The 144179-nt window shown below is 43.6% G+C and overlaps 6 protein-coding genes across 8 annotated transcripts in view; 1 reads left to right on the top strand and 5 right to left on the bottom strand.

Moving 5' to 3' along the window:
- Positions 1–7613, bottom strand: part of LOC135516191 (leukotriene B4 receptor 1-like) — a 13965-nt gene extending 6352 nt beyond the window's left edge. Inside the window, exons 1-2 of one of the 2 annotated variants that reach the window (XM_064940295.1) lie at positions 7405–7613; positions 3542–4104 (exon numbers count right to left, since the gene is read on the bottom strand). In XM_064940295.1, coding sequence (XP_064796367.1) covers positions 3542–4047 — 506 coding nt within the window. In that variant the 5' untranslated portion in view covers positions 4048–4104; positions 7405–7613. Of the gene's footprint in view, positions 1–3541; positions 4108–7404 lie in introns of both variants that reach the window. The other variant, XM_064940294.1, reaches the window with a different exon arrangement.
- A 10062-nt stretch (positions 7614–17675) lies between these two features.
- On the top strand, positions 17676–21702 carry LOC135516183 (leukotriene B4 receptor 1-like). Its single transcript, XM_064940282.1, has 4 exons — positions 17676–17735; positions 18660–19211; positions 19543–19752; positions 21036–21702. Exons 2-4 carry the CDS (start codon positions 18669–18671, stop codon positions 21447–21449), a joined length of 1167 nt encoding a protein of 388 aa, XP_064796354.1. The 5' UTR covers positions 17676–17735; positions 18660–18668; the 3' UTR covers positions 21450–21702.
- Positions 21600–39622, bottom strand: LOC135516184 (leukotriene B4 receptor 1-like). Its single transcript, XM_064940283.1, has 7 exons — positions 39368–39622; positions 32395–32841; positions 31747–32016; positions 30672–30775; positions 30383–30479; positions 30203–30246; positions 21600–24664 (listed from the first exon to the last, which is right to left on the bottom strand). Exons 2-7 carry the CDS (start codon positions 32830–32832, stop codon positions 24325–24327), a joined length of 1293 nt encoding a protein of 430 aa, XP_064796355.1. The 5' UTR covers positions 32833–32841; positions 39368–39622; the 3' UTR covers positions 21600–24324.
- A 16729-nt stretch (positions 39623–56351) lies between these two features.
- Positions 56352–71762, bottom strand: LOC135516181 (serine/threonine-protein kinase D3-like). Of its 2 annotated transcripts, none has more exons than XM_064940278.1 (19): positions 70263–71762; positions 69771–69973; positions 68427–68565; positions 67637–67768; positions 67267–67445; positions 66117–66321; positions 65780–65869; positions 65198–65351; positions 64870–64993; positions 64656–64733; positions 64207–64420; positions 63841–63869; positions 63621–63693; positions 63374–63480; positions 63092–63253; positions 62805–62903; positions 62427–62694; positions 59667–59752; positions 56352–56772 (listed from the first exon to the last, which is right to left on the bottom strand). In XM_064940278.1, exons 1-19 carry the CDS (start codon positions 70318–70320, stop codon positions 56608–56610), a joined length of 2565 nt encoding a protein of 854 aa, XP_064796350.1. In that variant the 5' UTR covers positions 70321–71762; the 3' UTR covers positions 56352–56607. The 2 variants fall into 2 exon arrangements, with proteins under 2 accessions (XP_064796350.1, XP_064796351.1); XM_064940279.1 differs by having other exon boundaries at positions 67288–67445.
- A 1846-nt stretch (positions 71763–73608) lies between these two features.
- On the bottom strand, positions 73609–88392 carry LOC135516182 (kinesin light chain 2-like). Its single transcript, XM_064940281.1, is given in 16 exon segments — positions 73609–74369; positions 74568–74625; positions 74810–74934; positions 75288–75378; positions 75380–75432; positions 75669–75777; positions 77133–77200; positions 79364–79413; positions 80094–80193; positions 80455–80628; positions 80761–80950; positions 81188–81404; positions 81783–81966; positions 82271–82393; positions 83168–83416; positions 87929–88392. Coding segments are annotated over 15 exon segments (1848 nt in total). The 5' UTR covers positions 83390–83416; positions 87929–88392; the 3' UTR covers positions 73609–74285.
- Positions 88393–88704: 312 nt separating this feature from the next.
- On the bottom strand, positions 88705–142965 carry LOC135516180 (phosphofurin acidic cluster sorting protein 1-like). Its single transcript, XM_064940277.1, has 24 exons — positions 142517–142965; positions 113053–113140; positions 112605–112694; positions 111472–111597; positions 110535–110679; positions 110245–110336; positions 109779–109856; positions 108999–109058; positions 104703–104863; positions 103405–103504; positions 102885–102968; positions 102675–102796; positions 102217–102364; positions 100928–101032; positions 97829–97935; positions 97191–97345; positions 96916–97026; positions 96699–96801; positions 96527–96569; positions 95949–95991; positions 95672–95813; positions 94723–94961; positions 94361–94480; positions 88705–93435 (listed from the first exon to the last, which is right to left on the bottom strand). Exons 1-24 carry the CDS (start codon positions 142669–142671, stop codon positions 93317–93319), a joined length of 2736 nt encoding a protein of 911 aa, XP_064796349.1. The 5' UTR covers positions 142672–142965; the 3' UTR covers positions 88705–93316.
- Between the last annotated feature and the right edge of the window lie 1214 nt (positions 142966–144179).

The raw sequence follows: 144179 nt of genomic DNA, 5'->3' as shown, positions 1-144179 counted from the left end.
TATAATGGAGTTTTAGTTTGGGGTTAGAATTATTGTTTGAATCACTGATGAGAAAATGTTTCAGGATTCTGTTTTACAATATTAGTTGTGAAGTTTTTTGAATTGGCTATTATTGATTTGGTATTACAACAGAAAAGAATCCTATTTATCATTGAGAATAAATAGGGGAAGATAAAATACATTGAGGTTTGGATAGGAGATATATTAAGCCAAATTACATAGAAAAATAAGTTTCAGTTCTTAGGGGTGATAAATTACTGTAGATAAGGTATTCCACACTATGCAACATATATTAAATTATTGATGAAACTGATTTTAAGTTTAATTCATGTTATTGTCAGATAGAATACTGAGGATCCCTGAAGGAAATAGCTTGTATGTGTAGGAAGGATTTTGATATGGTTAGCATTTGTTTAGGCTTTCTTTGACTATTAGGAGGTTTTTTAAATAGTATTAAATTTAACAGGAATATAGGACATCTGTGATGATTTAGGATTATTGTTAGGATCAAGATAGATTGATAAAGGAAATGTAAGGACTTTAGAGATTGCCACTCATAGATACATTTTTTTTTAAATTAATGATTTTAGTTAAAGTCAAACAGTGAGACGCTTGAATCGCTACCCGCTACCCGGATTCATATCTCACTGCGGGAGGGTAAGACACCTCGACACAGTCAAACAATAACAGTGTTCGAGAGGAGAACTGGAATTAACAGAATTCTGGGGGCCATCTCTCGAATGAAGATTACCTTACCTGTCATTCCATCACTGTTCTTGTTCATAGAAGTGAAAGTGTGTCTGGCTCTTGCTAATGATGTGTTATCTGGAAGAGGGTGGGGCTTTATGGGTCACTGGTCGATCCTTTGCTTTCTGGTTGTGGGACCTTATTCTTGATACACCATGAACCCCCCGAGAAGGCCAGATGGTAATATTGATATAGTTAAACAAGGAGGAATTAGTATTAACCAAGCATAAGAGATCACTTGATCTGGATAAACAGGAAGTGAGAGTAGGATAGGGAAGGATGTCTCAGTGGAGTTCTATGTAGACCAAATGGGGCCTCTGACTCCTTGGCAGTGCAGGATTAAGAGCAGCTATTATGGAAGACATCTATGCAAGTCTCTGTGGAGTTCATGGAAACAAGTTATAGCTCACATCATGTGAGAGGCTACATAAATCTACATACCTAGCATGGAAGGAGATGGAGTGTAGTGAAAGTAAGGGTTTCAGTTGATAAACTAGTGCATTCCAGGTAGAAAAAGTTAGACAGCTAATTGCTCTATAGTCAGCCGAATACAAGCAGAGTCCCTCTGACAAAGCAGATACTGACTGTGGAGTTGTCCAGAGCCAAGAGCCGGTGTGGATAATTCAGATGAAAGATCTTAAGGAAAGGGAAACTGGTTATGAGGATTCTAACCTCTGGTTAGAGTGGATTCAATATACGGCCAGATCAATAGCTAAAGAAGAATGCTATGTTTGTGCCACAGCAAACCTCAGTTGACAACCATCCCTTTTCCATTGAATGGAATTATTCACCTCAGGGAACGGCCTGTATGGTAAAGCTATTCGTGGAAGCAGGAAAGCCAGATAATAAGTTGTATGGATTTGCACTATTTATATCCACATGTTCCTCTGAAATCTAAGCTTCCTCTTTTCACAGAGGCAAGGGGAGACTGTTTACTGTTTGATTCAGTATAGTACTTCTGGGAAATATGTGGGGGAAATCAGTACCTGCGATAGGACAGATAATGTTACTTCTGATGCGACCAATGGGTGATTTGACAGGCTGGTTGAGATCTGGGCATTTCAGTAAGATAAGGAGGCCCAGGGCTCACATCTGGTGGTTGTGTGGGGGAATGACGTGATGGCTGAGTATTACCGGCTAATTGGACAGGGGTATGTGCACTGGTACATTTGAGAATGCCTTTCACACTCATTAAACACCATGACATGATGTTGACTAAACGGGAGAAAAGAGGTACTCCGTCTGGGTCTTTTGATGATAGGGTTTGTATTAATAACATCGTGGTTCCAAGGGTGGCAGATGAGATCAAAGCTATAAATTAGATCCTGGCAGGATTAGAGTCAAGTCTTTTTTGGTGGTCCACTCTCAATGAGAATGTGGATTAGATCAATTATATCTAGTAAAAATCCACAGTGCTTCACCAATTATATCAGAGATGTTATGAAGGACTTGGCAGAATAGAATAGTCTTGGATGTTTGCTGGCTGAAAAGGGTGGGAGTGTATGGAGGTGATTTGGAACCGATGACAAGGCTTCGGATGGATCAGTGACCAAGGCCTTGTTTGGTTTACACACCCTAGTTCACGAGTTGGCAGTAAACTCAGGGATGGATATTTCTCTGACTAACTGGGTTGACAGTGTGTTTGGAAGATGGAAAAATGTTATGATTACTGTGTTATGGGCTACCTTCACCTGTGTGACTGTGTTAGTTTTGTGCGGATGTGTTTGATTGCGTGTATGAAAGTTATCATTTCCAGGACTCTGGAGAAATCAATGACACTTCAGATGGTGATATATGGACCAATCCTGACCAGTGGAATACAAAATACATGGCTTGGGCGTAATAGAAGAATCCGGATCCTTTCACTCGCGAGAAGACCATATTTGATGTTTAGGAAATTTAGATGTTTTCTTGTTTTCATGAAGATTAACAGAAAATCCTGATAAGTAGAATTAAGATCCTGATGTAGGTTAGAACAGTCATTGAAGTTGATTGTGTACATACATGTATTGGGTTGTCTTCTTCTAGTATATCATTGATATTTCCATGTAGTGTTTAATGATGGTATGAATTGTTTAGTCATTTTTAGGGTGGGTTGTTAGAATTATTATGAGTAAATGAATAAACAATATCCCCATTTCGAATAGAACTGTAACTAAGTACACTTATACTCTGTTTTATTTTATCTGATTGACAATATGAGTCCATAAGATGGGATTGTGTGACACAGACAAGGAGTAATTAAAGTTAATAAACACCATTCCAACTAGGAAGAAAGAAGTGGACTGTGTAAAAAGATAAGGTTGTTAACCTATGGTTGAACCGACGAAACTGAGCTCTGGGGTTTTTAGATAAGACAGTGAGTGCATTCCTAGGTTTTCTGTTAATTAGAACTGTCAGCTAAGTGGTGATCGATAATGTTGAGGGGTCAGAAGTTACCTGGGAGTGTGTTAGTAAGTTAGAATTAACTTTTCACCTCACTTTGTCCCTGTCGAGAGGAGGGGTTTCTGTTAAGCAATGAAATGACGTCATGTTTTGTATATAAACTGTTGCTCGTGGTGAAGTGGCAGCGCACTCCGAGAATAAATTCTGTTACCTATTATTGAAAAGACTGGTCTCCGTCTATTTTATGCAAGCAAGAATCTTACAAATTCTCATGAAATAGATTAAGGGTTTTCAATTAATGAAAACACATTGGCATAATTAAATTACAGTAACATTAGTGTGTGTAATTTAATATTTCCTCTCTCTCATGCCTCTCTCACACACACACAACCCATACAAACAGCCTTACCTGCGATAGAAGGCCATGGGCAGTGCCAAGACAAAAGCCAGCACCCAGATCCCCAGTAGAACAGCCATCAGGGTTTTCTTGGTCCTCATCCTCTGGGCCAGGAATGGCCTTGCGACGGCCAGCCAGCGATCCAAGCTCATCAGGCTGATCAGGTAGATGGACACGTTCATGTTGACACAGCACAGGTAGTGTACCATTTTACAGGCCACCGCCCCGAACTCCCAGCCTCGCCCGCCTGCCAGAAAGCGCAGGAAAAGCGGGGAGCTTAGCAACACCAACGCGTCGGCCACAGCGAGGTTTAAGACGAGCAGGCAGGTAACTGACCGATGCCTCACACGGCACAGCACAGACCACACAACAAATAGGTTACCGGGGAAACCGAAGACGAATGCTAGGACCAGGATGGAGATGCCAATCTGGTTTGACTGGTGAGAAAGGAGAGGAGGCGAGAGGAGAGCTGGAGAGGAGCTGGGGGGGGCAGCGGAGATGGAGAGGTCTGACGCCATTTAGGGAGGGAATTGAAGAATGTTTGGTTTGTAGAACTTTGGGATTCGCAGTCCTCACTACTGTTGAATAGAATGACCAGAGAAATAAGAATTAAATGACATGGTATAAAATATAGCCATATGAATAGAAGAGAGAGACACAGAATGAGAGGACAACAATGGATATTACACAATTCCTGAAGAGAGAATCGAATCAAATATATCCATAAAGCACTTTTTCATCAACATACAGTTGTCACAAAGTACTTTTTGGTTACCGAGCCTAGACCACAAAGAGCAAACTGAAGCTCTGCTTTTGTGTACTGGCATAGTTCAGTAGAGGCGCTTGCAGAAGTTGTACACATGGGGAAAACATTTTGTAGCCTAGGGTTTGTGGAATAGGTAGCCTTTATAAACGCAATTCATGCAATTCTACATAATTGTAATCAAAATGACAGGCTACTTTGACACTAACAAAGTAAGAATCTTTTAATTGAACCTTTATTTATTTAATCTGAGCTCAATAAAAACTACCTGGTCTTCAATACATCAATAGCCTAGATCTAGGTGTGTGGAGACACATATTGTACAATACCAGGAGGAAATTATAGTCCTAAAAAAGCTTTCCAGTTTCAATCACTGGCGTTGTGCTCGTGGTAAAACGTCTCTCTTGTTTTACTTGGTAAACAATGCTATTTGCTCAATAGGCCTATTTAGAAGTTGAAAACTTGGTAGCCTACAGACAGAATAGTCTTCTCTTTTCAACAGAATCCATTTGCTTTCCAACCTGTATTATTGACGCGATTGTATCTGAAATATCGGTAAAGGCCTGCATGACTGACAGATTTTCCTTGCGTTCCCGACTGTAAACTGTTTTGCCTGCATGACTGACAGATTTGCTGCAGGTTCCCGACTGTAGGGCATGCCTGGTGATTGCCCAGCTAGCAATGAGGAATTGGCCCAGAAGCAGCTGGCACGATTCTCGACCCAGCATCTGTAATGCTTATCAATTGCCCTGCACAAAGTATCAAACTACTACACAGGACTTTTAAAGAATTTTATTTAAATGTTAATTGTATTTTTTTTATCACAGAAACAAGGACAAAAAAATATGGAAAAATAAATTAAATGTTAGTTATATAAAGCAGCCCGTGTAATCATCTGCCAGGGAGTAGCCCAAATCAGCCCGAGCCCCAAGTAATACATTTGGGCCAGAAAACTACTGTATCACCGGAATCGGCCTGATCCCCAGGTAATACATTTGGGCCAGATAACTCACACCGGAATCGGCCCGAGCTCAATCCCCAAATCCTAGGCATAAGTAATACTGCCGAAGATGGCCCAGACTCGGACATAGGCCGAGTCTGACTCTCAGCGGAGTGCCCCTGCTCCCAGCCGGAATCGGCCCAGATCCACTGTGCTAGCTGGGTGGGCTACACACAAGCCACAGCTAGGCAATTTTGTTAAATAAACCATTAATCATCTGTGGCCAATTTATAGGCCTACTCCTGGTGTAGTTTTCGGAATTATTTCTGAACTGATAGCAGTAATTCTTTAATTTTGACAAATGTATTTCAATTGATCAGGGGTGCAGTGACACCTCCAGAAGCCTTCGCGTGCTTATGATTCTATAAGGAAATAAATGACAAAAGTGCAAGGCTGGAGAGATGAGTTGCAGGCTCATGTTTATCAGAGTAGGGAGAGAGAGAGATCATAGAAAGTGAATCTCATTGTAGTTTTGTTAAATAAAGGTCATATAAAAGAAAGAAAAACTGTGCGAGATACAGGCGAGCTAATCTCTCTCCCGACAGCAATGGTTACACGTTATTCTGTATAGGCTACAATATTGAGCATATGAAAAAACCCGGTCCAGCCCAACAAGAATCAATTATCAGGCACGTTTTCATGTTACATTTTTTAGGGGGCAGCCAGGAAACTGCCATAGGAGTCAATTTGAATAAGCCACATTTTTGCATTGCAAACAGTGGAAATCAGGGCTGCACCTTTGGTTTTATGTGGTGTGGACATAATAATGCAAGATCAGGGGAAGATCAGCTTTAATATTACAGATAGATTGTGGCTTCCATCAATGTGATTGTCCGCATCATTTTCAATCCCCCATATATTTTGGGGGGTAAATATATACAGTTCCAGTAACCGTCGAAACCTTTATATATTTTCCTTTATTATTTTTTTCTAACCCTACCATCCCTCCCCTACCTGGAGTAAACTAATGGACAACAACACTTAGGCTTATACTTCCAGCCTATACATACTATATACATTTTACGGACACAGTATATTTTACAATAATTATCTTTTGTTTGTTTTTAGTCCCATCCTTCAGCTCCACTCAACCCCTCCCATCTATCTCTGAACACCATCCACTTTTTCAATTTCTATTTGCCATATATTTTTCAACTGTGCTGTGATGTTTTACAAAAGTTCTGAACCTTTCTATTCTCATAGATTCGACATATTGTAAATAAAATAAAAAACGTTTTTTGCTCAGAGAATTATTATACTATTGATCAATTGACTATGACTTTTAAATCGCCCAGCAGTGCTATTTTCAGCAGGGGACATAACTTGGCAGCGGTCTGGGGGCCCTCCCATTTTTGGGAGGCATCTAAAGCACATTTCCTGCATTTCTACATAATCTAATATGACCCATGGCCCTTCTAGCCATCTCTATGTAGAACAACAAAATGTAAGCAAAAATTCCCACAGTCATCAAGCTAGGTAAGTGATTGACTGAACTAGATCCATGATAATTCAATAATCAGTATTGTGTTGCACCTATAACAAATAGCCTAACAAATGAACAACTCTTACAAACAAAGTACAAAGACAACTTTTGATTGTCTTTAAGACATCCTCTATAACAAATTTCAGCCAGACCGCCCAGCCAACCTGAGCCGCCTACACTCACGACACCACCAGTCTAGTCAATAACTCAGTTCTCTCCCCAACACAACTTCCTTCACATATATGTTTTATGTCTCACGGGAAAGGTTTGGAAAACAAAAGCTGAATGAAAACACACATAAACCTACATATTAAGACACAGAAACAGTGTACCCTCCATATAATTCATAACATAGGCCTAATAGTACTGTAGAGCTCTTTTCACTTGTACAGCTAGGTCCCTGTGGCTGTATTCCCAATAAGCACTGAAAGGTTCAGGATCTTTGCATGCCTATCTTCAACACATCATCCCATACAGTCATACTCACACATGGACATCACATTGTCACAAACAAGGGAAAATAAAACACACCTCCCCTCCAAAAACATTTCATTCTGGACACTATACACAATGTTTGTATCAACAAATATAAAAAAATGTATATTAGCTTTACACTTCACAACGCTGACCTTTATGAGCTGGTTCACTTGTGGAGTTATCTTCTCAGAGCAAATCCACAGGAAGTGCTTTTGTTGGCTATTTTGTAAATGTTTGATCTGTCCGCCGATCTGACTGCCCGTCCGTCCACTTGCCTCCACATCTCAGTCTTCCTTCTCTCCTCTCTTTACTCACTCTTGTACTCCTTCTGCCATTATTGCGTCATGTTCTTGAACGCAAGCGGGGGGAAGCACTGGGGATATGATATCACAACAAATAAGGAAGGAAGTCTGTGCTCATCCCATTTGACCATGTTCAAATGCGATGAAAGCCTTCTGTTCCAACCTGGTCATTTATGTTGACCAATCCTATTGCATTAAGAATATGCAATAACGTAACGTGTCATATACACGTCATACTGTCAAATATCCATCCGTCATTTCCCTGTCACCATCCCACCGGGCACACAGTGGGTGAATCAACATTTGTTCCCATGTCATTTCAATTCAATTACATTGAAACATGAAATAGACGTTGAACTGATGTCTGTGCACAGTGGGATATTTACAAGTTGGTGGGTATTTAGAAGAATGTGGGGTTCCCTGTGTGGTGGGAGAGAGGGGGGCCTGCTTTGATACTGCTATGCAATGAGGTGTTTTACTTTGTTGGCATTTGAAATTTTGCTACAGTTGGAGTCTTTAAAAAAAAACAAAAAAAAACTTGTTTTTCAACCACTCCACAAATTTCTTGTTAACAAACTATAGTTTTGGCAAGTCGGTTAGGACATCTACTTTGTGCATGACAAGTAATTTTTCCAACAATTGTTTACAGATTATTTCACTGTATCACAATTCCAGACGGCCAGAGGTTTACATACACTAAGTTGACTGTGCCTTTATACAGCTTTGAAAATTCCAGAAAATGATGTCATGGCTTTGGAAGCTTCTGATAGGCTAATTGACATCTTTTGAGTCAATTGGAGGTGTACCTGTGGATGTATTTCAAGGCCTACCTTCAAACTCAGTGCCTCTTTGCTTGACATCATGGGAAAATCAGAAGAAATCACACAAGACCTCGTAAAAAAATGTAGAGTCTGGTTCATCCTTGGGAGCAATTCCCAAACGCCTGAATGTGCCACGTTCATCTGTACAAACAATAGTACCACGTATAAACACCATGGGACCACACAGCCGTCATACCACTCAGGAAGGAGACGCGTTCTGTCTCCTAGATATGAACATACCTTTGTGCGAAAAGTGCAAATCAATCCCAGAACAACAGCAAAGGACCTTGTGAAGATGATGGAGGAAACAGGTACAAAATTATCTATATCCACAGTAAAACAAGTCCTATATCGACACAAGCTGAAAGGCCGCTCAGCAACGAAGAAGCCACTGCTCCAAAACCGCCATAAAAAAAGCCAGACTACGGTTTGCAACTGCACATGGGGACAAAGATTGTACTTTTTGGTGAAATGTCCTCTGGTCTGATGAAACAAAAATAGAACTGTTTGGCCATAATGACCATCTTTATGAGGAGGAAAAAGGGGGAGGCTTGCAAGCCAAAGAACCCTATCCCAACCGTGAAGCACGGGGGTGGCAGCATCATGTTGTGGGGGTGCTTTGCTGCAGGAGGGACTGGCGCACTTCTCAAAATAGATGGCATCATGTGGATGGAAAATTATGTGGATATATTGACGCAACATCTCAAGACATCAGTTAAAGCTTGGTCGCAAAACAGGTGTTCCAACTGGACAATGACCCCAAGCACACTTCCAAAGTTGTGGCAAAATGTCTTAAGGACAACAATGTCAAGGTATTGGAGTGGCCATCACAAAGCCCTGACCTCAATCCTATAGAAAATGTGTGGTCAGAACTGAAAAAGCGTGTGCGAGCAAGGGGACCTACAAACCTGACTCAGTTCCACCTGCTCTGTCAGGACGAATGGGCCAAAATTCACCCAACTCATTGTGGGAAGCTTGTGGAAGGCTACCCTAAACGTTTGACCCAAGTTACACAATTTAAAGGCAATGCTACCAAATACTGATTGAGTGTATGTAAACTTCTGACCCACTGGGAATGTGATGAAAGAAATAAAAGCTGAAATAAATAATTCTCTACTATTAGTCTGACATTTCACATTCTTAAAATAAAGTTGTGATCGTAACTGACCTAAGACAGGACATTTTTACTAGGATTGAACGTCAGGATTTGGGAAAAACTGAGTTTAAATGTATTTGGCTAAGGTGTATGTAAACTTCCGACTTCAACTATATGTATGACAAATAGCTAAATGGTGCCAAAAAAGGTTTTTAAAAATCATTTCTCTCCATCATCATGTATTATTTCTGACATTCCTCTCCTTTTTCCCTATGAGCTCATTCATGATGCATCACACACACATTCAAGTTTTAAGGAGGAAATAGCATGTTGGGTTGTGATCCAGCAACAGATTATATACAAACAGTTGATGATTGAAGTCTATGTGCTGTCTATTTGGTTGAACTACAACTGAAGCAGAGTTAAATATTGACAGGATGTTGATGCTGTGTGAATTTGTTAAATGTAGCCAATATATGAGAACTCTATTTCTCAAAATGACGTCATATCCTCCATAGCACACCACTTTTGAGGCAGCTGATCATTTAAGATCAAGACACTGTTTTTCCCAACGTCTTCCCCTTTTTCTCTGACCACCATGTATCTGTGACAGCATGCGAGAGAGAGAGAGAGAGAGCGAGAGAGAGCAAAGAGGCACAAGAGAGAGTCAGAGCGAGAAGGAGAGAGAGAGACTGCAAGACAGAGTATTGTGTGTATTTATGTTGTGTATATATATATATATATATATATTATCTGGTTGCTGTTTGACTCATCAGATACTTCCATGCATGCAGTGGCCTGTTAGCTGTTAGTGTGTGATACTGTGGAACTGTGAGAACAGGTTTCAATATGAGGCCAAATGTGACCAATAAATATAACACACGAATAAGACGCTGTAGAGATAAGAGGCATTTCATTATTTGCAGCATTTTTATGAATTATATGTAGTATTTTTAGAATCCTTAAAATGGACTTTTAAGTTTTAAGGTATTGAACAGCATGGATTGTGTTTCTTTATGCATGTTGATTAATTTTGATGTTATTTTGCATGAAGTGTATGTAAACACACTATCACAGCTTATTCTGAATTAGACACAAATTACTTATTCGAAATTCATGACAGGTACATGAAAAAAATGCACTTTTTCATGTGTGTTACATGATTTTCATCACAACACATTTCATGTGTATTACACTATTTTCATTTTTCACAACGCATGAGTACATTACATAAATTCCAATTTGTTATCTAGGCTAGCTAGGTGACTAACATTAGCTAGGCTAGGGGTTAAGGTTAGGGTTAGGGGTTAAGGTTAGTGTTCGTGTGCTGCCATCCTGTTAGAAGGTAACAGATTATTTTATTACAATGGTTCAAATGTATTTTCATTGTGTTCCATGGTGTTATTTGCCCCCTAGTGGAGCTTTCTGGTACTTAGAAAGACTACGCAAACAAGAAGTAGAGAATTTGTTCTGCACGCATAGAAGCAGCTACAAACAACGCTACGGTGCAGGTCTTTCAGTGTAGTTATTTCTTGTCACGCTTCAGCCTTGGAAAATATTTGTTTGTAAATTTGATTCAAGCATTTAGCTAATGATGATAATCTTTGTTATTGATAGAGTTGCTTACATATTAATGTTGGTTGGTTGAATTTACTCAGACAAATTGCAATGCCTTTCATGTATGTCGTTAGCTGTATTACTTTGCTCGTGCGTCATGCAAACGAATTGTAAAATATACAATACTGTAGTTTTGTTACTGTTTCTAGTGTAATATGCTTTGTTATTCTACATAGATGGTTGTACATTATTAGAGTAATGAAAGGAGTTAGCCAATTACCATATGAGTAACAATTAGCTATATGGTTTGGCATCATGCCAGATGCATGGTACCTTAGCACGTGCTTTGTATTTATGCAACTTCAAATGTATAATGTACAGCTACAGTATGTCGGTGTGAATTGAATACTAAAGTATATTCTTTTCTGTATTTTGCAGTTTCACAACATAAACGTTTTCAATATATTCATTCAAGAAAAGTCACGCCTTGGGAGTTTTATTGAAGACTTAGTTGTTAGCTATCTGTCTAGTTTTGCTTGGGAACGCAACTCAAGGGCAGAATAGTGAAAAAACATCACTGCAGGCTCAAGCTCAAGAATAACCACACACGGTTGTTTTGTTTCTATGTTCATCAGCCAACAAAGCCTCTGTTCCTAGGGAAGACCAGCAGTCTACTGTACAACAAGCAGAGCCAAGAGTCCGACAGCGAGAGATGGAGGAGCCTCTTCAGCACATTGGGAAGAAATGAACAGCAGCATGGTGGAAATGGAAAACAAGCCCACTTCTAGTCACACACACAAAGCTTCCCTGAGTCACAGGTGTCACCAGACCTCATCAAGTACCTCCTACACCATGAGATGTTGAGTTCAGGAGTCCTGAAGTTTGATGATCGCCCTGAAAATGATTGGGCATGGAAAGCATCCTTTCTCAATGCAACCAGAGACTTGAATTTATCCGCCAGGGAAGAGTTAGATCTAATTACCAAGTGCCTAGGGGGTCAGAGTCATCTGAGCAAACAAACAGAATTAGATCTATCCATATTTTCAACGTAACAGCAGGGCTTAACATGGTCTGGCAACGACTAGAAGAGTGCTATGGTACACCCGAAGTGATCGAGAACGCACTGTTGAAGAAAATGTATGATTTTCCAAAACTGGCTAACGAAGACAATCACAAACTAAGAGAACTAAGTGACATTCTTCTCGAACTGGAGTGTGCTAAAGTAGAAGGGTACCTTCCAGGCCTCGCTTATCTGGACACATCTCGGGGGGTAAACCCTATTGTAGAGAAACTTCCATTCAGTTTACAAGACAAATGGATTGCACAGGGATCCAAATACAAGGAGGACTATCGGGTAGCATTCCCACCATTCTTGTTCTTCTCGAGATTCATCAGGAACCAGGTTGAAAACTAGAAATGACCCCAGTTTCACCCTCAACTAACCAGGTGTCTATGACAGGTGAGAAACCTGCCAGGTACAGCAGCAAGACACCTGGGACGGTATACAAAACAGATGCATCATCTGAGGCCTCAGACCACCAAACCAAACCCAGTAAGACAAAGGTTGAAAACCCTGACCATCACTGCCCAAAACATAACAAGCCTCATCCTCTTAAAAAGTGTTGTGGGTTTAGATACAAAACTCTAGATGAGCGCAAATCATATCTCAAAAGACAATGGCATTTGTTTCCGATGTTGTGGGTCAACTCAGCACAGAGCTAAAGACTCTAAGGTGTCAATCAAGTGCTCTGAGTGCGACAGTGACAGACATCTTTCTGCTCTGCATCCAGGCCCAGCCCCTTCAAATACAGCCACCGCTACAGCAGAGACAGAGCATGGCGGGGAGCAAGGTGACGATGCTCTTCTATCTGTCACCTCAAAGTGTACGGAGATCTGTGGTGAGCCAGTCAATCCAAGATCATGTTCAAAAATATGCCTAGTCAAAGCTTATCCCGGCTGGGAAAAGAGAGAAAGCTGTCAAAATGTATGTGGTGCTTGATGAACAGAGTAACAAATCTCTGGCCAAGACAGAGTTTTTCAATCTCTTCAACATCAATGACAACTCTGCTCCATACACCATGAAGACGTGTTCTGGGGTAACAGAGACTTCAGGCAGGAAAGCCGTCAACTTCATGGTGGAGTCTATAGATGGACACATGCAGCTCACTCTCCCTACTCTGATAGAGTGTGATATGACGCCAGACGATAGGATGGAGATTCCCTCGCCCGACATTGCGTATCATCATCCCCATCTGCAACCAGTTATGGACAAAATTCCAGCTGCGGACCCAGACGCTCCCATCCTCCTGCTCTTAGGATGAGACATCTTAAGGGTACACAAGGTACAAGAGCAAATCAATGGGCCCCACGACACTCCTTATGCACAGCGACTCGACCTCAGGTGGGTCATCGTGGGTGAGGTCTGTCTGGGAACGGCTCACCATCCAGCCAATGTTGACATGTTCAGGACAAACATATTTCAAAATGGTCGCACATCCTATCTGAGCCCTTGCCCTGACATCATCCAGGTAAAAGAGAACGACAACAGCGTAGCTCAGAAACACATCTCTCCCTCTACAGTGCACTCCACAGATCCAAGCACAACTGTGAACACAGACAGCCTGGGATGTTCCGTGTTCGACAAAACACAAGACGATGATAAACCAGCACCATCAGTGGAGGAGAAAGCCTTCCTGGACATTATGGACAAACAGGTTTTCCAGGATGATGGAAACAACTGGGTGGCTCCACTACCCTTTCGCCCCACTAGACGTCGCCTTCCTAATAACAGGGAGCAGGCCATGAACCATCTCACATCACTTCGCAGGACTTTAGACAAAAAGCCTGACATGAAGCGTAATTTTATTGACTTCGTGCAAAAGATGCTGGATAAGGACCGAGCCGAACCTTCACCGCCACTAGAGGGAGACAAAGAACGTTGATATCTGTCCATATTTGGTGTTTACCATCCACAAAAGCCTGAACAAATAAGAGTAGTATTTGACTCCAGTGCTAAGTGTCAAGGCGTGTCACTTAACGATGTTCTGCTCAGTTGTCCAGACTTAAACAACACACTCTTGGGTGTCCAAATGCATTTCCGCAAGGATTGCATTGCACTAACGGCAGATGTGCAACAAATGTTTTACTGTTTTTGAAGACAACAACCCAGATAGAAACATAACTGAGTACAGGATGAAAGTCCATGTCTTTGGGAACAGCCCTTCACCAGCCGTAGCCATCTACTGCAGGAGACGAGCAGCGCTACAGGGTGAGAAGGAACATGGGTCAGAACCCAAGCAATATGGAGTGAGGAACTTCTACATCGATGATGGGCTGACATCAGTAGCTACTACAGAAGAAGCTATCAACATTCTAAGAAAAACACAAGCAATGTTGGCGGAGTCCGACATGAAACTACACAAGATTGCATCCAATAGCAAAACAGTTATGGAAGCCTTCCCTATGGAGGACCGTGCAAAAGACTTAAAAGATCTGGACCTAGGAGTGGATCCTCTCCCCTTTCAAATGAGTCTGGGACTTTCCTGGAACCTGGTAACAGACAGCTTCTCATTCCAGGTGTCCCTGGAAAAGAAAGCCCTGTAAAAGAAGCCTTTTACGCGGAGAGGCATCCTGTCCACAGTGAATAGTAACCCCTTGGGTTCGTGGCTCCAATAACAATGCAAGGTAAAGCCTTAATCAGAGAACTCTTCTTTTTTTCTTTAAAAAAAATACTTTTACCCCTTTTTGTCCCCAATTTCGTGGTATCCTATTGTTTTTAGTAGCTACTATCTTGTCATCGCTACAACTCCCGTACGGGCTCAGGAGAGACGAAGGTTGAAAGGCATGCGTCCTCCGATACACAACCCAACCAAGCCGCACTGCTTCTTAACACAGCCCGCATCCAACCCGGAAGCCAGCCGCACCAATGTGTCTTGGAGGAAACACCGTGCACCTGGCGACCTTGGTTAGTGCGCGATGACTCCACAGGAGTTGCTGGTGCGCGATGCGACAAGGATATCCCTACCGGGCAAGCCCTCCCTAACCTGGATGATGCTAGGCCAATTGTGCGTCACCCCACGGACCACCCGGTCGCGGCCGGTTACGACAGAGCCTGGGCGCGAACCCAGGGTCTCTGGTAGTACAGCGCCCTTAACCACTGTGCCACCCAGGAGGCCCAGAGAACTCTCTTCTGATCAGAGTGAGTGGGATGCCCCTCTTCCCACAGAAAAAGAAGAGAAATGGAAAATGTGGAAGGAATCTTTGATGGAGATGGAACATATGTTTATTCAGCGGACCTACATCCCAGTCTCCTTGTCTACCACTCAAAGAGAGCTACACATCTTCTCGGATGCCTCTACGGTAGCCATAGGAGTGGTAGCCTACCTGAGAGTTATTGACTTGGAAGGTCAATGCCATGTTGGATTTGTCATGGGGAAATCAAAATTGGCCCCTCGTCCGGCCCACACTATCCCACGCCTAGAACTGTGTGCGGCTTTGCTAGCTGTTGAGATGTATGAACTGATCAGAGACTGAATTGACATTGATGTAAATGCGGCCAAGTTCTACACAGACAGTAAGATAGTTCTCGGTTACATCCACAATGTCACCAAAAGATTATATGTGTACGTTGCCAATAGGGTAACTCACATCAGAAAGTCTACCCATCCAGACCAGTGGTGTTATGTAAACACTGACAGCAATCCAGCAGACCATTCAACCAGGCCTATACTTACTGCGCTCTTGAAGTACACCAGTTGGTTCTCAGGTCCACCTTTCCGGACCCAAACAAACTCAATTGAACCAGAGAACATACATTTTGACATTATAGAGCCTCACGCGAAACGCAGAGATTCAAACAGACGTCACTGTCTTCGCCTCGAAGGTTTCTGGAGTTCAACTCAGCTCTCATCGCTTTGAGAGGTTCTCAAGCTGGAAAGCTCTCAATCGAGCCACAGCACGACTCATTCATGTTCCCAGATCCTTCCATGAAGGTGCGGACAACACCAGCTGCAGAGGCTGGCATGACTGTAATAAACCATGCGGTACAAGTGAGTTGTCACAAGCCAAAACAGCAATCATTCACTGTGTGCAACATGAAGCCTTCAGAGAGGAATTCAAATGCATTGAAAAAGGAAAAGAGTTCCCAAAGCAAAGTACACTGAAAAAGCTGAACCCAGTGATTGATGAGGAAGGGTTGCTGAGGGTGGGAGGCCGCTTATCCTCCGCAGACATGTTACAAGACGAAAAACATCCTCTCATCCTCCCACGGACACATCATGTCACCACTCTGCTGGTAAGACATTATCACGAGCAAGTGGCTCACCAGGGCCGTCATTTTTCAGATGGAGCTATTCGAGCAGCAGGCTTCTGGATTATGGGGAGCAAACGTCTGGTCTCTGGTATCATTCACAAGTGTGTTACTTGCCGCAAGGTTAGAGGGAGGTTTGTTGACCAAAAGATAGCTGACTTGCCTGCAGACAGACTCACATCTGAACCACCATTCACCAGCGTTGGACTTGATGTGTTCGGACCATGGAATGTCATAACTTGTCGCACTAGAGGTGGTAGTGCAGACTCCAAGCGATGGGCGGTGCTCTTTTACATGTATGTCGACTAGAGCAGTCCATATCGAGCTCATCGAATCCATGTCTACATCCAGCTTCATCAACGCGCTGAGGCGTTTTTTTCTCTATCCGTGGTCCAGCAAAAGTGCTACGCTCTGATCGAGGTACAAACTTTATAGGTGCCTGACACAAATGACTCAGAGAACTGACTAAATACCTCTCAGATAAGGGATGTACTTGGATATTTAATCCTCCACACTCGTCTCATATGGGTGGTTCTTGGGAGAGACTCATTGGAGTTGCCAGACGTATCCTTGATGCTATTCTGTTTCAGACGGGCTCCACTCGTCTCACACATGAGGTCTTGAGCACTCTTATGTCTGAAGTTATGGCAATAATCAATGCAAGACCCCTAGTGTCGGTGTCAACCGACCTTGACATGCCTGCCATTCTCACACCCTCAATGTTACTGACACAAAAGACCAGCACTTCCTCAGCCCCTTCTGGATACTTCAGCATGAACGGCCTTCATGGAAAACAGTGGAAGCAAGTCCAGTGTCTCGCTGACAGCTTTTGGAAAAGGTGGAGACAGGAGTACCTGACAACGCTGCAGAGACGCAGAAAATGGACACCAGAAAAGCCAAATGTAAAAGTGGGAGACAGTCAGGCACACAGAAATGACTGGCCGGTCGGGCTTGTGGTCAAAACCTTTCCCAGTTTTGACAAAAAGGTTAGGAAAGTAGAACTAAAAATTGTCAAGCAAGGAGCTGCTAAGGTGTTTCTGAGACCAATCTCAGAGATTTTTGTTGTTCATTCTGAAGCATCCTAGAGACAAAAGATAATAATAGAAAGGACATAATTTGTTTCTTGATATGTTTTATTTCATAGTGGCACAATTTCATTATACCAGGCGGGGAGTGTGCTGCTATCCTGTTAGAAGGTAACAGATTATTTTATTACAATGGTTCAAATGTATTTTCATTGTGTTCCATGGTGTTATTCGCTCCCCAGTGGAGCTTTCTGGTACTTAGAAAGACTACGCAAACAGGAAGTAGAGAATTTGTTCTGCACGCATCTGCTACGGTGCCGGTCTTTCGGTGTAGTTATTTCTTGTCACGCTTCAGCCTCGTAAAATATTTGTTTGTAAGTTTGATTCAAGCATTTAGCTAATGATGATAATCTTATTATTGATAGAGTTGCTTACATATCAATGTTAGTTGGTTAAATTTACTCACACATATTGCAATGCCTTTCATGTATGTCATTAGCTGTATTACTTTGCTCGTGGGTCATGCAAACGAATTGTAAAATATACTTAACTGTTTCTAGTGTAATATGCTTTGTTATTCTACATAGATGGTTGTACATTATTAGAGTAATGAAAGGAGTTAGCCAATTACCATATGAGGAACTATTAGCTATATGGTGCTTTGTATTTATGCAACTTCAAATGTACAGCTACAGTATGTCGGTGTGAATTGAATACTAAAGTATATTATTTTCTGTGTTTTGCAGTTTCACAACAAACGTTTTTAATATATTCATTCAAGAAAAGTCACGCCTTGGGAGTTTTATTGAAGACTTGTTGTTAGCCATTTGTCTAGTTTTGCATGAGAACGCAACTCAAAGGCAGAATAGTTAGGTTTGGGGGTTAAGGTTAGCATCAGGTAACATGATAGCTAAGTAGTTAAATGGTTAAGGTTAGGTTAAAGGGTTAGGGGAAGGGTTTGCAAAGTAGTTGCTAATTAGCTCAAATGTAATAGTTGTCTATGTTGAGATTCAATCGCGTAACCTTCTGGTTGCTGGACTTTCATGTTATATGCCCACCCATCCCCCTTTCCTGTCGGTCTTAAGTAACCTACTGTCTTTATCTGTGATTGAAATTCACTACAAAATGTACTGCACACAAATACATTTCACAATAATCTGTGTCACAGGGTTGCTAAACAACGAATCAAGCAACTTCCTCTTTCTCAATGATAAAATCAACTATTTCCTCCCCCACTTGTTTTACGTCTCTCTCGGTCTGTCTCGCTCTCCCTCTCTGTCTCTCTTCCTCGATTCCAGACTCTCAGGATGGAATCCACAGCATGGAATACCACTACCTACTTCTCTACCGACTCATCCGCTCTCGACCCCTCCATCCCTTATTCTGTTGGAATCTCCTTTCTCCTGGTTGCTATGGCCTTGGGTCTCCCCGGAAACCTCCTAGTGGTTTGGACCATACTCTTCCGCCTGAGTCGCCGTTCCATCACGTCCCTCTTCATCCTCCAGCTAGCGGCCGCTGACGCACTCGTGCTGCTCTCCGCACCCTTCTTTATTCACCAGCTCTTCAAGGCCAGAGTCTGGGAGTTTGGAGAGATAATGTGTAAGCTCCTGCATTATGTCTGTGGCATCAACATGTACCTCAGCATCCTATTGATTACCTTGATGGGGGTCGACCGACTCCACGGCGTGCTACGCCCTTTCTGGTCCCAGCGTGTCCGGACGAAGTCGAGGCTCTTTCCTATCATGGGTGTGGTGTGGGCGCTGGCTATGGTGCTGCCCACTCCTCAGCTTGTGTACCGCCAGGTCCGAAAGGGGGAGTGTACCACGCATCACCCCGGGCCCGCCCACCAGGTAACTTTACTGACAGAATATTCCTTCATACATCTTGTTAATTTAGTATTGTACACCACATTATTTCATCTGTTTTCCATAAAACATATCGTAGTTTTTTTAGATTCTATATACATATTTATTCTAAATAGATGTGGATCTAGCTAAAACAATTGATCAATCTGTCAACATAGTTTTTGATGCATTTATTTGTAACAGACAAGAACTGCAATTTAAGTAGATAAAATATGTAATTAAACTCGTACTAAAATGTAACCCCATGTGGGCTTGGCATCCTGAAGACACTTTAATAATGAAATCAAATCGTTTCTCGTCCTATCCTCTCCACCAGGTGTTCCACTATTCCCTAGAAACAGTTACTGCGTTCCTGGTCCCCTTCAGCATCATGACGTTCTGCTACGTACGCATCGCTCATGCCTTAGCATCCAGCCGTGCCCACTGGCACCACCACTCCTACAGGAAGACCAACCGCCTCATCACACTGATAGTCGTGACTTTCGCCCTCTTGTGGGCTCCGTACCACCTGGTCAACATCCTGCAAGTGGGCATATATATTAAAGGGTCTGAATACTTATGTAAATAAAGTATGTTTAAAAAAAAAAACTTGTAATAAATTAGCAAAATATTTTTTTAAAATCGGTTTTCGCTTTGTCATTATGGGGTATTGTGTGTAGATTGACGAGGAACATTTTTTATTTAACACATTTTGAATTCAGGCTGTAAAACTAAATGTGGAATAAGTCAAGGGGTATGGATACCTTTTGAATGCACTGTATATACAGTACGTACATACAGTGCCTTCAAAAAATATCTATACCCCTTGACTTATTCCACTTTTAGTTGTTTTACAGCCTGAATACAAAATGGATTTAAAAAAACTATAATAATAACCCATCGACGCACAATAAACCATTATGACAAAGTGAAAAAATGCTTTCAGAAAATTAATTGAAAATGAAACACAGAAATATCTGCATAAGTATTCACACCGGAGTCAATACTTTGCACAAGCACCTTTGGCAGCAATTCTTTTTTTATGCTGAAAACTCCCCTGTCCTTAACGATTACAAGCACATCCATAACATGATGCAAAGAATGGTACTCAGTAATGTGTCGTATTGGATTTGTCCCAAATAGGACACTTTTTTTTATTCAGGACAAAAAGCTAATTGCTTTGCCACGTTCTTCACTGTATTACTTTAGTGCCTTGTTGCAAACAGGATGCATGTTTTGGAATGTTTTTTACAGGCTCCTTTTCATTTTGTCAATCAGGTTAGAATTGTTGAGTAACTACAATGTTGTTGATCCATCCTCAGTTTTATCGTATCATAGTCATTAAACTCTGTAACTGTTTTAAAGTCACCATTGGAGGCCTCCCGAGTGGCACAGCAGTCTAAGGCGTCACTACAGACCCGGGTTCGATCTCAGGCTGTATCACAACCTGTTGTGATCGGGAGTCCCATAGGGCGGCGCACAATTGGCCCAGTGTCGTCAGGGTTAGGGGAGGGTTTGGCTGGCGGGGGCTTTAGTTAGCACATCGCGCTCTAGCAACTCCTTGTGGTGGGGCTGGCACATGCAGGCCGACCTCAGTCGTCAGGTGAACAGTGTTTTCTCTGACACATTGGTGCGGGTATTAAGAAACACGGTTTGGCGGGTCATGTTTCGGAGGAATCATGACTCGACCTTTGCCTCCTGAGCCCGTTGGGGAGTTGCAGAGATGAGACAAGATCGAAATTGGGGTTAAAAAAATAGCATTAAAACACAAATCTACTGTCTGCATACATAGTTCAAGTTCATAATGAAGCTTATGATTCCTTGTTTCAGGTGGGGGCTGTTCTCTCCGGGTCTTCCACGGATTTGCTGGGGTTCTGTCTGAGAGCTAGGACTGTGGTCATAGCTGTAGCTTACCTCAGCAGTGCTGTCAACCCTCTGCTCTATGCCATGGCTGGCTCCTCCCTCACAATCTATGGCTCCTCCTCCAGGTGTTTGGGGGGCGTGGCACAGCTGCTTGAGGGGACAGCCACCAACATGGTCATGCCCAGCGTGAGAGCAAAGCATGATGGTAGCGGTAGAGAGAAAGAGAAGGAGGACTGGGGAGGTGGGAAACCAGAGGGAGAGGTTGAAGAGATGACAATGGTTCCAGGGAAAAGAGAGGTGGAGAAGGAGGTCGAGGAGGCAGAACAAGATAAAGAGATGACAATAGTTCCAGGAAAAAAGGAGGAAGAGGAGAGAAACTAATTCCCTGAAGGCAAAGAAATGACTGGACTGATTGTGAAAGTCTTGCATGCTATTGCTTGCCAGTCGGTCATGACTCTTCTGATAGCTGTCTTGTTGTGAATGTCGATCTCACCTCTAAGAGTTTCCTAATCAATCAACGGCAGCCATATCTTCTCTGAGAAAAGTGTTTTTAATTTTCTTGCACTGGCACAAACACATGTCTTAATGCTTTTGATCAAATAAATGTGGTAAACGATTATACAAATATTGGTAACACTTTACATTATACAGTGCTCTTTTTACTCTATCAATTTGGTATTGTAGTGTACTTACAGCAGTAAATCACATGCGCGTGCACACACACAAATGGAGAGAAGGAGAGAGAGTCAGACAAAGCATACTGTAAAGACAATTGACTAAATTCACTCCACCACCCACTGAGCTTGAATCACCACCTCTAAAAACAGAGATATGGTTCAGTCAGTCGGTAAGTCAGTCATGAACCATTAGGAAACATGACTTGCACATCTAGTGGCCAACCATGCGAACTACAGGAAACTACATTCCCTCCAAAACAGCTTCTGAAATAGCATCCAACTCATTCATCTTCCAGTCACTATGGCCCAGTTTCCGACCAGAGTTAAGCGTGTGTAAATTGAACTTTATTCCTTTTTTTAAATGCGTTTTCCTCTCTATGCGTATTCTAACCTTGAACTTAAGCATGGGAATAGTATGCTATTCTTCCGCTATTCGTTCGAGGTGGAGACCGAATAAATTAAGGTGAGGCGGAGGTGTCTACGGATACGTCATATTCTGACCTTGACTTAATTCCCTAATAATTCCACCACCTTTACGTGAGGAAACCATGAATAAGGTCAAGCAAACCTCCCGGTTCAAAGTAGAAAAAGCATCTACTTAATTTGTTCCAATAGAAATAACACAATTTCTCCATGCACTGTAATAACAACTTGATCATATCTATTTATAAGAGCTAGGTAAATGAGTAATCCGTTTTGAGAAGGGGATTGTAAATACACATAGTAATTGTTTTAAATAACTTTTCCTTATGTGAAACCAACCATATGGAAGCAAACTGAAAGTATTTTCAACATGACCGTTACTGTATTGCACAGTGAAATAGGATATAAATAGCCATGCAGTTATTCAGAATTCTAATTGTGTGCTCTCATAATTTGCAAAGATGAAAATTGGAGACCAGAGCTATAGGAAAACCCCATTGAATGAAAACTCCCCCCAAAAATCTGTTGCCCAGCATATGGGAGGGTTTTCAGCAGCTGAAATCAATTTATTCAAAGTGCGCAAGGTAGCCACTCCTGCAGAGCGCTTTACACGACTAAATAAGTCTGAATGCCAAATACTGAAAAGTGCATAGGAAAGACATGCATAGGAAAAGCATGCATACGAAAGGCATAAATTCCTAAGTCGGAATCGGGTCAATAGTTAAGCATGTGTAAATGGAGTGTAATTGCTTTTTTATGCATTTTTCTCTCTATGCGTATTCAGACCTTGAATTTAAGCATGAGAATAGCGTGCTATTCACCTGCTATTAATTTGGGGTGGAGACCGAATAAATGAAGGTAATAATTCCAACACCTTTAGCATGAGGAAACCATGAATAAGGAAAAAAGTGGAAAAATTATCTACTTAATTTTTGTCTAATTTATAACTTGATAAGAGCTATTGGGAAGAGCTAGGTAAATGAGTAATCCCTTTGGATAAGGGAATTTTACATTTAAATGACACCTGTTTTAGATATATTTTATCTTATAATTGCTGGAGGCATATGTGAAACCAGTCAAATGGTAGAAAACTGAAGCATTTCAACTTTCCCACAGCGACGTTTATGAAATGCTGTGCCATTAGGCAGAATTTAAATTGTACGGCCTTACCTTGCTGGGATGGGCACTCTCGAATGTCTTGATTATAGGATACCCCGACCTTCTCTGTTTCCCATTTCTTTCATGTTAAATATTAGTCACTATCAGCATCAATCGTCAGTAGGCCTAATAACAACACATATTCAACTGCCAATTTACTGTTAGTTCCCCTTCAGTTGGTGTAGTCTACATTATCGTTCCATTTAATTACATGATTTTGTTAACCTTCATTTGCTTCCTCTGTAAACGCCATCACGGGCATGGTTGTTGGTGAAGATCATTAGTAACAGTTTATATATATATATATTTTTTAAGACATAGCTAATTCAATTGTTATGGAGAGGAGCACAGACCAAACGTAACAGTATGAACACAACGTGTGGTGCAATACTTGGATGTGTCATCACACAGTTCCATGGTTAGTGCAGGAAATAGATGAGGGTATAGCCTACTATTTCACACTATTCTTCCTATTATAATTATTTGTTCACTAATCATCCAAAATGACCATGAGTTAAAGATCTGAACGTGGCAATTTTCTGAATGAATCAAACCCATTTTCTTCCTCCAAACCTTTTTTTAGGATTCACAAATAATTTCCTAAACCTAAATAATCTAAAAGATCAGAGTATTTTAAAATCTACCACTTGGTGCTGAAACTGAGATGAGTATGCACATATATACTAAGATGGCTTTCTTTAATTGATCCCTAATATTCTGAACCGATTCTCTCGATATATTGTATCGAGTCTGTAAACAAAACTAAAAGGTACGCCATATTTAAAGGGATGGCTAAATAAATGTACTGAAAACTCTATTGAATGAAAACTCCACGAGAAAATCTGTTGGCCAGTAAGTAAGAGGGTTTTCAGCAGGTGAATGACATTTCTTCAGTGCGCGCGTAAGGGAACCACTCCTGCGACGCCCATTACTCACCTTCATAAGGTAAACTACTGAGAAATGTGTAGGAAAGATGTGCAAAAGAAAGGCATCATTTCCTAAGTCGGAATCGGGCCCTGCTTGCCATTCTTAACAGGTTTCACACAGACGGGACTCATGACATTGGAGCTGGTTGTCGACTCCAGGTCTCCCTCCTTTTCCTTCAGTCCGACCTCCTTTGCATCCCTGTCTTTCTCGCGGCTATTCTGGCTGTTCTGTCGGCTCTTCCTTGTCCCAGAGTCCTGCGCCGTGCCCTCGAACAAGCGGGCCATGAAGGCAAAGCCGTCCCGCCTGATGTAGGACTTGCCAACAAAAGTGTAGAGGACAGGGTTGGCACAGCTGCTGATGAAGGCCAGGGCTGAGGTGACCGCACGGCTGGTCTGCCAAATAGGGTCAAGCCTTGGGGGGGGGGGGGAATGGAGGGAGGGAGATACAGGGGGGGGGGGGGGGGGATACAGAGGACTGTAAACGGGGTTGCCATGAATTTGACAGTAACTTACAGCCAAGCAAAATTATGTTAAAAAAAATAAAAAATAAAATTTGATTAGTCACATGCTTCCTAAACAACAGGAGTAGACTAACAGTGAAATGATTGCTTACGGGCACTTTCCAACAATGCAGAGAGAATGAAAACGGAGAAATAGATACTAACGATAACTTGGCTATATGGGGTGCCAATACCGAGTCAATCTGAAAAGGTACATGGTAATTGAGGTCAATACTGTATGTACATATAACTAGGATTAAAGGGACAGATAATCAACAGTAGCAGCAGTGTACGTGATGAGTCAAAGGTTAGTGCAAAAAGGGTAAATGCAGATAGTTAATTAGTTAACCAAATAGCTACATAAAATAACTATTTAGCAGTCTTATGGCTTGGGAGAGGAAGCTGCTAAGGGTCCTGCTGGTGCATCGGTACCGTTAGCCTTGCATTAGCAGAGAGAAGAGTATGTTAGTATTTGGTAGCATTGCCTTTAAATTGTTTAACTTGGGTCAAACGTTTCGGGTAGCCTTCCACAAGCTTCCCACAATAACTTGGGTGAATTTTGGCCCATTCCTCCTGACAGAGCTGGTGTAACTGAATCAGGTTTGTAGGCCTCCTTGCTCGCACACGCCTTTTCAGTTCTGCCCACGAACGTTCTATGGGATTGAGGTCAGGGCTTTGTGATGGCCACTCCAATACATTGACATTGCCATTTTGCCACAACTTTGGAAGTATGCTTGGGGTCATTGTCCATTTGGAAGACTCATTTGCGACCAAGCTTCAACTTCCTGACTGATGTTTTGAGATGTTGCTTCAATATATCCACATAATTTTCTTTCCTCATGATGCTATCTATTTTGTGAAGTGCACCAGTCCCACCTGCAGCAAAGCACCCCCACAACATGATGCTGCCACCCCTGTGCATCACGGTTGGGATGGTGTTCTTCAGCTGTCAGGCCTCCCCCTTTTTCCTCCAAACATAATGATGGTCATTATTGCCAAACAGTTCTACTTTTGTTTCATCAGACCAGAGGACATTTCTCCAAAAAGTACGATCTTTGTCCCCATGTGCAGTTGCAAACTGTAGTCTGGCTTTTTTATAGCGGTTTTGGAGCAGTGGCTTCTACCTTGCTGAGTGGCCTTTCAGGTTATGTAGGAATCGTTTTACTGTGGATATAGATACTTTTGTACCTGTTTCCTTCAGCATCTTCACAGGGTCCTTTGCTGTTGTTCTGGGCTTGATTTACACTTTTCGCACCAAAGTATGTTCATCTCTAGGAGACAGAACACGTCTCCTTCCTGAGCGGTATGACGGCTGCGTGGTCCCATGGTGTTTATACTTGGTACTATTGTTTGTGCAGATGAACGTGGTACCTTCAGGCATTTGGAAATTGCTCCCAAGGATGAGCCAGACTTGTGGAGGTCTACAATTTTTTTATGAGGTCTCGGATTTCTTCTGATTTTCCCATGATATCAAGCAAAGAGGAACTGAGTTTGAAGGTAGGCCATGAAATACATTCACAAGTACGCCTCCAATTGAGACAAATGATGTCAATTAGCCAATCAGAAGCTTCTAAAGCCATGATATAATTTTCTGGAATTTTCAAAGCTGTTTAAAGGCAGCCAACTTACTGTATGTAAACTGCTGTGAAATAATTAGTCTGTAAACAATTGTTGGAAAAATGACTTGTGTCATGCACAAAGTAGATGTCCTAATCGATTTGCCAAAACTATAGTTTGTTAACAAGAAATTTGTGGAGTGGTTGAAAAATGAGTTTTAATGACTCCAACCTAAGTGTATATAAACTTCCGACTTCAACTGTATGTATTTCACAGTATTTTACTGTAAATACAAGGGATTGGTGCAAGCAGGTTGGCTACTAGGTAAAGTGTTTACACATTACAGCATATTAATGAATATATGGTGTTTTATATATCACTTGCACTTCTAGAGGCCTTAACAAAGGCTTCCAAACTGGCAGTGACTACAGGGTTAAACAGACCAAAAGGACATGGCAAAATGCTCAACCATTTAAGGCACATGTGTCAAACTCATTCCACAGAGGGCCAAGTGTCTGTAGGTTGTCACTCCTCCCTGCTACTTGATTGATGAATTAAGGTCACTAATTAGTAAAGAACTCCACTCACCTGGTTGTCTTAATTGAAAGGAAAAACCTGCAGACTCTAGACCCGACATGGAATGAGTTTTACACCCCCAATTTAATGTTTAAGACTTTCTGCCACTCCAATCTGTCCGCTATACATTTTAAAATGATGGGGAACTATAACAACATAAGAGTTCAACCTTTTAGGGATAGGGGGCAGCATTTTCACTTTGGATGAATTGCGTGCCCATAGTGAACTGCCTCCTACTCTGTCCCAGATGCTAATATATGCATATTATTATTACTATTGGATATAAAACTCTCTGAAATTTCTAAAACTGTTTGAATTATTTCTGTGAGAATAACAGAACTCATAGGGCAGGCAAACTTATAAACAGAAAGTGGAAATTCTGGGGCTGGTTGATTTTCAACTTATCGCCTATTCACATCCAAATAAGATATGGATCTGTTCACACTTCCTACGCCTTCCACTAGATGTCAACAGTCAGTAGAACGTGGAATGAAGCCTCTAGTGTGATGTGGGACCGGATGGCAGCTATTTGAGTCACTGGTCTGGCAGAATGCCAGTTCCTGGTTATGCACAGTAGTCATTATATCGCCTTGCGTTCCATTACTCTGTAGACAAAAACGAATGCTCCGGTTGGAACGTTATTAGATATATATGATATTAATATCCTGAAGATTGATTCTCTACTTAGTTTGACCAGTTTATTCGACCTGGAATATAACTTTTTGAAGTTTTCGTTCGAGTTCGCCTGGACCAGTGCCAGCTTTTGGACATGTGAACTAAACGTGCTAGCAAAAGTAGCTAATTGGACTCTAGTAATGGACATTATGGAACAAAACAACGATTTATTGCGGAATTATTTTTAAAATCTGACACAGCGGTTGCATTAATTACCAGTGTATCCTTAATTATCTGTAAAACATGTATCTTTCGTCAAAGTTTATGATGAGTATTTTTCTTATCAGATGTAGCTCTCTGTAATTACTCTGGATATTTTGGAAGCATTTCTTAACATGGCGGAAATGTAAACCGAGATTTGTGGATATAAATATGCATATTATATAACAAAACATAAATGTATTGTGTAACATGTCATATAAGTGTCATCTGATGAAGATTATCAAAGGTTTGTGATTCATTTTATCTCTAATTCTGGGATACGTTCCGGGTAGCCGCTGAGAATAACATTGACGTTTACACAGACAATGTGATTGAGTTCATCAGGAAGTGTATAGGAGATGTTGTTCCCATGGTGACTATTAAGACCTACCCAAACCAGAAACCGTGGATAGATGGCAGGATTCACGTAAAACTGAAAACATGAACCACCGCATTTATCCATGGCCAGGTAACTGGGAATATGGTCGAATACAAACAGTGTAGTTATTCCCTCCATAAGGCAATCAAACAGGCAAAACATCCGTACAGAGACAATGTGGAGTCGCAAAGTGGAGTCGCAATTCAACGGCTCAGACATGAGACGTATGTGGCTGGGTCTACAGCAGGGCTCTCTAACCCGGTTCCTGGAGAGCTACCCTCCTGTAGGTTTTCAGCCCTACCCCAGTTGTAACTAACCTAATTCAGTGCATCAACCAGCTAATTATGAGAATCAGGTGCAATAGATTAGGGTGAAAACTCAGACAAGCTAAACAACTTCGCTCCCTTTGAGGATAACACAGTGCCACCGACGCAGCCCACTCCCAAGGACTGTGCTCTCTCATTCTCCGTGGCCAACGTGAGTAAGACATTTAAAGCGTGTTAACCCTCTCAAGGCTGCCAGCCAAGACGGCGTCTCTAGCCACGTCCTCAGAGCATGCGCAGACCAGCTGCCTGGATTTTTTACGGACATATTCAATCTCTCCTTATCCCAGGCTTCAAGATGTCCACCATTGTTCCTGTACCCAAGAAAGCAAAGGTAACTGAACTAAATGACTATAGCTCCGTAGAACTCCTGTTGTCATGAAGTGTTTTGAGAGACTAGTTAAGGATCATATCACCTCTACCTTACCTGACACCCTAGACCCACTTCAATTTGCTCACCGCCCCAATAGAACCACAGACAATGCAATCACCATCACACTGCACACTACCCGATCCCTTCTGGACAAGAGGAATACCTTCATCCGAATGCTGTTCATTGACTAAAGCTCAGCCTTCAACATCATAGTACCTGCCAAGCTCATCATTAAAATCGGGGCCCTGGGTCTGAACCCCACCCTGTGCAACTGGGTCCTGGACTTCCTGACAGGCCGCCCCCAAGTGATGAAGGTAGGAAACAACACCTCCACTTCGCTGACCCTCGACACAGGGGCCCCACAATGGTGCATGCTCAGCCCCCTCCAGTACTCCCTTGTTCATCCATGACTGCGTGGCCAAGTAAGCCTCCAACTTAATCATCAAAAGGAAACAGGGAGCACGACCCAATCCACATCGACGGGACCACAGTGGAGAAGGTGGAAGGTTTCAGTTCCTCAGTGTACACATCACTGACAATCTGAAATGGTCCACCCACACAGATATTGTGGTGAAGAAGGTGCAACAAGCACCTCCTCAACCTCAGGAGGCTGAATAAATGTGTCTTGGCCCCTAAGACCCTCAGACACTTTTACAGATGCACAATTGAGAGAATCCTGTCTGGCTGTTTCACTGCCTGGTACACAACTGCACCTCCCGCAACCACAGGGCTCTCCAGAGGCTCTCCAGAGGGTGTTGTCTGTCCAAAGCATCACCAGGGGCACACTGCCTGCCCTCCAGGACACCTACAACGCCCGGTGTCACAGGAAGGCAAAAATGATCATCAAAGACATCAACCACCAGAGCCACGGCCTGTTCACCCCGCTATCATCCAGAAGGTGAGGTCAGTACAGGTGCATCAAAGCTGGGACCGAGAGACTGAAACACAGCTTCTAACTGAAGGTCACCACCTGGCTACTCAACCTTGCACCTTAGATGCTGCTGCCGTAAATACATAGACCTGGAATCACTGGCCACTTTAATAATGGAACACTAGTCACTTTAATAATGTTTACATACTGCTTTACTCATCTCATATGTATTAACTGTATTCTATACAGGTTTTTAGTCAATGCCATTGCTCGTCCTAATATTTATATATTTCTTCATTCCATTATTTTACTTTTAGATTGGTGTATTGTTGTGAATTGTTAGATAGAAACAGGGCTGTTCTTTCTTTACATGAAAATTGAGTTTGGGATTTGATGATAATAAAATGAATGAAAGGTTATTATGACACTACAAACACAAAAGGGAATGAGGATGTTATGACACAGTCATTTAGAAAGCCCTTTTAGTGAGCCTACCTTGCTTTTAGAGTTGAATCCTTTGGAGAAAGTGCTGCAGCAACCTGTAAGGACATATTTAATCTATGAGAACATATTTCATCATAACAGACAGTCATGTTACAGCAGCACCCATTATTTTAGCCCCAATAGGGAGTGTGAGGCCCTGGCTATAAAACTCACACACAAAACACGCAATACCTGCACAATGTTGATGACATGGTAGGGCAACCAGAAGACACCGAAGGTTACCACGATGGCCAGGATGAGATTCTCACTGCGAATCCTCCTCCTGAACCTGGTCAAATCAAATGTTATTTATACGGCACAGTCTTACAAAAAAATGCATTTCAAACAAACATAAAATGAAGTGAGAAAGATGAGGAAAAACAATACATTCTAGCCAAATATGAAATGAAGATCGAGAAAATGGTAATTAAGATCAAGATCAATAAATTAAAGACAGTAAAACAGTAGTAAAACAGTGAACCTTGTCTGCCTGATCCTCCGCAGGATGCAGATGTAGCTGCCTATAATCACCCCGTAAGGAACTACAAATCCCAGCACTGTTTCCAACGTGTACTGGAGCACCACCTGTATCAGCATAGAGATCACCTTCATCGACAGCTTGATTGTTTCGTGTCAGTGACGCTATATACACAAAAGCAATGTTTATACTCCATACCTAACAATGTTTTTATGGATGATCTGACTACAGATGCTACGGTGATAGAAAGCCATCATGAAAAGTAAGTGCTTTCTTCTTCTCTCAACTGACATACAAGTCTTTAATTGTTGATGAAATACATACATACATACATACATACATACATACATACATACATACATACATACATACATTACATACATTACATACATTACATACATACATACATACACATATATATATATATATATACATATATATATACATATACACACACCGAATGGTGACATTTGTGCAATTGGTTTTCTATCTCTCATTTGCACGTCAGGTCAATGATGTGGGACACCCTGTGGGCGCCCCAATTCTAGTTTGTGAGCTAGGCAGGCTAATACCTGGGAAGGTCTCCCACTCAGAAGTACGAGATGGGGAGGGGGCGGGGTAGGTTGACCTCAGGTCTCCCCACTGGAAGCCCGAGGTAGGGGGAGCGGGGGAATGTATCAAATAGCGCAACTCTTACTTTGTACGGTATTAATGTAATTCAATTAGTCATTTCAATTAGTTGTGCAATTTAGTTTGTGTGTTTTTTGTTTGAAGTGCAAAGGTGTAATAATCAGGTTCTCTTCTTTATAAGTGTGTTATTCTATTTGTGTATTTAGAGATATAGGATTTGTGCAATTTAGTTTTTTTTTTTTTTTTTTTAGCTATAGGGTAATAGTGTAATAATTTGATTCTCTTTTCTATTTGTATTGATATACTACAATTTGTTTCTATTTGTCTTTGTTATTTCTTTCCGATCGTTACGAGTGTTCTTTTTGTATATATATTTATAGGGCGCCATACAAGTTAGAACCACCAGGAATGAAAAGGATTAAGCCAGTCAGTAAATAGTGTCACTCACATGACTCTGCTGCTTGTGCAACGACTCACACACTACCCGGCTCTTCCCGTTGGGGTGCACGGTCTTCCGCTCGTCCCTGAACAGCAACGCAGGGATGGACGCGACCAGCACCATGGTCCACAGCACCAGCACCCCGCGCAGTACCGCCTTCCGTCCAGCAAGTGCAGCGACGCGCTTAGGCCACACCACGGCCACCAGCCTGTGCAGGCTCATCAGCATGATCAGTTGGATGGAGGCGTACATGTTGGCTAGGCACAAGTAAAAGAGTATCTGATGGAGACGAAAAGAGAGACATATTCTTAGCATTTCAAAAGGATAAGGATTCAATTAAAAAGTAAAGTACTCACTGCATGTTAAGTATCAAATGTGTTTTGAAATATGTCTTTTGGCATAAAATGATGTCACTGGTCTATTGACATTGGTCACGTTCCAGGCCGACTACATTGCAGTCATTGCATTGCATCAAGCAATGGTTGCTTGCCACGCCATCGACTGCACAGTCGGGCATCAGATTGGTATATCATATGATGAGGTTAGCGAATATGCTTAATACCTATGCAGGCTTTGTAATATCTAGCACTGACTGCAATGTAGTCAGCCTGGAATGGAGCCATTATATCAACAATCAACAAGAAAAAGAGCCCCCACTTTGCACATGATGTTGCCAAAAACCCAGGTCTTCTTGACCAGGTAGATCACGAAGAAGGGCGTGAGCGCCATGAGTGAGCCGTCGGCCACCGCTAGATTGAGGATGAGGAGGGTGGTGACGGAGCGGCGGCGGGCACGCGCCAGGATACTCCAGATGATGAAGAGGTTGCCAGGGAGGCCCAGCAGCAAGACCAGACACAGGATGAGAGCCCCTACTGTCGTGGAGGTGGTATTACCCACAATGCTTTGGTTTCCCCCCAAAACAGACGTGTTGGTGGTGTTCAGGATGTGCATGGAGGTGGACAGGAACAGGGAGGGGGATGTCGAGGAGGAGAACGGATAGAGGGATGAGGAGGGGTTTGTGAGGGATGGAGGGATGATTTGGGGGAGGGAGAAGTTGGACAGGAGGCGAAAGGGAATGCTTTGGTTGTGGGCCATTGTGATGACCTGCAAGGGACAAGGTTATTGATTTCAAAACAGTGGCATGTTTAATGAACTTGTATAAGAAGCATTGCTGAATAGCTGAGCCGACTAGGTGAAAAATCTGTCAATGTGCCCTTCATTAACAAAGGCACTGAACCCTAATTGCTCTGAAGAGTGTCTGCTAAATGACTAAAATGTGATGATAGGTTCAACTACGATTTCAAATACTTTATCTGTGCTTGATTGAGCTTGCCTGGTTTAGTAATTCAATAGAATAGTCAAATCCCACGCACCTGTCACTCCAGGCAGGCTAGAACAAACACTCAAAGTACTTGAAAGACTTCAAATAGCATTTCAACCCAGGTCTGATACGATTTGAAACAAGCTCACATGCTGACCAAACCAGACGCACACTTGCACACTTTATTTTACCTGAAAATGCACAAAGTCCTCTACTCATTAATCCACAGATAAAACGGTAAACTGAATTCCTTTCTCGTAATTTCTCCTCATTCCTCAGGCTTATTCTTCTTATTTTGGACTTAATATTCACGGTTGGCAACCAACATTACAGCATTACTACAACCTACTGGAATGTGGACCTAAGTTGATCTTTCAATCACCCAAGTGGGTATATGCACCTAAAAACCAATGAGGAGATGGCATGGGTATATGTTTCTAAAAACCAGTGAGGTGATGGGAGAGGCCGGACTTGCAGTGCGTTGAGCGTCACAAATAGAACCGATTTCTATTTTAGCACCTGGCTACATAGACCGCTCGCTGACGCCCGCGAATAGTGTGGGTGCAATGATTGAATAACATGTATGTGTACTGTACATTTATTTTGCCGCGCTCGCACACGCTTATTCGCATTGGACAGTGTCCAGTGCTATAATCCATACGAACACTGTGGCAGTTCTAATTGCAAGACAAACGTGTAGTTTAGGCCAGTGGTTCCCAAAGTTTTTCAGTTACTGTACCACCAAATGAATTTTGCTCTGCCTAGAGTACCACTGAAGTACCCCCTGTGGATAGGCCAAGCAACCCCATGGGTCCGAATACCCCTGGTTGGAAACCACTGGCTTAGGTCAATGGATTGCAGCCAGCAATTGACATGTTTTTTTTCTCACTCACTATTAAACATAGCCAACACACCCAATGGACAGCGAGGCTGTTGTGTGTCTACAAAACGAGTTCCCCACACAACGATTGTATAAATATTTGTATGCAGTCAAATGTATTTGTATCACAACTATCAGTCTCTGGCACGGAACAATGGTGGAGCAATGATCTTTGTATCGCAACTCATATGTTGAATGCACTGCACATCAGTTGTACAACACCAGGGTTGAACAAAGCCAGGCAGAGTGTAAACAGAGCAGCCAATGAGAAATCAGTGAAACACATGACCTGACAAAGAGAAGAAATAAAGAAGATCAAACATCATGGGAATGATGTGGAATTGATTTAGAATTAACAGACAGCTTTGAGTGATTCACTTATGGCGAATATATTCCCTTGTTGGGGAGCAACTGGCTGGTGTGAACTGTTAAAGGGTTACTGTGAATTTGACAGTAGTTTACAGACAGCTCGGAGGCAAGTGAAATCCAGTATTTTATATTACAGTACAGTGCATTCGGAAAGTATTCAAACCCATTGACTTTTTCCACATTTTATTACCCAACAGCCTTTTTTGAATGTATTAAATTCATGTTTTTCCTCATCAAATTGACAAACAATACCCCATAATGACAAAGCAAAAACAGGTTTTTATATATTTTTTTGCAAATGTATACAAATTGAAAACTTGAAATACCTTAAGAGTGTGCAAAGCTGTCATCAAGGCAAAGAGTTGCTATTTGAAGAATCTCAAATACAAAATATATTTTGATTCGTTAAACACTTTTTTGGTTACTACATGAGTCCATGTGTGTTATTTCATAGTTTTGATGTCTTCACTATTATTCTAAACGTGGAAAAAAGTAAAAATAAAGAAAAACCCTTGCATGAGTAGGTGTTCTAAAACTTTTGACTGGTAGTGTATATATACAGTACCAGTCAAAAGTTTGGACACAACTGCTCATTCAAGGGTTTTTCTTAATTTTACATTGTAGAATAATATTGAAGACATCACAACTATGAAGTATCACACATGGAATCATGTAGTAACCAAAAAAAGTGCTAAACATCAAAATATATTTTATATTTGAAATTAGCCACCCTTTGCCTTGACAGCTTTGCACACTCTTGGCTTTCTCTCAACCAGCCTCACCTGGAATGCTTTTCCAACAATCTTGGTGTTCCCACATACACTTGTTGGCTGATTTTCCTTCACTCTGTGGTGCAACTCATACCAAACCATCTCAATAGGAATGGATGTATGCATGAAATTCATGGGAGGGGGTTGTATTTCACAGTAATTACAAGGGATTGGTTCAAGCATGTTGGCTGTTAGGTAAAGTGTTTACACATTAGAGTGTGTACATATATATTCTGTGTTTTATATCACTTGCACTTCAAGAGGGCTTAACAAAGGCTTCCAGACTGGCAGCGACTACATGGCAAAACAGACCAAAAAGGACATGACAAACTTTTTTTTTAAAAATGTTTACCCCTTTTTCATGGTGTCCAATTGGTAGTTACAGTCTTGTCTCATCGCTGCAACTCCCGTACGGACTCGGGAGAGGCAAAGGTCAAGAGCCGTGCGTCCTCCCAAACACAACACAACCCACCCAAGCTGCACTGCTTCTTAACACAATGCCCACTTAACCGGGAAGCCAGCCGCACCAATGTGTCGGAGGAAACACTGGCGACTCTGTCAGCTTGCACTGCAAGCAGCCCGCCACAGGAGTCACTAGTGCGCGATGGGACTAGGATATTTCTGCCGGTCAAACCTTCCCCAAACCCGGACGATGCTGGGCCAATTGTACGCCGCCCCATGGGTTTCCCAGTCGTGACTGGGACAGTGCCTGGACTCGAACCCATAATCTTTTGAGGCACAGCGATGCCGTATTTTAGACCACAGCGATGCAGTGCCTTAGACCACTGAGCCACTCGAGAGGGCAATGCTCAACCATTTAAGGTTTAAAGCCCTATTCGGATGGGATTAGTTTTACCAAAGCACCACTTCTGTAATTTTAGTCCCATGGCAGTCATTTTTACATGGGAGGGGACAGCCGTAGGAAGTAGGGGTTCTGAGGGTGCTGCAGCACCCCCTGAAAAACCTGAATCAAAAATATATATATATTTTTTAAATATTGTAAAAAAATAAATGTCTCACAAAAGTAGTGCACTGGGCCTTTAATAGTCCTGTGCTAGTGGTAATATCCATCTGCAGTGCCAGTGCTGGCATAACGGACATTCTGGGGTATTAATTAAATAACTAACATTCCCTAGTAATACTAGTCCTGTGTGAATAGGGCTTAAGTCTTGCTGCCACTGAAATCTGTCCCCTATACAAAGTCATGGGGAACTGTAACCACATCGGCGTGGTACAGCATTCTCACTTGTGGGTGCAACAAATATAGCCTCTTACAAGGCATGCCTCGAAATATATTCATGCACCAGAAACAATAATACTATGCACCCACTAGTGGTCAAAAGGTATTTGGTGCTCCAAAGATACGGTACAATACCTTATTCTGTGGGGTGTATTATAGTACCATTCAACATACAGCAATTGTTTGTCAAAACCCACAACATTTTCCCACAATGCATCATTATTGATAGTATGCTGCAGTAAAACGTTTGAGTATTTTACGGTTGATAATACCCTAAATGACCATAAAATGTACAGTTCTCCATTACAGTGTGTGTGTGTGTACGTGTGTAATGTGTGTGAGCCTGTGTGTGTCCATGCGTGCGTACACATGCTTACTACTCTACATTACCTTCAAATTGTTGAAGTAATAACTTTTATTTTGATGCCTACGTCTTTTATGCACCTTATTGCATTTCAAAGCATCAGACAAAAATCCCCCGAAAGGTATGCAATTCTTACTTCCAAAAGTATGTGTCCTTATTTGTCAGAGGCTTTTGCTGAAACAATGGGAGGAGTTTCTACATGTGTAGGAATGTTGAGGAACTGTGACAGGCTTCTCCACTACACTGATTCCTAACCAGCTAGACCAGACTTGAGTGGTGACGCAAACAATATATTGTAGCTACAGTGTTTGTTTGAGAAATCATTCTACCTCCCTCCGAGGCCTGTTTCAAATCAGTATGCCTGCTTTCGAAATGGCACCCTATTCCCTATGTAGTGCACAACTTTGGGTAAGGTGCTATGGGAATAAGGTGCCATGTTGGATGAATCTTATATCTTAGTGTTTGGTCCAGAGAAGACTATAGTCTGAGAATGTAGTTCTAATATAAGACCAGTGTCGTGTTAAAAGAACAATATTTTTTTCTTTCCTATCAGCCTCAGGTTTATAAGCTACAACTCTAACATCCTCAAGTTCTTGAGCTAGCATAAAAACACTGTTTATCCCAGGTACGGTGGCTCCCGTAGGACATCTAAAATGAGTCGAAACGAACACAACAATAACTCCAAGGGGTTGCATAGAAAACATAACAAATCACAATCTAATATATCATGTGTTTTCCTTGCAACTGTCTAGATTAGAACCGTGGTAACACTTTAATTTAAGATACACACATTAACCACTCATTTGAAGTGTATAAATAGGTAGATAAGTAGTTTATAAGGCCTTTATAATGTTTTATTAGCCATATATTAGGCCTTAACTATTGTAAAGTGGCTGTTCCACTGGATGTCAGAAGGTGAATTCAACAATTTGTAAGTCGCTCTGGATAAGAGCGTCTGCTAAATGACTTAAATGTAAATGTAAATGTTAATTAAGTGTTTTCTAATTCAAACATAAGTCATGGAATACTGGCCAATCCTTAACCAAATGATTAACTATAATAACGCTGTATTAATAGTTGATAAAAAGCAAGTTAGACAAGAAAGACTCTTAGTAAGCGTTCTCAATGTGGGACTAATAAGGGCATACTACGTCAATATGTGTTCCCTATTCTAAAGTGTGACCATAATTTTACTTGCAGAAGAATTGCAGATTTTCTTTCTTCAGAAATGACCTAATTGGATAGAAAGAGGCACACCCCCAACCATATGCCATACAGCATTCAAGTCCAAATTTGACCAAAACAATTAGCAACAAAGACTTGATTTATACTTCTATATATGAATGTCGGCTGTATGGCATATGACGGTATAATGCAAATTGAGCAAATCCATGTAATGTTTGCCCGAAACTAATTGTTTACATGAATAGTTTACATCAGACTTGAATGGTGACTATATGACAGATATTAATCCACTTATGTCGTCAAACTACACAAATCAGGCAGACATTTTATGCTTTCGCTCAAGAGTGTGGGGAGGATTGCCCTCCTGCGATTCATAATCTCATCTTTTACAGTCAACATTCATATATGTGTAATTATAAAAGGAAGTTTAGTTGTTTACATCGTGGCTGAATGGCATTTATGAGGAGAGGTGTGCCCCTTCCTGTCCAACGAGGTCATTTCTGGAAAAATGTTCTAAAAGTAACAATATGGTGTTACTTTAGAATAGGGAACACAGAGGTAGTATGCCCATAGACGCATATTGAGAACTCTTACTAAATTTGTCCAACTTTCTTTTTTATCAACTATTAATTTGCTTTTATTGTAGCAAACAATTAGGTAATGAAGCAGAATTACAAGAAAAAGTACTGTGAAAGTTCAAGAAAGTTTGCTTGGTGTGTGTGTGTGTGTGTGTGTATGTGTGTGTGTATCTGTGTGTGTATGTGTGTGTGTTAGATTATAAGGTGTGTTCTTTTACTGGGTAATAGTGTAAATATGTTCAACATGTATTGACTTGCTGTGTGCAGCTTATTAATTAAATTATTACTTTGATCGGACAAGAACATTTGAACTAAGACTTACTTACACTGAGTGGACAAAACATTAGGAATACCTTCCTAATATTAAGTTGCACCCCCTTTTGCCCTCAGAACAACCTCAATTCATCGGGGCATGGACTCGTTCCACAGGGATGCTGGCCCATGTTGTAAGTATTTCGTCTTGCCTATTCACCCTCAATGGCAAACATACACAATTCATGTCTCAATTGCCTCAAGGCTTAAAAATTATCCTCTAAGCGATTTCCTCCCCTTCATCTACAATGATTGAAGTGGAATTAATAAGTGACATCAATAAGGTGTCATAGCTTTCACCTGGATTCACCTGGTCAGTCTGTCATGCAAAGAGCAGGTTTTCTTACTGTTTTGTACACTCAGTGTAAAAGGTCAAACCTATCCTAAATGTCAACTCCTATTCTGAACTGCTTGATAGGACATATAAGGCCCCGGGACTACCAATGTATTTTGCATTCCTATTTCTGATGTGCAAATCTATCTCTTTTGTTGTCCGAGGCTACGGTAATAGCTAGTTAGTGTTAACTTTACTTTACAGACTATTCCCATTGACTGACAGGACCAGAGTCAGGAGTGTGGAGGGGGAAGAAAGACAGGGAAAACATACTCACCAAATAGTCCTAATTCTGGGGAAGACAAAGAGATGGACTAGAGGCATGGATGGACGAGACTTCCTTTATTTCATTTCTTACAGTCTTGACGTTTATCTCCCCCCTACTTTTCTCGATACTCCTCTTTCTCTCCACGTGTTCTCACCTCCTTATCTCTTACTTTCTCTCTCTCTCTCTCGCTCTCAAACTATGTGTTTTCCCTGAGCTGTCATGCTTGGCTGTAGCATGCTATAGCAGAGTTAAAGGAAGGGGGTGTATCTTTGTATAACGTAGTGACACCTCCTCGCCGTGTAAAGAGTGAGACACACACATGCACACACACATGCACACACACATGCACACACACACGCACACACACACAGTAAAAACAGGTGAATTAGTCACATGGCATGCCCACGTTTCACAATCTATCATCAAATCGAGAGCGAGCGAGAGAGAGTGAGAGCGCGAGAGAGCGAGCGAGAGAGAGAGAAAATGAGTGACAAACATTCTAGAAGTAAATAATGTTGAGTTGTACATATAATCAATAACAATTGATAAAAATCAATTGAGAGAGTAATTAAGGCACAGCAAGAGATTTAAACTATTTTAAAACACCTTATCTAATTCTCCAAAGATTGAATCATAGGGCAGAATTTAGAATTAGAGTTTCACAGACACAGGGAATCGCTTGTTTGTCTGGATAGGCCAGAAAATGTGACACGTCACTCCCTATGCAAATCTAGGGTCCAAAACCTGACACTTCAAGTGAGCCCCGCTGAGAGGTTAGCTACTTAATTGAACTGAAAAGATTGAGTCTGGTGTGGGGCAAAGAAGCCATTTTGACATCTTTCTCTTTATACACCATATTTTCGTATCTAAAGTACTACAATAAGCTTATTTGACAGCAACAGTCAAATTTAGTAACAAGGCGTTAGGTCGAGTTATGGCAAGGAGGAGGAAAAAACACAAAACACAAACATGCGACTCTTGAAAATAGGCCAACATCTCCTGATTGACCAGGGTACAGAACTGAGGACCTTTTTTCTCTCCTGTTAATAGTGACATGGAGGGAGTGAGGAAGAGGCAGTGTCTGAAGAATGGAAAAGGAGTCGGGAAATGGAAATCCACAACGTGCCCACGAGGATTCTTTGCTGATTGGAGTGCAAATCAATGAAAAAGTCAAATCATGGAGTTTTGTCTGATTGGTTTGAGGAATCAGGGTGGGTGTAAAGTAATCTAGGAGAGGTGCAGCCAGTGAAGGTTGCGAGAAGTGGATTTATTAGGATAGAGTGTACATCTGTCTCCTAGAGGAATTGAGCTTTGTGCTTGGTTTCTAATTTTCAGAGTAAATAACTCACGGACACTAGAGAAGCTTTAACCAAGTTTAATTCTTCCCAAAGGGTTGATACAGCTGGATTCAGACAAAAACATGTTTCCACCACCAGAAGTATATATACTCCAATTTAGGCACTTCTCCTTCTCTCCAATCCTTACATCTTATGGTTCGACATGGAAGGTGTAATAAACCATAATTTCTCCCTTTCTCCCTCCACCTAATTCACAGATGTCCATCCGCTTCCCCAATAGCAATCCTGTGACTTCCTCCCGCGCACTCAACACGGGGCGGCAGGTAGCCTAGTGGTTAGAGCATTGGAAAAATCAAGGTAAAAATCTGTTGTTCTGCCCTTGAACAAGGCAGTTAACCCACTGTTCCTAGGCCGTCATTGAAAATAAAAATGTGTTCTTAACTGAATTGCCTAGTTGAATAAAGAAAAAAATAAACATTCCAAAGCCACCTGTCTCCTACAATTTACTTCTGTTGTAAACACTAGTCTCTTTCACTCCTTTATGCTTCTGTGTATAACAATGTTCCAAGCTTCACCCAGAATCTAACAGTTTGAATGGGGGAACGGGAAGTAAGGTGTTTTAGTCAAAGCTCCTCTCAAGGGGGTGATAAGCCTATGGGTGTAGTGGTTGTGCAACCTAAAGAGTGACTGCCCCTAAAAAACAACTAATCCCTTTGTAAACGGCATCGATATGAGTCAGAAACATTTATTCTAGTGTCAAAACTGTAAATAGGATCATTTTGTTCATAAAGTCAGTCTCATCTAAAAACAGAGTGACTGAAGGTTTGGATTACAATGTCAACAATTCATGCCCCCTTTTGCCAAGCTCAAAGTGCAAATCGCCCAGCACTTCCCTTCATTGAATCAAGCTAAGTTGTTTTATCGCACCCAACACGTTCAAAGGATAACGTCCGTTTGAGACTGAAAAGCCCTATACGGATTGACCATGCCTCCGGCTCCGGCTCGACAATGCATGCTTCCAGCAGGATGCACAGCTTACTATGCTTTGCATGTTCTGCCGAAGTATCCTACCATGTGGAATAGGTGGTTCAAGTTAGTTGGTTGCCCAATGGTGGTGAGTATACCGGTAGCTAGACGATATGGATATGTATCTGGTTATCTATATTTTGATCATCATTATCATCGCTAGCATAGCTGATGTTAGCTACCTTACTAGATAGCTAGCTGACTAATGTTAGCCTCCATCAACAAGACTCCGATTCGGCTTGGAAACATAACATTTAAAAAGAAGGTAGATAAGTAGAAGGAAAACATTTGGTCATGATTGTGATGTCACCAGATTGACTTTAGATGCAGTATACATTTAGCCAGCTAAGTAAGATTGAGGGGACAGTATTTTAGCTAATTAACGTTGGCATTGCTAGCTATTTTGGAGAACTTTTGCTAGTAACAGTAATGGAAACATTGCCATCTTTCTAAAGTAAATTAGAAAGATTAATTTTCCTACTTTAGCAATGTCATCATATTTCCATTCCACGATACATTGGAGTAATTTAGACGAAAGCCACAGTAGCCTCCGCGAGGTGGAAACCATGTCTAGGGCACAAAAAAATATTGTACGCAGCTATGGCGGTACTACCTCAAATCAAATCTTATTTGTCACATACACATGGTTAGCAGATGTTAATGCGAGTGTAGCGAAATGCTTGTGCTTCTAGTTCCGACAATGCAGTAATAACCAACGAGTAATCTAACCGAACAATTTCACAACAACTACCTAAAACACACAAGTGTAAAGGGATGAAGAATATCAAATCAAATCAAATTTTATTTGTCACATACACATGGTTAGCAGATGTTAATGCGAGTGTAGCGAAATGCTTGTGCTTCTAGTTCCGACAATGCAGTAATAACCAACAAGTAATCTAACTAACAATTCCAAAACTACTGTCTTATACACACAAGTGTAAGGGGATAAAGAATATGTACATAAATATATATGAATGAGTGATGGTACAGAGCAGCATAGGCAAGATACAGTAGATGGTATCGAGTACAGTATATACATATGAGATGAGTATGTAAACAAAGTGGCATAGTTAAAGTGGCTAGTGATACATGTATAACATAAAGATGCAGTAGATGATATAGAGTACAGTATATACGTATATATAAGAGATGAATAATGTAGGGTATGTAAACAATATATTAGGTAGCATTGTTTAAAGTTGCTAGTGATATATTTTACATAGTTTCCCATCAATTCCCATTATTAAAGTGGCTGGAGTTGAGTCAGTGTGTTGGCAGCAGCCACTCAATGTTAGTGGTTGCTGTTTAACAGTCTGATGGCCTTGAGATAGAAGCTGTTTTTCAGTCTCTCGGTCCCAGCTTTGATGCACCTGTACTGACGTTGCCTTCTGGATGGTAGCGGGGTGAACAGGCAGTGGCTCGGGTGGTTGTTGTCCTTGATGATCTTTATGGCCTTTCTGTAACATCGGGTGGTGTAGGTGTCCTGGAGGGCAGGTAGTTTGCCCCCGGTGATGTGTTGTGCAGACCTCACTACCCTCTGGAGAGCCTTACGGTTGTGGGCGAGGCAGTTGCCGTACCAGGCGGTGATACAGCCCGCCAGGATGCCCTCGATTGTGCATCTGTAGAAGTTTGTGAGTGCTTTTGGTGACAAGCCGAATTTCTTCAGCCTCCTGAGGTTGAAGAGGCGCTGCTGCGCCTTCTTCACAATGCTGTCTGTGTGGGTGGACCAATTCAGTTTGTCTGTGATGTGTATGCCGAGGAACTTAAAACTCACTACCCTCTCCACTACTGTTCCATCGATGTGGATAGGGGGGTGTTCCCTCTGCTGTTTCCTGAAGTCCACAATCATCTCCTTAGTTTTGTTGACGTTGAGTGTGAGGTTATTTTCCTGACACCACACTCCGAGGGCCCTCACCTCCTCCCTGTAGGCCGTCTCGTCGTTGTTGGTAATCAAGCCTACCACTGTTGTGTCGTCCGCAAACTTGATGATTGAGTTGGAGGCGTGCGTGGCCACGCAGTCGTGGGTGAACAGGGAGTACAGGAGAGGGCTCAGAACGCACCCTTGTGGGGCCCCAGTGTTGAGGATCAGCGGGGTGGAGATGTTGTTGCCTACCCTCAATATGTACATAAATGTATATGAATGAGTGATGGTACAGAACGGCATAGGCAAGATGCAGTAGATGGTATCGAGTACAGTATATACATATGAGATGAGCAATATAGGGTGTGTAAACGTGGATGTCTGACTACAACAGTGTACAACAAACCCAAACCAACTCAGGGCCATAGCAAAACATGTCACACAGTTGCTTGCATAGTGTAAAGGCGTAACTGGTCTGAATCCAATCTGGAGCCGGTCAATCTGTAAAGCATAGAATTAGCTTCCAAACGAGATGACGTTATTTCTCGAGCTAGGTTTATAATTGAGGCCTACAGAGGGTTATGACAAGAGTGCCATCCTCCTGCATCTCACACATGCACTCCACCCTTCTGCCACAGGACTGTACCTGTTCATAACCTGCAACACATTACATAGATGGTACTTCATCACCCAATGGACACTTGAAGACAGAACCTCACCCAGAGAGCTGTGCATGTCAGTGTGTGATTAGCCAAATCCTTAGATTTGGGCAAATAGACAAATATACAGTTGAAGTCGGAAGTTTACATACACTTAGGTTGGAGTCATTAAAACTAGTTTTTCAACCACTCCACAAATTTCTTGTTAACAAACTATAGTTTTGGCAACTCGGTTAGGACATCTACTTTGTGCATAAAACAAGCAATTTTTCCAAAAATTTCTTACACACAGATTATTTCACTTAAAATTCACTGTATCACAATTCCTGCGGGTCAGAAGTTAACATACACTAAGTTGACTGTGCCTTTAAACAGCTTGGAAAATTCCAGAAAATTATGTCATGGCTTTAGAAGCTTCTGATAGGCTAATTGACATCAGTTGAGTCAATTGGAGGTGTACCTGTGGATGTATTTTAAGGCCTACCTTCAAACTCGGCACCTCTTTGCTTGACATGATGGGAAAATCAAAGGAAATCAGCCAAGACCTCAGAATTATTTTTGTAGACCTCCACAAATCTGGTTCATCCTTGGGAGCAATTTCCAAATGCCTGAACGTACCACGTTCATCTGTACAATCAATAGTTTGCAAGTATAAAACACCATGGGACCACACAGCCGTCATGCCGGTCAGGTAGGAGAGGCGTTCCGTCTCCTAGAGATGAACATACCTTGTTGCGAAAAGTGCAAATCAATCCCAGAACAACAGCAAAGGACCTTGTGAAGATGCTGGAGGAAACAGGTACAAAAGTATCTATATCCACAGTAAAAGGAGTCCTATATCGACATAACCTGAAAGGCCACTCAGCAAGGAAGCTCCAAAACTGCCATAAAAAAAGCCAGACTACAGTTTGCAACTGCACATGGAGACAATGATTGTACTTTTTGGAGAAATGTCCTCAGGTCTAATGAAACAAAAACAGAACTGTTTGGCCATAATAACCATCATTATGTTTGGAGGAAAAAGTGGGAGGACAAGCCGAAGAACACCATCCCAACCGTGAAGCATGGGGGTGGCAGCATCATGTTGTGGGGGTGCTTTACTGCAGGATGGATTAGTGCACTTCACAAAATAGATGGCCTCATGAGGAAGGAGAGGCGTTCCTAGACATTAACATACTTTGGTGCGAAAAGTGCAAATCAATCCCAGAACAGCAGCAAAGGACATTGCGAAGATGCTGGAGGAAACAGGCACAAAAGTAACTATATCCACAGTAAAACGAGTCCTATATCGACATAAGCTGAAAGGCCGCTCAGCAAGGAAGAAGCCACTGCTCCAAAACCGCCATAAAAAAGCCAGAGTACAGTTTGCCACTGCACATGGGGACAAAGATTGTACTTTTGGAGAAATGTTCTCTGGTCTGATGAAACAAAAATAGAATTGTTTGGCCATAATGACCATCTTTATGTTTGGAGGAAAAAGGGGGAGGCTTGTAAGCCGAAGAACATCAACCCAACCGGGAAGCATGGGGGTGGCAGCATCATGTTGTGGGGGTGCTTTGCTGCAGGAGGAACTGGTTAAATTCACAAAATAGATGGCATCATGAGGGGGAAAATTACATGGGTATATTGAAGCAACATCAAGACATCAGTCAGGAACTTAAAGCTTGGTTGCTTTCAAAATGGACAATGACCCCAAGCATACTTCCATAGTTGTGGCAAAATGACTTAAGGACAACAAAGTCAAGGTATTGGAGTGGCCATCACAAAGCATTGACCTCAATCCTATATAAAGTTTGTGGGCAGAACTGAAAAAGCGGTGTGCGAGCAAGGAGGCCTACAAACCTGACTCAGTTATACCAGCTCTGTCAGGAGGAATAGGCTAAAATTCACCAAATCTATTGTGGGAAGCTTGTGGAAGGCTACCTGAAACATTTGACCCAAGTTAACCTCTTACACTTATGGTGGCGCTATTTCATTTTTGGAAGAAAAACGTTCCCGTTTTAAACAAGATATTTTGTCACAAAAAGATGCTCGACTATGCATATAATTGCTACTGTTCGAAAGAAAACACTCTGACGTGTCCAGAAATACAAATATCTTCTCTGTGCGTGCCCTTTGGCATCCAGGAAATGACAAGGATTTTTGAGGCTCTGTCTTTCATGATCTCCTTATATGGCTGTGAACGCAAGAGGAATGAGTCTGCCCTTTCTGTCGTTTCCCCAAGGTGTCTGCAGCATTGTGACGTATTTGTAGGCAGATCGTTGGAAGATTGACCATAAGAGACCACATTTACCACGTGTCCGCCCGGTGTCCTGCCCCGAAATTGGTGCGCAAAAGTCACCTGCCAGTATTTTTCCATGGGGCACAGAGAGAGAAGCAAGCTTCCACGAACTGCATGTCAATGAAGAGATATGTGAAAAAACACCTTGAGGATTGATTCCAAACAACGTTTGCCATGTTTCGGTCGATATTATGTAGTTAAATCCGGAAAAATTTTCACGTTGTAGGTGACTGCATTTTCGGTTCGTTTCGGTAGCCAGGCGCAATGTAGAAAACGGAACGATTTCTCCTACACACAGACGCTTTCAGGAAACACTGCGCATTTGGTATGTGGCTGGGAGTCTCCTCATTGAAAACATCAGAAGCTCTTCAAAGGTAAATGAATTTATTTATTTGGTTATCTGGCTTTTGTGAAAATGTTGCGTGCTACATGCTACACAAAATGCTATGCTAGCTTTGCATACTCTTACACAAATTAGTCAATTTCTATGGTTCAAAAGCATATTTTGAAAATCTGAGATGACAGTGTTGTTAAGAAAAGGCTAAGCTTGAGAGCAAACGCATTATTTTAATTTTATTTGCGATTTTCAGAAATCGTTAACGTTGCGTTATGCTAATGAGGCTTAGTCACAATCCCGGATCCGGGATGGGGAGTTTCAAGAGGTTAAAAAATGTAAAGGCAATGATACCAAATACTAATTGAGTATATGTATACTTCTGACCCACTGGGAATGTGATGAAAGAAATAAAAGCTGAACGACATCAATCTCTCCACTATTATTCTGATATTTCACAATCTTAAAATAAGGTTGTGAACCTAACTGACATAAGCCAGGGAATTTTTACTAGGATTAAACGTCAAGAATTGTGAAAAACTGAGTTTAAATGCATTTGGCTAAGGTGGATGTAAACTTCTCACTTCAACTGAAAATAAATGCCATTCTAGTTTTGGTTAGATAGCTGAAGTTGTACTCTCCACACAACCTGTTTCATTTGTTAGGTAAAGTGTAGGCACACTGTCCTTATAAGCATATCAATATATTATTTACAGCAGAACATGTTTTGTCTTTGTAACAAACAAATGCATGCATTGTTGTTGATGTACAGTGCATTGGGAAATTCAGACCCCTTGACTTTTTCCACATTTTGTTACGTTACAGCCTCATTCTAAAATGTACTGTAAAGTTTTTTTTGCCCCTCATCAATACACACACAATAACCCATAATGACAGAGCAAAAACAGGTTTTTAGAAATGTATTATAAAACAAACTGAAACATCACATTTACATAAGTATTCAGACCTTTTACTCTGCACTTTGTTGAAGCACCTTCGTCAGCGAGTCTTCTTGGGTATGATGCTATAAGCTTAGCCTGTATTTGGTGAGTTTCTCCCATTCTTCTCAGAAGATCCTTTCAAGCTCTGTCAGTTTGGATGGGGAGCGTTGCGGCACAGCTCCTATCAGCTATCTCCAGAGATGTTTGACTGGGTTCAAGTCCGGGCTCTGGCTGGGCCACACCTTCCCGAAGCCACTCCTGCGTTGTATTGGCTGATGGTTTGGGTCGTTGTCCTGTTGGAAGGTGAACCTTCGCCACAGTCTGAGGTCCTGAGTGCTCTGGAGAAGGTGTTTTAAATCAAGGATCTCTGTACTTTACTCCGTTAATCTTTCCCTCAATCCTGTCTAGTCTCCCAATCCCTGCCGCTGAAAAACATCCCCAGAGCATGCTGCTGCCACCACCATGCTCCACCGTAGGGATGGTGCCAGGTTTCCTCCAGATGTGACGATTGGCATTCAGGCCAAATTGTTCAATCTTGAGAGTTTCAAGTTCCTTGGTGTCCACATCACCATCAAACTATAATGGACCAAACACACCAAGACATCGTAAAAAGGGCACGACAACACCTTTTTCCCCTCAGGAGACTGAAAAGATTTGGCATGGGTCCCCAGATCCTCAAAAAAAATCTACAGTTGCACCATCGAGAGCGTCCTGACCGGTTGCATCAACGCCTGTTATGGCAACTGCTCGGCATCTGACCGTAAGGCACTACAGAGGGTAGTGCGTACCACCCAGTACATCACTTTGGCCAAGCTTCCTGCCATTCAGGACATATATACTAGGTGGTGTCAGAGGAAGGCCCCCAAAAAATTGTCAAAGACTCGGTACCGGAGCGCCAAGTCTAGGTCCAAAGGCTCCTCAACAGCTTCTACCCCCAAGCCATAAGACTGCCGGATCAATTACATTGATCCCCCCTTGTTTTTACACTGCTGCTACTGGCTGTTTATTATCTATGCATTTCATGGTAAGGTTGTATTCAAATGGATTTGAAGTGGCGCAGCAAATCTTCCAGAAAAACAGTCGCTATCAAACTAGGGATTTTGTGACTAATTGAGGTAAAACTGTAATTATGCTCATCGATTATGCACATTGAAACATCCCACCCAAAGCGGGAGGTTTAAAAAAAATACTCACCAAGGTTCCGAAGCACCTCTTACAGCTACCCCCCTACTTTTTTCAATTTCCGCCTGAAGACATACCCAAATCTAACTGCCTGTAGCTCAGGCCCAGGACCAAGGATATGCAAATTCTTGGTTTCATTTGAAAGAAAACACTGAAGATTGTATAAATGTGAATTGAATGTAGGAGAATATAACACAATAGATCTGGTTTAGATAATACAATGACAAAAACATAAGTTTTTCATTTTTATTGTTGTATCATCATCTTTAAAATGAACAAGACAAAACAAACATTCAGATAGGATGATGGGGACAATTTCAGTGAAAAACATAAGAGGGCAACAGTACCTGTGCAAAGTCTTCAGAATGATAACTTCCAAAATGAGTGTGCTACATGACATTTATCATGAAGTCACCCAGGTGTCCCACACAAGTAGCCCAAATGTACCCAAGTGGCCAAATTGGTGAATTTATACATTTTGAATGGAATAACTATATACAAAATACCAAAATGGTATTCTAACACACACCCCCAAAAAATGGAGAAAAAACACGAAAAAAATATATATATACAAAATAACACTTTCAACATTTGGAAGACCCTCAGTCCTCTACACAATATTGTGCTGCTGATGCCAGGTGCCATAGCAGTCTCTTTCTGCTGTAAAGCAGAGGGTCACCAAGCATATGGTGTAGGTGATGGGGACTTCATGCTGTGCCCTTTTGGCCCTGAGGCACATCCATGCCTGCAGAAATACATTTGGGCAGATGAACACCACTTGTGGCAGGAGCTGGATGAACCAGCTTCAGTGGGGAATGGACACCTTGGCACTGGGTGCTCCCATTCAGAGTCAGTGTCACTGTGAAAGAAAATGTTCAGTTAGAATAGTTTCACATATGAGCCCTGTCTCAACAGGTATAATAAACAGATATATATATATGAATATATGAGTACAGGGAACATAAGGTTAAATATATTATTATAGACCTACTAGATCTACTGTCTCATTTATATTATGACAGACCAGCTAGATCTGTATATTTTATATTATGATATTTCAGCTAGATCTACAGTCTCTATTATATTATGACAGACCAGCTAGATCTGTCTTTATTATATTACAACAGACCAGCTGTATCTACTGTCTCCATTTCACTTTGGCCATTGTTGTGGGCCTGCCCTCCCCTCAACAGCCTCAAATAGGCTATTTCATGTGGGGTTTGGGTGGGGAGGTAGACACACGCATCTCACATTTCATTGCATTACATTTTTATATATTGCTAGTAAAATAAAAAATAAAAAAATCACAAATAATAATATTTTATATTATTAATTTCAAACAACGGCATTAGCATGAGAAGAACTTACCAGTCCAAAACGATGTCCTCTCCATTCAAAGAATATTCCTCCATTTGGGAATCGCTAAGTTAATCGTCCACCAACAATCTCTGTCTCACTTTCCCGATCAATTTATTCTAAAATTGTGTGTACATCTGTATATCTAGACTTAGATTTAGCTTTCCCTGACTTAGTCGCCATACTGATTGATATATAAACAGCTGAAGATGCGCTTTACCAAAACAATGCTGTGCGTAACATGCGCTGCTCCTTCCAGTATGAATCTTCAATGGCGAATGACCCTCTTTACGCCGGAGTTTACTACATGGGTTGGTCTTCCAACACAAACATTACATATTGCCGTTTACCTCAGCTCATTGGCTATCTACAGAGCTAGATATCAAGACGATCAGTGGTCATTGGGTTAAAATACAGTCAATCAACAAAACAGCGGTCATATCATTGGTGCAGAATGATGTCATTCCTTGTCTTCAAATCTTTTTTTTTTCAGTCAATACGTCCCACAAAATGACCCATCAGGTTTGGTTGTGTTACAAACAAACCAGTTGATTGCAATGAAACCAAACATGACTGGAAAAGTCACATTTAGTGTGTGTATTTACATCGAATGTGTCGACGGAATTCACGACACAATCAGTTCACAAAATGTTTCGTGTTAGGCTATAAAAATTTATTTTATCAAACAAAAGACCATTGTGTAACAATGAGCATTGGGATTGCAAACAGAGGAAGATCCTCAAAAGGTAAATTATTTATTTTATTGCAATTTGTGATGTTACGCCTGTGCTGGTTGAAATATATTTTTTATGGGGCTTTCTTCTTAGATAGTCGCATCATATTTTTTAGCAGTAAATCCTTTTTTAAATCTGACAATGCAGTTGGATTAGCAAGATTCTAGGCTTGCAACCCATGTGAGACACTTGTATTTTCATGAATGTTTAATATGACTATTTACAGTGGGGCAAAAAAAGTATTTAGTCAGCCACCAATTGTGCAAGTTCTCCCACTTAAAAAGATGAGGCCTGTAATTTTCATCATAGGTACACTTCAATGACAGACAAAATGAGAATGTTTTTTCTCCAGAAAATCACATTGTAGGATTTTTTAATGAATTTATTTGCAAATTATGGTGGAAAATAAGTATTTGGTCACCTACAAACAAGCAAGATTTCTGGCTCTCACAGTCCTGTAACTTCTTCTTTAAGAGGCTCCTCTGTCCTCCACTCGTTACCTGTATTAATGGCACCTGTTTGAACTTGTTATCAGTATAAAAGGACACCTGTCCACAACCTCAAACAGTCACACTCCTAACTCCACTATGGCCAAGACCAAAGAGCTGTCAAAGGACAGCAGAAACAAAATTGGCTGGGAAGACTGAATCTGCAATAGGCAAGCAGCTTGGCTTGAAGAAATCAACTGTGGGAGCAATTATTAGGAAATGGAAGACATACAAGACCACTGATAATCTCCCTCAATCTGGGGCTCCACGCAAGATCTCACCCCGCGGGGTCAAAATTATCACAAGACCGGTCAGCAAAGATCCCACACGGGGGGACCTAGTGAATGACCTGCAGAGAGCTGGGACCAAAGTAAAAGCCTTCCATCAGTAACACACTACACCGCCAGGGACTCAAATCCTGCAGTGCCCGACATGTCCCCCTACTTATGCCAGTACATGTCCAGGCCCGTCTGAAGTTTGCTAGAGAGCATTTGGAAGATCCAGAAGAAGATTGGGAGAATGTCATATGAAACCAAAATATAACTTTTTGGTTAAAAACTCAACTCGTCGTGTTTGGAGGACAAAGAATGCTGAGTTGCATCCAAAGAACACCATACCTACTGTGAAGCATGGGGGTGGAAACATCATGCTTTGGGGCTGTTTTTCTGCAAAGGGACCAGGACGACTGATCCGTGTAAAGGAAAGAATGAATGGGGCCATATATCGTGAGATTGAGTGAAAACCTCCTTCCATCAGCAAGGGCATTGAAGATGAAATGTGGCTGGGTCTTTCAGCATGACAATGATCCCAAACACACCGCCCGGGCAACGAAGGAGTGGTTTCGTAAGAAGCATTTCAAGGTCCTGGAGTAGCCTAGCCAGTCTCCAGATCTCAACCCCATAGAAAATCTTTGGAGGGAGTTGAAAGTCCATGTTGCCCAGCAACAGCCCCAAAACATCACTGCTCTAGAGGAGATCTGCATGGAGGAATGGGCCAAAATACCAGCAACAGTGTGTGAAAACCTTGTGAAGACTTACAGAAAACATTTGACCTCTGTCATTTCCAACAAAGGGTATATAACAAAGTATTGAGATAAACTTTTGTTATTGACCAAGTACTTATTTTCCACCATAATTTGTAAATAAATTCATTAAAAATCCTCCTGATTTTCTGGATTTTTTTTTCTCTTTTTGTCTGTCATAGTTGAAGTGTTCCTATGATGAAATTAACAGGCCTCATCTTTTTAAGTGGGAGAACTTGCACAATTGGTGGCTGACTAAACACTTTTTTGCCCCACTGTATGTAGCGATCACCGTATGTTGTTGAATTTAATCCCGCTAACGGGTTCGGTGCGCAGAGAGATGAACTTTTAGTTTGACTTGTTTTACCTCAGTCCTCTATGCTGCAGCTGACACTGCATCACAGCCTTTATGTTCATCCATAGCATTTTTGTGTAATTGTCAGATGCAGGACTCCATTGCAAAAAGACACTGGAAATCCATGTTCAAATAAAATAACACACAGATAAAAGATATATTGTTCCTTAGTATGCATGTAAACCTCCGGCAGTTTGTCATGACTAGAGCAGATCTGCTCCTGCAGATATGTGGAGGCTTTGACCAGCTCATGCTCTCTTAAATCCAGGAATTTCCTAGTGAGGTTGGAGGCAAGTCTCGCAGACAGACACCAGACAGGACATGAGAGCTTTCTGCTTTCTGGTCCCAGTGCAGAAATCACAGGTTACATCTCCAGGTCCAGCATGACACGAGCAGCCTGGAGTCCTGTCTTCTTCAGTTTCTGCACCACCTCAGCCAACATGTTATGTTTCCTCAGAGCAGGCCTCGGAGTGAATGTCTGACTACACTGAGGGTTGCTGTCGACAGCCTTCTTTTCATCCTGATCCCAGCAGCCCTCGATGCAGTAACTGAGTCGTTCCACAAAATGAGTGCTTTTCGATATTAGAAGTAGAAATATCGCACAAATATTGAATTTTAAAAGCATGTTATATTAAATGGAGTACCCTTTAATATGAATAAAGACATGCTAAAGTGCAAAAATTCTGCATTTTTACATGTCCCTCTGTGCATCCTCTGTGACTTCCAGGAAGATTTGAACCTACTTAAACCCATCATTTTCACCATCATTGTAAAGTTATTTTGTTGCTTTGACAAAGTAATTTATGAAGATAATTATACATTTCATGTTATTAGTTAAACCTGTCCCTTATTTTAAGGTCAACCCTGTTATGTGAACTAAACTCTCATTTTAACATGGTGAAACTATTCCTTTGAAAAGAGATTTATATATTTTAAAGAGATATTGAATAGTCAAATCACAGTGTAAAAGCAAGTGAGACATTTTCTGGTGTTTAGTGGTGGAAAACTGAGCACTTGTCAACCCTGTTACCCATAGAAAGACAAATATTTCAATTTTTTACATATATTTTTTGTGAAGCTTATATTCAATTGCCCTTCCCTGTTGCACACAACAACATTCCATCCCCCCGTCTCCGAGGGATTTATGGCTGATTTAACATGAAGTCGTCAACCCTGTTACGGTCAACCCTGTTACGTTCAACCCTGTTACGTTCAACCCTGTTACGTTCAACCCTGTTACGTTCAACCCTGTTACGTTCAACCCTGTTACGTTCAACACTGTAACTTTATTTGTCCCTCTTTTTCCTCTCTCTTCCTCCGACCCAACGAAATATGTGTTATAGATCAGTCATGCTCATTGAAAGCAAGTCCAAGAAGCCGTAGATCTGTTCTGTGTGTACTATTTCTATGCCCAAATGAGAAAAGGCCATAGACTCCGATCAGTTTCGTTTCCTCAGACGAGAGTGTGGGAGGGGTGGAGTTAGAGGGGAAGGAGGAAGGGATAGAAGTTGGAGGGGGAGAGAGAAAAAGAGAGAGACAAACAGACAGACACAGAGGACTATGGGAGGGATCTGCCTAAGGGGTGGGATATAGGGAAGGAGGGAGAGAGAGAGCGCAAGAACAGATTTAAACTATTTTAAAACCTTTATAAACCCCCTAAACAGTAGCATTACTTTAATCTATTCTACACTCTAGATAGTGGATCTTAAACACTATACATCATTATTTAAAGATTTTCTAGGAAAATGAAGCAAGTTACTGAGTAGATTAGCAATGCTGTTTACTGTTTGGCAAACAGCACCATCAAGTGGACAGTTTTATGATCCAATCATTGTGAAAAACAAATGCACAGAAAAATGTTAAAGCATCACACACTACATGACCAAAAGCATGTGGACACCTGCCCGTTGAACCTCTCATTCCAAAACCATGGGCATTAATATGGAGTTGGTCCCTCCTTTGCTGCCTAAACAGACTCCACTCTTCTGGGAAGGCTTTCCACTAAATGTTGGAAGATTGGAAGCAAGTCCCTGCAGCATCAAGCCACAAGAGCATTACTGAGGTCAGGTAGTGATGTTGGGCGATTAGGCCCGAGTTGCAGTCAGCGTTCCAATTCACCCCAAAGTTGTGCAGTCTGTGCAGGCCAGTCTTCCACACCGATCTCGACAAACCATTTTGTATGGACCTCGCTATGCGCACGGGGGCATTGTCATGCTAAAACAGGAAAGGGCCTTCCCCAAACTTTTGCCACAAAGTTGGAAAGGCAGAATCATCTAGAATGTCATTGTATGCTGTAGCGTTAAGATTTCCCTTCACCGGAACTAAAGGGGCCTAGCCTGAACAATGAAAAACAGCCCCAGAACATTATTCCTCCTAAACCAAACTGTACAGTTGGCACTATGCATTTGGACAGGTAGCATTCTCCTAATATCCGGCGAACACAGATTCGGACGTCGGACTGCCAGATGGGGAAGAGTGATTCATCACTCCAGAGAACACCTTTCCACTGCCCCAGAGTCTAATAGCATCGAGCTTAACACCACTCCAGCCGACGCTTGGCATTGCGCATGGTGATCTTAGGCTTGTGCGTGTATGTTCGTCCATGGAAACCCATTTCATACCTCTGGAAGCTGACGTTGCTTCCAGAGGCAGTTTGGAACACGGTAGTGAGTGTTGCAACTGAGGACAGTTACGCTCGTCAACATTCGGCAGTCCTGTTCTGTGAGCTTGTGTGGCCTACCACCTCGCGGCTGAGCTGTTGTTGCTCCTAGATGTTTCTTCTTCACAATAACAGCACTTACCGTTGACTGGGGACGCTGTAGCAGAGTAGAAATTTGATGACCTGACTTGTTGGAAAGATGGCATCCCTATGACAGTGCCATGCTGAAAGTCACTGAGCTCTTCAGTAAGGCCATTCTACTGCCAATATTTGTCTATGGAGATTGCATGGCTGTGTGCTCGATTTTATACACCTGTCAGCAATGGGTGTGGCTGAAATAGCCAAATCCACTCATTTGAAGGGGTGTCCACATACTTCTGCATATATAGTGTACGTAGGCCATCACCTCAACCAAGGCTTACACATCTCAGTATCGTACCAATACCGCCCAAACGCAGGATAGAGGGGCTGAGTGAATTTGTCTGGACTGTGGAGGAGGTCATAGAAGGATGCATTTTGGAGAAGGACAGAGAACCTGCCTTGTGATCCTGGTAAACTACTACACTGGGGCACAGAGGGCGGGCAAGGAAGCCTAGTGGTTAGAGCATTGGGCTAGTAACTGAAAGGTTGCACGTTCGAATCCCCCAGCTGACAAGGTACAAATCTGTCGTTCCGCCCCTGAACAAGGCAGTTAACCCACTGTTCCTAGGCCATCATTCAAAATAAGAATTTGTTCTTAACTGACTTGCCTAGTTAAATAAAGGTTAAATAAAAAGGGCCTGAAACAGTCTTAATATTATGATTTATTAAACAATAACCACTACAAGAGCTGGCACCACTAGGGCACCATAAAGTCCAGGATTTGTCACTGTGTCCGAATCCGTCATCTCTTCCAGTGATCTTTTTCTACGAGACTGCTATAAAAACAGCCTCCATTCCAACTTCCACTAACAGCATCCAGACAGTTGTTTATGCTGAACACCACTGAAACACACCAGTAGTCCAGAAGCCATCTTGTCCGACCCTTCACCTTTGACATTTGGGCCTAGGGTCACAGGCTGTCATCGTGCCCAGGGGTCCAGGTGAGGTGAGAGGGGAAGACCAGGCCCCTGTCCAAGGCGTGGCATCTCCAGCGGTCCTCGTCCCCCTCATGGGTCAGGTACCTGCAGCCCATTCTCTTCTCAAACTCCCTCAGGTCACACCACAACTGGAAGTCCTGGGGAGTTAAGGTTAGGGTTAAGTATATGGTTAAGCATTAGAAAGGTTTGGTTATGGCTAGGGTTGGTGTTGAGCCGGAATGGAGCTACGGTTAGGGGGAAGGGGGGGGGGAAAAGGACAAAGAGAGAGAGAGAAAGAAGTGTGAAATGTAGAGATGGCTTGTCAATGACTGGCCATTCTTAATGGGTTACAAACTGGCTAACCTTCTCACTTGTTATAGGCTAAACCAATTACCTTACAAACTGCTCTGAGATGTTTTCAGTTTGTTTAAGAGGTCAGAAACAAGATAATTTTTTAATTGCGATTTATCAGGGGGTGTTGCAGCACCCCTACTTCCCACTGCTATGCTTAGCACCGTTCCTTCTCTTGCTAGAAACAGACGTAGGCTACCTGCCGCATACTGGTGCCGACAAACCTGTCATTTCTACTAACCTGTCGGACACTGCGATTCTCAGCAGTGGCCGTCAACTTGACTTTAAGCCAATCAGAGAGCACAAACCTCCATGTGGCAGGGAGACAACGGGTGACAAAATAAAAAGAACCTAAGTTACACCAAGTGTAATCCTCTCCCTTTTCATCAGAATTGTTCTAACTAAGACAATAAAGCATTGCATTATTTGTTGTATATCAAGCTAAGGAGTGTTGTGCTTGAATAAGTGTCTTTGTTCGGCTTGATAATGTGCACAAGCTCACTAACGTTAGCGTGCTAACTGACTAATGCATTCACGAACACTTCATATGAATCGAATGGGTTTGTAAGTGCAGCACAATGCGCAAAACACTAAATGCCTTACTAAGCTAGCTATCTAGCAAGATGAATAATAAATAATTGAATTCACTCTCCACTATCCCACTCTGCCAGTTCACTTTCTAGCTAACGTTAGCTTAACAGTTAGCATCGTCATTATTTCCAGTAGCACAACATACAGTTGAAGTCGGAAGTTTACATACACTTAGGTTGGAGTCATTAAAACTAGTTTTTCAACCACTCCACAAATTTCTTGTTAATTAATAAACTATAGTTTTGGCAAGTCAGTTAGGACATCTACTTTGTGCATGACAAGTAATTTGTCCAACAATTGTTTACAGACAGATTATTTCACTTATAATAATTCACTATCACAATTCCGGTGGGTCAGAAGTTGACATACACTTATTTGACTGTGCCTTTAAACAGCTTGGAAAATTCCAAAAATGATGTCATGGCTTTAGAAGCTTCTGGTAGGCTAATTGACATCAGTTGAGTCAATTGGAGGTGTACATGTGGATGTATTTCAAGGCCTACTACCTTCAAACTCAGTGCCTCCTTGCTTGACATCATGGGAAAATCAAAAGAAAATCGGCCAAGAATCAGCCAAGAACAAAAATTGCAGACCTCCACAAGCCTGGTTCATCCTTGGGAGCAGTTTCCAAACACCTGAAGGTACCACGTTCATCTGTACAATCAATAGTATAAAAGTATAAACACCATGGGACCACACAGCCGTCATACCGGTCAGGTAGGAGAGGCGTTCCGTCTCCTAGAGATGAACATACCTTGTTGCGAAAAGTGCAAATCAATCCCAGAACAGCAGCAAAGGACCTTGTGAAGATGCTGGAGGAAACAGGTACAAAAGTATCTATATCCACAGTAAAATGAGTCCTATATCGACATAACCTGAAAGGCCGCTCAGCAAGGAAGCACCAAAACTGCCATAAAAAAAGAAAGACTACGGTTTGCAACTGCACATGGAGACAAAGATTGTACTTTTTGGAGAAATGTCCTCAGGTCTAATGAAACAAAAACAGAACTGTTTGGCCATAATGACCATCATTATGTTTGGAGGAAAAAGTTGAAGGACAAGCCGAAGAACACCATCCCAACCGTGAAGCATGGGGGTGGCAGCATCATGTTGTGGGGGTGCTTTACTGCAGGAGGGATTAGTGCACTTCACAAAATAGATGGCCTCATGAGGAAAGAAAATTATGTGGATATATTGAAGCAACATCTCAAGACATCAGTCAGGAAGTTGAAGCTTGGTCAAAAATGGGTCTTCCAAATGGACAATGACCCCAAGCACACTTCCAAAGTTGTGGCAAAACGGCTTAAGGACAACAAGTCAAGGTATTGGAGTGGCCATCACAAAGCCCTGACCTCAATCCTATAGAAAATTTGTGGGCAGAACTGAAAAAGTGTGTGCGATCAAGGAGGCCTACAAACCTGACTCAGTTTCACCCGCCCTGTCAGGAGGAATGGGCCATAATTCCCCCAACTTATTGTGGGAAGCTTGTGGAAGGCTACCTGAAACGTTTGACCCAAGTTACACCATTTAAAGGCAATGCTACCAAATACTAATTGAGTGTATGTAAACTTCTGACCCACTGGGAATGTGATGAAATAAATAAATCTCTACTATTATTCTGACATTTCACATTCTTAAAATAAAGCGGTGATCCTTACTGACCTAAGATAGGGAGTTTTTACTAGGACTAAATGTAAGGAATTGTGAAACACCTTAGCCAAATACAATTAAACTCAGTTTATGTAAACTTCCAACTTCAACTGTAGCTAGCTTCTCCACTGACTGAAGAGGCAGCTGCTTCACTAAAACAAAACAAAAAGTGGCCATCTGGCTCATATTAACAAGGGCTTCCTACACAGCAAAGCTAGCTAGCAACATAATTAGCTTATCTTGCTAGTTGGCTAACATTAGCTATCTACAGCAGGGACAAGCCAAACAAGCTACTGCCACCTTGTGGTCTGGAGTATTTTGACTATCGCATCGGTGGTGTATCTGTGAACAACAAAAAGTTAACTTCCAACAGGAGGTGCTAAGTACATCTCAACAGTCAATATCATTGGTGTGTCTGAGCCTTAAAGTGTTTCTGTTCAGAGGAGTTGAGGTCTTTTACCTGTAACCAGGGGTGTCCCAGTGCTTTTCCCACACTGAACCTACACCTTACTGCAACCTGGAGCAGGTTGTTGATAAGACTCACCGCTAGAGAGAGAGAGAGAGAGAGAGAGAAAACAACGTAATGAGAGACTGATTCTACCTCCACACAGATAAAACGTTAGCCCAGGGATAAGGAAATCAAATGTTTGAATGCTGATTCATTGGTTTCTGCTCCCCGCCTTAGACAAAACACTAGGGGGAATGTTACTTTTGAAAGCCCTGATGTTAGCCCAGGGCAGGCGTTCTGTACCGACCTACCCTCCAGTGAGATGTTAGCCCAGGGCAGGCGTTCTGTACAGACCTACCCTCCAGTGAGATGTTAGCCCAGGGCAGGCGTTCTGTACAGACCTACCCTCCAGTGAGATGTTAGCCCAGGGCAGGCGTTCTGTACAGACCTACCCTCCAGTGAGATGTTAGCCCAGGGCAGGCGTTCTGTACAGACCTACCCTCCAGTGAGATGTTAGCCCAGGGCAGGCGTTCTGTACAGACCTACCCTCCAGTGAGATGTTAGCCCAGGGCAGGCGTTCTGTACAGACCTACCCTCCAGTGAGATGTTAGACCAGGGCAGGCGTTCTGTACAGACCTACCCTCCAGTGAGATGTTAGCCCAAGGCAGGCGGGGGTACAGACCTACTTAATATTTTTGAAGGGAGACACTTTTGTGAATCAACCTTCCTGGGTGAGCCACCATACCCATCAGAGAAGGGGGTTGAGGAGTCATGAAGTCAAATAGATACATACAGTCACTTCCAAAAGTTTTGGCATCCTTGATAAAGATAAACAAAAAAATTATACAAAATACTGAGCTGTATTGGTATGCTCAGAACAATTTGAAAATTGATATTTTTTACTAATACAATTGCCCAGAGAAAGAGATTTTCTTTAACAAGTAATAATTGTTATTTCTCAAAAAAGATAGGTCTCAAAATGATTGGCACTTCTTAAAACTTCTTGATACTACCCATCCCGTATCCGGGATCGTGAATACAGCCTCAGGCTCATTACCATAACGCAACGTTAACGATTTCTGAAAATCGCAAATGAAATGAAACTAATATGCCTGCTCTCAAGCTTAGCCTTTTCTTAACAACACTGTCATCTCAGATTTTCAAAATATGCTTTTGAACCATAGCAAATCAAGCATTTGTGTAAGAGTATTGCTAGCTAGCTTAGGATTTAGCGTAGCATTTAGCACGCAACATTTTCACAAAAACCAGATAACCAAATAAATAAAATCATTTACCTTAGAAGAACTTCGGATGTTTTCAATGAGGAGACTCTCAGTTACATAGCAAATGTTCATTTTTTCCTGAAAGAATCTTTGTGTAGGAGAAATCGCTCTGTTTTGTACATCACATTTGGCTACCGAAACAAACCGAAAATTCAGTCACCAAAACGTCAAACTTTTTCCAAATTAACTCCATAATATCGACCGAAACATGGCAAACGTTGTTTAGAATCAATCCTCAAGGTGTTTTTTCACATATCTCTTAATTGATATGCCGTTCGTGGAAGCCTGCTTTCGTCTCAGAATCCCATGGAAAAATACCAGCAGCTGAAAATGACGCACCAATTTCGACGGAGGACACCGGGCGGACACCTGGCAAATGTAGTCTCTTATGGTCAATCTTCCAATGATATGCCTACAAATACGTCACAATGCTGCAGACACCTTGGGGAAACGATAGATAGGGCAGGCTCATTCCTGTCGCATTCACAGCCATATAAGGAGACAATGAAAAACAGAGCCTCAAAAATACTGCTCATTTCCTGGTTGCAGTTTCATCTTGGTTTTGCCTGTAGCTCCTGTTCTGGGGCACTCACAGACAATATCTTTGCAGTTCTGGAAACTTCAGAGTGTTTTCTTTCCAAATCTATCAATTATATGCATAGTCGAGCATCTTTTCGTGACAAAATATCTTCTTTAAAACGGGAACGTTTTTCATCCAAAAATGAAATACTGCCCCCAGAGTTTCAAGAGGTTAAAAATCTTACAAAGATAAAATCTGCATTAACGTTCAACTTCATCTAAACTTAATGAACTGTATTGTGGTCATCCATGGCTTCCAGTTTCACTGGGGTATAAAAATGAGGTAACACACATATAAAATCCATTTGTCATTAAACCACCACGGAGAAAGGCAAAGAACTTACAAACGAAAAAGAAATGTTTGTTGACCTTCATAAATCAGGTACAAAACAGCTAAAAGAGGAAATACAGTATACCACTTACCACTGGAACAGTGGTAAACTTGCCTGGTAAAGAACACGTGTATCTTTTCCCCACGCATAGTGAGGAAGATGGTTCGGGAGGCAAAGAAAAGTCCAAGGGCCACAGTTGGAGAATTCCAGAACTTGGTGGCATCTTGGGGTCACCAAGATTCCAAAACTACAACTAGACATCCCCTCCATTCCAATAGGCTCTTTTGGAAGGGTTGCCAGAAAAAAAGCCTTTATTAAGAGCAATCAAAAAATAGAAACACCTGGAGTTTGCTAAAAAAAAAAACAGCATTGGCCTTGGATTGGAACCAGGTGCTTTGGTCAGATGAGACGACCATAGAGCTCTATGGCCACGCAAACCACTGGTGGATTCACCATTGAAAGCAATATGCATAAGCAGAAAATAACCTCATATCAGCTGTACAAAATGGTGGTGGATCACTGATGGTCATTATGGGACTATTTTGCCTGCATTGGTCCTACCAGGGGAACAAACTTACCCTCTAGTGAGATGTTAGACCAGGGCAGGCGGGGGTACATGAAGGTAGCGTTGGTGATCTGTTGTCTGATGTCCTCGTCCTCGTTGAAGGGGAACGTTCCACTCAGGCTGACGTACAGGACCACACCCACCGCCCACATGTCCAGCGAGCGGTTGTAACCATGGCTACTGATGACCTCGGGTGCCAGGTAGGCCGGTGTGCCCACCACCGACCGGCGGAACGACTTCTCGCCGATGATGCGGGCAAAACCAAAGTCACACAGCTTTACCTGAGGGGAGAGGAGTCGCTGTAAAGTCTGATGGAAGGATTCTTTTACAAAGTAGAGTCTTCACAGACACATTGAAGCACATGCACGCACACACACACACACACACTGACCTGAGGGAAAGAGTCTGGGGAGGCCAGCAGTACATTCTCAGGTTTCAGGTCACAATGAGCGATGTGTTTGAAGTGCAGGTAGCGCAGGGCCTCTAGAATCTACACACACACACACACCACACTAGTCTATGAGTCAACAAAGAATTCAAAATCAACTGAATTTTACATTGACTTATACAACAAAAGTATTATTAAAAAAGGCACTACTTTCCCCCTCTAGAGGCCCTATTTGAATACTGCAGACTGTTGAAGAAATAGTCCGTGTCCTACCGCTATGTCACCAGTACCTGTGTAACCAAGAAACGTGTGGTGCGCTCTGGCAGTCGGCCCTTCTCATTGGACAGAATCATCTCCAGCATATCTCCATGGAGCTTTTCCATGACAATGAATACGTGCTCCATGGTCTCAAACATGCCCTCCAGTAGAACTATACCGAGGTGGGACAGATTCTGAAAACACACACACATATTGAAAGGGGGAAACTAATATGACAACGGGATGTTCATTTCAAACACCGTACCTCCCTGTAACACAAACGCAACATAAACAAACAAATGTAGAACCGTCACCTGTAGAATTGCCTGCTCGTTCCTCAACTGTCTCTCCTGTTTGGTAGGGAAACGGGTTTTGTCGATGACCTTGACGGCCACTGGCTGACCAGACTGTCTGTGGGTGCCTGGGGACGAGAGAGAGGACTCTCAGTTAGCCAAGTAATACAATGATAATACCCTATATGTAATCTGAATAGAAGAAGCGCATTGAGCCGAACAGGTAACAGTGGAGAAAGCATTTCTTCCAGTGTAACGTCAAACCCACCTCCATACACTACTCCAAACTGTCCTGAACCCAGCACCTCATCAGTGAAGATCTGATACACTGAGCTGACATCCTGAATGACACACACACACACACACACAAAATGCGCGCAATACACACAAACAAACAGTGTTAGTTACTCATCTCTCCATTTCAGACAATGAGACTCGAGAGCTCGTACTCCATTTAGATCCATCAACCACCCACCCCACACACTTACCGGGCCTTTTCCACTCTGGAGTTCATGGTCTATAACAGAAAGAGTTCTCTCTTTATTAAAAGCACCAATTGTCAATCTCACCATTGTTAAAGAACATGACCATGGAACTAAGTCTAACACACATGAGGATGATGCCAACTTCACTTTAAAGCCTTTATGAAAAACAAATGTGAGAGACCATCCAGTGGCATGGCCCTCAGAGTTTGGCCAACTGACACAGGTGAGTTGTGGGGTCACCCACAGAACGTTCAGACAGAACCCGCAATGACCAGACTCTCTAAATACTTGGCTCTGATGTCAGTCATTGGTCCATCTCTGAACAATACTCTAGTATCCCAGTCCTAACATGCTACTTCTCTGACTCACCTTGTCCCCGTTTGTCCACCTGCCCACTGTTCAGCACGGGCATCAGAGCCTGGCGTACGGCGGTCTCCCAGGCCTGTCCGTCCCGGTCCGCCGACACACAGTACACCAGCGTGCCCGTCACCACTTCGAAGGAGTGGGCACTGTTGCCGGGCAACAAGGGGACAGACAACTGGGCGGGGCCTCGTACCTGCAGCACCTCAGATAGAGGAATCTCCTAAAGAGGGAGGGAGGAATGAGACAGGAAGGGAGACAGGAGAGGGTGTGGAGAAGGGAAGAAAGGAGAGGGAAAGAGTGAGAGACAAGGGAGAAGGGAAGGAGGAAGAAAAACAAATTTTGTTGATGTTCTATTTGGCCACAAGCGGTCAGTACTGTAGTGTTGAGGTGACTGACAGGCCTTGGATGGTAAATGCTAGAATGATAGATGGCTCTTTCTTCCCCATTGAACCAACCTTGTAGTACTTGGTGTTGATCTCGTTCTGGTACAGAGTGATAGTCTTCCAGTCCAATATCCAGTAATGACGTTTCCTCTGACAGAAACAATGAGAAAGTATGGTGTGAGTGTTTTCTCTCGGTGTGTGTGTGTGTGTGTGTGTGTGTGTGTGTGTGTGTGTGTGTGTGTGTGTGTGTGTGTGCATGCCTGCCTGTGCGCGTATGTGTTCTCACCAGTGTGTCAGTGTTGGTGTGATGCAGTAGCCAACCCTCTCTCAGTACTCCACTGGCCTGTCTTTTAGTGTGACGGACTGACTGGACTACCCGCATTAGAGGAATATAACTACTGAAACATGGACTGAGGGAGGGAGGGACCGATAAGGGGAGGGGAGGGAGGGACCGATAAGGGGAGGGAGGGAGGGAGGGAGAACGTTTTTACAACTTCAATGAGACACTCATGTACTACATACTCAAATGATTATTATCATCATCAAAACTCAAAATGGAAACATACTGAACTTGACATCCTATCATAGCCATTTAAAAATAATATATATCTTACATGATTGGTGGCTGATGTCCCACTTCCTTGTTCTCTGCAAATGGAACCTCGGTAGACGGCTCGTTGTCATCGTCTTCTAGTGATGTTAAACTCAAGCTCATATCCTCCTCATCATCCTCTGTGTCGTTCTTGTAGCCGAGACTGGACACTGAGTCTGAGTCACAACACTTTCTACATCAATATTAAGCTACGAAGGCACTGTTTGTGTCAATGAGAAGTAAGGCAGTTCTACTCTCTTGTCAAAGCATGTACATGGAATGTATCATTTTAAGGACAATTTCACTTTTTTTCAACCAAATCTTTATTTTTGATGTAAATGTCCCGACACTTTGTGTGATTTCTTTCAATTGGTTTTGAGACACTTACCCCACCAGTAATATACTTCCTCATGCTTGTTCTGCAGTTGTAGAAGCACAGAAAAACCCGACCAAAGGCTCCAAAAACACTCAAATATGTCCTTTTAGTGTCCGGACATTTACATCAAAAACAGAGTTTTTAACTTTTCCATGAAGCACGTTCGACATGGACTCCATTGGTTAATAAGTTGAGTGTCCCGTCTTGTTCCGAGACGTCGTCTCTCACCTCCTTCCCCATTGGTGTTCCTCCTCTCTCCAGGACAGTCCGCGGGGACCAGGGAGCTCTCACAGCGACGATGGCAGTTCAGCTTACAGTCTGGAGAGAGAGAGAACGAGAGAGAGAGAGAGAGAACGAGAGAGAGAGAGAGAGAGAGAGAGAACGAGAGAGAATGAGAGAGAGAGAGAGAGAGAGAGAGAGAGAGAGAATGAGAGAGAGAGAACGAGAGAGAGAGAGAACGAGAGAGAGAGAACGAGAGAGAGAGAGGTGAACTTCAGTACACCAAGTCGACGGACACAGAAATAACACACGTGAACTATGACCCCCCCCCCCCGACCCATCTCACCGGTGCATTGCAGGCCTTGGCGGAAGAGGCCTTTGAGGAGGTGGCGGCAGTGCTGGCACACGGTAGGCTTGGTGTAGCTGTGGATGTGGAAGGTGTGGGGCACCCTGGCCCTGCCCGTCTCACCATCCTTTCCCTGGCCCACCCCCAGCCACACCGGGTGATCTGTCCACGACGGGGGTCTGGACCTGGGCTTGGACATGCTGATCTAGACGGGGAGGGGAAGAGAGCAGAGAGGAAGGAAGGGGTGAGGGAGAAGAAGAAAAAAAAGAGGGAAAGGAAAGGAAGAAAAAGAGAGATTTTCAGGTCCTACTGTTGCCATTAGAACCACTCAATATTGCCCTGTAATATAGTTATCCATGTGAATACACGATGAGTGTTGCTAACATAGAATTAGAATAGAACGTATGCAAGTCTATGACATCAGCCACTCCAGTGTATGTTTCTGAACACATCCTTATTCATAATTCCTTCAGGACTATCCGTAATCATGGTAGCATCCACATGAATGTAGAAGTGTTTAGAAACATATTCTATTCTTATTTACAAATATAAATGAATGTACCATTCATATCTATCGGGCACAAAATAATATGAAACACATCCAAAACAAACAGCAAATGCATCTAACAAGTTTGTGGAGATAAGCTTGATTTTGTTGATTTTTTTTTAACCTTTATTTTACTAGGCAAGTCAGTTAAGAACAATTTCTTATTTTCAATGATGGCCTAGGAACAGTGGATTAACTGCCTGTTCAGGAGCAGAATGACAGATTTTGTACCTTGTCAGCTCAGGGATTTGAACTTGCAACCTTTCGGTTACTAGTCCAATGCTCTAACCACTAGGCTACCCTGCAGCCCCATGTAATGTAATATTGTAATAATGCATGCTAGGAATATGGGACAAAATATTAAACTTTTGACTACTTTAATAATACACAACACTTTTGGTCCCCTAAAATGAAGGGACTACGTAGACAAACTGTTGTAATTTCTAAACGGTTCACCCTATTTGGATGAAAATTCCCTCAAATTGAAGCTGACAGTCTGCACTTTAACCTCATAGTCAATGTATCATTTCAAATTTAAAGTGTAGGAGTACAGAGCCAAACCAACAAAACATTTGTCACTGTCTCAATACTTTTGACGCTCACTGTATCTCTAAGCATTCTGACCTCCTCTAGACTGCCTCCTGCAGGTGTGGAGAGGGAGTGCGTCCGGGGCCTGCCAGAGGGGAACAGGGACAGGCTGGGGCCACACACACGACGCCGTGCGCGGCTACAGTCACTAGGCAACTGCAGCGCACAGCGCTTATGGAAGTCTAACCCACAACCTACGGAGAGAGTATCAGAGAGAGAGAGGAGACATAATTGAGACAGAATCGGACAATTGCTGAATAGATTGAGGTAAAGATATATACGACTAAGAATTCAATACAATTCAACATTAAATAAATACTGGAGTTGCTCGATGTGATTAAAGATAGAATATACAGAAAAAGTACTACTGTATCCAACACCTTACCTTCACATTTTAACCCTTGACGTATCAGTCCCCATAGCATCTCACCACAGTGGTGACAGAAGGTGGGGGTGCGATATGATTGGACAGCCAGGGTGTGTGGGCGGATCTTCATCTCCGTCACAGCAGCCGATCCTGAGTCAGATCAGAATGAGCAGATTGTCTATCACATTCTGTGATGACTGCTATGGTGTGTGGTCATCCACACCCCCTCCCAAAATGGCTGCTGTGCCATTTTTTGTGCCATCCAGAAAAACGAGGTGTAAATCTAGTAAGTCCAGAACTGGCATAGTCCTTTAGGACAACGGGGCAGATATTGTATGTGACCAGTGAGCTACAGTGGGCTCCAGGCCAGACTGAACTGGCAAGACTCATTAACCTAGGACGCTAAATGCCTCGATAAGACTGACAGCGTTATTGCATCAATGCTGCAGTTCCAACTTTTCTTCATGATCCAAAATGTGTGTGGATGTGTGTGCAATAAAAGTTCAACATTCACCTTTTGCTACTAGTTCTGTCAAGTCTACGCTTACAATTTGATGCACACGTTGGATAAATCGTACGCACCACAACACAGAACACACTGCGATTGCCTGTGCAACGCTATGCTGCAAGGCAAACGCAGCGTTCCTTTGGAAATGAATGTACTTCTGGCGTACAAAAAATATATTCAATGACGCTGTCGGGTCTGATCGAGGCGTTAAACTAGTAAGTAAGTCGATTCAATACGCGGTCAAAAGTAGTGCACGATAAACAGAATAGGATGCTAGTCGGGACACAACCCCAGCCTGACCTGAGAGGATGACCTCTATGAGGTCACCGTCCAGCAGTGGATCCTGGTCTCTGAGTCTGTGGAGGTGGTGTTCTGAGCCAGGCTGGTGTCTAAACAGGAGGACCTTCTCCCCTACACCCACCACACTGCAGTCTGGAGCCTAAAATACCCAGAGATATGATCGATCAATCAATCAGTCTGGTTCTGGCTGGTTTATCATCTGGATGTGCATCATCAAAAGCATGCAGACAGACAGGCAGACAGTGGGCGTTCAGTGAGGAGAGAGACTGGTCACGGAACAATGTGAGGGATGTCAAGCGTCATTGTCGTTAGATATTCAAATGTGATGGAAACAAGTTTGAGTGTGGGTTTATTTCCAGGCTTTCTGACCGTTTGTATGTTTGCTACCAAAAACAGGCAAAGTGCAATGACCTCTGGGGGTGGGGGATTTCCAGATTATTCACACAGACCACATACAAGGTTCACACACTAACATTTACATTTAAGTCATTTAGCAGACACTTCTGTCCAGTGCAATTTTCAGTAAGTGAATTCATTTTAAGATTGCTAGGTGGGACAACCACATATCACAGTCACAATAAATACATTTTTCCTCAAAGTAAATATCAGCAAAGTCAGAGCTGGTAAGGAGGGATAAAGTCAAGTGCACGTGTTAGTTCACGTGAAGGGGTGAGGATTATTTAAGATACTCTTCGAAGAGGTTGGGGTTCAGATGTTTTCGGGAAGATGGGCAGGGACTCTGCTGTCCTAACTTCAAGGGGAAGCAGGTTCAACTATTGGGGTGCCAGGACAGAGAAGAGCTTGGATTGGGCTGAGTGGGAGCTGAGAGACCAGAGTGCTCTGTTTGGGGTGTAGGGTTTGAGCATAAACCTAAAGGTAGGGAGGGACAGATCCTCTTTCTGCTCCGTAGGCAAGTACCATGGTCAAAGACACCTACACATGCACGCGCACACACACACTTGTGTAACTAATCTTGTGGGGACACACAATTCATTCCCATTCAAAAATCTTATTTTCCCAAACCCCTAACCTGTACCCTTACCTTAAACCTAACCATAGTTTGAGCAGGTGTGTGTGTGTGTGTGTGTGTGTGTGTGTGTGAGAGATGCAGGAGAAGAGGTTGTGGTTGGAAAGTAAGCTGCAGACACAGCTAAACCACACAGCAGCCCCTCTGGCTAACATAGTAACAGGGCTCGCTCTCACTGAGGTGTGATAGAGACAGACATACACACACACACACAGAGAGAAAGAGAGGCAGAGAAAGACATTTTAGCTACTGTGTTGCATCACACCAATAGTTAAAGGAATTGGCTAAACCATTCTAGATTGGGGGGGGGGGTTTACCTTGCGTTCTATGATCTCTGCCGCCAGTCTCTTGGCATGGGGAAAGCTGAGCTGCCCTCTAGGCACCCATACCACCTCCCTGAAGAGGCCTAGCTGGAACTGGACCAAGGCAGGGCCGAGAGGTGCCTGGAGGGGCCCGGGCGCAGAAGGTCGATCAGGGGTACCCGGGCTGGACCGGGCCACTGACATCCTGGAGAGAGAACCTATAGGTGCAGATAGAGAGAGCGCTAGAGAGGTATGACTGAAATAAGACTTATAGGAGAGAGTACTGATGGATCATGGATGCAGAGGCAGACTAAAACTAACATTTATTCATATAGCAAATGTCCTACATACACAGCAACTGAATGTAATTCACAGGCACGGAGCTTGTCAAGACATGAACAAAATAACAGCGCATATTGACATACTAGATTTTCTTTCCTAATTCAATCAGACAAACATGGCTACCGAGACACGGCACAGTACTTTTGGTGAGGTAAACCCCCTTACTTGATATTTCAGAGTCCATGCAGTCTAGTTGACAGCTTCCAGGCTCGGAACACTCCATCTAAGCAGCCCGGTCTCCTGTCCTCGTGTAAAAGACACATTGACAAATGAACAGTGGCTACTGTTCTCAACCTTTTCTTCAGAAGCACACTGGTGGATTTGATTTCCTCATGTGAGGCTGTAGGCTTAAAACAGTGACAGGAAGCCACTGAGTAACACCCTCAGCCCAGAATATGAACACACAAGTCAACTTGATACTTACCAGAAGCCTGGTCTACCATTATCATTTATCCAATAAACATCACACTGGTTTGTTGGCTTACGTGATGTACAAATTGATCTCTTACGTTCCCAGCAGGCAAGGTGTGTATTTCAAACTCATTTCAAATCAAGCCGTTTCAAAGTGTCAAAAAGAATGACGTCACACAAACAGATCAGGATCAGTTTGAAAAGTGGAGTTTTTCCTTTATTGAACCTTCAATAAAATATACAAGGTTGTTGGCCCCTTAACAATGAGATCCGCTATACTGAAGTAGAGTGCATCACATAACAACCCCCCCCCTCCATCCCATAGTAACCCACTGACTCGGTGAGGGGGGTTTACTTCTACATGTGGCATATATATATATATATATATATATATATATCCATCCAGAAGAGAAGCACTGCGTTTAGGTATGTGTGTTTTTCTTTTAAACATTCCTCCTTATACAGCCTCTTTAGAGCTCTACAAACTACAGTCCACCAACGTCTACATATTTACAAAGCATGGGGATGGAAGTGTGTGTTTGAGATAATGCGCCTGTACGCGTTGGGAGTAAGTTTGAGTGCGTGTGACAGAGGTCATACATTGGCAATTCTGTACATTGTTTGCTGCACTGATGCAAAGCACCCCCCCCCCATACTTCTTTCCAACGTGCCATTTCTTTTCAGTCACTGATTCTCACCTAACAGCGCTTCACATCTCTTTTTCCTCTCATCATTCTTCAGTCTTCTTTTGTCACACACTAGCCTTTGTGCCATCATTTCTCCCCTCCATGTAAAAATCTATATCCCCGTTCCCATCCCCATTCCCCACGTGACGAAGCACTAGCAGCGCAATCAGAAGATGCAAATCGTCAAGACCACTCTCCTTCTCAAAGACGTACAGTAATATACATTCTGTGGCCAAGTCTCTTGGTATGAGTCTTACAAAACAATTAAGAGCCAACACAACACAGTGCAACTCTCAACCCCCTCCTTCCTGTTCCTCCCTCCCATGATAAAAGTAAAAACCCAACATTTAAATCAACCACTCGGGTGTTCAACAACAACCTGCACATCTTCACTTGAGATTGCAGCCGATCACAGACAAAAATAGACCGAATGACGACAACGTTTGGTGAGAGGACTGTCATTGGTTGGATCATCCTAGAGCCAGCTTCTGTAAACCGATCTGAATCATTCCAATCAACAGTAGTGATCAGGAATCATTGTTATATATATATATATATATAACAATGATTCCTGATCACTACTGTTGATTGGAATGATTCAGATTGGTATATATATATATATAAAAAGAGATGGACAGATCATGCTCACATATTCAGTAAAACGCCAACCAAGGAAAGAGAGAAGTTACAAGAACTAGAAGAATTGATAGTTACATAACGTTACCGTTCCCCCAACGCTAACCTCTTAAAGAAACAGATACGGTACCTCACTAAACTCAGAGAGCAGTACAACTACGTGGAAATCTAACTTGATTGGAGTGATGTTGTGCTGTGTCCGTGCATTCCATTTATAGTGTGTCTGGAGATTGTACTGCGCCGTGCCTAAAGGGCTACACTGACTGAGATGCACCGTTTGTCCAATGTCAGCATTTCCAGCATTCCCACCCCCCCAGGACTGAGCAGAACTAAGTTAGCCTCATATTCATTAGCGCACATCGTAGCAAAACTTTTTTGAAGCTCCAGAAAACGAGCATTTCTTATTGGAAAAGTCCAGGTTGTCCTAGGTTCCAGCCCCTTTTCTTCAGTTTCGTGCCTAATGAATACGAACCTGGTTTAAAATCGGTCTGTGCTTCCGCCGAATGAGCTATTTTCACACGGGCAGCTCTTTTGACCAATCAGATCCGCTCTGAAAAAGAGCTGACGTGAAAAGAGCTGATGTGATTGGTCAAAAGACAAATTAGTGGGAAAAAAAATATCAGAATTGGGCTGCCTATGTAAACAGCCTTATTTATTCCCCCGCTTGTCTTTTCACTGTTCTACTCACCGGACAGTTTATTAGGTACACCACCGTGTCCACAAAAATGAATCGCTCCTACAGACAATGAGTCACGTGGCCGTGGCTTGCTATATAAACGCAGGCAGACAGGCATCGAGACATTCAGTTACTGTCGAACGAAAAGTTAGAATGGGCAAAACGAGTGACCTAAGCGACTGAGCGTGGAATGATCGCCAGTCAGCGACAGTATCGTTGACGAGAAAGGAGAATGGCAAGAATCGTGCAAGCTGACAGGCGGCCCACAAACAGACAAATAACAACGCCGTACAACACTGGTGCGCAGAACGGCATCTCGGGAATGCACAACCTGTTAATCCTTGTCAAGGATGGGCTACTGCAGCAGACGGCCCCACCGGGTTCCACTCCTATCATCTGAAGACAAGAAGCGGTGGCTCCAGAGGGCCCGCGATCACCAACACTAGACCATTGAAGAGTGGGAAAACATTGTCTGGAACATGACAGCGAGTTCAGTTTACTTCAATGGCCTGCGCAGTCCCCAGACCTCAACCAATGGAGCAGCGGAGGGCAACCCTGGCCCATGTTTTTGAGTTAACTGACCTGGAAGTCCAGGTCTGTTGAATTTGGGCAATTACTGACCTGATCAATTAGTGTAGTTGGTCAGGTGTGGGGCCTAGTTGGATAAAAACCCTACAGCACTCCAGGAACAGGGTTGCCTACCTCTGCAATAGAGCATCTTTGGGATGAGGTGGAACGGGATGTTCACAGCATGAATGTACCTGCCGCTCAGTCTGCAGCAACTGCGTGATGCCATCGTGTCAGCATGGACCAACATTGCTGTGGAATGTTTACGACACCTTGTATAATCTCCCAAATAATTCAGTCTGTTCTGGAGGAAAAGGGGGGGTCCGACCCGGTACTAGAGGGGTAATATAATAAACTGTCTGGTGAGTGTATTTTCTCCGTTTCTATTCACTTGTTTGACATTATTCAAGCATCTGTCTCCCCAACAAAGGACCTCCTATGCTCTAAACAAAACTGTCTGTGCTATATACAAAGAAAGAAATATTAAATAACTTAAACCAGTATATACAGAACAAAAATTCAGAAGGCAAAATAGTGAGCTTGAACTGGTCAGTGCTGTTTTTCTCCCATTTGATGTTAAAATACAGACGCACTCCGATTATTTTCATCATCGCCAAAATATTGTGTACAGTCTTTGTCCTTGCTGAATCTTCTAACAGCTGTAGTTCATACCTCCTGTAACTCGTCTTAAAAACCTATATGATTTATACCGCTCCAGCACTGTGATATCTATTGAACAGGTTACTAGCATTTGCAGTATTCATGCCACTAGTAATCAAGGAGTGTGGTGCTTCTCGAAGACAGTTAAACTAGTTCTATTCCGATTTCTATGGTCGAGCGTCTGCACCAGAAGTACCAGGCAGTTATGATAGACATTTGTCAAGTAGCAATAATAATTACTCGCTATTCTGTTATGATGCTATGCCTCAGTCACCATAAGTAGTGCAGACATTCCATGTTCTAGTATGCAGCATGCCGTGTTAAATATTAATTTTCTCTACTGTTTGATGCCAGCGAAGTATACAGTGAAGCAGACCGACACAGAGATTTGTCACAAAAAAGCCATGTCAAGTCGTGTTTTTCTCAATAATTTTTCTCCCGAAAATGTCTTGAATGCGAGTGTTGGGACCTGAAGTGTGTTTTGATCGCATCGGACAGCCAGCAATTTCTTCTCATTGGCCCTTCCTCCTCCTGGTCCCGCCTCCTGTCTCTTTAACCAATCAGGGAGCTGCGTCTTGACAAGTCCACGTTGCTGGCGCTCAGTCCTCTGCATTCCGAAAGGCCCGTGTTGGCATCCTGGAGAGAGGGAGGGAGTTTAGCAGGGATATTCCAAGAGTAAATCTGAAACTGTCCAAGTCCAATCCTTTCATCTCAATGTATAACCCAGGACTTGTTTGTGCTCTGTCTGTGACAGCAGTCCTTGGCTCATAACTAACAGGTTAATTAATAACTATATGTGATAGGGAGGGGGGGTTAACCGTGTGCTGCTGGTACCTGCGAGGGGTCTTCTGCACTCTTGTTGAGGAAGTTGAGAGAGCTCGCTCTCGTCATCCTAAGGATCACACAATCTTTTAGGCTTCAATAAAAATAAAAAATATCATTGCTTGGATGTTGCTTTATTGTTATTATCAGTTTTACGAACTACGGTGCATTGTCGGCTCCCCACCATAGAAGAAACCCTGAGGGGAAACACTAATTCATGCAGTGACGGGCTAGGGACACAGTCTCTCGCTCACCCTGGGTTGCAGGGCTCCTGGGGGCCACTGCCCTGTAGTTTCTTCACCAGCATCTCACTGCTCCTGCGCAGGGCGTCGCGGATCTTTCCGAAGGAGCCGCTCCGACGCAATGAACCATTACCCTCCTGAGAAAACAAGACAAACACACCCCGTCAAGGATGGGCCTCAAAACATGAATCAAAAGTCATTTGAGGTATTTGATTATTTTTCCAAAACCTTTTCTCTTGTCTTCTAACAATGTATTGGACAAACATCAGACCAGATTTTTTTATTTTAGCTATTTGCATTTTTTTGCTGAATGCATCCAGGTTTAGTAACAATGTCAGCTTGTTTGTACTGTTTAATAATTGATATAATTTGCTAATTCTTGACACTTTGCGAGTAAATTACATGTATGATGAAAAGGCGTACAATCACATTTTAATGTATGTGCACTTCCATAAAAGACCCCCCCCCCCCAAAGACAGAGGTTTCGTACCCCGTTCCACTCTGCTCCATCATCTCCCTCACAGTCCCCCCGCTGGGGACCACTAAAACCCTCCCGGTTCTGACGTCGCTCCCCCTCCAGGGGCCCCATCCTTCAGGAGCTCCACCACCTTACTCTGGTTGATGGCATCTATACCCTGTGAGAGGAGGGGACGAAAGAGGGGAGGGATAGAGTGAGAGAGATGATTCATTCTAAATGTCCGCTGGGTTAAAACAGAATGTATATTCAGAGCTTTCAGGCTCTAGACCACAACCGTGGGTAATTGCACTGCCAGTGAATCCGAGTGCCTGTACCTGCTTTTTTAATGATTGTGTAGCAATTGCTTTTTGAGCGATTGTATAGTACCTGCTTGCGTCAGTGATCGTGCAGTACCTGCTTGCGTGTCTTGGTAGCACACTCCTCCAGCGTCTCAGCTGCCTCTAGTTTACCCTGTCTGCGGTACAGCGCCCCCAAGCTCTTCAGGGTGGTATTGACCGTTGGGCTAACAGGAATTAAGTACATGCCAATATCATGTCATTTACGGAAGTCCAGAGAGGACATACCGTACGAATACAAAAAGATATTCCCTCGTTACGTCGAGGTCACAACTTATTTATCGCACGATCACGACATTACAAAAGTTGATACATCGAGATCCCGAAAGAAACTCTAAATAGGAGTGGATGTATTGATGACAGATTGACAGTATGGGCCGAGACAGCCGAGCCCATGGTGGATCAGCACATACATTTCATTGATCGCTACAAGGGATGGTACATTTCATGCTAACGTCAAGCTTTCATGTGTGTTTGGAGCTCATTATCAGTTTATAAGAAAGTTAGGAAGCTAAATGTCCCTTACTTTGAGCTAAGCGCTCGTGGTGCATTTAAGCCCTGAACGATGCCTGACAGCCAGCTTCGTCTCCCAGGCTGTGCCACCCCCCCCAAGACCACAGCCAATCGCATGCAAGCAACAATGCAGATAACTTGGCTAGTCTTGATCGAGCTCGCTAGTTAGTCTTATTAGCTAGATAGCTAGCTTGTTATCTATGCTGGTTGTTAGCTTGCATACCTGGCATGTGTATAATTGTAATGGACACTTCATGTTTTCTGGATAATATTTACATTTACAGAGTGGGTGGGTGGGCCCCGGGTGGGTGGGCCCCATTTCTGACAGGCATATTAACAGTCAGTGCAATATCTACATGATCAAGAGTGGGTATGCTCTATTCCTGGCAGGCTGATCAGATTCAATAGCCATCTCAGGATGCTGCCTTGTTGGCTGTCTACATGGAGCCTTACCTATAAAACAGAATAAAAATCCTGTCTCATCAGCCTCTAAAACTGAAATTGAAGCTGATCAGCCTGTCAGGAATGGAGCTCACCCATTGTAAATGGAAATATGTCCCTTTTAATTATACACATATCAGTTATGCAAGCTAACAAGTCTAGCCAAGTTAGCTGCGTTGCTCCTTGCATGAGATTGTCTGTGGTCTTGGGGGCTGCACGCTGCCTGGGAGAAAAGGCTGCCTGTCAGGCATTGTTCAGGGCTTAAATCCCCTACGAGTGCACTGCAATCAATGCAGCCACTGGGCTCCTTGAGGTGGTTATTATGCATGTGAACAAATGAATGAAGGAATGAAGCACGGTACTTTTGATTATCTCCTGATCTCGAAAAAGAAACTTCTACAGTGTCGTGATCATGAGATAAGTTGTGATCGAGACATGAGGGATTTTTTTATTTTACTCATATGTCCTTTCTGGACTTCCATACATCATTAAAGCACAATAGTAATATACTTTAGAACACTGAGTTGTATTTCTCACATTAAAATGTATTTCGAATACTAACTCTTACCTGTCAACTTTGCAGGCCTTGTACCAGCTCCCATATTCTCCATAGGGCACAGCATCCTTCCTCTTCGCCTGAGCAAGCGACAGACAGAGAGAGACAGAGAGAGAGAGTGGACATTTAAAAAAAAAAAAACACGAAATTTCAAACACCACTAGGGCAAGTCCTTAGAAGTGTTTTTAGCTATAGTGCCATTGCAGATCATTTATTTCCACCAGCTCCGTGGGGCCATATTAGACAGGTGTCACATGGCCATATCTCAAAAATAATAGGTACGTACAGCCCAATGGTGGCTTAGCATGTTTGAGAGAGTTTGGAGAACACAAGAAAATGGCTCAAACATGCCACATATACACATTGGCCACTTTCGTACTGGGTTGGACCCCCCTTTGCCTCCAGAACAGCCTGAATTCTTTGGGGCATGTATTCTATAAGGTGTCGCGAAGCAACAATGTTCAGATACACTGAGGCATTCAATCATTGCTCAATTGGTATCAAGGGGCCTAACTAGGGTTGGGCGGTTTCCAGACTTTCATATAGTTAGTTATAACTTCCTTTTCTCATTCTGGAATTTACGTTACTACTGGTTTAGTACACAAGGGGGCGCCAAAACGCAAAGACACAATTTGGCATTTGTTACCAGGACGCTAACAAAATTAGCACAATAGCGAATTTCCATGGAGGCTGCAAGCTAAATATGCTCATGTGCGCAAACGAAAATAAAGAATTGCAAAGACAGGCAATCCAGCTCATAGTTAAACATGTATAGGTAGGAGCTAATGAACGTCATTTTGGTGAGTTTGGACATTTACAAGGGAATGGAGCCACTGGGGCAAAGGGCCTGCTCTGCTTCAAAAAGATAGGAGAGGAGCAGTCAGGCCAAGAACAGAGAGAAAAATCAAAAAGTCAAAACACAGCAGCGGCAGCTGTACAGATAACTCATCCAAAGGGCTATGACTTCTCAAACACGGCAGAAAGCTTACACAATATGATGCCCAGTCACTTCAATTCAGCAACTTACTTAGATAACGCGACCCCTAAGTTTAACTTGCTGGTTAGCGCAGAATTCTTCATTTTTCACACAGGAAAAAAAAAGGAAGATAACAGGCGTAAGTAATCTCATGCCGCATTTCGTAAACGCAGATCTAAAATGCTTGTTTATTGTCATTTCTACTGAGCGCCAGAAGAAATTGTGCTTCGATTGCGCTTCTCCACCAAGATGAGAGTTCACCAACGGCCATTTTATCAGCAGACAGCACCCCTACTGGCGTGTGGAAGTTTCTCTCCGGTACAGTGCAGCCAACCTGCCTCTGGTAAAAGTGAAGCAAAACCTTAGCACATGTAGTTGGCTACACTATTTCTACGATAACATCAGAAACACGATGGCCTATGCATCGTTTTTGAAAAAAATAAAACTAATTTACCCGCGGCCGCCAGCCAAATAGTGTTCCACTTCTGATCATGAAAATGAAGCTATTTTCTGCCGAATGTGATGGAAAACTATAGTTGCACATCCCGATCACTCCATTTAACCCAACGACAACAACAAAAAACACTTGACTTTAAATATAAAAAGCAACCCCCGTCAATACACAGCTGGACTCCAGCTTTCACCTGTTGTGCTATTTAGAAACAAACACATGACTGGCTCAACTGTTCTGGGGAATTAGAAGCCTCATAATGTAAAAAAAAAAAGAAAAAAAAAAGAAGTTGCGAAAGTTGACTGCGGGTATTTAAAAACAAAAAGTGACGTTTTCCCTGAAGTCGGGCTGCTTACAATGACACAATGATATAACATACTATGTCAATTTCAAGAAACGTGACACCAAACCTCCAGTGCACACATCTCTCTCTGTAAAATCCCATAGTAATGCATTATGTCCAGCAAGGGAGACAGGTAAACAAATGCCTTTGTGACGACAAAAAACAACAACACAAATGCGATGGCACTATAGCCAAAAACACTAAGGACTTACCCTAGCGGTTTGTGTAATTTAGTGCCTTTACCACAAAGTCCACAGTTGCCATAAAACATTAGGCTTAGCCACTGGACTAGAAGCAGCAGCAGCAGCAGACAAATCACGGACCTTATTACAAAGCCTCTGTTATCATATTAGCGCTCTCCCTCTCAGTCCTATCAGGTCCGCCTATCCATCAGAGCTAATAGCCGGACAGTGTCACCCAGTAACAGGACCGTGGTTCAGCACACCATACAACAGGTCCATACTGTAAAGTACCTTGCTTTCCTCTCTCTCCTCCGCATGCATCCAGATAGGTTTGTTGTCATCTGAAAGAGAACAGAAGGTATAGGGGGGGGTTATCAGTGTCCCTGTGTTATGTGTACATTCATACATCTTGTTTTGCGTGGACCAAAACGTGTAAGAATGTAGGTGCTCCCCTCACTGGAAAAAGAAGGGATTTGAATTTAAAATCAAATGGGTTGAATTATGGCATGTAACTCAAGAGGATTTAACCTCTTCATGCATTTACCCGTCAGTGTGTGCTCATTTCACTAATTAAACCATAAAATCAACACACTTAACTTGTGTGGGGGGGGGGTACAAAGTGAGTTATGCAGGTCTGTGCCATGCTAGCTAAACAACGCCAAAGCCGCCCTCTACTGTGCTGTTCTGAGTATGTCAGTGTTTGATTGGCTTAAGGGCAGTGATCTGGACACAGTGGTGAATTAAGCCGCTCCACGCACGACAGATTAGCCCTGAGCCGACCGGTCAGGACACGGCCGCGCACGGCCAGCCAATGACCACAGGGTTTACTGGGAAGTCGTGGCCAGAATGAAGACTTCATAGAGTCGGTAGGTCTAGCGTGGTGGTAAGTGTAGAACCAGGCAGTGTCCCAAATGGCACCCTATTCCCAAAGGGCTCTGGTCAATAGAAGTGCACTACAGGGAATAGGGTGCCATTTTGGGACGCAGGCCTAGTCCCGTCAATGTGATTGTAGGAGACTCACTGTTGACTGAGCCAAACTCCTTCTCGTGGGCTCGGGTCAGGATCTCTTTGTACAGAGACTCAGCATCCTTGAACTTCCCCTGTTTGAGGTAGCATGTAGCCTAAAGAGATAAGATGAAATGTACACAGGTTTAATGACAAACATTTCACATCAACACATAAAAGCATGTACATCTATAACAAAACTGTTTTCAATTTCCCAAAACAGGGTAATTGTTAAAGATTAGACTGCATTACTTTGTACTGCCCTGTACTTGAAATTTGGCTAAATGATCATCTGAGGTAATCCAGAATATTCTCTCTCCCTCCCGCTTCACCTCTATTTCCCCCTCCATATTCCTCCCCCTTCCCCTCCCCCTCACCAGGTTGTTCTTGGTCTTGGCTACGTTGGGGTCATCAGCTCCTAGTTTGGACTGGTAGATCTCCAGGGCTCGTCTGTAGTAATACTCCACCTCCTCGTACTTTCCCTGGTTCTGACACAGCAGGGCCAGGTTGTTCAGCTGCTTGGCCACGTCAGGGTGGTACTTGCCCAGGACCTGAACACCACAGGCCGAGAGACACACATCAAGACTTACTTTAGCTACAATGAAAGGAGATGAGTTCTCTCTGGGCACTACACATGTTGAGTCATAAATGCAATTAAAATCATTAGTGTTATTTTGGTGTACCTTCTCTCTGATCTCCAGGGCTCTCTTGCAGAGGGGCTCAGCCTCCTTGTACTTGCCCCTCTTCCCGTAGAGCACGGCCAGGTTGTTGAGAGTGGCAGCCACCGCAGGGTGGTCCTTCCCCAGAGTCTTCTCTCTGATGGCCAGGGCATCGTTCAGCAGGTGGGCTGCCTCTTTGTACTTGTTCTGGTCCCTGGAACACAAATATAATTCCAGGTAAGAAGATTTGCAGAAGCACCGTAATTAAGCAGTAAGTCTCAATTCATTCTTCTACCAGGCTATCCACACATCCTCTCCGCACCCAATCATCTTTTTCTACGAGCACATCCAGCCGTCCCTCGATACCATCCATCTCCCACGAGCATATCCCACCCGTCCCGCACTCCATCTCCCTCACTCACTCTCATTTCTCCCTTCCTTCCCCTCTCACCTGTAGACGAGGGCCAGGATGTTGAGCATGGTGGCCACGTCGGGGTGGTCGTGTCCGGAGGTCTTCTCCAGGTCCTCCAAGGCCTGTTTGCAGAGGGGCACGGCCACCTCGTACCTCCCCTGGGAGGCGTACTGGATCACCAGGTTATGAAGAGTCCTCAGGCGGGCCGGGATCTCGTAGCCACCCTGCTGGGCCGCTGCCTCTCCGCTGGGCTGGGCTGGAGATGCGGAGGGGGTTAAAAGTGATTCACTCTTGAATACTTTGTTCGGACAGAACAGGGGTTCCAAATCAAAAAAGGGCTTTCATTCTTGGTACAGAATGGCGTGCTCGCGCTGAGGTACTACTGTAGCATGTTAAGAGACCATGCTTATTTCGCAAGGGAATATCTGAGATGACGATATGTCATTTAGTTCACGTTTTAAGAGGTGTCAGTGTCAGTAACCAAAATGCCAAATCAATAAATCAAGTATCATAAGTCTAACCCTTCTGTATCCCCAACCATATCTAACACCCATCGTCTTCAACATTACCATCTCACCCCATGTCTACCTTGTCCCCTCAATGGGATTCTCCTCGGGCCAATCAAGCGCCCTACCTTGTCCCTGGTCGTCGTCGTTGGGGAACAGGTCGTCGAGGCTGTCTTTGGATGTCTCGCCTGCAGCCTTCTCCTCAGACGGAGACACGTCGTCGTCAAACTTCTTGATCTTGTTCATGAACTCCAGGTGTTTCTTCTCCTCCTCCAGCTGGGCAACACTCTGCTCACTACACTGCAGCTTGCTCTGGGGGGGGGGGAAGAGGAGAGGGAGGGAGGGGACACTTTGGAAACAACTTGCTTTGGAAAGGATCAAAGTGATCGTATACTCCAAAATCACTAAAATGTTAGCCAAATGTTGACCGCCCTCAAAAGTAACGTTGAGATGAGTCCACACTCCACACAGTCGGTTGTGTACGTTGGGATATGGACTCATCCCCAGAACATTTCACCACCGAGGTCTGAAAACAAAGACTTTGATATTGGAGAGAATGATGCTGTGTTCTATGCTGTACATACACGTAAGGTGGATTTGGCTGTAGTATGTCTACCTGTGTTCCTGCCAGTTCGTCTCGTAACCACTGGTTCTCCTGACACAGGCGTCTGACCTGGGCTCTTAGCTTCTGCTTCTCAGACTCCACCGCACTCAGGTGGCCCGACAGGGCAATGATCACCTGGACAAGGGGGGGGGGGGGGTTAGAACCAGCTCTTATTTCAATGACAACATGGCAAGAGAGGGAAACGAGAGAGGGAAACGAGAGAGGGATGAAGTGGTTCAAATAAAACAAGGAACGCTGCAGGAATGAAACAACAACAAAAAAAGGGGGAGCCGCTAGCTTGGGGGCCAGACCACATTGTACGTTAGCGGGGACTACCAGGCTAGGAAGAAGTGAGGAGCATTGTAGAATGTTTACCAGGGATTTGTACAGTGTCCGTGACTGTTGTCACCGGTTCCAAAATAAGTGCAAAGAATTTCCTTCTTGGAGGACAATATCCTTCTATTATAGTCTGGTCTATTCAAAAGAGGGTGGGGAGTTGTCTTTAGGGACCTTCTTTTATGCCGTTCATGTTATATCAGACCATCTGTACCCAACCCAGATTCCCACCACTACCTTCCTACAGGAACAACTCTCATATCCTCTTGATGAATCACCCTCCTCACGCTCTATGAGGCATGCATCTAAATTCATCCTCTCCTTCTAGTCTTAGTCACAGCGTATGAACTAGCAATAACCCACATCGAGCACCAGCATCCTCCCCCTCTCCATTCACCTCTACTCTCCCATCATTTCATTATCCTCTCTTACCTCTCAAGGCTGAGCCTCTTCAAGCTCAGCCACTGCCTGTCTCTTTCACTCCCCTTGTGCCCTCCCTCTTTCGTCTTCCACTTCTCTTCTGCCTCGCTAGCCCTCACCCTCTTCCCTCCACATCCCTCATCTTGTTCCTACCTGTGCCTCTCCCAGGCCCAGTTCGATGGCCTCAAGGCTCTTACGCAGCAGGCCTGACTTCTCCTGGGCAGCAGGTGGCTGTGTGCAGTCCAGCAGGGAGGTGAGGAGCTGGGCATGCTCCCCGCGGAGGGTCTCCAGGCCCTGCATCACAGCTTTGGTGTTGAGCACTATCTCATCCTGGGTCAGGCGCTCCAGGGCCTCCTCGCTGCGTGGGTACACCATGGTGGAGATAACCCGGGTTCACACACACTGTAGGAAGGGGGAGAGGGGTTAGATAGGGACTGGTCTCATGTTACCATACTCCTAGTCTTGTACAGAGAGCTTGGAATTTAAGCTAGTTTGCGGAAGAGCCGTGTATTCAGATCCATTGACTTTTCCCACATTTTGTTATGTTACAGCCTTATTCTAAAATGTATTACACCCAAAAAACTTAAGCAATTCACACACAATACCCCATAACGATAAAGCGAAAAACAGGTTTAGAAATGTTTGCTCATTTATTAAAACAGAAATACCCTATTTACATACAGTATCAGTCCAAGTTTGGACAAACCGACTCATTCATGGGTTTTCCTTTATTTTGAATATTTTCTATATTGTAAAAGAATAGTGAAGACATCAAAGCTATGAAATAACACATATGGAATCATGCTGTAACCAAAGTGTTAAATCAAAATATATTTTATATTTGAGATTATTCAAAGTAGCCACCCTTTGCCTTTGACAGCTTTGCACACGCTTGGCATTCTCTCAACTAGCTTCACCTGGAATGCTTTTCCAACAGTCTTGGAGGAGATCACACATTCTGAGCACTAGTTGGCTGCTTTTCCTTCACTCTGCTGTCCAACTCATCCCAATTGGGTTGACGTTGGGTGATTGTGGAGGCCAAGTCATCTGATGTAGCACTCCATCACTCTCCTTCTTGGTCAAAAAGCCCTTACACAGCCTGAAGTTGTGTTGGGCCATTGTCCTGTTGTAAAACAAATGAGAGTCCCACTAAGTGCATACGAGATGGGATGGTGTATTACTGCAAAATTATGTGGTAGCCATGCTGGTAAAGTGTGCCTTGAATTTTAAAGTGTCACCAACAAAGCACCCCCACATCATCACACCTCCTCCATGCTTCACGGTGGGAACCACACATGCAAAGATAATCTGCTCACCTACTCTGTATTTCACAAAGACACTGCGGTTGAAACCAACAATCTCAAATTTGGACTCATCAGACCAAAAGACAGATTTCCGTCGGTCTAATGTCCATTGCTCGTGTTGCTTGGCCCAAACAAGTCTCTTCTTCTTATTGGTGTCCATTAGAAGTGGTATCTTCACAAATTTGACCATGAAGGCCTGATTCACGCAGTCTCCTCTAAACAATTGATGTTGAGATGTGTCTGTTACTTGAACTCTGAACCATTTATTTGGGCTGCAATTTCTGAGGCTGGTAACTCTAATGAACTTATCCTCTGCAGCAAAGGAAACTCTAGGTCTTCCTTTCCTGTGGCAGTCCTCATGAGAGCCAGTTTCATTATAGATCTTGATGGTTTTTACTTTAAAAATTCTTGACATTTTCCAGATTGACTTGGTCTTTTACCAAATAGGGCAATCTTCTGTATACCAACCCTACCTTGTCACTACACAACAGATTGGATCAAACATATTAAGGAAATAAATTTCACAAATGTACTTTTAACAAGGCACACCTGTTAATTGAAATGCATTCCAGATGACTACCTCATGAAGCTGGTTGAGAGAATGCCAAGCAAAGCTGTCATCAAGGCAAAGGTTGTCTACTTTGAAGAATCTCAAATATATTTTGATTTGTTTAAAACTTTTTGGGTTACTACAGTTCAATGTGTTATTTATTTCATAGTTTTGATGTCTTTACTATTATTCTACAAATTAGAAAATAGTTTTTTTAAATTGGGGGGGGGAGTAAGTAGGTGTCCAAACTTTTGACTGATGCATCCTGTTTCCATTGATCATCCTTGATATGTTTCTACAACTTGATTGGAGTTCACCTGTGGTAAATTCAATTGATTGGACATGATTTGGAAAGGCATACACCTGTCTACATAAGATCCCACAGTTGACAGTGCATGTCTGAGTAAAAACTAAGCCATGAGGTCGAAGGAATTGTCTGTAGAGCTCCGAGACAGGATTGTGTCAAGGCACAGATCTGGGGAAAAGTACCAAAAAAAGCATTGAAGGTCCCCAAGAACACAGTGGCCTCCATCATTCTTAAATGGAAGAAGATTGAAACCACCAAGACCCTTCCTAGAGCTGGCCGCCCGGGGAAACTGAGCAATCGGAGGAGAAGGGCCTTTGTCAGGGAGGTAACCAAGAACCCGATGGTCACTGACAGAGCTCTTGAGTGACCATCAGGGTTCCTCTGTGGAGATGGGAGAACCTTCCAGAAGGACAACTATCTCGGCAGCACTCCACCAATCAGGACTTTAAGTTAGAGTGGCCAGACAGAAGCCACTCCACAGTAAAAGGAACATGACAGCCCGCTTAGCAAAATGCACCTAAAAATACTCTCAGACCGTGACAAACAAGTCTGGAGGAAACCTGGCACCATCCTTACTTTGAAAAATGGTTGTGGCAGCACCATGCTGTGGCAATGTTTTTCAGCGGCAGGGACTGGTAGACTGGTCAGGATCGAGGCAACGATGAACAAAGCAAAGTACAGAGATGCTCTTTGTGAAATCCAGCTCCAGAGAGCTCAGGACCCGACACTGGGGGTGAAGGTTCATCTTCCAACAGGACAACGACCCTAAGCGCACAGCCAAGACAACACAGGAGTGGCTTTGGAACAAGTCTCTGAATGTCCTTGAGTGGCCCAGCCACAGCATGGACATGAACCCGATTGAACATCGCTGGAGAGACCTGAAAATAGCTGTGCAGCAACACTCCCCATCCAACCTGACAGAGCTTGAGAGGATTTGCAGAAAAAAAAATGGGAGAAAGTCCTCAAATATCGGTGTGCATAGCTTCTAGCGTCATACCAAAGAAGACTCGAGGCTGTAATCCCTGCCAAAGGTGCTTCAACAAAGTACTGAGTAAAGGGTCTGAATTTTAACAAATCTGTTTTTGCTTTGTCATTATGGGGTAGTCTGTGTAGATTGATTGTGGAGGAGATTTAAATCCATTTGAAAATAAAGCTGTAACCTAACAAAATGTGGAAAAAGTCAAGAGGCCTGAATAGTTTCCAAAGGTACTGTATACAGTATATAGAGAAACTACAAGACACAGCAATAATTCATGTCTGATGAGATTATTACAAGTATGACATATAAGCAAGGCTGAGCATAAAAAGGAAAAAAATTCCCTCCAAATAAATTATGCCAAATCAAGAAATGTTGTTCACACAACTTCAGTCTGTTACCAAAAACCAACCAAGGCACAGTTCATTTCTCTGGACCCTGTTTCTACTCCAATTGGACTCTATTTTGATCTTGAGAAAATTAAGTACGGAACTGTAAGCGTTTCGGTTCCAAACCTACTCTATACATATTTTGAGTGGCGCTGCCTTAAATCAGTTGTTCTATCTCCCGAGAGAAGAGAACTGACTAAATAGAATCATTACTAATGTAAACAAGCTGGTCGTTGCAGGTGGAGTGATCAGAAATGCGCTACTCTGCAACTTCTCAACTGCGCTGCTCCGCTTTAGACAAGCACCTGTTCTGTTCTGGCCGCCGCCAGGAGGCCCCCACCAACACCCCTCCGCCCACCCCATCCCATCCATTGACCGCAATGCAGCAATATGAGCGATCCCGTAATCTATCATCCTTGTTTCCGCAGGCACAGCTAACAAATCTCTCACAGGCTGTACGGGACGTTTGGCAATGTGCAGGTGTTATCATCGATCCATTAAACTGTCAATTAGTGTTATGTAGTAAAATATGGGCCGACACACTCCAGGATTCTCCACCCCCTCACAGAATGACAAGAAATGGGGGAGAATCAATGAAGGTGATGGATAGAGAGCGTTACACACCAATACAATACATTTAGTCTGAGAGACTTATTGTATTATAAGATATATCGTATATACTATAGTATGTATAACTGTCACACTCACACGTAGGATCATGTCCTACAAAGCACTACAACATTATTGTAAACATTGGCAGGTTTGAGCGAGGCCCAGCCAGAAATATGCTGCTGCAAGGTCTTTCTGCACGGATGCGGTCGTGAGGTCGAAGTCTGTCTCTATATGACTAAGAATAACCATTTCCTCGGCACTTACAATAAGCGACGGCTCGTCAAAAACAATGTAAAGAACCAAGACGAGCTCGATTGGCAACATCGGTAGCATGGGGAGGCGTTGATACGTCGGCGTAGCACTACGATTCAATAGTTCCTCGGTCTTTGTTGGACTCAAAAATATATTCCAATATAACTCATACACGTAAAAAAAATTAAATAATAAAATACACTCAAAAGACCTCGTGTCGGCCATACGTTACCTTTATCGAAACGGTTCTATTTTCCCCAAAGACAAGTGCGCTGCTCCTGGCTACCTCGACCTACTGTTGTGATGCTCGGCTTCCATCACTTGTTGTCAGGGGGCTAGCTACGCTCGTCCACAGCAATAACATCAAGGCTGGGAATAATATAACCCTACACTTAACAAAAAAATAAGCTTTGCCTACGTTGGGCTATATCACCATGAATCTCTAAAACCATAAACTGTCAAATGTATCAGGTCGATGTGCGTAAAGTAATAGCCTGTACATCACGATAAACAACGTTATTTACCTGCTCTCCCCTGCTGTTGCCCCACGGGTAAGATCCGGGTGACGCGTTATTCAGCCTTGGGAACTAGCTGTAAAAAAAAAAAAAAAAAAATTGCCAACGGAACACCACTTTGCTTAAATCCGATTGTCGCTGGCGTCTAAAAGCTTGCGAGTTCCAAGCAATACATTGTTACCAATTATGTTAGCATTGCTGATTAGCTAATGAATTCGATCCGGGCACGAATTAGCCTAGTCAAAATGTTCTCTGGTCTTGCGACGGTCGGTTTCAACGGGAGTTGGGATCAAAATACAGGAAGGCTGTTCGCAAAGTGGATCGACATCGTCCGAGCCTTCCACGGGAAGTTGTTTTGGGAGCGTGGGGTACCCGCTGCGTTCTCAGTCTGATAAGCGTATTCGAAGAATGACAGTCGCGAGCCGAAAATGGCTGCTGTTCGAATTCTCCCACAATCCTCAAGCACAGTCCAGGCGATACGACTTCACGCTACCCCTGTTACATGGGAGAGATCAAAATAAAGGGTGATGCGCAATTAACGTTTATTTGTAGGCTTGTGGATATTTCCTGTGGCTAATCACCATAGCATTTACAATACGTTTTTTTTGTTCATTGTAATGTAGACCTGTGTATTATAATAACTCGTCTGGAGAAGCCTAAATTAACTTAATTTTAACTTTAATAAGCTACATTAATTCCTAGATTCCATTCAAATGAATAACTGAAAAAGCACCAGAACGCACACACAACTCAGGAGTATTTACAAAATAAAGAAAACTAAACAGTTCCACTTTTCCATCCCACATCAGTTTAATTGACAACATAATCATGAAAAAGTACTACAAAACATTTCAAATAAAAAAAACAAGGACTAAGATACAATACAGAAGTACTGTTGTGATATGTACAAGCATTATTACTGTTTATAGACAAAAGGCAAAAAAGCTGCTGAAGAAACAATGGCATGTGCAAAATTACTCTCCAAATGCACAAGCGCTAGAATCCTCCCCTCAAACTACAACCAAGCATAAGTGTAGTCTCAGCAGTGTTATGCAAAAACAGATTCTCTTCTGTGATATGGTGCTGTTACAAGCAGCGATCCTTTCAAAATGGGCTTTATTAGAAGCAAAGCTTGTGGAATCCTGCCAGAGACTCTAGATAGCTTACGGTTTGGTTCTAGATCTCTCACTCCATTTGTTCTGAAACACATTGTGATGATAGCAGAGAGGAAGGACAGTATTGACCCGCTAAATTGATTTATTCATATTAATAGATCATATTGTTCTTCCCCTCCAGGACAGAAGTGTTTCAGGACCATATGACCTGTTTCAGGAGACAGTCTGAGCCTTGTACTCAAAAGACTATAACTAAAGGCCCAGGATTGTTCCTGGTCGGGTCACATGGTCAGCAAAAAACGCTGTCCCTATACGTTAGTCATGGACATAAGAGTAACTACAGGTCAATACAGGTAGAGACACAGGTACAAGTTTGAGAAACAGCAACACAGGACTAATAGGCCTAGAGAAGGTAGGAAAAACAAACATGTTAATGGTACAACAGGTGAAAGAAGGGACTGAACTGGAAACAGGGGGAGAGGAGAGAGAGGAGTAAACATTGGAATGTATAGTGGAAAAAAAATAACGTTTCCAACATTAAAATTATTACTTTGGAGCAAAGTTTTATCACCAAAAACATTTAACACCTATATCTACATCACCCCCGCTTCAGCTTGGTGTTATATCCATGTAACATTTGACATCTTGGCAGTGATTTCTTTGTTCCATTCAGTGAATGCTTATGATCCCCCTATGAAGAGACGGGAGTTCAAATATATGATTCTATCTTACACTCCTTATTACGCTAATAACACGCTGCAAGGCATAGAGAAATTGGACCCCTTTGTTCTGCTCAGAGACGGTAGAAGTCTCCCCTAACCACTGACACAGGGTCAGATATCTTTTAATCCCCCTGACGGTTATGGTTAGAACTGGGGGTGGGGGGGGGGGGGGGGGGGGTTGTAATCTGATCATAGATCTGTGGTTAGGGAGTAGCGTAGCTACAGGTAGGGTTCACTATCCTCAAGCAAAAACGTCTCTCCCATAGAGAAAACCCTGTTGTACATAACATTCATACAGTAGGATACAGTCTCAGTTAAAAATATGCATTAAATGAAGGCATTGGTCTGGGTCTAGCCCTTGACTGGTGGGCAGTGACACTTGCTATGAGAAGCAGGGTTTAAATGGTCTGCTTTCAAGAGGACCACTGCCTTTGCCATATCTCTCTTTGATACTCACAGGGAAGTTGCAAAGTATTCAAGCTCACAGAGGTTACAAGGTCAACTGACTATGGAGTTGAGAGATTATTATGGTGTGTTTTTGTCTATAAAAAAAAAATGTTCTAGTGAAATAACAGGTGGTTATGGACTAGGGTAAAGGTACCAGTAATTTACAAATGTTGCCAGAATCTATAGCATTCGATGGTAACTTTGGTCATTTAAACTTGAGTAAATGTTTAAAAAAATAAAAAAAATGTATAGTATTAATTTGTCATATCTGTGTCCATAATATCCATTAGTTCCTAGTGGATACACCCTCTGATCAAGAGAAAATAGCCAAATGAATTTTAAAAAGCATCTAATCAACAATGGCATTATTCTTAATTAACTCTGCAACTCTTCCAACTATTGACTTTTTCCACAACTGCCATCACATTTACAACAAAGGCATATTGACACAGTAAAATAAATAAGTGTGTAAAAAATGTTATGGTTGACATTTCATGCTGAAACCCTAATATTAATCACCAATGGTATTCACTAAGTTGATTATTCATACTTAGGAACATTTTACAGCTTTGTCATTCCATTATTTTATTTTAAAATCTTATTTGATTATATTATATTTTATATAGGTGATTAGGCCACAGATAATGAAAGACATCTGTGATAATCTGAAGTACTCAAAATGGCCAATAGATGTGATAAATTACATAAAATCATTGAAATGTACAAAAATGGTGGTAGTTTACTGGCAAACTTAAAAAGTTTCCAGTAATATATCCTCCCTTTGCAACCCTATTCTGGACTGGTAAAATGGTGTTAAAACTTCCAAAATGTATGTTTACTAAACAATAAAGCTTTTGTCGACAAGACTGAGAAGAGATAATAGAAACTAACAATGAATATTATCTGCACATTCAAATTAAGTTCAGATGATACCTCTAATGATTTTTGGAAATACATCCTTGTTGTTTGAGATCTGTACATTCTATCATTCAGACTGATTTGTGGAACATGCATAGCTGTGTACTTATGCTCTCAATCAGTTTGAAGCCCTTGGTGCAAAAACCTTCCTTTGTACGAGCCCCCCCCCCCCCCCCCCAAAAAAAAGAGAACAAGGCCAGATTTGAGTTACACAAGGTGTTGACGTCACAATTTTTAACACTGTTACACCTAAGCTGAAAAACCTACCTCTAAGTTACCCTGAAAATCATAATAATAACAGAAAAAAAAGAGACATTGGCATTGTAATACTTGATATTTGTCACAATTCTTCACTCCGCACAGATGGGGAAGGTTACTTTGTAGGTGACACAAGGCTAAGCTACTCAACACTCGTTAGCTTTCATTTTAGACAGCAAGAGAACTAGTGTTTTGCTTACAACACATTGCCATTTCATTCAAAATATACTAATTTGAATGTACTTTGCAGGTACATTATTAGACCATAGACTTTGCTACTAAATTGAAAATCAATTATTTAAGTCAAATTCTTTGGATACAAATTATTTGTCTGCAGTTTTTCTTAAAAAGCACCAGAGCTGTTGGTAGCTCTTAAAAAGGTAATTTGGTGTCACCTATCTTTGTGTCAGTCTACAAGGCAAACGTCTGGCCGCTGATACCGCAGCCTACAGAACTCATAAAGCGATATTGACCACATCTCGACACAAACACGTGGCCACACATAAAACAATCATACTGTGTCACGTGGGTTACTTATAAAATTGGTTTCATAGATATTTCAATATTGTTTTTCATTTTACCACATTACATAATAACACACCTGTCACTAGACACTGGCCACCTCACAACACCCTAGACACAACACACCACCATTTCAGTGGCGTGAACGCTGCCCGTCTATCACAGGCAGGGCTGGAAAATGCATGTTTTCCAGAAATCCAGGTCGGGAGATTCCGGATTTACTACTTATTCCCTCTTAATTCCAGAAACCTTCCAACTAGGATTTCTGGAAAACTTGGTAATTTTGGGAAAGTTACCGGAATTTTGCAATCCTTGACAGGTAAAGACAGGGATAAAAAGTCACTAGTAGCGTGCGACATTGTGCTTTGGAGTAAGATACCTAGCTACTATAATTACTAGAAGTGCATCGCAAAAAATGAAGATGACAGTCACAGCTCCTGTCCCCCAATTTAACCTCAGCACGAGCCTCAGCCTACAAATCCCAGCATGCAACAGCCCCACACAGGTGATATACTGTACGTCCACAAGCGGAAGGAGGACTATACAGTGGAGGGTGGATCAAGAGAGCAACTCTGACAACAACAAATGAAGTTGATAAAGGGACAAGCCTTACAGACAGCAGAAATGTTGCCTCTTCTCAGTAAAGTTGGGGCAAACAGTGAGCTCTTAAGTCGGCGCCCTCGCTGTATACAGGGAGTTCAAATGTCGTTACAAAAAAACTAGAGCCTTCTCTTAGATTTTCTGCTCTTCGTATGCATAACATGTCAAACTTACTGTACATCATTGGTGAGAGACAAAAAGCATTTTCATGTAATTAGGGAGCAGAAAAAGCATTGCTACTGTAGGTGTCGTCTGTTGTTCATTCCATTTCATGCACATGTACAGTATGTTTGGATCCCAAGTTCCCCTCCATACCCCATAATAACTGTGGCATTACTGTTATAACATGTCCTGGCACGTGGTGGTGTAGTAGTACAGCATGCAGGTTGGCCTTTGTTGACACCGGGCAGGTTCAAGGTGATAAGAGAACTACCTGGTTAGGGTTTTAAAGGTTTACAGGGTCAGATGTCAGGGGTCAAGGGTCAGGGCTCGTCATGGGAGTTATTCATGCGGGTGCATCTCATCGTCAGGATTAGTTGAACGGCAGTCCGTTATCTTGTGCTGTGGGCCCCTCATACACACACGCTAGACAGAGAGAGGGGCATTTCAATTCATTAAAGTGACTAGTAGCGTTGCACCCCATATCCGACCCATCTCTCCCTCCCTACTATAGAGAAATAAGAAAACATAGCAAATACATTCGGCCCCTCAACCCTTCATCGTAATTGACCGATATTAGTCGCCACGGCGTTCCGAGAGGCGGGGGTCTGTGTGCGTAGGTGGGACGGGATTGGGCGAGGGGTACAGGGTGGACCCTAGGAGGGGGGTTTGTTGTAACCAAACAGTCCAACAGGGAGATACTTGACATGGGTGGGCCACTGGGCAGCCAGCTGGAAGAACTTGACGTCATTCCACTCCACTCCGTCTATGGACACTGAGACACACACAGGAGACACATAGATACTGGTTAAGTTTGCCTATTGTTCAGACAGGGAACACTTCAGCCTGTCGCACGCTTCCCAGTAGAAACAGTTTGCGCGTTTCAGAACAGTTGCGGATATTACATTTTTTTTCTTGAGGCAAGTTGTAGTTCGGTAGCATAAGTCTACGCCCCTTCGTCTGTGATTGGTCAACAGTACTACTCTTAGTAGGGGTGAGAACTATGGACAGGATTCTTCAATGAAGTGTTTGTTGTCATTCAACGAGAGACGAGGTTTCATGGATATTTTTTCACTTGAGAAATACTGCACCAAACATCTTAGTTAGATGTAAAATTGCGAGACAAAGACTTCCCTCGGCAAAAAAATGTCCAATTAATTACAGATTTCTTGATTTAACCTTGAATAATTCTGACTACTTTGAGGAAGTGCATACAGGCTACAATGTTGATACGGTGTCTCAAGAGGGACAAACAGTAAAATTGCAGTTTTTATCTAGTTTTTCAAGCAAAGGTCTTTTAAGGGGCACAGACGTTTGAACCTAGTATGCGGGCACCTTTAGGCTGCATTTCAAAATGGCTCACTATTCTCTATATACAGTAGTGCACCATTTTTGACCAGAGCCCTATTGGCCCAGTGTTAGGAATAGGGTGCTATTTCGGGCACAGTCTTAGAGGTCCGTTAACACAACCCTTCCTTCATTTTCTCTTTCCTCCAACATCCCCAATAAATCATTTCCCCTTCCTTCTCTTACACCTCATCTTTACTGACGGGTCGATGCTTTCTAAAGATTGTGCATCTAGAGAAGCACTATAATTTCACCTCTCTCTCCCTCTTCTCAGAGCCTTCTCTCCAATTTCACTGGTCATACCCCCCCCCCCCCGCCCGCCCTCCCTCCCTCCTCGTCTCATGTTCCTGTACCTTTCAGGATGGTTTGATGCTGCTTGGCAGAACAGATGAGTCTGCTGATACCCTCAATGACCTGGCTCTTAGAGTCAACATCCTTCTCCTTCGGCTTCTTACCCAGGAATATGGTGGGAACTACAGACACAGAGAAAGTCAACCTTCCTTATAAATGCAATAAGATTACTATAACTATACAACCAGGAAGACTATAGCAGTCACATCACATACTGTAGGAAGAATGACTGAAGAACACCAACTAGATGGAATGCATCTATTCCACTGATCATTCAGCATTAAAAACTGTGTTTGTTTGTTTTTTAAAAACACTGAATTACTTTGATTGTGCCATAGAAAAGTGTTATTCTAAAACTCTTTACCCTTCTTGTTCTTCTCCTTGGTGACCACAGTCATGGCCATGGTGCTGACCTGGGCCTGTGTCTCACTGCTTCCCCCTCCTGGTAGCCTGCTGACCTGCAGGGATCTGAAGGCACTCTTCAGGGTGTTCTTACAGCCTGTGTCACGCCGTTCGCCCTCTCGGCGTTTCTCCGCCAGCGACGCCAGCCAGTAGTCCACCTGCAACCCAATGGCGTCCACACCTTGGGACATACTGGGGCTCCTGGGACAGGAAGAGGAGGGTCACGAGGACAGGTTAGGATACAATACAGGAAAGAGAAAGTTATGGAGGTTCTGTGCTAAAAAGTATAAAAAGCTGTGTTCATTTGTGAGGTGTAGGGAGGAGGTTTTCAGCGACAGAGAGGGTTATGGATTCAAGGGCCGGCATTTCATGCCGTGTATCAACCCTGAGTTTGGCTATAGAGAGGACAAGAGAGTCTGTTACAGCACCAAACCCCAAAACAATGATGGGCTATAACGCTAGAAGCTGCTGATGCATCTGTGGTTATTTTTAGACAGTCAGAGAGGATCACTGCTCTAGAGTTTCACCAGGGCAGACATGAAGGGGACATAATGAACCCGAGATGGCTGACCTGAGGAGAAGCAGTGTGCTGGTAATATTCCCCTCGCACGCCCTTCCTCCCTCTCTTTTCCCCTTTCCTTTCTTTCACTCAAACAGCGGCAGGCAACTCTGTCAGATCAAGGGGGGGCCACAGTGCGTCTGTTTATTGGTTCTCGTTCCATTCAGGGACTGATTTAGACGTGAAAAGGTATGCAGACACTCTCTGGCACTTAATTGATCCACTCTTGATTACTCGGAAAGAGAGGAAACGTAGCAGCTCCTGAGAACTGGAATTGCTCAGCACCTTATAATAAGAAATAACAGCACAAAAGACTATACCCCAAGCTAGGGGGGGTTGGGTGCAGACTTACCCCTGTACTGCGAGAACACTGCTCATAGACGGAGAGGAGGGGGGAGTGGCAGCCTCTTTGATCAGCCCGGTGGGAGAGCCGTGGGAGGGAGGGGACGTAGAGGGAACAGCCAAGCTCCCTGCCACGCCCTCTTCTGTGTCTCCTAGGCGACCGCAGGGGCAAGGGATGGAGGTGAGATTAATGTCATTATTTGTAATATTATCAAGTAAATAGGCCTCGATGATGGAAATATAGCAGTAAGAGAGTGTACTTCTTCATTGGTTTTTAAACCACCTACCTGTAGAGGAAGTGTCTGGCTCAATCAGACCAACCTTGACCAACTGGAACACATGACAACATCCTGTTACTACAACATCAGGACAAATACCTCATATTCCAAACACCCTAAATCAGCTGAAGAGTTACTATCCAAACTAGATCTCCATTTTTTTTTTTTTTCACCTTTATTTAACCAGGTAGGCTAGTTGAGAACAAGTTCTCATTTGCAACTGTGACCTGGCCAAGATAAAGCATAGCAGTTTGACACATACAACAGAGTTACACATGGAATTAACAAAACATACAGTCAATAATACAGTAGAAAAAAAAGTATATATACAGTGAGTGCAAATTAGGTCAAATAAGGGAGTTAAGGCAATAAATAGGCCATGGTTGCGAAGTAATTACAATATGGCAATTAAACACTGGAATGGTAGATGTGCAAAAGATGGATGTGCAAGTAGAGATACTGTGGTGCAGAAGGAGCAAAATAAATAAATACAGTATGGGGATGAGGTAGAAGGATGGGCTATATATAGATTTAACGGTAGATCTATGGAAGAGTCTACAGAGAGACCTGGCTTACTCTATACGTACCCCAATAAAAGGAATGAACTTCTGGTAGGAATCTTCATCGTGCCTGAACAGAGACAAATAGTTATGACCAGTTACATGGGTTTTTAAATTGAATACCATCCTGCAGTTATTGCTCCGGGTTAAGGTGTGTGTTACACCCTGACAGTTTGTGTGTGCGAGCACGTCCACTCACGTCCTGTGTTTGCAGGTAAGCATGGCCTCAGCGATGGGCAGCTGGTGTGTGACGGTGGCTCCACTGACGTACTGGGAGATCCTACCGGCCACGTCCAACAGGTCTGCAGCACAGGAACACAGAACAAAGATTAGAGGTCATTGGTCAGGCTCTGAGCACTAACTTTATGTATCCAGATCCAGTGTGTGTGTGTGTGTGTGTGTGTGTGTGTGTGTACCTGTCTGTGGGGGTTCAGAGCGGCTGAACATGTCTCTCCACGCCCCGTCTAAGAACGCAGAGCTGTAACGGTTGTCTATGGCACCCAGGTGCTTAGCAACAGGATGAGAGCCTATAAGACCATAGAGAGAGAGAGCGAGAGAGAGAGAGAAAGACAGAGATTATCTTTTAGTGTACGTGATCAGCCTGACAACAACAACTCTTTTCCATTGTCAACCATTCACTACGCCCGTCACCATGGATATGGACAGAAGGCGCCCATGTTGTTTGTCTCACCCAGGGGCACCACCAGGAACCTCAGGTGGTTGAGCCAATCAGAGGTCTTGCTTGCCAACTGTGTGACAAAGAACTGCAGGACGGCACCAAGGTAGCTCTGACTGCCCACCACTGCCACCTTGACCGGCCTGGGCATGGACGAGTTGCAGTTACAACTACAGAGGACAGTAGAGAGGGAGAGATGGGGGGGGGGGGGGGGGTAAAGATAATCACATAACCCACCAAGTAGCGATGAGCACAGTTAGTCGAATATCCAGGTATTCGAACGGATGCTAGCATTCGACCACTTAAGTGAGTATTTTTTTTTTTAGGCCTACTTTGACAATGAAAAAGCTTTGCTATAAATGTAATTCGACTATCCTTGTGACATACGAGGATACACCATGACATTTGAAAGACTTCACTTTAAAAAAATGAGAGAGAGAGAGAGAGAGAGAGAGGAGAGGAAATGAGAGAGACTGAGTTTGGCAGTCTAAATATTTCATAGACAGTGAGATTAATAGAGCATAGATAATGTGTTAGACCAACAGACTCACAACTCCGCGTGTGTGTGTGTGTGTGTGTGTGTGTGTGTGTGTGTGTGTGTGTGTGTGTGTGTGTGTGTGCGCGTACACATGCATATAAAGTGTTAGACTTACAACTTCTGAATGCGTGTGAGGACAGCAGACAGCACCGCCTGGATCTCAGCTCCTGAACACGTACACACCACCGGGTGCCTCTGTACCTGCAGCTGCTCTCCCACGTACTGGAACACACACACACACACACACTTAAAGAACTGCAGCAACATACAGGTTTGTTCTGACACAACACACACACACACACACACACCAGTGATGTGCGGGAGGACTCAACCCACAGTACCTGCGGTTATATCCACGGGGTGGATGAGTTTAGGGTCAAGGGCGGGTTAAATAAAGAGATAAGAATAACATAGAAATTGCACAAGGATTATGGATTTTTTTTTTATCTATAGGCTACATTTGTTTTTCTTTCATTATTTTAGGTTATCTGGTATTAGTGACTAAGGGCCTAACTGTACCCACCAAATAGGGCAAATCGCCAAATGCTTTTGGGAACGGGCAAAAAAAAGTTAGCGCCGATCCGCAGAGGAAAAAAAGGACAATGTCGAAGTTGAATTCAGTAAGAGAAAAGCTGCGAAATGGAGAGTTGAAAATAAAGAGAAGGGAGGGTCAGAAAAGTCATGTTTGGGAAAGATTTGGTGAAGTGTTAGAAGGGAGGATGATCGCAATGTGACGTTATGTGTGTGATTGTGAGGTGCCTATACAAATTCTTATAGTCACAATACGGGGACTTTAGATAGGCCTATGGCACGTCAAGGGAACTGTAGCCCACTGTTCAGATGGGTTAAATGGACACTGAAATCAGGACACTGACTGAAGGTCCTCTCCCATAGCCTTAACATTAACTCCCGCAGAGTTAAGCATTTCCCGCAGTAAAATGACACACCGAATGTAGTCTAAATTTGGACTCAGGAGCAGGAGTGGAGAAATATGAATTATTTCTTTCCGCATATTGAGAGAATGCGAATGTGCAGCTAGATACCGCGTGTGTAGAAGTGCTTTCCTTATCAGCATCATAAACGCTGATAGTATTTCAACCACATAAGATACGCATCCAAGCCGAACTGAAATCTTAACAGAAACAAGTTGGGTCGTTTTCCAAACGGCACAGAACATCTTTCCAGTTTTATTTGAGTTAGTGCATTTTCTCCCCGGTCCCTAAAAGTCTTTGCCCCCGAAAAAGGGAAGAGAGAGAGATCACAGAGAAAGCTTAAACCGATGTCAACTACCGTAGATTGAAGCATTCAATTCCATCGATTTATGACACTATTCTGGTCATCAAAAGGTTTATTTAGTCTTCTAGGGCAACATATAATGACAGAAGAGAAGCTGCATGTTTTCTAATTATAGACAAGTTGACGAAAAAAAGAAAAAATTGCCTACCAAAATGTCAAAAACGACAAGAAAGAATCTGCTCGAAAAATCGTTCCGCCACACAGGAGGTTTAATTGTGGAGGACGGGCTTGTGGGAATGGCTGGTTTTTCCAATGTGTTTGATCCCATTCCATTCGCTCCGTTCCAGCCATTATTATGAGCCGTCCTCCCCCCAGCAGTCTCCACTCTTCCGTCGTCTCGGACTGTAGCCTACGTCGTCTCGGACTGTAGCCTACGTCGTCTCGGACTGTAGCCTACGGCGTCTCGGACTGTAGCCTACGGCGTCTCGGACTGTAGCCTACGGCGTCTCGGACTGTAGCCTACGGCGCATTTTCTATATCAGCTGGTTAGGGCCGGACGCTGGCCTCCGATCTTCACATATGGTAAGGCTGTTACGGTAAGGCTGATACGGTAAGGCTGTTACGGTAAGGCTGTTACGGTAAGGCTGATACGGTAAGGCTGTTACGGTAAGGCTGTTACGGTAAGGCTGTTACGGTAAGGCTGATACGGTAAGGCTGATACGGTAAGGCTGATACGGTAAGGCTGATACGGTAAGGCTGTTACGGTAAGGCTGTTACGGTAAGGCTGATACGGTAAGGCTGATACGGTAAGGCTGATACGGTAAGGCTGATACGGTAAGGCTGTTACGGTAAGGCTGTTACGGTAAGGCTGTTACGGTAAGGCTGTTACGGTAAGGCTGTTACGGTAAGGCTGTTACGGTAAGGCTGTTACGGTAAGGCTGTTACGGTAAGGCTGATACGGTAAGGCTGTTACGGTAAGGCTGATACGGTAAGGCTGTTACGGTAAGGCTGATACGGTAAGGCTGATACGGTAAGGCTGATACGGTAAGGCTGTTACGGTAAGGCTGTTACGGTAAGGCTGATACGGTAAGGCTGTTACGGTAAGGCTGATACGGTAAGGCTGATACGGTAAGGCTGATACGGTAAGGCTGATACGGTAAGGCTGTTACGGTAAGGCTGATACGGTAAGGCTGTTACGGTAAGGCTGTTACGGTAAGGCTGATACGGTAAGGCTGTTACGGTAAGGCTGTTACGGTAAGGCTGTTACGGTAAGGCTGATACGGTAAGGCTGATACGGTAAGGCTAATACGGTAAGGCTGTTACGGTAAGGCTGTTACGGTAAGGCTGATACGGTAAGGCTGATACGGTAAGGCTAATACGGTAAGGCTGATACGGTAAGGCTGTTACGGTAAGGCTGATACGGTAAGGCTGTTACGGTAAGGCTGTTACGGTAAGGCTGTTACGGTAAGGCTGTTACGGTAAGGCTGTTACGGTAAGGCTGATACGGTAAGGCTGTTACGGTAAGGCTGATCCGGTAAGGCTGTTACGGTAAGGCTGTTACGGTAAGGCTGTTACGGTAAGGCTGATACGGTAAGGCTGTTACGGTAAGGCTAATACGGTAAGGCTGTTACGGTAAGGCTGTTACGGTAAGGCTGTTACGGTAAGGCTGTTACGGTAAGGCTGATCCGGTAAGGCTGATCCGGTAAGGCTGATCCGGTAAGGCTGATACGGTAAGGCTGATCCGGTAAGGCTGATACGGTAAGGCTGATACGGTAAGGCTGATACGGTAAGGCTGTTACGGTAAGGCTGTTACGGTAAGGCTGATACGGTAAGGCTGTTACGGTAAGGCTGATACGGTAAGGCTGATACGGTAAGGCTGTTACGGTAAGGCTGATCCGGTAAGGCTGTTACGGTAAGGCTGTTACGGTAAGGCTGTTACGCATGGGTTATTAACACCGCTAGCACACACGATTCTTACCTGGCCCTGCCAGTCGGTGCCATTGACCAGGATGAGACTCTCAGGCAGAGCCGCGTCAGACAGAAGGATCTGGTTCAGCTGATCATACACCGCCTTCCTCAGAACCTACACACACACACACACACACACACAAAGTGGAGCAGGTTTTTTTTTTTTGATGACTCAACAACACATACATCATTCATTCTTAGTCTCGTCATCATGGGTACATCCATGTTCTTTATTTAGACAAGAAGAAGGGAGTAGGGGGAGGAGAGGAATGGAGAGAGACAACGTTTCTTTCTTGGCATATACTGTGCTCTCCTTAACCTTGTTTTTTTGTGTTTGTTTTTTTTGTTTTTAAACAGGTAAGTTGACTTGACATTCTCGTTTACTAGCGACGACCTGGGGAATAGTTACAGGGGAGAGGAGGAGGGATGAATGAATGAGCCAATTGTAAACCGGGGATGATGAGGTGGTCGTGATGGTATGAGGGACAGCTTGGGAATTTAGCCAGGACACCGGGGTTTACACCCTCTACTCTTACAATGAGTGACCACAGAGAGTCAGGACACCCGTTTAACTTCCCATCCGAAATATACATATATATTTGTTGACCACAGGAAGGGGTGCTTCCTACTGGCCCTCCAACACCACTTCCAGCAGCATCTGGTCTCTCACCCATGGATGGATGAGATGTGACAACTGGAACTATAGGACCCCCTGCTATAAAAAATTAAATAAAAGTGTGTGTGTGTGTGTGTAATGGTGAGAGGTTAGCGTGTCTTGGGGTTATGATATTTATGCCTCTGTAACTACCTCACTCATCATTATTCACGACTCACTCAGGACTATTCGTAATCATGGTAGCATCCACATTCATGTAGAAGTGTTTAGAAACATATTCTATTCTTATTTACAATAAAAGTGACTCCAAAATGACAATACATTATTTACCGTTAATTTCCATTGGGGCATAAAATAATCTGAAACACAACCAAAACAAACAGCAAATGCATCAAACAAATTTGTAGACACTTGATGCAAGCTTGATGTAGTCGTTGAATGCTATGAATATGGGAATGTACAAAAAGTGCGTTCATTCCTAAACGGTTCACCAGGAATGAAAATATCCTCAAATTAAAGTTGTCAGTCTGTACTATAACCTCAGTCATTGTATAATTTCAAAATCATCCAAAGTGCTGGAGTATAGAGCCAAAACAACAACATAATGTATCACTGTCCCAATACTTTTGGCACTCACAGTAGTTTTAAGAATGTGTGTGTGTGTGTGTACACACATGAGTTACCTGTGAGCTGTGTCCCAGTTCGGGGGATCTCTCACTGTCGGAGCTGTTGGTCCTCCCCCCTTCACTGATTGGTTTAGACAGCTGTCTCTCTTTCATAGGAGTACTGCTCTGTCTCTTCTGTTTGGGGGTGGGGCCCCTGCCATCCAGCCTGTGAAACACACACACACACACACACACACACACACACACACACACACGCACACACGCACACACACACACCTTTAAAAGGAGACCAATCCCCAGTTCAACCAGTGTGGAGGGTATTATGTGTTTGTGTTAACTCCAAACTGACCCCAAACCCTTTCCTCTGGGGATGAAGGATTGGAACAATTCTACCTTTCTGAGGAATATATGCACATCTGCAAAGGCACCTGGGAGGTTGGTTTGGTATCAGGCATGTGTCATTTTGTTGGAGTTCACTATGGCAAGAGTCTGCGTGTGTGTGTGTTTGTAGTTACCTGGGGGAGGGCATGGTCTGTCCTCCTCCACTCTTGCTGCTCTTCAGGGGCGTACGGGGTTTCTCAGCCCCTGACACCGTAATACAGGGGCCCTCCGGAAACATCTCCTGATCCGTCAACTCCTGCACACAGAACGCGCACAGATTAGCTTGAGCTCAAAATGGATCGCTACCTCTTACACAGCACACAGAGCCTGTTAGCGCGTCTCACCAGCGTGTCCGTCTCAGAGAGGGTCTCCACCTCCAGGTTTCGACTGCGAGAGTGTTTCATCTCCACAGGCCGCTGCTCCCCCTGCTGGAGACATGCGGGAAATACAGTCACTACCACACATCTCACCAAGCCACGTATTACCAGACTGATGATCGCGGGATGACCGCTGCGCCGTGAAACTCGCAAGAACCGGCCGGGTTGAACGCGGGCTACACTTCACCTGGTGTGAATATCAATCCTTCACCTTTGCACTCTTTTTTTCCCCCCTCGAACATTCCTCTCTGTTGTCTCCTTTCTGTTTAAGCCCCTTCTCACAAGATTCTTCCGGGACCGAGAGACTGAAAAATTCTTTCTATCTCAAGGCCATCAGACTGTTAAACTTCTTGGTGACAGGGGGGCAGTATTGAGTAGCTTGGATGAATAAGGTGCCCAGAGTAAACTGCCTGCTACTCTGTCTCAGATACTATAATATGCATATTATTAGTAGTATAGGATAGAAAACTCTCCCTCCATTACTCACAGGGCTGAAGCAGGCGTCTCGTCCCAGGCTCCCTCCTCTGCTGTTCAGGCTGGTGATTTCCGTCTGAGAGCTGGACTGGGACATTCCCTCAAAGAACGGCCTGGATGGACACACACACACACACACCGACTGTAACATACATGGAACGGTGTGTTCATAGCGACGATCAGTATTAGTTGAGTAATAAAGTTTATCATTAGAAAGAAGATATACAACAGGAAAAGAGAAGAATGTGTTAAACATTTGTTTTATTCTGTTGTTGCTAGCGATGTTCATAACATCGCGAAATAAAAATCCACTTTGTGTATATGCAGTGCATTCGGAAAGTATTCAATGCTGCAGACGTTTTTTTTGGTACCCTTACCCAGATCTGTGCCTTGACACAATCCTGTCTCGGAGCTCTACGGACAGGTCCTTCGACTTCATGGCTTGGTTTTCGCTCTGACATGCGCTGTCAACTGTGGGACTTTAGACAGGTGTGTGCCTTTCCAAATCATGTCCAATCAATTGAATTTACCAGAGGTGAACTCCAATCAAGTTGTAGAAACAGCTCAAGGGTGATCAATGGAAACAGGATGCACCAGAGCTCAAGGGTCTGAATACTTATGTAAATAAGGTATTTCTGTTTAGAAATGTTGAATACATTTGCTAAAATTATTTTATTTTGCTTTGTCATTATGGGGTATTGTGTGTAGATTGCGAAGGATTGAGAGAGACTCCCGAGTGGCGCAGTGGTCTAAGGCACTGCCTTGCATGCTGTGCCACTAGAGATCCTAGTTTGAGTCCAGTCTCTGTCGAAGTTGACCGCGACCGGGAGACCAATGGGGCAGCGCACAATTGGCCCAGCGTTGTCCGGGTTAGGCCGGCAGGGATGTTCTTGTCCCATCGCACTCTAGCGACTCCTGTGGCGGGCCGGGCCCAATGCACACTGACACGGTCGCCAGGTGTACGGTGTTTCCTCCGACACATTGGTGCGGCTGGCTTCCGGGTTAAAGCGGGCATTGTGTCAAGAAGCAGTGCGGCTTGGTTGGGTCGTGTTTCGGGGGACGCACGGCTCTTGACCTTCACCTCTCCAAAGTCTGTACTGGAGTTGCAGCAATGAGACAAGACCAATTGGATACCACGGAATTGATGGGTAAAAAAGTAAATCAAATGATTTTTTAAATCCATTTTGTAACCTAACAAGGGTTCTGAATACTTACCGAATGCACTGTACGTCAAGAGGAGTGTAAAGGCCAAAGCATGATTGGGTTAGGTGCGCACACACACACACACACACGTGTCACCATAACAGCTACCTGAGTTTAGGTTTGGGTGTGCTGAGGATGCTGTCCGTCTCTTCCATCTCAGGGCCACTGTCAGAGGGGTTGTACATCTCCAGACTGTCATAGAGCTCATCTAAATCCTCCTCCACTTCCTGGATCTGTTCACTAGAGACATGCTCCAGGCCAAAACCCACCTGCACACAGACAGATCAACATATTACACGGGCACAGAAGCATAGCTCACTCACACCAACATCACAGACAGAGGCACAGTCTTATAACGCACAGGCATTGAAAAGGGAAGAAAAAAAAAGAAAAACATGAAAGAGCTCCAGTTGTATTACCACATCTGTCTCTCTCTCTCACACATACTTGTGTGTAGAGAAACACCATCAAATTGCAATTCTAATGTCTGCAACTTGCACAAAACAGGGTGTTAGGAGAAGTGAAACAGAGCGGGGGGGAAGGTGTAAGACAGAGAAAGTAAAAAGTCAGGAGTTTGAGTGAAGAATGTTTTTGTATCCCAGTTGATTAGAGACACACACACACACCCCATATAATCCCCCTCAGATCCGACCTATGCCCCTCCTCTGCCCACCCCATGCCCCCCACTCCCGCAAAAAAGGGCCTCAACACGAAAGTCACACATACACACAGGCCGTGAGCAGGCACCAACCCCAGACTCTTACGCAAGCTCAAGCCAATGGCATGTACCAGATGATCAGCAGGCTCTGCTCACACTTGCTGGTCTGAGGCCAAACCACACGACTAACATTGGACACTTTATGGAACACAAAGGCTTCACTATCTCATCCTTGAAAATCAAAGGCCTGAGGAAATTTGCCTTTGGCCTAAAGAGCAGGAACCTGGACTTCACCAAAGAAAAATCAGAAATACAGACATTGTCATCCTATAAGAAACATGGTATAGAGGAGAGGAGCTCTCGGTTACAGAGAGCTGGTAGTCCCATCCACCAAACTACCAGGTGTGAAACAGCGAAGGGAATTAGGAGGTATGCTAATTTGGTATAGAGCAGACCTAACTCACTCAAATGAATCAAAACAGGAACACTTTACATTAGGCTAGAAATTCAAGAGGAAATGATCTCAACAGAGAAAAACATCCTACTGTGTGCAGCCATACCTTAACGATGACAGCTTCTCCATCCTAGAGGGGGAGATCCACAATTTCCAGGCCCAAGGACATGGGCTCCAGAGTGGCACAGCGGTCTAAGGCACTGCATCTCATTGCTAGAGGTGTCAATACAGACCCTGGTTTGATTCCAGGCTGTATCACAACTGGCCGTGATTGGGATTCCCATAGGCCGGCGCACAATTGGCCCAGCATCGTCCGGTTTTGGGTTTGGCCAAGGTAGGCCGTCATTGGTTTTGGCCAAGGTAGGCCGTCATTGTAAATAAGAATTTGTTCTTAACTGACTTGCCTAGTTAAGGTTAGATAAAATAAAATGCTAGGCTGTGGCAACCAAAATGCCAGAACTAGACAAGAAAATAACCTGACACCCTCAGTACACAGGGGAACAAACACATACCTGGAGGTGACAGCATTCCCTCCCCCATATACCAACCTAGGCACAACTACGACAACATAACCAACAAAAACAGGACAACTCCTGCACGCTGGTTATGTGCATCGTCAATGGTAGGCTTCGAGGGGACTCCTACGGTAGGTACACCTATAGCCCATCTCTTGGCACTCGTACTGTAGTCGACTTTATCACTGACCTCAACCCAGAGTCTCTCAGAGCGTTCAGTCAGCCCACTGACACCCCTATCAGACCACAGCAAAATCACGAGTCTACTTGAACAGAGCAGTACTCAATCATGAGGCATCAAAGCCAAAGGAACTGAATAATATTAAGAAATGCTATAAATGGAAGGAAAGTAGTGTGGAAACCTACCAAAAAAACAATTAGGCAACAACAAATTAAATTCCTTTTCGACAACTTCGAGGACAAAATGTTTCACTGTAATAGTGAAGGTGTAAACTTGACAGTAGAAAACCTAAACCGTATACAGTATACTTCTGGGAAAATTGCAACACACAAAGAGTTATCTATCCAAAACGTAGATGTATGGATAAACCAAAAAAAGCAAAAAAATTATACATGATCAAATACAAAATCTTAGAATCGACTATTAAAAGACTACCAGAGCCCACTGGATTATCCAATTATATTGAATGAACTAGAGGACAAAAACCCTCCAACCCAAAAAGGCCTGTGGTGTTGAAGGTATCCTAAATTAAATGAAAATATACAAACCACAAATTCCAATTGGCTATTCTTAAAAATCATCTTCAGCTCTGCCATCTTCCCAAAAATTTGGAACCAAGGACTGATTACTCCAATCCACAAAACTGGAGCCACATTTGACCACAATATCTACCGTGGGCAACAGCAACCTTGGGAAAAATCCTCTGCATTATCATTAACAGCAGACTCGCTCATTACATTGTTTTCACTAAGGAAATGTATAAATGTCAAATTGGCTTTTTACCAAATTACTGTACGACAGACCACATATTCACCCTGCACACCCTAAATGACAAACAAAAAAACAAAAACAATGGCAAAGTCTTCTCATGCTTTGATGATTTAAAAACATTTTTTGACTCAATTTGGCATCAGGGTCTGCTATTCAAATTGATGGAACGTGGTATTGGGGGGAAAACATCCAACACTATAAAATCCATGTACACAAACAACAAGTGTGCTGTTAAAATTGGCAAAAAAAACACACATTTCTTTGCTCTGGGCCGTGGGGTGAGACAGGGATGCAGCTTAAGCCCCACCCTCTTCACCATATATATCAACAAATTGGCAAGGGCACTAGAACAGTCTGCAGCCCTCGGCCTCACCCTACTAGAATCTGAAATCAAATGTCTACAGTTCGCTGAAGATCTGGTGCTTCTGTCCCCAACCAAGGAGGGCCTACAGCAGCACCTTGATCATCTGCACAGATTCTGTCAGACCTGGGCCCTGACAGTAAATCTCAGGGCCCAGACAAAATAGGTGTTCCAAAAAAGGTCCAGTTGCCTGAATGACAAATACATATTCCATCTAGACACTGTTGAGCACACAAAAAAACGATACATACCTCAACCTAAACATCAGCGCCACAGGTAACTTCCACAAAGCTGTAAACGATCTGAGAGACAAGGCAAGAAGGGCCTTCTATGCCATCAAAAGGAACATAACATTTGACATACCAATTAGGATCTGGCAAAAAAATACCTGAATCAGTTATAGAACCCATTGCTCTTTATGTTTGTGAAGTCTGGGGTCGGCTCACTAACCAAGAATTGACAAAACGGGAAACACCAAATTCGGGGACATGCATGTAGAACTCTTCAAAAAAAATATACTCCTTGTACAACGTAAAAAATATATATATAATAACACATGCAGAGCAGAATTAGGCAGATATTCGCTGATTATCAAAATACAAAAAAGCCATCACCGACAAAGAGATTAACCTGGAGATGAGTCCCCTAAACAAGCTGGTCCTGGGGCTCTGTTCACAAACACAAACAGACCCCACAGAGCCCCAGGACAGCAAAACAATTAGCAGCAACCAAATCATGAAAAAAAGGGAATTATTTGACAAATTAGAAAGAATTACAGTAGGGCTAGAATGCTATTTGTCCAGAGAGTACACAGTGGCACAGTACACAGGAAAGCTTTGACTATGTACAAACTCAGCGAGCATAGCCTTGCTATTGAGAAAGGCTGCTGTAGACAGACCTGGCTCTCAAGAGAAGACAGGCTATGTGCACACTGCCCACAACATGGAGGTGGAAACTGAGCTGCACGTCCTAACCTCCTGCCCAGTGTATGACCCTATTAGACACGTTTCCCTCAGATTACACAGACCCACAAAGAATTCGAAAACAAACAACATTTTGATAAACTCCCATATCTATTGGGTGAAATCCCACAGTGTGCCATCACCGCAGCAAGATGTGTGACCTGTTGCTACAAGAAAAGGGCAACCAGTGAAGAACACCACTGTAAATACAACCCATATTTATGTTTATTTATTTTCCCTTTTGTACTTTAACTATTTTCCCATCATTAAAACACTGCATATAGACATTATATCACATTTGAAATGTCTTTATTCTTTTGGAACTTTTGTGAGTTTAATGTTTACTGTACATTTTGTATTGTGTATTTCACTTGTTTTTATTATCCATCTCACTTGCTTTGGCAATGTCAACAATTGTTTCCCAGCCCCTGAAATTGAATTGAGAGAGAAAGACAGAGACGAGGCGAGAGAGAGAGAGAAGGAGCGAAAGCGAGATGCCTACCTCATCAGAAACCTTGAACCTTTTCAGCAGAGCCACAAACTTCTGCTTGATGTTTGGTTGCTGTAAGAGAGACAACTATTATTTTCCCTCAGGGTTAAGTGTTCTGAGAAACATCGAGATCGTGGACAACTGTCAAGCAACAGCACATTTCTCTATAGACCTGGTTCGAATTCATTAGCGCAAAACAAGCGTTTCTTATAGAACGAGCATAGGTGGTCCCCTCCCCCCCCCCCGTGTCAGTCCATTGTCTTCCGCCCGGTGCCTTTTGAAAATGACCCATCTACAAACCCTTGAATGAATATGAATATCAACTGACCAGAGAACAGATCATTTAAGATGCTGCTGCAGTCCAAGACAAATGATGCTCAGCTGTTTTACAGTGAATTCTATCATATATAGTGACTAGTGCAGCCATGGCCTCATTCTGCACACGTGTGTGTGTGTGTGTGTGTGTGTGTGCGTGCGTGCGGGTATGTGTGTGTGTGGGTGCATGCGGGAGTGTGTGTGCGGGAGTGTGTGCTTGGATATATTTTCAGAATCGTCTGTTTGCCTCTTGGGAAATGTAATTACACACATTGAAGAAGAACGGGAGAAACAGAGTGATTGCAGAATTAAGGACAAAGGAGGGAGAACAATAGAGGGAGGGGTGGAGAGAGGGATGGGTGGAAAAAGAGGGGGATAGAGGGAGGTGTAAAGAGGAGGTTTGAAAGCAGGAGAATGGAGTGAAAGGGGGAGAGAGGGATGGGCGGGATTGGAGGGAGGGAGAGAAAGGTTTCTCACTCTAGTGATGGAAGCGTTGGAGGTGAGCTTCCGTCGGGGCTTCTTCTTCCTCACCTCATCCTCTTCATCATACAGATACTGTCAGAGAGAGAGAGAAGTGGAGGGGAGGGGAGAAAGAGGGATGACACAGAGAGAGGGGGGAGGATTGGAGAGTTATTCAGAGCATGAGACACACACTCACAGCAGGTTATTTATACCCTACCAACCGTGACCTCCTTCCCGCCATCCTTTCACTAGTCCTCTCCTTCACTCCTCGCCCCTTCCATACCTCCATTCACTCTATTCATCTGTCCTCCCCGAGCCATGTCCCCCTCTCCTTATCTATTCATTCTGTCTGTTTGCTGCTTTCTCTCCTCTCCTTCTCACTCTATCACCTCCCTCCCTCCTCCTCTTCACATCCCCTGGGCTCCAGGTATCTCTGCTTCACAAACAAGACAGGACAAAAGACGCGTGCACGCACACGCACCTGGCCGTGGATCGGGTCGTCACTGCCCTCCTGTTCTGATGAGTAGCTCTCCTCTTCTTCCTCAGAATAGTTATCAATGTCTGGAGAACGATCTGGAGAGAGATGGGAAGCAGAGAGAGAGGTGATAGAGGGGGAAGCAGAGAGAGAAGTGAGAGAGGGAAGGAGAGGGAGAGAGGAAGCATTAATGGTTAGGAAGGGAGGAGGGGAAAAGTCTAAGAGGGAGTAGAGGGATGGAGCGCAGAGAGAGAGAGACACAGACACAGAGAGCCACAGAGAGACAGATCCCTTACCAGACATCTTGGCCTTGGGTCCCTCGTGGTCAATGGGCTGGCTGGAGAGGGAGTAGACCCTGACCTCCGCCACGGGCACTGAGGCATCCTTCAACTGGCTGTGGAGCCCCAACACCTGGGCCCCCTCACTGGGATGCTGCATCACCTGGACATGGGAGGGGGGATGGAAACAGGGGGAAAGATGAGAGTGAAGACAAAGGGATAGAAGAGAGCACACAGAGAGAGAGGAGACAGAGAGAGAGACAGAGAGAGACCGAGACAGACAGAGACAGAGAGAGCGGGACAGAGAAAATAGAAAACAGAGGGAAACAGAAAGGGATCACCACATATTTTGTACAAAGGCTGGTGTTCAGAACAGTATCAGCTCTCTTCCCCCTTTCTCTCTGCAGTCTGGTCACACTCTGGCTGTGTTAATGAAGTCTACACATCCTATTACACAGGCAGCAGTCACACACACACACGCACACACACAATGCAGCAGCTACAACGCAGTTCTTTTATTAAACTTCAAAAACACTGCCAGAGTAGAGCGTCGAGCGTGTCAGAATGACACGGAGTGTCGTGACAGAGTGCTGTGGCTACACTGAGGTTTACTAAAGACTTGATTAAAGGTGTAGCTGGTTGAATGAAGGTTGAACAGAGGTTAGCCAAAGGCAAAATAGACGTTAAATACCAACTGTTAGCTACTGATAAGGTAGATCTACGTAAAGTAAGTACCCTCATCTGAGCCAGAATGGCCCTCAGGGCAGGAGCCCATTTCCTTTCTGTGCGACTTGTAAAGGCGTGGTGAAGATCGATCAAATATACGTTGAACCAAGGATGATTGGAGATGAAATAGGAATTGAATAATGATGTTGACTAGAGGTTAAGGTTGAATAAATGTTTTTTTTTTTTTTTTTTTTTTTTTTTTTTTTTTAAACAGAGGTTAGCGCCGTACCTCAGCCATGTTGATGTGACCCAGCGCCAGTGTCTTGTAGCCCAGGATGGTTCGGTTCTTATAGCGTTTGCGACGCTGCAGCATGATCTGAAGCTTGTTGGCGTCTCTCTTCAGGAAGTGGGGGTACTGTGAGGGTACACACACAGAGAGAACCATGACAGACTCATCGTTAGACTGTATAAATTACACAGATATGGAATCAGAGTGTTGAGTAACGTTCCTGTTCTGCGACCGGTCTCTGACTCCGTGATGTGACAGGTCACATCTCGTAACCCCCGCCCCCCCCCCAAAATCAGACTAACCTACAGTGACCGGAGCGCTCCGCAGCAACCTTCAACGGAGAGTTCAACCGACTTGAAAATATTAAATCACCCCAGTTCTGCAGTCTGTAATAACCCCGTTACCCACGTACAGAAACAACTGACCTCGATAAAACGGGACTGTTTTTGTGTGTTTGTGTTGCTATACCACAGCGATGCGGACTACTCGTTTCTGATTCAGATAAAACGGGACTGTTTTTGTGTGTTTGTGTTGCTATACCACAGCGATGCGGACTACTCGTTTCTGATTCAGATAAAACAGGACTGTTTTTGTGTATTTGTGTTGCTATACCACAGCGTTGCGGACTACTCGTTTCTGATTCAGATAAATGGGACAGTCGGATGTCTCTGGGACAGATAATAATATAAAACCTAGAGAGAGATGAAAATGAACTCCGCCAAGAGCTGACGAACTGTTGACGTACGGTAAAAAAAAAATTAAAAATCCGGCCCATGAGAAAATGATTTAGTGTAGAGGTGCTGAAAAACGGAGAATAAACTGGAAGGTAAAAAAAAAAAAAAAGAGACTTGCACACTCCAAATGTGTAACCTCCCAGTAACACATCAGGTAATACATTTAAAAATATATATATATATTTTAAACAACCACGTTTCGGCATCACTGTGCCTTCTTCAGGGCAATGTACAGAACATCGGTGTTGATCCCTTACTGAATAGGTCCAGGACACCTGAATATTTGACCTGGTCGGGGGTGAGTGGTGACCCCGTTCCTATGTAAATAGTCTCAGTTGCAAGGCCAGCCCTAATGTATCTGTAACAGTAGTAGTAGTAGTAGTAGTAGTAGTATTGTACCTGTAGAGAGAAGGTGAGCTGAAGGTCTGTCTCTGTCAGTCCCGCTGAAGACAACAAGATCTCATTGGACCTCAGGATGCGCTTAGAACCCTGAGGGAGGGAGGGTCGGATCATGAATAGCAGAATAAAAAGAGGTCGAGGAGGGATGGAGGGAGGATAGATCTGGTTAAAGATGATCATTGACGTACTACAGAGTCCAAACAATCAGCCTTTATGAACAGAGACAGACGGGGTGGATGGATGAGGGGTGAAAAGGATGGAAAAAGGGAGAACAGGGGAGTGAGAGGGGAGGACAGAGTATAAGAAGAACAAGAGACCAGTGATGGAGAGTAGAGGAGGGAGAGATGGAATTGAGGAATGCTGGGCATTGAATAGAAGAAGAGGTGGGGTGGAGATGGGTAGAATTCAATGAAACAGTGTATTATAGTGATCTCGGGTCAAGCAGTACCTGTAGTTTGACAGCGATGACCACAGACGTCAGGTCTTTGTCCAGCTCCTTCAACATGATCAGCTTTTTCAGGGTCAGGTTAAACAGCCTGGAATAAGACAGGAGAGAGAGAGAGAGAGACTGAGCAAAATGCACAGGTCACTCGAGAACACACGGTCACTACGAGGAAGGTACCGTACAGAAAACCACATCACATTACCATAATGGTTAATCTAACGTTTAGGTTATGACACATTGTCGCTGACTAGTCGATTTTTAACAGAATTAGGACGGGATATTTTCTTCGCTTTTCCAATTGCCGTTACAGTCCATCACAGCTGAACAAACAAACAAAAAAATACGCCAAAGGTAAATCAATAGTCCTTTAAATTAAATCCACCTCAGACAAGTGCATTGTGGGATGCTTACAGAAACCCCCCGAAACGACAGCACAGCTCAGACACAACCGCACAGCTCAGACACAACCGCACCTACCGCACAGCTCAGACACAACCGCACCTACCGCACAGCTCAGACACAACCGCACCTACCGCACAGCTCAGACACAACCGCACCTACCGCACAGCTCAGACACAACCGCACCTACCGCACAGCTCAGACACAACCGCACCTACCGCACAGCTCAGACACAACCGCACCTACTGCTTCCAAAATATTACATTAAAGACTGAAAATGGAGACTAGACCTCACCCACCCCTCGACCCTCCACTCCCCCCACCCCACCTCCTCCCACCAACTGAACAGTCCAGCCCAGAAGGTCAGTGTGTTGAATTATTCACATCTGGGGCCTCTGAGACACAACTTAAATTAAAATAGGCCTGGGCAGAGAGATGTAGGGAGGGAGAGGGGATGGGAGTGGGGCAGGGGGAGGAAAAGAGATATAATAGAGAGATAGGGAGAGATAAAAGACAGACAGCAGGGCTAATCGCTGCTCTGCTAATGTGGCCTGGACACAGCAGGGTCATGACTGCCATAAACAACAAGTTAGTGGACAAGACAGACACCAACGTCGGCTCCATTGCAAACCAACCCTCAGGCGCTAACCCGTAACCTCTAGTCACATTAAGCCAATCAGGATTGGATAATGTATAATCAGGATTGGATAATGTGGTAATACTAGCTTCAACTTACCGAGTCTTGAAAACCCAGACCCTAGGCGACAGTGACTAGGTTTCAATTATGGACCCTTTTGGCAATGATGGACCTTCTCTCTTGTTAACAGGGGGAAAAAAACTGTTCTGGGGTGGGTCCTTTTCAGACAATTCGCCTCAAAAAAAAAAAAAACACATTAAAATTAATCACCAAGCAGACTTGCTACAATGTCCCGGTTCAAGACCAAAGTTTGCAGGCAAAACCTTTGCAGTGGTTTTAGTGAACTGGGGCGGCGGGTAACCTAGTAGTTAGAGCGTTGGGCCAGTAACTAAAAGGTTGCAGGATCAAATCCCCGAGCTGACAAGGTAAAAACCTGTCATTCTGCCCTGACCAAGGCAGTTAACCCGCTGTTCCTGGGCTGTCATTGTAAATAAGAATTTGTTAACTTTAATATATATATACATTTAAGCCTCTTGTGAAATGCACTCATTAAAAATAACCTCTGACCTGCATCTTAGTAGCTACCATATTGTATTTTAATCAAGCTGATAAAGTAGAGACTAAGGCAGGGATGTAGTTCCTCTATGCCAAAAACCAGGCCCTAGTCACTGATGCCTAGGGTCGGCTTCTCGAGACAACAACTTGCCCTCTGACAGGTCAGGTGGAAAAGATCCAAACCATTCTAGTAGACCTAGCCCCCTGTGGGTAAGGGGTCAACCTAGCCCCCTGTGGGTAAGGGGTCAACCTAGCCCCCTGTGGGTAAGGGGTCAACCTAGCCCCCAGTGGGTAAGGGGTCAACCTAGCCCCCAGTGGGTAAGGGGTCAACCTAGCCCCCAGTGGGTAAGGGGTCAACCTAGCCCCCAGTGGGTAAGGGGTCAACCTAGCCCCCTGTGGGTAAGGGGTCAACCTAGCCCCCTGTGGGTAAGGGGTCAACCTAGCCCCCTGTGGGTAAGGGGTCAACCTAGCCCCCTGTGGGTAAGGGGTCAACCTAGCCCCCAGTGGGTAAGGGGTCAACCTAGCCCCCAGTGGGTAAGGGGTCAACCTAGCCCCCTGTGGGTAAGGGTCAACCTAGCCCCCTGTGGGTAAGGGGTCAACCTAGCCCCCTGTGGGTAAGGGGTCAACCTAGCCCCCTGTGGGTAAGGGTCAACCTAGCTCCTTGAGGGTAAGATATTCATACCATTTCTGTACCATACTGGGATATATGGTATTACCGGAAGTGCACACAGGGGGCACTATTATTACTTTTTTACACACAAAACTATTTAGGCAACAGGGATCTTGATCCAGGAGGGGATTGAATATCTCTGCAGTAACCAAGAAGTTTGATCTTGACATCTAGCCACTTAGCTAACAAGTTAACAAACCAAATGCATAGCTGGAGCCCTAAACTGGATAGAATGACACATCTTCGATGTCTTATAGTTATACTCAACTTACGGTTTTAGTTATAAGCAGTGGCGTATTGAAAATCATACCGCTGGTTACAGAAGGCCTGGATTCCTTCCATTGGTGAGGTAGTAATGCTGATATGGACAGGAGGTCAGGGTTTACCACGGCAATCCCAGAAGAGAGAAATGTCTTGAGCAGAAAACACGATCCAGACCTTAACATCAGACGTTCCCCATTGTGCTGAATGTTGATGAGCCGTGTGTACAAATCATTTATTCAACTTTAATTAAAAGAAACGTGATGAAGGATTCGGGATGACAAGGTAGGTCGTCAAGGACATGGTCCTACCTGTCAATCGTTTTATTTGACTTATAGGTCCGCATTTACATACAGGAATTTGTTACATATGAATGTTTCATGATACCCCTAAAGCGATTATGAATATTCACATCATGAAACATTTCCATTAATTACTCATATAAAGTACCTCCGAACACCTACATTTTTTTTTAGAAGAGACCGTCCCCGAAACAAATAAACCCTCGTAAGCCAAGTTCATAATAAAGTCTCTTGAACGGAGAGCAAGTCTGCCCGACGGTCCGGCGCCTGACCGTATTCACAAAGTGTCTCTGAGTACGGTAGGAATGCTGATCTCGGATCAGGTCCTCTCTGGCCGTATAATCTTATTCATTGATGATAAAAAAATAAAATAAAAAAAAAAGGCTAAATTGAGCCTAGATCAGCACTCCTTTTCGGGAGTTACTTTGTGACTACAGGCCCCGTACCCTTTACCAGCACAGCTCCCTCCCGTGCTCTGCTAGGCTGAGATAATAATGTCTACCTCTCTCATTGACTACCTGTCTCTTTATGAGGCCTCAACCTGACAGAGACATCACTCACTGCTATCATAAACCCCAGCTATAAACGGCGTCTCTCCCCCCCCCCCCCGGTCTCTCACAATTCAATTCGAGGGCTTTATTGGCACGGGAAACATATGCTAATATTGCCAGAGCAAATGAAGTAGATCATAAACAAAAAGTGAAGCAAACAATAAAAAGTTTACAGTCAACATTACGCTCGCAGAAGTTCCAAGAGAATAGGAGACATTTCAAATGTCATCGGTCTACACACAGCGTTGTTAACGATGGGCAAATAGTTCAATGACAAAAAGGGGAAATAAATAAGCATATGGGATGTATTTACAATGGTCTGTCTCTCTGTGTCGTTCTCCCTCCCCCATCTCTCTCGGTCGCTCTACCTTGCTCTTTTTTTACATGCTCTCTCTCTCCCTCTCTCTCTCTCACTCTCTCTACACAAGGGTCAGACAAGACTTGTAAAAACACAAAGAATCCCTGTCTGCCATAAAATGGGACCTATCTGTGAGAGTGTGTCGGGAGTGTTAGTCACACGGCAGACATTTAGCCCCCTGCCTGTTGAAATACCACAGAAATATACCATGGCACCTTTACAAAATACCATATTAAAAAAAAATGGTGACACGTACTATAGTCGATCCTACTGTTCCAAAACAGCCAACAGCTAAATGTATGCTAATCCAATCGCTCCTCTCACTGATATTTATTCTTACGTTTTCACCTATTTTGACGTTTGAAACGCGTGTTAATGTGATCTAAGTGCCAGCAGTGAAATAGGGCTCGCCAACTACGATACAAAAGCCTTCGCCTACATTCCCCACCATGGCTTCTAGTAGAGAAAGGAATGAATATGGGACGAAACTGTGATATCACGGCTGTTGGAGGGGATTTAAATACCCGACTGCAGCTTTAAGAGGCAGTTGCAATGTGGTTCCCTTGGTAACAGAGACCATCATGGGACTTGTAACCTTGCTGTGTCATACAAGCAAGCTGCGTCCAAGACACATGATTGCGCACCTCCCCACCTTTCAACTTCCCTCTTGTGCATTTCCTCAATCGTTCTAGCTGACCTTCAGGAAACCTCCCCTCTCCCTCCCCGTTTCTCCTCGGAGGTAGTGGTTCGTGATCAGGAGTAAGGCAGGGAGAGTCATTGTCAGTAAGAGTGAGAGTCCCCCACTCCTTTAACACATTCCCTCTCCCCTCCAGCTCTTCTTTGACTCTCCCCTCCAGCTCTTCTTTGACTCTCCCCTCCAGCTCTTCTTTGACTCTCCCCTCCAGCTCTTCTTTGACTCTCCCCTCCAGCTCTTCTTTGACTCTCCCCTCCAGCTCTTCTTTGACTCTCCCCTCCAGCTCTTCTTTGACTCTCCCTCACGCACGCGCACACACACACACACACACACACACACACACACACACACACACCTCATTACTACCAGGCACACACATACAGCTATTCTATACCAAGGACAGAAAATACTAATCAACTGCACACACACACACACACACACACACAGCTTCCAACCAGCAGATTCATAACAAACATCACTGCGTGTCTGTCTGTATGGCGGCAAGCCAGCCTTCTATACCGTGTCTAGTTATCTGTCACCTGTCCAGAGTCACTTAATACTCTCAATCCAAAATGGTAACCTATTCCCTTTATACAGTATGGATGTATTGTTACACTCAGGCGTCAAACTCAACTGCTACCCTCAGACTAGAGGTCGGCCGATTAATCGGCATGGCCGATTTCCAGTTTTCATAACAAAATCGGTAATCTGCATTTTTGGATGCCAATTATGGCCGATTACATTGCAATCCATGGCAGGCTGACCACCTGTTATGCGAGTGCAGAAAGGAGCCAAGTTAAGTTGCAAGCTAGCAATAAACTTATCTTATATAAAAAAAATCAATCTTAACATAACCACTAGTTAACTACACATGGTTGATGATATTACTAGTTTAACTAGCTTGTCCTGCGTTGCCTGTTAATTTAGCATTGAAATCACAGCCTACTTCTCCAAACGGGTGATGATTTAACAAAAGCACATTCGCGAAAAAAGCACAATCGTTGCACCAACGTACCTATCCATAAACTTCAAAGCCTTTCTTAAAATCAATACACAAGTATATCTTTTTAAACCTGCATATTTAGTTAAAAGAAATTCATGTTAGCAGGCAATATTAACTAGGGAAATTGTGTCCCTTCTCTTGCGTTCAGTGCAAGAAGAGTCAGGGTATATGCAGCAGTTTGGGCCACCTGGCTCATTTCGAACTGTGCGAAGACCTTTCTTTCCTATAAAGACCGTGATTACATTTGCCAGAATTTGACATAATTATGACATAACACTGAAGGTTGTGCAATGTAACAGAAATGTTTAGACTTGGGGTTGTCACCCGTTCGATAAAATACAGAACGGTTCCGTATTTCACTGAAAGAATAAACTCTCGAAATGATAGGTCATTCATTTGGTAGAATCAGGGAACTAAGGCTCGTATTTCTGTGTGTTTATTATATTGTAATTATGTCTATGATTTGATATTTGATAGAGCAGTCTGACTGAGCGGTGGTAGGCAGCAGCAGGCTTGTAAGCATTCATTCAAACAGCACTTTCCTGCGTTTGCCGGCAGCACTTCGCAATGCTTGAAGCACAGCACTGGTTATGTATTCAAGCCTATCAACTCCCGAGATTAGGCTGGCAATACTATAGTGCCTATAACAACATCCAATTGTCAAAGGTATATGAAATACAAATTATATAGTGAGAAATAGTCCTATAAATTGCACATATTGCACTTTTACTTTCTTCTCCAACACCGTGTTTTTGCATTATTTCAACCAATTTGAAAACTTTTCATTATTTGAGAATAAATAGATTTGATTTATTATATTAAAAAGGTTAAAAAAAAGTGTTAATTCAGTATTGTTGTAATTATACCTACCTACCTACCTACCTACCTACATACATACATAAAAATCATCCGATTAATCGGTATCGTCCTCCAATAATTGGTATCAGCGTTGAAAAACCATATTCGGTCGACCTCTACCTCAGACGCACCAATCTCTGACCTCTCACCTCTGACTCGTGGTCGTATGCTGGTGTACCGTTGCCTGGTTCCTTTGGTGTGGCCCCCCAAAGGGGTAGAGCTTACCCAAAATCCTCTTGGGGTGGGTTTAAATATCAAAAGGGCACCATGTGAGGATTTAAGCTATCGGTTCCCCCCACCACCCTTCAACCCTACACACACACACACACACCTTACAGTAAGGCTCCTTCAAATCGGCATGGGGAGGGAGGGAGATAAGAGAAAGGAGGAGGAGGGCGGAAAGAGGACATTAAAAAAAAGTATTTATATAGCTCTGGTTCTGAGCCATTTCAAAGGGAAACTGACAGTCTTAAAATAGAACCGTTGGAGTGTAGAGTGACCAGTGACTACCAAGGGAGACACACTGTGGAGATGAACGTCTATGTTATTGTTGTTAAGACAACTGTATAAACCTCGGCATAAACTCAATGTAGTGTTTTCCTGTAAGGACACAGATTACATATTTAGTACAGTACATTTCCAACTGAATCCTCCTGTATTCTGGGTTTCGTCAAATGAAAAGCAGATGAGCTCAGTTTAGACAAAGACAACGTCACTGGTTGTGTTGCAATTCCGTTTAGACCCGGTTGGTCGTGATTGGTTGTGTAGTGGTCAAAGAGAAACAGGGACCATCTTCGCTAGACGTACAGTCAAACAGAGAGAAACTGTCATATGTTATGTTATGATTGAGATGGGGCGGAAATAGACGGCTTTTGGCCCATTTATTTGTATTTTTTTTAAAGCCGATAACTAAAATTGTCACCGGACAATTGTCCAGGAGAAGAAGAATAAATCCCATTGCGAAAATAATCCTTTTTAAATTTTGCGAGAGTGTACAGTATATTTATCATGTGTACAGGATACAGATACAGAGCATACAGATACAGAGCATACAGATACAGAGCATACAGATATTGAGCATACAATCTGTCAAGACAGCGTGTGAGCTGCTGCTACAGCATCTCAAACAGCAAATGCATAGGCAACATCAGGCAGGCTTCATCAACGGAGGGCAGGCTTCATCAACGGAGGGCAGGCTTCATCAACGGAGGGCAGGCTTCACACACCCCTTCAAATCAAATTTCATTCGTCACATGCGCCGAACACAACCGCTGTAGACCTTACAGTGAAATGCTTACTCACGAGCCCCTAACCAACAATGTAGTAAAATAAAATAAAAATCATAACTATAAGAATTAAAAGTAACAAGTAATTAAAAGAGCAGCAGTAAAATAACATAGTCTCGCTATGTAAAGGGGGGTACCGGTACAGAGTCAATGTGCAGGGGCACCAGTTATTTGAGGTAATATGCACATGTAGGTAGAGTTATTAAAGTGACCTCGCATAGATGTTAACAGAGTAGCAGCGGTGTAACACCTTCCTCCGCAACTGGATCCTGGACTTCCTGACGGGCCGCCCCCAAGTGGTAAGGGTAGGTAACAATACATCCCCCACACTGATCATCAACACAGGGGCCTCTCAGGGGTGCATCCTCAGTCACCTCCTGTCTTCCCTGTTCACTCATACCTGCACGGCCAGGCACGACTCCAACACCATCACCGACAACGACCAGACAGCCTATAGGGAGGAGGTCAGAGACCTGACCGTGTGGTGCCAGGACAACAACCTCTCCCTCAACGTGATCAAGACAAAGGAGATGATTGTGGACTACAGGAAAAGAGGACCACGCACGCCCCCATTCTCATCAACTGGGCTGCAGTGGAGCAGGTTGAGAGCTTCAAGTTCCTTGGTGTCCACATCACCAACAAACTAGAATGGTCCAAGCACACCATGACAGTTGTGAAGCGGGCACAACAACACCTTTTTCCCCCTCAGGAGACTGAAAGGATTTGTCATAGGTCCTCAAAAGGTTTTACAGTTGCACCATCGAGAGCATCCTGGTTGCATCACTGCCTGGTATGGCAACTGCTCGGTCTCCGACCACAAGGCATTACAGAGGGTAGTGCGAAATGCCCAGTACATCACTGAGGCCAAGCTTCTTGCCATCCAGGACCTCTATACCAAGCTGTGTTAGGGGAAGGCCCTAAAAATTGTCAAAGACTCCAGCCACCCTAGTTGTAGACTGTTCATAGACAGCTCATTGAGTGCAGTTTTAGTGCCAGCCTCAGTCTGGAGGTATGAAGACAGCTACGAAAAATACCGATAAACTCTTGGGCGATATTGTGGTCTACAGCTTATCATGAGATACTCTACCTCGCTCAGCCACGACTCCGTGAAGCATAAGATATCACCGTTTTGAATGGCCCGTTGGTCGTTTAATCTTCAATTTAATCTTCAATTTTATTTTCCAAAGATTGCACGTTTACTAGCAGAATGGAAGGAAGTGGGGGTTTATTCGATCGCCTATGAATTCTCAGAAGGCAGCCTGCCCTCTGGCCCCGTTTTCTCCACCTTCTCTTCATGCAAATGACGGAGATCTGGGCCTGTTCCCGGGAAAGCAGTAGATCATTCACGTTGCACTCGTTAATGGAAAAAAAAATAGATTCTGCAAGTCCGTGGTGAGTAATTGCAGTTCTGATGCCCAGAAATTATTTTTCAGTCATAAGAGACAGTAGCAGCAATATTATGTACAAAGTTTTAAAAAATAAGTTACAAACAACGCAAAGAAAAAAAACAACAACAATTGGTCAGGAATACGTAAAACTTCAGCCTTGTTCTCCGGCGCCATCTTGTTCACCGAGCAATGCGCTCGGGGCAGTATGCATTTTGTAAACATATACTTAATTGTTTGAAACCTGGAAGTTTTACTACACATTATGAGGCATGTCTTACCTTGCTTCAAAGTAGCCTAGCCAACATCAGACCATATCCGTGGAGGAAATTATTTTATATAAACTTTCTTTCATTGTCCAGTAGCCAAAGGCACAATCCTTGTCATAGTAGCAACCCATGGTCATTGTTGCATATTAAGACCTCTCCTCTTTAAAAATTCTAACGGATATTTTCATCTCTGTCGCTTGCATGTGGGGTGCGCTTTTGACAATGGTGTTCTCCCACTAGTTGCATTGTGGAACGAACTTTGTGCATAACCTACTGCCCTTGTGCGCATTGTTGGGCTTATAATGTGAAGAAATAATAGGTGATCAACTTTTTAAGATAAACATTCTATAGTGTTGCATCAGACTCATTGGGTCAACGTTTTTTACATGTAGCTGAGGTTTACTGGTTGTGAATGGGAATCGATCATCCCACAACTGTCCTGAATCTGTTTGGAGTAGGCCATTTCTTTCTCGACATACTAACCAATAGGTCTACTATAGGGGGATAGTCTCGTGATTTTGCTGTTCGTTACTCATCTTGTTTTAGAGGTGGAAAAGCAAATGTGGACAGTTACTCTCACGTCTACAGAGTGCGCATCAATATTAGGACAGAGCACATCGTTGCATCCTGGACTTCCATGTTCTGTTAATATGAATTACCATAATCTAATAATCTGAGGTCTGTCATTCTGAGCACCGTGGTTGGACGCCCTTATCAGGTTACGCACCCGATGCATTTGGGTTCGGTGAACTTCTCAAAATGTCCGGTAAATTGAAGTGCTGCCGGTCAAAATGTCCCGTGCCACATTTTCCTAACAGAAACCCTGGGTTGAGGGAAACCAGCACAGTCACCCATCAACGGGTTTTGTTATTTTTGACTGAGTAGGTATCGGGGATTAGTAATAGCGCTTCACACTGTCTGTTGTAACTAGGACAGAGAAGCTCTGTGTGTGTGTGTGTGTGTGTGTGTGTGTGTGTGTCTGTCTGAAATTGGGATTATGTGTGTGTGTTTGTTACGTGCACACTGTGTGTGTGTGGGTTGGTTCTTCTATCCTTGTGGGGACCTAAAATCCCCAAATGGATTTTAAAAGGACAGTAAAAATAAGAAGAATTCTCCCTTGTGGGGACTTTTCCCACATCCCCATGAGGACAAAGAATATTTCAAGCTCAGTGGTTAGATTTAGGGTGGTAACTGGTTAGGTTTAGGGTGGTAACTGGTTAGGTTTATGGTGGTAACTGGTTAGGTTTAGAAGTAAGGTTTAGGGCTATGGTTAGGTTTAAGGTGGTAACTGGTTAGGTTTAGGGCTATGGTTAGGTTTAGGGTGGTAACTGGTTAGGTTTAGGGCTATGGTTAGGTTTAGGCTGGTAACTGGTTAGGTTTAGGGTGGTAACTGGTTAGGTTTGGGGCTATGGTTAGGTTTAGAAGTAAGGTTTAGGGCTATGGTTAGGTTTAGGGTGGTAACTGGTTAGGTTTAGGGCTATGGTTAGGTTTAGGGTGGTAACTGGTTAGGGTTAGGGCTATGGTTAGGTTTAGGGTGGTAACTGGTTAGGTTTAGGGCTATGGTTAGGTTTAGGCTGGTAACTGGTTAGGTTTAGGGCTATGGTTAGGTTTAGGGTGGTAACTGGTTAGGTTTAGAAGTAAGGTTTAGGGTGGTAACTGGTTAGGTTTAGGGCTATGGTTAGGTTTAGGTGGTAACTGGTTAGGTTTAGGGCTATGGTTAGGTTTAGGTGGTACCTGGTTAGGTTTAGGGCTATGGTTAGGTTTAGGTGGTACCTGGTTAGGTTTAGAAGTAAGGTTTAGGGTGGTAACTGGTTAGGTTTAGGGCTATGGTTAGGTTTAGGGTGGTAACTGGTTAGGTTTAGGGCTATGGTTAGGTTTAGGGTGGTACCTGGTTAGGTTTAGGGCTATGGTTAGGTTTAGGCTGGTAACTGGTTAGGTTTAGGGTGGTAACTGGTTAGGTTTAGGGCTATGGTTAGGTTTAGGGTGGTAACTGGTTAGGTTTAGAAGTAAGGTTTAGGGTGGTAACTGGTTAGGTTTAGGGCTATGGTTAGGTTTAGGGTGGTAACTGGTTAGGTTTAGGGCTATGGTTAGGTTTAGGGTGGTAACTGGTTAGGTTTAGGGCTATGGTTAGGTTTAGGGTGGTAACTGGTTAGGTTTAGAAGTAAGGTTTAGGGCTATGGTTAGGTTTAGGGTGGTAACTGGTTAGGTTTAGGGCTATGGTTAGGTTTAGGGTGGTAACTGGTTAGGTTTAGAAGTAAGGTTTAGGGTGGTAACTGGTTAGGTTTAGGGCTATGGTTAGGTTTAGGGTGGTAACTGGTTAGGTTTAGGGCTATGGTTAGGTTTAGGGTGGTACCTGGTTAGGTTTAGGGTGGTACCTGGTTAGGTTTAGGGTGGTAACTGGTTAGGTTTAGGGTGGTAACTGGTTAGGTTTAGGGCTATGGTTAGGTTTAGGGCTATGGTTAGGTTTAGGGAAAACAGGATTTTGAATGGAAATTAATTATAGGTCCCAACAAGGATAGAAAAACATAATGTGTGTGTGTGTGTGTGTGTGTGTGTGTGTGTGTGTGTGTGTGTGTGTGTGTGAGAGAGCTGGAATGATTAAACAAAAATGATTGATACCGACCATACTGACCACCTAACGCAGGCTTTTTTTCCCGACATCGTTCATTACGACAAGCAGCCTCTACTAGAGAAATGTGAAGTTTGAAAGGAAATCCTTCTGCTAATATGGCTGATTGTTAACGGGATAAATGATGGCAACAACCATCAAACTAGTAGTAGTAGTTTAAAGGATAATACAAAATGAGTTACGGTGGAGCACATTAATGTCATAAACTTATCGCTCTATTTATCGTACCAATTCAGGCAATTTATCATCCAGCTCTCTCTCTCTCGAGTGTGTGTGTGTGTGTGTGTGTGTGTGTGTGTGTGTGTGTGTGTGTGTGTGTGGCGTCCTGCTGGCAGGGTTTTAGCGATTAGCATGCGTCTCACAGCAGCAGTCAGACACACCGACAGCCAGACTACAGAGGGACTAGGGATCTATCCGTACACTATAACACTAGCTTGTAAGCATTTGTAACACACCTATGAGCATTCATAGAGTCTATTCTACTCAACTACTACTAGAAGCATTCATAAACACGTCATAGCTGACTTTAACAACCAATAACACACACACACACACACACACTCTAAAATGCATTATAAAATGTCTCATAGTAAATGTTGCTGATGTAGCATTAGCAGCGTTAGCGGTTAGCCTAGCAGCAGGTGGGCTGGGGAGATGGGAAGGCCCTGGCGATTGGTATCTTATCAATATTTGGCTAACACCTGCAGTGAAAAACAGACCAAGTATGGAAGGATTTACAGTACCAGTTGAAAGTTTGGACACAACTACTCATTCAAGGGTTTTTCTTTATTTTTACTATTTTCTGATGCAGCACTCTATCACTCTCCTTCTTGGTCAAATAGCCCTTATACAGCCTGGAGGTGTGTTGGGTCATTTTCCTGTTGATAAACAAATGACAGACCCCATTAAGCGCAAACCAGGTGGGATGGCGTATGGCTGCAAAATGCTGCGGTAGCCATGCTGGTTAAGCGTGCCTTGAATTCTGCAGCAATCCGACAACGGAGGCCTGACTCACGCAGTCTCCTCTGAACAGTTCATGTTGAGATGTGTCTGTTTCTTGAACTCTGTGAAGCATTTATTTGGCTGGAAATTTCAGAGCGGGGGCGGCAGGGTAGCCTAGTGGTTAGAGCGTTGGACTAGTAACTGAAAGGTTGCAAGTTCAAATCCCCGAGCTGACAAGGTACAAATCTGTCCTTCTGCCCCTGAAAGGGCAGTTAACCCACTGTTCCTAGGCCATTCTTAACTGACTTGCCTAGTTAAATAAAGGTCAAATGCAGCAGAGGTAACGCTGGGCCTTCCTTTCCTGTGGCAGTCCTCATGAGAGTCAGTTTCATCATAGCACTCGATGGTTTTTGCAACTGCACTTGACTGACCTTCACGTCTTAAAAGTAACGATGGACTGTCGTTTCTCTTTGCTTATTTGAGCTGTTCTTGCAATAATATGGATTATGGTATTTTACCAAATAGGGCTATCTGTATACCACCCCTACCTTGTCACAACACAACTGATTGGCTCAAACGCGATAAGGAGAGAAAATCCATAAATAAGGTTAACAAAGCACATCTGTTGATTGAAATGCATTCCATGTGACTAGCTCATGAAGCTGGTTGAGAGAATGCCAAGAGTGTGCAAAGCTGTCATCATGGCAAAGGGTGACTACTTGGAAGAATCTCAAATATAAATTATATTTGGATTTGTTTAACACCGTCTTAGTTACTACATGATTCCATGCGTGTTCTTTCATAGTTGTGATGTCATCACTATTATTCTACAATGTAGAAAATAGTCAAAAAATAAAGAAAAACCCTGGAGTGAGTAGGTGTGTCCAAACCTTTGACTGGTACTGTATGGAAAGACGGTGGCTGCTTCCTCTCTGCTTGGTATGGATCGCTACAAGCCAATAAATGAACACAGAGACACCCCACACACACACACACAGCAGATAATGACAGCGGTGCTGATCAGTATGCAAGTACGCATGGCTGCACCCAGACTGGGTTGTGACTCTGCTGTTAGCCCAGTGAGAGATGGAGAAATAGATGGAGAGAGTGACGGGTGGGAAAGATGGAAAGAGGGGAGAACGAGACGGGGGGGAAAGATGGAAAGAGGGGAGAATGAGACGGGGGGGAAAGATGGAAAGAGGGGAGAACGAGACGGGGGGGAAAGATGGAAAGAGGGGAGAATGAGACGGGTGGGAATGATGGAGAGAGAGAGAGAGAAGAACGAGATGGGAAACAGACAACGAGATGGGAAACAGACAACGAGATGGGAAACAGACAACGAGATGGGAAACAGACAACGAGATGGGAAACAGACAACGAGATGGGAAACAGACAACGAGATGGGAAACAGACAACGAGATGGGAAACAGACAAACGAGATGGGAAACAGACAAACGAGATGGGAAACAGACAACGAGATGAAGAGTGAGAGACGGAGAGAGAACAGCAGCTTTTAGCACAGTCAGTCAGTATTGATCCGATCCGATTCTCATTAGTTTTAACAGAGACACTGCTGAGCCCACCCACTATACTGCTCGTCTGAGTGTCCTTCTGCCGGTCTACAGTCTCTCTGTCTGTCTGTCTGTTGACCTGTCTGCCTCTACCGAGCCTGCCTGCCGACAGTGACTGATGTTGAGGTCCTTTCAAATCTGCTCTAACGCACCCAGTTCCCCTAAAATGATCCCGAAGCTTCTGAAAACTTAATGCCGAGTGAGTGCATGTTCCTGTTCTGTCTGCTTGGCTTTCTGTCCCCCCCCCTCGGTCTGTACTCGCGTAACGCCGCTCACGGATCCTGACCAGGTTAACCCACAGCCCCGATAAAAGTCGAGGTATCCCCAAAATGCAGAATGACATCACTTCAATAAAACCATAATGATATTGTGTCATAATATGATGAAAAGTCTCCAATGTCATTCTGGAGAAAGTATCTTCCTCCGTGTCATCCTAGATCGTCTCGTCTGACGTTGGAACCATTATGATTATTTTTTTTTTTTTTTCCAGAGCGCTATGCACGACAAGTGCCTCATGGGTTATTGCTCCCGTTAAAGCAGCTGGTGTACGGGCTTGGCGTATTCTCGCCGTGGATATTTCAATCTATTCTACGACAAAAGAGACATTATGATACGCTCCGACAAGGGAGATTAGGCGCCAAACGAAGATGTCCGATCTGCCAGTCTCTCTTCCTCCCGTGGCATTTCGCTTCTCCATTTGTGTGTCTGTGTGTAACGGCCCAGCAGCTCGAGGCCCAGCAGCTCGAGGCCCAGCAGCTCGAGGCCCAGCAGCTCGAGGCCCAGCAGCAGTGTCCATACTGTGTGTGTTTGTATGTGGCTGGCTTCATGTCTCATCCTATTGTCTCGTCGGGTGTCATTGTCATGTTTCTCCATTTCCCAAATTCTTATCGCCCACGGCAACATGAGCCGGGGACCACTGCCTCCGCCTGCCAATGAAAACGACAATCTCTCTCCTTCCCTCTCTCTCCTTTCATCTCAAGGCTTTTTCATTCCACACTTGCATTCCTTAATTCTCTCCCTCTCAATCTGTCTCATCCGATAGAGCCTCTGCTTCACTCCATCCAACTTCCTCCACCTCTCATCTCCCTCCTGCCCTCTATCCCTCCCTCTCCCCTAATCCCTCTCCCTAGACCTCTATCCTCCTCTCCTTCCCATGCTCTCTCCTCCCTCTCTCCCTGCTTCCTTCCTTCTCCCACCTCTCTCCTCTCCCATGCTCTATCCCTCCCTCCAACTTACTCCCCCCAGGTCTCCCCCCCATTTTCCCCGCTCTCATCTCCCTCCTGCCCTCTATCCCTCCCTCTCCCTCTCTCCCCCAGCCTTTCCACTAATCCCTCTCCCCAGCCCTCCCTCCCTCCCTTTCCCATGCTCTCTCCCCCCCCTGCCCCGTGCTCCCTCTCTCCCTCCCTCCCTACTTCTCCCACCTCTCTCATGCTGTCGCACTCCTCTCCCATCTCCCCAACTTTCTCCACCCTGGTCTCCCACACCCCCCCAATTCCCCCCCCGCTCCCCCATCTCCCCCACTCACTCTCATCTTCCCAACTCTCTCCCCCCAGGTCTCCCCCCCTCCACCGCTCTCTCTCCCCATATACCATGCTCTCCTTTCCCATCTCACCCCCCCCCATCATCCCCCACGCTCTCTCTCCCTCCTCCCCATCTTCCCTGTTCTCTCCCTCCCACGCATCTTCCTCACTCTCCCATCTCCCCCACTTGCTCTCTCATCTTCCCAACTCTCCCCCAGTTCTCTCTCGCTCCCCCCATTTCCCCCGCTCTCTCTGCCCCCCAATCGACCCCTCCACCTCCAAAACTCTCTCCCCATCTACTATGCTCTCCTTCCCCATCTCACCCCCCTCTCGCTCTTTCCCCCTCAACTTCTCTCCCCGCTCTCTCATTCCCTCCCCCCAACTTCTCTCCCCGCTCTCTCACCCCCCCCGCTCTTTCCCCCTCAACTTCTCTCCCCGCTCTCTCATCCCCCCCCCCCCCATTTTCCCCGCTCTCTCCTTCCCACTCACCCCCACTCTCTCTCTGCCCCCGCTCTCTCCACCCTCTCCCCTCTGCTCTCTCTGCCCCCTCCCCTCCTCTCCACACCCCCTCCTCTCTTCCCCGCTCACTCTGCCCTCTGCGCTCTCCTCCCCTGCTCTTTCCACCCTCTCCCAACCCGCTGCTCTCTCCTCCCCCCCCTCTCGGTGTCTGTGTGTATGAACTAACTCTCAATCACATCAAACTGCCAGCGCATTCCTTTAAATGTCATGGATGCTTCTATTAGTGTGTGTGTGGGGGGGGGGGGGGGGATATTGGTCAAAGTGGGTTATAAGTAATATGTATTCATGTGCACTTTCCACAATATGAATGCATGACTGAGTGTGTGTGTGTGTTCTGGCTCATAGTTAATCTGAAGGCAGTGCAGAAGCACGTCCTCCACGGTGTGCGTTTCTATGGGTTTCTCCCTCCGCCACAGCAAGTCTAACAAAAGGTCATGACAAACCTCCGTTTCTCTTCCTGCGCTCGTCACAGACAGTAGAGAAACTGCGGTAGTCGAGAGAGAGAGAGAGAGAGAGAGGTCCCTGGAGGAGGAAGTTAGTCTGCACAGTACATGTGGCTGTACGCTCCACTTCTGGAGAAAGACAGAGCTCTTATCCAATTCTAATCTCGGTGGGAAATTTTCATTTAAAAAAATGTCCCGACGTCAACACAACGGAAACTTCCTAGACCTTAAAAACACTGTGGGACTGTATCAACAGTGAAGGGTGGAATAGTGAAGACAAATACCAAAAGATAGTTTGAGTGGATTATTCCTTTAACTTTACAATATATCAATTATATAGCGACAGCGTGAGAACGATGTGAATACATTTAAAACAGACCCCTTCTGTTTTTAATTCTTCCTAAGGAAGAGAAAACATCAAGTGAAAAGGCAGTGTCCATAGTCAAGCTGTGCTCTGTCCAAACTGCACCTCTGACAAGAGGCAGAGAAACGCTTAAAAATGGCCGCTTCGAACTTCTTAGCCAAGCTGAAATGGGCTCGTTTTTGTCCCCCGTGACGAAAATCGGAGGGGACTATGGATCCGTCTCGGTCTGTTCATATGTACGCATGTTAGTACGGGCGTAAGTCACAGGAGATATCACAGAGACAACTGGCCCCATTTTGACTAAACTTGGGTGAATGATGCGTCATGCCATAGAGATCTGGCGTTTACAACATGACACTGATTGGCTGAAGGGGGACGCTACAGCAATCAACTGAAATTACACACTGAGCTTAAAATTGTTGCCACTAATTGGCCAAAAGAGAGGGGGGGACGACGACGACACACGACATGTTTACTGATGCCTTGTTTAACATGAACACCTTTTACATACTTTGCTACTGAATTCCATTTCTCTCCACGGCTGTTTGACGATATTCTGTAGCCTTGCACTGCTTCACTCCTGGTTTCACACGTCACCTTGGTTGGACCGTGACGTGGCGAGAAGAAGTGGCAAAGCAGCTTCAGAACAGCCTACTCTGTCTTGTGCAGTGGTGGCGGCGGCGGCGGCGGGAGGTGTTGTTATGCTGCCCGTGGCAATAACAACCTCGAGCCGCGGTGGCAACAGCAGGTGTGTGACAGAGAGCAGGCAAAAATAAATAGGTGCTGCTTTCTGAGCTACTAGTCTACAGAGAGAAAGAACCTTCCCTCCCCCTTTCGCTTTCTCTGCGGGGAGATAGAAAAAGCAATAATCGGCCTCCCTCACACTCTACAACCCCACCCCCCCCCACACACAAAATCGTTTCCGCCACCCTCCGTTGCCCCGCATTTGCTCAATCTGTTGGGCGCAGTCAGACACCTGCAGTAAGAACACACAAACGGCAACACACGGGTTCTCTCCAACCACTGATACATCTTTTTTTTTTTAAATCAGGATGAAGTGCTGCAAAATATGTATTGCATTGTAGGTCCTTAACTCGTAGATGTCAACTCCGTGAATGACCAGACACGAGCAAGGTCATCTCTCTCACACACACACACACACACACACACACACAGATAGGTTAAATAAAATAGCTGATTGAAGAATATAGTCTCTCCCCCCCCTCTAAAAACGCACGCACACCCCTCTGTAAGTGTTGGGCACGTCTCTCACTAAGAACATTAGCAGCAGCAGCACAACAGCTAACCACAGTACCACTCAAAAGTTTGGACACAGACTCATTCCAGGTTTATTATTTATTTCTACATTGTAGAATAATAGTCAAGACATCAAAACTATGAAATAACACATGTGGAATTGCGTAGTAACCAGAAAAAGTGATAAACAAATCAAAATATATTTTCTATTTGAGATTCTTCAAAGTAGCCACCCTTTGCCTTTGACAGCTTTGCACACACTAGGCATTCTCTCAACCAGCTTCATGAGGTAGTCACCTGGAATGCATTACAATTAACAGGTGTGTCTTCTTGACAGTTTTGTCAAGAACAGTCGCAAAAACAATCAAGCGCTATGATGAAACTGGCTCTCATGGGAACCGCCACAGGATAGGATGACCCAGAGGTTACCTCAGCTGCAGAGGACAAGTTCATTAAAGAGTTACCAGCCTCAGAAATTGCAGCCCAAATAAATGCTTCACAGAGTTCAAGTAACAGACACGTCTCAACATCAACTGTTCAGAGGAGACTGCGTGAATCAGGTCGAATTGCTGCAAAGAAACCACTACTAAGGGACACCAATAAAAAGAAGAGACTTGCTTGGGCCAAGAAACACACGCAATGCACATTAGACCTGTGAAAATCTGTCCTTTGGGCTGAGGAGTCCAAATTTGAGATTTTTACTTCCAATCGCTGTGTCTTTGTGAGACACAGAGTAGGTCAATGGGGGATCGACCATCCCATCTGGTTTGTACTTAACAGGACTATCATTTGTTTATCAACAGGACAATGACCCAACACACCTCCAGGCTGTGTAAGGGCTATTTGATCAAGAAGGAGAGTGATGGAGTGCTGCATCAGATGACCTGGCCTCCACAATCACCTGACCACAAATCAATTGAGATGGTTTGGGATGAGTTGGACCGGCAGAGTTAAGGAAAAGCAGCCAACAAGTGCTCAGCATATGTGGGAACACCTTCAAGACTGTCGGAAAAGCATTCCAGGTGAAGCTGGTTGAGAGAATGCCAAGAGTGTGCAAAGCGGTCATCAAGGCAAAGGGTGGCTATCTCAAATATAAAATATATTTTGATTTGTTGAAAAAAATATTGGTTTCAACATGATTCCATACGTGTTACTTCATAGTTGATGTCTTCACTATTATTCTACAATGTAGAACATTGTAATATATATATAAAAAAATAAAAAACTTGAATGAGTAGGCGTGTCCAAACTTTTGACGAGTACTGTACGTCATAGAACTTATCGGACATCACAACTTTGCTAAGTGGCGCTCACGTGCGTTAGCGCCCGGTTATCCAACCCAGCACCTTGCTCGCTCACCCCTAACCCCTTGTTCCTGGAGACACCATGTTACTTCATGTGTGGTACAGAGATAAGGGGAGGAGAGCGAGACAGAACGAGAAAGATTCTGGCCCTCCATTAAAGCGATTAGAGATTAATGTCCAAAGCACACGTCTAATCCTGTTTAGGGCTGCACTGTGTGTGTGTGTGTGTGTGTGTGTGTGTTGTATATCATGCCGGAGAGGTAGTGTAACAACTCAGTTCCCTCAGACTGTGTCACAGTGCTTCTTCTTCAGAGTGTCACTACTACTTAGTGTGTCAGTATCCCACTGTGTCGAGGTCAACCCCTATCAGCATCATAACAAAAATAATACAAATGGAGGGGCCTCCCGAGCGGCGCAGCGGTCTAAGGCACTGTGTCGCAGCGCTAGAGGCGTCACCGCGGATCCGTGTTCGATCCCGGGCCGTGTCGCAGCCGACCCGGGAGCCCCGTGAGGAGGCACACAATTGGCCCAGCGTCGTCCGGGTTAGCGGATGGCTCCTAATGTTTTGCGCACTCAGTGTATTTCACAGCGTCCGTGGCCATAACAGGATGTCTATCCTCTTTCCACATACACACTGTAATACACACATCCCAGTGTTGGTCCTCTGCCAGATGCGAGGATAGGATTCCACAGCTATGAGATTGATGTCAGGGCCAATTAACTGTGTGAACACACACACACACACACACACACAAAAAAGACTCTGGTGAGGACAAGAACAGACGTGATCCACCACAAAACACCCTATATTGACAACCCAACATCTCAGGATTCAGCAGCATTACGATGCACATTCAACAAAGTCACCCAGACAGTCTCCCACCACAATACTACTGTTCTCTAGAGGCAGGCGACAGAGAGCAGCGATACGGTCCTATTCTCTATCCTAGGTGTGTACACTTCACCCCATAGATGTACTGAAACACATTGAATTGGTGTCAGCCAGGACTAGGGAGTCCGTTCATTTTACATCCATGAGGGGGGGGGAGTGAACGAGTGCACACGTTGAGAAGAAGCATAGAGAGTGTGGGCACGCGAGAAGGGTGGAGAATGGCGTCCCTCCATCCCTCCCTCCTGCTCTACCTCACTCTGTCTGCCATCACTTCTCCTGGCAGCGGAGCGCGAAGGGAAACTTCAGACCTCTCAGCCATTCAACTGAGCGGAAGAGTGAGCAGTGGCCCGATCCATGTGCCAGTCTTTCTTAAATCAGGCGAGTATGAGCGTGTGTGTGTGTGTGTGTGTGTGTGTGTAGAGGGCAGGTTAGGCAAGGACTGACTATGTGGTATAGCGTAGCAGTGTGACACCCTATTGTGGTACGGATTGATTAAAAGCACAAGAGAGCAGCACAAAGCCTACAATCTGTGGGCTTCCTTCCTTCCTTCATTCATTCATAGCTAGTGTTTCTCATTGACAGCTCAGGTGTGGGCATTAAGGAGGTGCATATCACTGCGACAACGTCCTAACGTCCTGTCCAGTGGGAGTACGTGTACATCAAGCTGCCTCAGGCTCCAGCCCCATGGGCCGTTTTGGCTCGGACAAGGTTACTGTATCACTCGTCATACACAGTGACAACCCAGACCCACTCAAGGCCCCAGCCCCGGCCAAGGCCGAAGCCACAACCAGGGAGAGAGTTCAGTATAGCTCAGCATTAGAACTTATTCAACCGTACGTTCCATTCCATTCCTCTAGGCTAGAGAGTCACAGGACTTGAGTTTGGTTCCTGCCCGGGCCTCAAGCTCCAACAACACAGTTTGAAGGAGGAGGAATCCCAACCATCCCCTTCTGTCAACTCTCAGGGTGTTTCCCAAATGGACCTCTATGACCTTTATAGGTCACTACTTTTAGTCCAGGGCCCATACTGTCAACCATTTAACACGCCAACGTTCCACATTACTCCCAAGACTGACTCCAACTGACTAAAAAGCTTCGTAACAGGCATGTTTGACTATTTAAATGCCACATACAGCAGAATTTTATTCGCAGCTATATTTAATGAGGTGTAGTGATCAGATGATATGCATTGCAGATTGAAAATAATAATAATAATGAGTCTTACACAGCGCATTCAGAAAGTATTCAGGACCCTTCCATTATTCTACAATTTTTATTTTATTTGGTTATATATAATCTTCAATCTACACACAATAACCCATAAATTACAAAGTGAAAACAGTTTATAAATGTTTGCGCAATTATTAAATCTAACAAAAACAGAAATACCTTATTTACATAAGTATTCAGACCCCATTGCTAAGAGACTTGAAATTGAGCTCAAGAGCATCCTGTTTCCATGGATCGGTCCACCTGTGGTAAATTCAATTGATTGGACATGATTTGGAAAGGCACAAACCTGTCTATATAAAAAGGTCCCTCAGTTGACAGTGCATGTCAGAGCAAAACCCAAGCAATGAGGTCGAAGGAATTGTCTGTCGAGCTCCAAGACAGTATTGTGTTGAGGCACAGACCTGGGTAATGGTACCAAAAAAAATGTCTGCAGCATTGAAGGTCCCCAAGAACACAATGGCCTCCATCATTAAAAAAAAATGGAAGTCGTATGACCCTACCAAGACTCCTCCTAGAGCTGGCCGCCTGGCCAAAATGAGAAATAGGGGGAGAAGAGCCTTGGTCGGGGAGGTGACCAAGAACCCGATGGTCACTCCGAAAGAGCTCCAGAGTTCCTCTGTGGATATGGGAGAACCTTCCAGAAGGACAACTATCTCTGCAGCACTCCATCAATCAGGCCTTTATGGTAGAATGGCCAGAATGAAGCCACTCCTCAGTAAAAAGGCACCACAGCCCACTTGAATTTTGCAAAAGCCACCGAAAGGTCTCTCAGTACTCCGAGCATGGGCTGACCAACTGGCAAGTGTCTTCACTGACATTTTCAACCTCTTCCTGTCGGAGTCTGTAATACCAACATGTTTCAAACTGACCACCATAGTCCCTGTGCCCAAGAACACTAAGGTAACCTGCCTAAATGACTACCGACCCGTAGTACTCAGCTTTGAAAGGCTGGTCATGGCTCACAAAACCATTATCCCAAGGCACTACAGAGGGTAGTGTGTACGGCTCAGTGCAGCACTGGGGCATAGCTTCCTGACTTCCATGGACCTCTATACCGACGGTGTCAGAGGAAGGCCCTAAAAATTGTCAAAGACTCCAGACACCCGAGTCATAGACTTTTCTCTCTGCTACCGCACAGCAAGCAGTACCGGAGCGCCATGTCTAGGTCCAAGAGGCCTCTAAACAGCTTCGACCCCCAAGCCATAAGACTCCTGAACAGCTAATCAAATGGCTACCCAGACTATTTGCATTGCCCCCCCCCCACCCCACGCTGCTGCTACTCTTATTATCAATGCATAGCCACTTTAATAACTCTACCTTCATGTACATAATTACCTCGAAACCAATGCCGCGCGCACATTGACACATTGTACCGGTACCCTCTGTATTTAGCCCCGCTATTGTTATTTACTGCTGCTCTTTAATTATTTGTTATTCTTCTCTCTTACTTTTTAGTGATTTTCTTAAAACTGCATTGTTGGTTAAGGGCTTGTAAGTAAGCACTTCACTTTAAAGTCTACACCTGTGCATTCAGCGCATGTGACAAATAAAATTTGATTTGAACGTCCTCGTGTGGCCCAGCCAGAGGCCGGACGAGAACCCTGTTAAACATCTCTGGTGAGACCTGGAAATTGTTGTTCAGCGACGCTCCCCATCCAGCCTGACAGTGCTTGAGAGGATCTGCGGAGAAGAATGGGAGAAACTCCCCAAATACAGGTGTGCCAAGCTTTGTAGCGTCATACCCAAGAAGACTCAAGGTTGTAATCGCTGCCAACGGTGCTTCAACAAAATACTGAGTAAAGGGTCTGAATACTTATGTAAATTTGATGTTTTCCAGGCGGGTTTATATATACATATACACATACATACACACACATATATATATACATATATATATATATATATATATATATACATATACACATACACATACACATACACATACACATATACATATATATATATATACACACACATATATATATACACATACACACGTTTTCAAAAATGTAGGAGAAAAAAAAAACTGTTTTTGCTTTGTCATTATGGGGTATGTGTAGATTGATGAGGGAAAAAATTGATTTATTCAATTTTAGAATAAGGCTGTAACATAAAATGTAGAAAAAAGTCAAGGGGTTTGAATAGATTCCCGAATACACTTTAATAGAGCTTTTGAAGACACTTTTTAAGAGACCCAAAGACAGGTAGTTGGCCTGCTGGTGTCACTGGGATTATTTAGCTTGGCATAAATTTTAAAAAAGCTGTGAGAAAGAGACGGTTGGTGACAATGCTGCAGAAACATGGTAAATTGGAGGAAGTAGGTTACTGCATACTGATAGTTTCCCAGCCCACAGACTAGTTAATGAAGGTAAAGTGTCCATAAGAACTGACCTTACAGAGGCACTCTCACTCTATGTAAACACACCAACAGCATTGTGGGTAGACGGGAAGTAGAAGAGGTTACAGCTACAAACCTCTACAGGGAGGGTGTTCACGTGTCAGCTTGCTGCAACAACAACAATAAGACACCCTGGGCCTGTTCGAATCATACCCAGCCATCACAATGTCTTGAGACACAGGTGAGGGCTGGGTACGATGCTTCTCAAATAAATCCCTCCTCACCTCCTCCACTTCCTTCCTTGAAGTGATCACATCTGACACGACTGGACAGGTGAAACTCTGGGTTCTATAACACAGTCTAACAATCTACATGGTGTCAGATCAGTGATCGTCTCCCCCCCCCAAAAAAAAAAAAGATTCTTAGTAATCAGAGACAGGACGTCAAACTAACGGAGATCTGAGTCCAGGACACAGACGAGTTGTGCTCTAAAAATATCTCATCTACTTACTTACCCCAAACAAAGCACTCAACAAAAATACTAAAAAGCATCTGCCAAAACACACTCAAAGGCTTTAGTACGAAACCAGCCAAGCTCTAAAGCTTTTTGAACAGGAGAAGACGTACAGTACTAAAGCCCATTAATGATGCTTTTACCCACATTGTCTCATACAGTGGTATCTTTATTCATTGATTCTATGGTATGGTTATTATTTTAATAATGTCATTAATTTACTACGGGTGCTAGTAGCTCTATTTATTTAGGTGAGGGAGCACAAAGAAAAATGTAAATGACGTCAACTTTTCCTCAAAACAGATGCAAAAGAAAACGGATCCTCCAAAATGCAACATCCGCCTATGCTCACGCAGCCATTTTCCTTTTGACATGAGCCTCAAACTCAAAGTTAGGGATAGGCTACTTCATTTTTTAAAAATGGGCCATCGTCAAAGTCAAATTGTGAGGGATCGTTCTTCATGTTTTACCCGGGGAAAAGTCCCAGCTGCATGTCCACGCCAACCATTTGATTGATCAGTCAGTTTCGCGGGAATATGCGTTTAGAGGTCTTCTTGAACGACTGTTCCGTGAGCGTATTTAGAGAAGATCGGGTTAAACAATTAGCTCTTCTTGTGTTTTGTTTCAAATCAAAGCGCCTATCTTTGACAATTCGGCTTCAGCTAACCATCCTAAAATCTCATTAGAAATGAGGTGTTTTTGGTGTAGCAGTAACGTTACAGCCCTACTATGCTATTATATTTCGGTTCTATTATGGAACATGCAAATTAATCATTATATGATCTGGCAAGACATTGATCACTTTTTCTAAACAAGCACCATCTTCTGGGCCCGAGTAGCAGGACGTTTAATTTTGGGGACGCTTTTCATCCAAAATTCTGAATGCTGCCCGCTAGCCTAGAGATTAACTTTGTGCCCAAATTAAACTGCTTTCCTACTCAGCCATAAAAGCTAGAATATGCATATAATTAGTAGATGTGGATAGGAAACTCTGAAGTTTCGACAACTGTTTGAATGATGTCTGTGAGTATAACAGAACTCATATGGTAGGCAAAAATCTGAGAAAAAATACAACCAGGAAGTGGGAAATCTGAGGTCTGTAGTTTTTCAACGCTTGGCTTATTGAAGTGTCTATGGTGTCATGTTGCACTTCCTAAGGCTTCCACTAGATGTCAACAGTCTTTAGAACGTTGTTTGATGCTTCTACTGTGAAGTGGGGCCGAATGAGAGGGGAATGAGTCAGAGGTCTGCCAGCAGCCATGAGGTCAGTCTCGCGCGTTCACGTGAGAGCGACCTGCGTTCCATTGCATTTCTGAAGACAAAGGAATTCTACGGTTGGAACATTATTGAAGATTTATGTTAAAAACAACCTAAAGTGATTCTATACATCGTTTGACAAGTTTCTACGGACTGTAACGGAACTTTTGTACTTCGTCTGCTCGTGCGTCATGAAGTTGGATTACTGGGCTGAACGCACTAACAACAAGGAGGAATTTGGACATAAATGATGGACATTACCGAACAAAACAAACATTTATTTTGGAATTGGGATTCCTGGGAGTGCATTCTGATGAAGATCATCAAAAGTAAGTGAATATTTATGATGCCATTTCTGACTTCTGTTTACTCCAACATGGCGGATATCTGTATGGCTTGATTTTGTTGTCTGAGCGCCGTACTCAGATTATTGCATGGTGTGCTTTTTACGTAAAGTTTTTTTTAAATCTGACACAGCAGTTGCATTAAAGAGAAGTGGATCTAAAATTCCATGTTTAATAGTTGTATCTTTTAGCAATGTTTATTATGAGTATTTCTGTAAATTGATGTGGCTCTCTGCAAAATCACCGGATGTTTTGGAACTACTGAACATAACGCGCCAATGTAAACTCAGATTTTGGGATATAAATATAAAAAATATAAATAAATATTTAAATATAAATACCGAACAAAACATGCATGTATTGTGTAACATGAAGTCCTATGAATGTCATCTGATGAAGATCATCAAAGGTTAGTGATTCATTTCATCTATATTTCTGCTTTTTGTGACTCCTCTCTTTGGCTGGAAAAATGGCTGTGTTTTTCTGTGACTTGGCTCTGACCTAACAATCTTTTTGGTTTGCTTTCGTCGTAAAGCCTTTTTGAAATCGGACACTGTGGCTGGATTTACAACAAGTGTATCGTTAAAATGGTGTAAAATACCGGCAGAGATGTCCTTGTCCAATTGCGCACTTGCGACTCCTGTGACCGGCCGGGCGCAGTGCACACTGACACAGTGGCCTGGTGTACTTTGTTTCCTCTGACACATTGGCGTGGCTGGTTTCATGGGTTAAGTGGGCATTGTGTCAAGAAGCAGTGCGGCTTGGTTGGGTTGCATTTCGGAGGATGCACGCCATTCGACCTTTGCCTATCGAGTCTGTACGGGAGTTGCAGCGATGAGACAATTGGATACCATGAAATTGGGGAGAAAGTGGCAAAAAAAATCTGGAAATATCACATTTACATAAGTATTCAGACCCTCTACTCAGTACTTTGTTGAAGCACCTTGGGCAGCGATTACAGCCTCGAGTCTTCCTGGGTATGACACTACAAGCTTGGCACACCTGTATTTGGGGAGTTTCTTCCATTCTTCTCTGCAGATCCTCTCAAGCTCTGTCAGGTTGGATGGGGTGCATTGCTGAACAGCAATTTTCAGGTCTCCCCAGAGATGTTTGATCGGGTTCAAGTCCGGGCTCTGGCTGGGCCACTCAAGGACATTGAGATTTGTTCTGAAGCAACTCCTCCGCATTGACTTGGCTGTGTGCTTAGGGTCATTGTGCTGCCTCGATCCTGACTAGTCTCCCAGTCCCTGAAAAGCATCCCCACAGCATGATGCTGCCACCACCATGCATCCCCGTCGGGATGGTGCCAGGTTTCCTCCAGACCTGACACTTGGCATTCAGGCCAAAGAGTTCTCATGATCTGAGTCCTTTAGGTGCCTTTTGGCAAACTCCAAGCAGGCTGTCATGTTCTTTTTACTGAGAAGTGGCTTCAGTCTGGCCAATCTATCATAAAAGCCTGATTTGCCAGAGTGCTGCAGAGACCGTTGTGCTTCTGGAAGGTTCTCCCATCTCCACAGAGGAACTCTGGAGCTCTGTCAGAGTGATCATTGGGTTCTTGGTCACCTCCCTGACAAAGGCCCCTCTCCTATGATTGCTCAGTTTGGCCGGGCGGCCAGCTCTAGGAGGAGTATTGGTGGTTCCAAACTTCTTCCATTTAAGAATCATGGTTGCCACTGTTTTCCTGGGGAACTGCAATGCTGCAGAAATGTTTTGGTACCCTTACCAGATCTGTGCATCGACACAATCCTGTCTCGAAGATCTACAGGCAATTCCTTTGATCTCATGGCTTGGTTTTTGCTCTGACATGCGCTGTCAACTATGGGGCCTTATATAGACAGGTGTGTGCCTTTCCAAATCATGTCCAATCAATTAAATTTACCACCGGTGGACTCCAATCAAGTTGTAGAAACCTCTCAAGGATAATCAATGGAAAAAGGATGCACCTGAGCTCAATTTCAAGTCTCATAGCAAAGGGTCTGAATACTTATGTAAATAAGGCATCTGTTTTTTATATTTAATGCATTTGCTAAAATTTCTAAAAGCCTGTTTTCTCTGTCATTATAGGGTATTGTGTGTAGATTGATGAGGAAAAATGTAATCAATTTTAGAATAAGGCTGTAACGCAAAACAAAATGTGGAAAAAGTCAAGGGGTCTGAATACATTCCGAATGCATCGGAAATAAACTTAGCATAAACACATACAGTATCATATAGTATATGAGCATACAGTATATTATAATATAACATAGAAAAGGGAAAAGTGGAATAGAAAAATAAATGACACACACACACACACACACACACACACACACACACACACACGAGGGATCTTGAGAGCCTTTGTTCAGAATGACCATGGATGGATGTCAGGTGTGTGAGATTTCCTGGCTACTCTTCCTACTGCTCCATTACATTGGATTAATACACTCCCTTCCAGTTAACCCCCACCCCACAAAATATAACTTCTATTACAGCAAATCTAACCTATCAATTGATATACGAATGATCGCAGAACGTTGCTAAAACCCCTGATTTGGAATCCAAATTGAAAGGTGTAGTCTTGAGCTATGGGGAAATACACCAAGACAGTCTGTTCTGTCGTGGAACGAACAACTGGTTTCTGTATGCCACCATCTGAATGGCCAGTGGTGCATTTGATATGATGGATCTCCCCCAAAATACCGCGACCGACCGAGAGATAAAATGCTCTATCGGAAACATAGGCACAGGACACTATCGTGAGGGGTGCGTGTACAAGAACGACACAGAAGTTGATTCTGTATTAGATTGTGGTAGACTAGCCTATAGGCTACGTGTCTGGGTTGACCAGATAGACAACAATACAATGTTATTGCAAGTTGAGAATGTCTTATTGTGCTATTTACCCAGTCACCTAAAAACAATGCAAACACTGCCTTATTTCTGCCACAGTTATGTTAGAGAATTTAAGATCGTTTTGGTAGTAAACCCAAAGTATGACCCGTAAAACCCATAGTGGACGTCTTTAAATGGTCTGCAAACAAGTACTTATTTACCTTAAACGAACAAAAAAAACAGACAAGAAAAACCAACGGATAGAACTAACGTTACTTCCCTTACTCGAAGGCTCTTACCTCGGCACACAGCTTGGTGAAGAGCGGTCCACTTCCCAGGTGGCGTATAGGTTCATGTGGACAGGGCGATTCGAGGTGATCGTGACCGGTTTGGAGGGTTGCAAGTGCGGGGAGGGGGCACCTCCAGTCCGCGGGAGCCCTCCTCGCTCCGACATCCTGGAGGTAGGTTAGCTTAAAAGGTTTCAAACGAAGGGGTATAATAGCCTTTCTTTCCCTTCTGCCTCTTCGTTGCAAAAACCTCGGTGTGCTTGTCTAGGCTACACGTTAAAATGTTCGTCTGTGCAATTAAAAGTGAATCCGTATCTTCTATACAATTGAATAACTATTATTTTGGTCGTGCTAAATTGTAACTTTACCGTGAATTTCCTTTATTTCAGAGAGCACAACGAGCAAACCCTCTTTCTCGCTCTCAACTTGTCTCTAGCCTGGTGCAGGAAACAGAACATTTCTCCACCAAGGCAAATCGCACAATCAGAGAAGAGGCGAAGCGAGAGGTTCTACTCCCCCCCCAAAGTCTGCCCACGAAAACAAGACCACGAAGTGAGGAATTTTTGTATGGAGGTCAATGAGTCTCGAATTTGGTCAACAACAACAATAATTGCAAATGTTCTTACGTGAGGCTTCTTTGACCGAATATATGGTTTGTATTGGTTGGGTTGTTACAAATGCTCTGATATAAGTGTACCACGTGGCATTTCGGCCACTTTGAAAAAATACGACTTTTTGTCGGAGTTGTGCCCTGTGGTCACACGCGTATCTGCCCTCTCATTGGCTAAAATGGTCACACCTGATCTCGCCTCCTGTCGCCTGTCTTCCATCCTTGAAGACATGTATTTTCATTGTCACAGCAGTCACTCAACTATCTTGTCAATATAATGAAAATCTTGGTCACAATGCATGATCAACGTGCCTCTTCTCTTGTTAACCCTTTGACTGTTTCTAAAAAAATATGAAAACATGTTTGCACCATACATTCCTATTACTAACAACTAAAATAAGAACTCACAATAGTTTATTTTCAACTTGATGTTTATTTGGAAATAACAGAGCTCTACCAGGTAGTTGAGATATTAAAATAAGCTCATACCAGCAACGCCATATTAGAATGGCAATTTGCATAGCATTTTGACTCATTTCAATATTATTTAAAAAATACTTTGTCTGCTTCAATTGCCTTTATTGGTAGGTAAGCATTGTTGAAGACTGTTACATGTTAACCTATAATGGTCATTTTGTATGTCCAAACATGAATATTCAGTTACATTTAAATGAATGTGTTTTCAGGTGGGGGTATAGTGCAGTCCCTCAAAAAATAGTCCCATTTTGAAAATATATGACAAAGTGACGTTCTTTATTACTATTATAGGCATTATTTGTATTAGTTGACCAATCAAGGACAAGTGAATATTTTTTTTCCTATTCACTTCTAAATCCATTGCCAAAACTTGCTCTACAAGCCTGTTGAGAATGTGGTTTAAGGGTTAAAGAAGATGTATGCTTATTGTTTTATTTTATTATTATTTTACATGAGCGGGAGAGAGAGTGAGAGATGGGAAAATCATAAAAAAGTGTGACAACATGTACCCCCTTAACATTCTGTTTTTTAAAGGTTAAAAGTTGGTTAATTATGAAACTACTTCAGGTAAAGCTATTTAAATCAATG

This window comes from Oncorhynchus masou, chromosome 27 (assembly GCF_036934945.1).
Source record: "Oncorhynchus masou masou isolate Uvic2021 chromosome 27, UVic_Omas_1.1, whole genome shotgun sequence".
Lineage (NCBI taxonomy): Eukaryota > Metazoa > Chordata > Actinopteri > Salmoniformes > Salmonidae > Oncorhynchus > Oncorhynchus masou.
Note: the sequence above shows the minus strand (reverse complement) of the source record. Positions and strands in the feature narration are given on the sequence as shown.

Bases quoted from the DNA above. Each gene is read 5' to 3' on its own strand.
- LOC135516183 (XM_064940282.1), top strand. From the start codon at position 18,669: ATGGAATCCACAGCATGGAATACCACTACCTACTTCTCTACCGACTCA. The intron at 19,212-19,542 runs GTAACTTTACTG...CCTCTCCACCAG, and splicing joins ACCCCGGGCCCGCCCACCAG to GTGTTCCACTATTCCCTAGA. The intron at 19,753-21,035 runs GTGGGCATATAT...TCCTTGTTTCAG, and splicing joins ACCTGGTCAACATCCTGCAA to GTGGGGGCTGTTCTCTCCGG.
- LOC135516184 (XM_064940283.1), bottom strand. From the start codon at position 32,832: ATGGCCCACAACCAAAGCATTCCCTTTCGCCTCCTGTCCAACTTCTCC. The intron at 30,776-31,746 runs GTGAGTGACACT...ATGCTGATACAG, and splicing joins TGCACAAGCAGCAGAGTCAT to GTGGTGCTCCAGTACACGTT. The intron at 24,665-30,202 runs GTAGGCTCACTA...CCCCCCCCCAAG, and splicing joins GATTCAACTCTAAAAGCAAG to GCTTGACCCTATTTGGCAGA.
- LOC135516181 (XM_064940278.1), bottom strand. From the start codon at position 70,320: ATGGAGTGTTCCGAGCCTGGAAGCTGTCAACTAGACTGCATGGACTCT. The intron at 69,974-70,262 runs GTAAGGGGGTTT...CTGCACCTATAG, and splicing joins CATGGACTCTGAAATATCAA to GTTCTCTCTCCAGGATGTCA. The intron at 63,694-63,840 runs GTAAGTGTGTGG...TGTGTCATTCAG, and splicing joins TCCAGAGTGGAAAAGGCCCG to GATGTCAGCTCAGTGTATCA.
- LOC135516180 (XM_064940277.1), bottom strand. From the start codon at position 142,671: ATGTCGGAGCGAGGAGGGCTCCCGCGGACTGGAGGTGCCCCCTCCCCG. The intron at 110,337-110,534 runs GTAAGGGATCTG...ATCTCTCTCCAG, and splicing joins ACCCAAGGCCAAGATGTCTG to ATCGTTCTCCAGACATTGAT. The intron at 104,864-108,998 runs GTAGGCATCTCG...GTCTGTGTGCAG, and splicing joins GGTTCAAGGTTTCTGATGAG to GTGGGTTTTGGCCTGGAGCA.